At 52.4% G+C, this 103,512-nt stretch overlaps 3 protein-coding genes across 3 annotated transcripts; 1 reads left to right on the top strand and 2 right to left on the bottom strand.

Moving 5' to 3' along the window:
* The first annotated feature begins 27,113 nt into the window (after positions 1-27,113).
* LOC119107407 (tyrosine-protein phosphatase 99A) lies at positions 27,114-64,031 on the top strand. The gene is made up of 21 exons (XM_037230843.1): positions 27,114-27,393; positions 29,392-29,515; positions 32,887-33,065; positions 40,043-40,230; positions 41,038-41,152; positions 41,610-41,801; positions 42,290-42,421; positions 43,216-43,273; positions 43,427-43,516; positions 43,801-43,970; positions 44,648-44,743; positions 46,244-46,455; positions 47,380-47,505; positions 47,774-47,940; positions 59,049-59,337; positions 59,585-59,750; positions 59,992-60,119; positions 60,837-60,914; positions 60,987-61,114; positions 61,544-61,679; positions 63,235-64,031. Exons 1-21 carry the CDS (start codon positions 27,114-27,116, stop codon positions 63,436-63,438), a joined length of 3,258 nt encoding a protein of 1,085 aa, XP_037086738.1. The 3' UTR covers positions 63,439-64,031.
* A 5,891-nt stretch (positions 64,032-69,922) lies between these two features.
* LOC119107406 (tyrosine-protein phosphatase 99A-like) lies at positions 69,923-79,876 on the bottom strand. The gene is made up of 10 exons (XM_037230842.1): positions 79,726-79,876; positions 79,150-79,418; positions 75,026-75,306; positions 74,505-74,716; positions 73,660-73,785; positions 72,738-72,907; positions 71,687-71,975; positions 71,062-71,361; positions 70,572-70,751; positions 69,923-70,432 (listed from the first exon to the last, which is right to left on the bottom strand). The coding sequence occupies exons 1-10, from the start codon at positions 79,798-79,800 to the stop codon at positions 69,923-69,925; spliced, it is 2,412 nt and encodes an 803-aa protein (XP_037086737.1). The 5' UTR covers positions 79,801-79,876.
* A 2-nt stretch (positions 79,877-79,878) lies between these two features.
* Positions 79,879-91,275, bottom strand: LOC119107405 (neuronal cell adhesion molecule; the record flags this gene model as incomplete). Its single annotated transcript, XM_037230841.1, has 7 exons — positions 91,048-91,275; positions 84,231-84,354; positions 83,417-83,601; positions 82,719-82,912; positions 82,167-82,281; positions 81,620-81,823; positions 79,879-80,009 (listed from the first exon to the last, which is right to left on the bottom strand). Coding segments are annotated over exons 3-7 (765 nt in total), but the record flags the coding sequence as incomplete, so codon positions are not given.
* Positions 91,276-103,512: the final 12,237 nt, after the last annotated feature.

The raw sequence follows: 103,512 nt of genomic DNA, 5'->3' as shown, positions 1-103,512 counted from the left end.
GAGTCATTCTAGGCCAGTGACCTATTCTGACCCTTGAGAAGTCAATGAAAGGTGTATAATGCGGTTCCTGTCATCAATAAATTCAAATGAGCACCAGAAACTACCCCATACAACAAGCCCTGCAATAATAAAGCAGGTTGATTTAACCTTGATCAAGCCTTCATACCTGACCTTAGGCCAATGCAATTTGTTAAGTCAATTGTTTTGTTGTCTAAGTAAGTATCTCAGAGATGTATGGATTCGTCCGTTGTTGGATGAGATTGAACGATTCCCTGGAAATTGTCCTCACAAAACCATGGCCCGATTTTTACCTGCCATACGTCAGCGACGTTACAATGTACATCTAAATTTTTGATGCCAGACTATCCACCATTTAAGTGCCCACAGCTATGCACAATATGGCGCACCCACACCCCGTCGTTCGGAAACCATTCCGGAAAACCCTTCGGGGGGGGGGGGGCAATTTGAGCCCCACCAGAACGCGTATTAAGAGAGGCACTGGGAGTTGTGCTGAGCGGGAGGGCTGGAAAGGCAGATGCAATCTAATTTCGCAATCTAAAATCTAATCCGAATCAACATTACAGTCTGAAAAGAAAGATAAGAGCGCATATGCTATGTTTTGGAGTGCCCCTTCTGTGCACCGTCGCAGCCATACCTAACCTTAATTTGTTTGCGATTTTGGGCCGGTGCAGTTATGGTCCCAAATGCGTAGTATTGAGGTTACACGCCTACAGGCTTAAATGCAGGTAAAAAACGACAGCCGGGCTTCTGAAAATCACTCTAGCAAGAAATTGTCGTGCTGCGGGCTTATATTACGCTCAGGGGCGACACGAGCTCTCCAGCAAGCTTGGATGAGTTATGTTCAGTCAATGTCCATAGGGGCAACATCATATTTTCAGAGAGGTTGAAGATCAGCCCCAAGCAGCAATTTTCTCACCCCCCCCCCCCTCATCCTCTTCCCATGCCCCTGACCTTCAAAAGCCAAGAAATCATGAAAATTGGACCAGAAAATATTGCAGGTGTGTAGGTCACTCGCGATGTAGACGATCCTGGTACTGTGAGGCCTCACAAAATTGGTTTGATGTGCCAAACATGGTTAGTTGCACATCTAAATGCAAAACGTTAAGTGCCCAACTTAAGACTTTTGTGTGATTTCTTCGATTTTTGCTGGGGCCGACCGACTTCAGATTAGGGTGTGCAGAGCAGGGTATAGAGAGGGAAATTTCATAGCAGGGTATAGAAATCTTGCAAGGTATAAAAATGAGAGGGAACTTTCAGTTCTAGTAGGCAAACAATGCCAACAGACTCCACGTAACCTAACAGAATTAAGGGACAAGGTAATTCATCCATGTATCATGCGCCACTCATAGTTGCAGCTAGTCACTTTTCAACAGTGTGAAGGGTTGCCTGTGTGAAGAAAAACCTGTGACAGCCTTGGCCTATGCCCCGAATGGCATGCCTTAGACATATTTCTGTAATTGTACCAGTACTAGAAACATAAGAAAATATTTATCGTGTGTGTGCTGGGCCACACTTGACGCCAGCAACCATAAAGGCATCCCAACACTGATCGCCATTTGGCAGGGGTGCAGTTTTCTTTTCAGTCAGGCGCTCCAGCCCTGCAACGTGACTTCGAGAACAAAGTGAGCCAAATCTTGGAAGAAACAAACCCGTTTGTTGGTGTCTTTTGAGTGGTGGGTTACATCATTTCCCCGACTACTCAGTTCGCTGGGGCTGAGTGGAGTGAGTGGAGTTGAGTATGAATTGAGGGCCCCAACTCATTTGACATCCCTGACCACTGACCACAGGTGCAGCGCTCAAAACAATGTGATCACATTATTCTCATCGTTATAAGAAGTAGAAAATATTATGATTGATTGTATGCCAATGATTGTACCTTAAACATCAAAACGTGGTACATGACAACCTGAAGACAACCAGTACATGGCTTGATGCTGAAAGTCCATAGTATGTATCACCTTATAAGGTCCATAATTTTAAAGTAAGAAAAGGTCAAAATTAATTCAATTGAATTAATTGGATTAATCTAAATACATTACAAAAGGTCTAGAATAAAAAATTGTATTATGGGCATGAAATTGCATATACACATTCTTATTACAATGTTTATAAATAGACACACCTGGATGGACTCAGATGGACCTTCCGTAACAAATTTGAATGTAACAGTGGTGCAAGGTCTAAAATTTAGAAATTTCGCTCGTTTAAAGGCTCTTTTAGGACACAATCCGGGAAAGATGATTACATAAACGTCAGGATAGCGTCATTGTAGTTATTCTTCCGAAAATGTTCACGGGGATTGCCAAGCAACGAACGGCGAAAATACCAGTGCAGTTTTGTTATGTCGCCGGAGCACCATAATTTTAACATTGCCAGATTGAGTCAAAGGATCAGGCTATCAAGGATTCTAATCTAGGTATTTCCTATAACGGATTATAATGCCTAGCCATATATTATGTGCCTACTAATTTGTATTTGAATGGCAGTATTGGAACAATCATTGATAAAGAGCGGCATATAAACTCGCTGTGCTGGTACCAATTTGAAATATAATATATTCCGGTATTATCCTGTTATCCAACCTATTATTAAAGTACCTTGGAGCTAGACGTCTAGGACATTGGACCAAGAAATGACGCTTGAAAATCATGACATATTAATTCATAAAATGTGCCGGATCTGAGCAGACACTGCCACTAAAAAGATGTGAGAATATTAGACATAATAAATGATCCGAGTTCTCGCATGCTAGCAGTCGATACACGGCGTAGGGCCTCACGAAACACAGGCGGCTTAACTGGAAGGCGACGATGATCCATGCCGAGTGTACGATTAGAAAATTAATTACCATGATCCTCAAACATTGTCCGAGCATCACAGACATTCCAGGGTATTCAGGTTCTCTTGTGCCAGCACAGGTCATCAGAGCCCTTTGACTCAGCCGTCTGTATTTTGAGCAGATCTTAACAGCGCAGTGTTTGAGTGTCCTTCACTTCATCGCAACATCCCCATTCAGGCCAGAGGTATGCGGAGTTACCCTACCCAGCGCTATCAATGTGCTCTTGACAAGCTCAATAGGTCATTTATAATAAGAACCAATATTATTTACATTTTCTGTTGGCACTTAACGTACCAGACCACACAACAAAGCTTTGGCCTTTCTCTATGACTTTTATCCAATCCAACGTAAGTATGCCTGGCATACTGCGGTTACTTTATTTCCCTAAACGGTCGCGGGTAGCAACATTCTCCAAGCGGTGCTTGGCTCAATAAATATTCAGCCGTTTTGTCCCTCCACCACACACACTCGTGGGGGAAGGGGCGGGACAAATATGTCACTTTATTTCCCTAAACGGTTGCGGGCAACAAAATTCTTCAAGCGGTGCTTGGCCTAATAATGTATTCAGTTGTTTTGCCCCCCCCCCCCCCCACACACACACTCGTCCTCACTTCCTCTCATTTCCCTGACAAGGGAAGGGCTACCTCAGAATATATTAAATTGGGGATAGGTACTTGTACCCACTGCTGACAAAGCAAAACAAGGGGATATAACCAAGCATGATACAACGATGGCAGTGCTTGGTGATCTGTTGTTCTACAGTGCTACTGTATTTGCGGAAAAGAGACGCCTAGCAACACGACAAGGCTTTATTTCCCAACATTCATCTGGCTACCCGATGGACCCTCATGACTCGGTAGGTTCCATACCTCGTTTGTTCATTTGTTACTGTAAATCGCCCCTCATCAGGCTCCGACCGCTCAATCCGAGCTAGTGCCACATGCGACAATAAGCGCCAGTTCAAATAGACAACGGAACACGCGTGCAATCAAAAATGAACAACGGAACACGCGTGCAATTTCAAAAGGAACACGGAACACGTGTAGATAATCCCTTTCGCCAAGACGCGGCTGTTTTCAAGAGGCCTAATGAAGCCTCTGCGGCCTTCCCATTAGGCTCCCTCCCAACGACGGGCATGTCCTCACCTTTTTCTCGCGCAGCGGCTACACCCACTGCAGGGATGAGAAGGGAGAGAAATTGGATCGGCGAGCAGCGGCTGGCGGCGGCAGGCTCAGGCTGGCGACGGAGGGCGTCCCACGGACCTGGTGGACGTCTCCGTGGCCGCCGACGGACCGACCTCGATCGGGTGGCGACCGGCGGCTGGTGACCTCTTACTCTCGTGTGTCGTTGTCGTGCAATGGTCAACTTGCTTCACTTTATGCCAAACAGTGGGTGATCTGGTGTGATGTGGCATATGACTCCGCTTCGCGCAGTGCCTGCAGTTGCCCATACGCTGCTGCCGACCAGTAGTCAGCAATGGTCACCGGCACCAGCTGCCCTGGACAGCAATGGCCCACCGGCACCACCGGCCTTGGACAGCAAGGGTCTCCGGCACCCAGCTGCCCTGAGCAGCAAGGGTCACCGGCACCACTTGTCCCGGACAAGCAGGGATCCCCACTGATACCATCTGCCCTGGACAGCAAGGGTCACCGGCACCGCCTTATCCTGGACAGCAGGGGTTCACCGGCACCGCCTACCCTGGACAGCAAGAGTCACCGGCACCCCTCGCCTTGGACGGCTCATTCAACGCTGACCAGCGTGGACTTGTCAGCTGGCTGCTTCTGTTGTCCCTCCTGCTTATACAATCCCGCATGGAACCTGGCAACCGACGGAGCCGTGTGGGGTTGCCTGAATGCCTCAAGTCATTTTATCACAAGGCGGCAACCGGCGCCCCGCCTCCCGCACCGTCGCGATCCTCCCACACACGCAGCGAAAGACTCTTACCTCCCCTTTCCCCAGGAATCGATTTTCCCGGCCGCCGTCCCGCAATTGTTCGTCCACCATCAGCCTATCGGTTCCTGGCTCTAGCCCCTCGCGCGCAACCGCGCACGCAGACGGCGGCCACGCCGCCGACCGGTCATCGGTTACGACGCGTCGGGCGGGCGCGGCGGGGTCGGCCCTCCGGTCCGGTCCCCGACCCTCGTGCGGGCTGCTCCCCTCCGGTGAACGCTGAAGGCAGCGCCAGATCGTGCGCGAGCTCCGGCGTGATGTTCTGCGTACAGATTTGCCGGACTCGGTCGGGTGCGTGGGCGCTGAAAAGCACGACAGGAAGTCAGCGTCACGCACGAAGCTATGGCCGACGAGCTTGCGTAAGCATATGGGAAGCTTCTTAAAGCTTCTCGGGCCGTGTGGGTATGAAGGGTTGTCCGGTTTTACGTTGCCAAATACTCTCGCTGTCCCTGGTATGACCGGGATCGAATGCCTCCTTTAAAGAATAACAATTTCCCCGATCACAGAAGATGTTTATGCTGGGATACGTCTCTCGTAAGCTCAGTCCATCATGTAGAACATGATGTGGTATTCACTTACGGCTTCCAGATATGAACTCCAATGCTGTTTCTTGAAAACACAGTTTTGCAACAGTTGCCGGGCAGCGAGACTGCAGGCTCCTTCTCTAGTGCACATTGACAGCCGGCTCGTTAACATGGCTGAAATGAGTGTCCCCGCCGACGACGCCGGCAAATTGGACGGCGTACTAGAAGTGGAAACGTTACGTCATTGTTCCCCTCCGCAGCCACATTTGTCTTCATCGCGCCAGAATGCCGCGCACTTACGGCGCTGTTTGCAGCGCTCCGCGGGCGCCGGTCGTTGGGATGGACGGAGACGAATAAATTCGGTGTCACCCCTCGTGGGCCCTGCCACCCGAGAGACCGCAGCCCAACGTCCGCACCCCGATAGGACGGCACCTCGAGGTTTGTAGCTCCAAAAAAGCGCAACGGCCATCAGTTGAGCCACATCAATACAGCTTTCAGCGACAGCACTCCGGTAATTAGCAGGCAACAGCACTTTATTCCACAAGTAGAAGCAGGGTTGAGCACTCGCGACAAAGGATAGGTCGAACTATTTTTGAAGCCATTCCTATCAGTGGATGACCGCAAAACCTGATGTTTAACTTCTACGAAAAGTCTTTGGGCAATGATTCTGTGCCTATGTCCATAGGAAGAAAATGCATTTCACTCAAAGGAGATCCTCAACTTCAATTTCTTTTCATTGAATACATGGCCCATACCAGAAACTGGCGCGTACATCAACACGCGCTAGGGCGGGCATTTTGGCCGGGCCGGTTTGCTAGCAATCTGGCTCGGGCCAATGTGACCCCGCTCTTCCAGAATTATTTTTAAACGACGTGGCTATAACCACGACACTTTAAATGGCTGTAGGTGATTAAATAGTCGATCGTTTGGCATTGAAAAATAGATCAATCTGGTAAGGTCGCTGACCTATTTGGGTCATTTATTTGAAATGGCGGGCCAAGGACAGACCATGGCAGCCCATGAAGGCAATTCAGGGGAATCATTCAATCCGATCCAACAACGGAGTGTTAGACGAAGCCGTACGTTCTTGAAATAGCTTGTTATGCAATCAGACACATGAATTTAGTATTACAACTAATCTCATTCATCTTTGACCAGGAATGGAGACTAGACCACGGTCAAAACCAATCATTGATCACAAGTACGTCAACAGCCATTTTATTTGTACTGCACGAAAGTCACTGGGGGTCACTGCCCTAAACGAAACATGAACCTATTGTTCACGAATTTACGTCATCATTGAAGCTGATCTAGATTTAGAGATCTAAATATTCTTGTAGGTTTTTGGCCACCACCGTGAAGTTTTGAATGTCGAATAAGATCACGGAACTCAAGTGAACACCAGCTACCTTTTGCTTAGTACAGGTTTATGGGGTAAAAGGGGTCTGAGGAGGAGGAAAGGAAGAGGGCAAGGGAGGCGGGATGGGACGAGGAGGTCTGAGCGCATTTCAGACACCGATGTAGACACCTTGGATGACTATATGCAACACGAAGGGTAACCCGAACGACACAGGGACTCAAAATTTGACACAAGTGAGCTCAAATACAGGCCTACCTCTCTTGTAAGTTTGGTATCTCAAGCTCTCATGGCTTTTGAGATCTCAGAAGGATCAAATTCAACCCCACCCGGGTGCGTAGTATTCAACCAGCCACCCGAGGGCGCGTTAATTGCGTCAAGGTGCGATATTACAGGTCTGGACAATTGCAAGCATTTATTTTGGAACAACATACGTCCGCACATTGACAAGAATGCTGCACCTTTTTTACGAACGGGTTAGACCCGCAATAATGCCTTCAATGGTCACATGCCCTTTTGCAAAACACATTGCCTGAAATTTGCATAATGTTTTGCTAATTCACGTGGTATCTTTCTTTTTGCTAAGGTTTTATTAACAAGGCACTGTCTGAAACGAAACCATTGCAGTGGTGCTCCGTGGCGAGTATTTTAATCAAAAATGCTGCCGCTAAAGCCGAAGTGCAGAAGAGAGATCATCGTTCAGTCCATTCTTTTTTATAAATTTGATCCGAACCCTTTGAATGGATGGATTTCTGGAATCAGCGCGCACGCTAAGCAGTGCTTGTTGTGTGAGCCCTGACCCCCCACCATCCGATTGCGCAATTCCAGGCAGCGGCAGAATTTAGTCGCGAGAGCATAACGTCCCAATGCTCGGCACGGTCCGTCCTACCCTCTGACGTCAACTGACCTTTAGAGCGACCACTGCCACCGGCCGCAGGCCATACCCGTCAAGGGCAAATAGCGGGCACCCTAAAGCGATTCGAAACCACCCTGCCACGAGTGGGCGGATCGGAAGGCAGGCACTCTAACCAACTGAGCCACCGGGACGGAATTCTTACTTTGATATTTCACTCAGCCAGTTTGCAAGAAACATGAGCTCATGACTACACGGACCAGGACTAACTCAACCGCCCCCCCCCCCCCTTCTCCGCCGGATATAGGTATGGGGTTTTGCGTACGAAATTCAGATTGTCTGCAATACCTATATTGAGTAGGATTTGCGAAGCGGACCATGTTAACAACGGTGTGTTTCAAAGTTTTCACACCAGCTGTGTATCCAGGCGGCCGCCAGGAGACATCGCTCAGTATCACAGTTTGTGCGTCCGTCCACGCTGGGCGCGCTCGCGCTACTGACCGTTCGTAGACCGTTCCCCTCTTGAGGCCATTTCACGGACGTCGAATTCGGGGACGAATCACTGCGCGGCTGGTGGTAGCTATTTGTGTGGCGCTCCCCAGCTAATTAAGCGATAACTCTCCCCAGCCACGGCTTCCAATCTTGCGCTTTACTGCTGTCTGCAGCTGGGGGGAGGGGAAGGACGGATGCCCACCTCAGGGGGCGCTCTCCAGTGCGGTGCCTCGCCCAGCTGACTGCACTGCTCAATGATTACTTGTGAGGCCGCCGGGCAGGCTGATCTAAACATCAACTAACCGAACATTTGTAGTTTCAGAGGCCCAGTCGAGTCAATTACGCCCTAGACTCGCAAATATTCGCAGGCAAGCTGCTCGATCGGGCGGGGAATTCCTGCAACATTGCAACTCACAACGCTATCATCACCCACGTTCGGCTCACCCGTAGCATGTGAGAAAGTTGGGTGAACAGGGATCAAAGCTAAGTCTAGATATCGGTAAAGAGGTGTAACAACACGCCGCAACAACACAATCCTGAAGCTGTCTGACGAAGGAGAAAAACCCCGATCGTGTAAGCAAAGGCACTTTAAGCACTAATGCCAGATCTCACCACCTAGAGAACATGACGAAGTGAAACTGAACGCATAGTGTAGACAAATGTGCCATCTCCAAACCTCTGTTAACGCAGTCTGACCCATACGGGTGGCAGCAGTCAGCCGGGACTGGGAGCATGCCATTTCCAAAACCAGCCTAGAATTTATCACCCTGCGCGCTAAACCGGTCGTCATGGATTGTCCGCAAGGCCTCTACGAGCTTAAGAGCGTCCAACACATGGCAGCATTAACAGTCAACCAGTTCGCTGCCAGTGTCGCCTCTTCGTCCCCCTTATTGCGTATCATAGGCTGTGGTCTGTAGTGGCACCTTGTAAAAGTAGCAAGGGGCCGAAACCCATATTTGGAAAGGAGAGAAATGCTCGGGTTACTATTTGGTTTCACGTACAATGCTTTTAGCACTAGGGTGGACATGTCATTGGGCGTGAGGCCTGACTCAATATTGACCCCCGCCCTGATGTGTGACGGATCGATAGGACACCCCTCGGGTTTTCTGAGGATACCTCTCTGGCATGCCGTGTATTCGTGCTCAAATTTTCGTCAGTCCGTGGGAGATCCATTGCGCATGTTTTAAAACTAAACGCGTAACCCTAGCATTCCCGATTTGGAGAAACGGCGATCTTTTTTTGGAACCTTGCACTGAGATCCAAGGTCAACAAAGGCGCGGGAGGCAACCGAAGATTCCGTGCACCGCGCAATGCGGGGTGACACGGCTTCATGAACGGAGACATTTGTCATAGTTGTTCAAAACATACAAAAATATTTATTACCGTGCCCAGAATTGAAAAAGAAATACGTTGATCAAGTTTTATGTCGCTACAAGGCGTGGCATTGTACATATGACTATTTGAAACTGAAAAAGATATAATTTAAAAACAAATGATTTTTGACTTAGCATTTTAGGGTCGATGTTTGACCTACCCAAATCTATCCTATTAAAAATCGCGAGATCCTGCTGCGACCGATGCACAATTTTTCTGCTAAGCTCTATATTTCTCAGTTTCGAAATTTGAAAACTGCAGGGGATATTCATCGACCCAATAATCAGTATGCGTTATGAAAGAGGGCGGATCGTGGCAAGAGGTAAGCGTGGGCATGATCCCCTCGGATAGAACCGGTGTTCCACCAATGGCAGTGGCCTAAATAGGGGGACGATGAGGTATGGGAACTACTCAAGCGTTTCGCTAAGTCAACCATGACTTTCACCAAACCTTGCCAGATCCAAAACCGGCCAAGTTTTGAACAATATTGCTTGATAAATGTTCGATGAAAAAAACGTAAGGTCTTACGGTGCTAGTGTGTTGGCATTGTTAGTTCATGTGCTAAAACTGGCCAGCCTTCAATATTCATTGACTTACAGCCTACAAGAAGATAATATGCAGGTTTTAAAAAACACGCTACGGAAATGCTCAGCATGTTTAGCGATGCCTACGGTCACCAGCACCCACGAACACTGCTGGAAGCCTTTAGCATTTGCACAAAACACCGCGATGGCAGTCTGTTTCTTGTTTTTGTTATCACGATTGGTACCCCATACATGTGGTGGTGCACACGGAACATACTGGCATGTCCGATATTGTTTACTAATACATCAAGTGCCTCCCCTTCATTCCCCTTACGCGTTTGCTGTAAATGAGCCTGCCCGTCCACACTACGTCCGGTCTTACTGAAGCAATAAAGCCAGGGCACGGCAAAGTTCCCCCTTTTACTGTTATTGCTCACGTCGCGAAGTAGTTTCCCCTCGTCCACGTCTCCATTACGGCGACATGTTCTCTTTATTGACAGCTGTACCGTTTTCATTTAACAATATCTGCAATGGGTCCTATTGGTTCCCCCGTTTTCCGAGCGCGTATCATTGGAGGAGTTGGGGTGAGGCCGTCGGCTGACGCTCATATTTTATCGGCGGCGCCGTGCCCGCGCATGCCATCTAGCCTGAGTCAAAGTTCAGTGGTTTCTCGCGCCATCAACGTGGTCTTTGCTTGTGGTCACTGCACATTCCGGCATTTATTGGCTAAACCAAGTGCCCGGAGCCAAGATGGCACGGCGGGCCGGGCTCACATCGATTCGCGTAAATAGCGTCGGCCAGATTTAGTGCCGATGTCCGCTGTGATAAGGCCGGGCGGTCGCGGCCGACGCTCCCCGACTGCGATTGTTCTCCGGGCCGGCCGGCTGGCGGCCGCGCAGCGGCCGAGCCGACCGACAGGCCAGGGCCCGACGGACCCCAGCCGGGGCAGGGGCGCGTGTACGGGCGGCCCAGGGTCGGCCGGCAGGCCAGGGCCCGGCGGACCCGCCGGTGGTAGGGGCGCGTGGTGCGGAACGTCCCAGGGTCGGCCAACAGACCAGGGCCGGCCGACAGGCCAGGGCCCGACGGATCCGCCCGGGGTAGGGGCGCGTGTACGGAGCGGCCCAGGGTCGGCCAACAGACCAGGGCCGGCCGACAGGCCAGGGCCCGACGGACCCAGCCGGGGTAGGAGCGCGTGTACGGAGCAGCCGCGCAGCGCCGCCCGACAGACCGGGACCCGGCGGACCCGGCCGGGGTAGGGGCGCGTGTGCGGAGCGGACCAGTGCCGGCCAACAGACCAAGACCCGGCGGACCCGGCCGGAGTGGAGGCGTGTAAACGGAGCGGACCAGGCCTGTGCCGACCGCCGCCGGCGCGTCTCCGATGAACCTTCCGCCTGTGGGGTCAGGGCAACATGCGACGGGCCTGGTGCAAACTGCGAACTAATACAGGAAGGCTTTTTACCTCGTCTGTCAGCCTGTGGTGAAATGCTGCACACGCCTGAACTCGATTCCTGCTTCATTATGGCGCGTAAATCTATCATTGTCGCGGTCCGTTGGCGGTAAGAAAGACATCTCCATTGGAAATGCAGCTCTCAATCTGAAAACGTTGGATACAAATAGTCTTGTCCGAACTACGCCACGCGACAAACTTCACTCAGAGTTGTTTTTACGATGTTTTTTTCGAAGTAATTCATCATTCCATTCAAACATGTCATTCGGCCAGATACCACTATAACACCCAGTTTATCGAGATCGCGGTGACATGTTGACAGCATGTCTCCTAAAGAACAGCAATCTCAAGACGCGAAGGAGGATCCGAGGGAACAGCCTGGCCTTGCCAGCTGGCTCAAATGCGAGAAAAGTTTTCGGATGAACGCGAGTTCTACACGAACCAGGCAAAAACCAAGCCAAAGACCATTTTCTTGAAAATTTGAATTTTAATAACCGTGTGTTTTGGGCTGTACACGCAATGCAATTACAAAATGCTTAACCACACGAAGACAAATTCTAAAACATGTGTTGCGTGCCACCAAGTGTAACAAATAATTCAAATAACGATATTCATAACTTCGGCCATGTTGTGCAGATGGGTAGATAGTAATCAATGAGGAGACTTGCGAAAGTGTGGCGGTTTATTTTTGCTTCCGAATTTTTAGGACTGCGAGTCGAAAGAACACTAGCACATATTTGCGCATTAAAAATACTAAAATTTCAGCGCCGCTATATGGTGAGTTCTGATGCGCTGTCATTCTCGTTAAGCGCGGCTGTGTAGTGAGTGCTGATGTGCTGTCAGTCTCGTTCAGCGCCGCTGTGTGGTGAGTGCTGGTGTGCTGTCAGTCTTGTTCAGCGCCGATGTATGATGAGTTCTGACGCGCTGTCAGTCTCGTTCAGCGCCGCTGTGTAGTGAGTGCTGATGTGCTGTCAGTCTCGTTCAGTGCCGCTATGTGGTTAGTGCTGGTGTGCAGGCAGTCTCGCGCTTCGCGCTTTATACCTGCGGCAAAAAGCTGCGTACCATAATTCCTCCCCCCCCCCTGTAGGTGCGTAAATGACTAGTATTGTACTTCGGATCGATGCTCATTTGCAGTCCGCGTGAGGTCCCTGGCACTTGATGCTCTTAAGAGCAAGTTCTCTCCCCAGCAGGCGTGAGCCTGGTTCCCAGTATTGGTTCCTGGTTTCCACTGGTTCCGTCTCAAAACAAAACCTTGGATTTTGTTCCCGCTAGGTTTTCCGTCCAAAGCAAAACCTGGATCCTGGTTTCCTGTAGCGTCTTCAACAACCAAGATCCTGGATCTTGGTTCTCACTGATATTTTTCGATGAAACAAAACACTGGATCCTTGTTCCCACTGGCTCCTTCAAAAAGGCAAAACTCTGGATCCTAGTTACCTCTAGTTTTTTTAGCACACCATTGGCCTGGCTCCTGGCTCCTGGTTTTTATTGGCTCCTTTGAAATTCTGGAACTCGAATACTGCTCAAGACTGAGGGGATTATTTTTTATAAGCAGAGGATCCTGACTTATGGTTTTCAATCACAAGGTGATGTAAGTCCAGCTTTATTTCTTCGGCTTGGCGAGCACTGAAGAACGCTTTGGGATGGATTGTTCAAATATTGTAGGGCTTTGGAACGTTACTAAGCTGTCTGTTGTTCTGATTTTACATACTAGAAGAAGAGGAGTGATATAAATATAGGCATTGAATTGGACGTAGGTATTTTCTCTTTGACATAGTTACAAGGAAATTGCGGTGAATGATCCACGACTTAGCACACTGTGCGCTGCACCAGGCCGTTGTTGCGGCTGACAGGTCAGGGATAGAGGCATGCAATCCGCCACTGAGCACGTGAACATTTCACCCATCCGTTTTATTTCGATTTTAGCAGAAATGGCTTCCTCCGACTTTTTAGTCCCTACCTGAACGTGAAAACGTTTCTAGCCTGTACTTACTTAACTAATAATAACGTCATATCAGCCATGCAGACCTGCCTAGGGACTTCAGATAAGACCTTCTACGCATCCAAAGCAACTGCAAATGTTCAACCTGACCTCATTATGATAACAGAATCACCAAATGAGCCAAGCCACACACACTGAAGCTCAACACTCAAAACATCCAGCTCCTCTTATCTGGCAGCAAACCTTCCGACTAAGCCTCGGATGCACCAAGAAGCGGTGTGCGACCGGACACATTCACTCATTGGCCTTGATGAGGTACTGATGTCAGTCTTCAAACTCAAACCCGTGCGTAGCCGACACTCTATCATCGGTAGCACACGCTGGCATAAACCTGCGCACGACGCACTAAATCCTCCGACTTTGCGTCATTCCAACGCGAAGCCTCCCAACGTCAGCAGGAGCGGCGAGCCAGTACTTTCACGACCGTCGCGGCCTCAACTTGGTCGGATTTGAGAGTCCAGTCAAAGCTTCTGGTGCGGCGCGCTCACTTCCCCAACCAAATACGAGTTGAACGAGTCTGTAGGGAGTCGTTCATTGCAGCGGCGATCGGCCGCCTTGATTCGCTCGGGCCACCCATCCTAATTCCATTTCCGCAAACACGGGTAAGTTTCTTGGGCTTCAATTGGATTCGGTGGATTCTGATGAAACGGCTGGGAGTTCACTTTAAAGGGCTGGTGTCCATGAATAAGCTGAATCAGACTTGAAACCACAAACCATGCTTATTTATTTTTCACACACTTAACTATGTGCATTGCAGTCGGCAATTAGCAAGCCTCACGGGCTGTTAGTTCAGTTTATCTGATATTCAAACACTTTCAACTTGCTCGTCAGTTGTTTTGACATGCCGCCCCCATCCATGGCATGGTGAGGGGAGCAGGCCGTAGTCGCCAAGAGGAGCGCCCACTTGAGCTCAAAGCTCGGCTCTTCGACACTGTCCGGTTGCATCAGACGGTACTGGCGGAGAGGTGAGCAGGTCTGGGAACTCAGTGACGAGGTCGGCGGCTGTGGGACAGCTGCAGCAGCCTCACGAGGTGATGGCGGAACGGCTGTCGAGCTCTCCGTCATTGAGCGGATCAGTGTCGCATCTATAACCAGCCAGCTGGTCACTGTAGGAACAGGGCGCAGACAAGGAAGCGTAGAAGGCGTGGCAGTGCACATAAAAAGCGGAACAACCAATGTTTCGGACCGATTCCTTCATCATTCAACGTCACACGGCTTAGACAGCTGCGATCGCCTATCGATCAATCGCTATCCCGTTTGACGTGAGAATGCAACAATGGTTCACCTCTGTTTAGAGCGCCAGGCACAAATAACTACTGTAACCGTTGAAGGCATGTCACACACCAACAGGTATCAAGTCGTGCATACTTGTCACAGTCAAGAAGACATTGCCACTACCTGACACCATCAGTCTTATAAAAAGCCTACCAACTGGCTCTAAAAGTAAGCTCTTAGGCATGACACTAAATCAAACAAGCATTTAAATATATTATATATATATATATACATGATATGTTGCGTATATTTAATAACATCGTTACTGTCGTATATGACGACCGCTGCCCAACTTAAACTTTTGCGCAACCTTTCCCTCCAAATGTCCTTGTCCTCTTTTTGGACTCATTTGTAATCTCTGAGATCAAGTCGGGTCGTTGGGGATACGCATGCTGTGCATTGCTATACAATAAGGACTTGGAACACGATCATTGGATGAACTTATTTTACATTTTCTGACGCTCTTTCAGTTGTGAACAATTATAATTAAGGCATTTGACCTTTGACAGGTTGAGGACACACTTTCTTAGAAAGCCAAGTTTTTCCCGCGCGGTCATACGAGGTCACATATTCTTAAAGTGTATAACAATTACAGTCATCATGCAGACACCACACAGCAAAGAGCTGTACGTCTTTAAGATTTGTCACTGCTGTCACTTTCCAGTTTTCAGACCGTAACCGAGAAACCTGACCTTCGACCATGCAGCAGTGTGTGTCCACCTCCATCGATGAATTTTTCGACAAGTCGTGCTTTTCACGATTGCAGATTGCAAAGTTCTTTTTGCGTCTCACAAGTGACGTTACAAGAGCTGTCACTAGCCTACGAAGCTTTTTTAGAACTGTTTGGTCATTAGCTGTTAGTGTCCTACCAAATCACAACAGGAATTCACGGTAGTTAGAACAGTGCTAACTACCTAACTAGGAGAGAGTCCTAACTAGAATTAAACACAAGCATAGATGCCATCCACTTACCAGGCGTCTGGACTGGCCACTGTGTGGTCATCCTTGTGAATGACTTAGATATTTTGTAAAAAAAAACAAAAAAAAAACAGTCTACTGGCCCTCAGCCTCCAATCCTGCCGCGCTCCGCGAGGGCCAGTTGATGTTGCAGCTTTCCAATAACAGATGGCACCGCTGTTGACAAGTGGCGTCGGCGCGTCGGACGCGCGTCGCCCCTCTACACCGGCAGTGCTGCAGCACACGCCTAAGGGGGCGCAGGCCAGGCGGATGCGGCGCTCAGGTCACGTGTTTCCAGCGATGTCTAGTTCAGGCTGTGGGATGATCTATCGAGCTGTTTGATTGTGCAGGTTGTGGTGACCAGGAAACGCATACGCACCGGACTCGGAAGTGGATTGAAAGAGGTCGCCGCTACTGACATTCTGACATGCGACGGCTTGAAGGCAAGAATATCATGATTAAGTGTTTCATCATCATCATTATCGTTATTCAAGGTGAGAGTAGCACAAAGTCTGTGTCATTGATTTTGAAAAGACTTTTGGGCCGGGGACGAGAAAGGGTCGACAAAAATGTTGAAACATCTACAATTGGAGACAGCGGATGGTCACAGTTGCATTGTCGCCGCACTGATACCCAGAACGGGATCAATACCGATGTCTCTGAAGTGCAGGGACTTTTCCGATTCCAGGAGCTGTGGGTCTGTGTTGAATGCGATCGAAGTCGTAACCATGGAACAGTCCGCAGCCATCCTTCACAACTGGAGGTTCCCCCCTGCATCTAAGCTGGGGCTGCCTATACGGCCATCCAAAGGAGGACTCGGGAGCAGCCTATCCGGCCGTCTAGAGTAGGACTCGGGGTCTGCCTCAGCACCGGAAGCAGGGCATTGCATGAAGCTGCCGTTGAGCCAAGCAAGCGCCGTTTTCCCGCTTTGGTCTGCGGTCCTATCACACATTGTAAAGCTACCAACATAAACAGTGTCTGCGGTCGGAAGATCAGGTCGGGGAATAATTTTGCTCCGACGGAATCGGCATTTGTGAATGCGCATGCGTATTTACTCCATCAAAGGCACACCTCTAGGCCACGTGGTCAATTGAATGCAACATGTTCACCAGGGATCCGAAACCACGGGTGTTTTTTATTATCCTGTATTAGTATATAAACATAAGCAAATGGTAGTAGCACGATAGCGGGAAGTGAGAAGCGAGTTGCATGATTCTTCCGGATATATACGGATACGGATTTAGATATCACGGATTTATGCGATTTTTTACCCTTAACGGCCCGACCCGACCCGACCCAACCCATCGTCACGTAATGATGGATCCAGGGAAGTGGAGAAGAGGGGCATCCGTGCTTTGTATTATTTCAAGGCGATGAAAGACAAATTGTGTGTGCTTTGCACTGTGCCAAAACACTCATTCTCAACGACATTGTCATTGGTGACCCAAAAATACCCATTGAGGGAAAATGCCGCTGGCTGCCCGTGTCCGGACCGTTTCCGGACGCTGGCTGTTCGTGTCCGGACCGTCTCCGGCCGCTGGTTGCTCTTGTCCGGACCGTCTCCGGACGCTGGTTGCCCGTGTCCGGACCGTCTCCGGCCGCTGGTTGCTCTTGTTCGGACCGTCTCCGGACGCTGGTTGCCCGTGTCCGGACAGTCTCCAGCCGCTGGTTACCCGTGTCCGGACCGTCTCCGGCCGCATGTCACGTGTGATGCCGTCTCCGGCCGCCGTTCGCCATGGCCTAGCACCGCAGGGTCGTCCTCGTCGGCCGCCAGCGGCGGCGTTCGGCCGTAAAATCGCAGCCAACACGGGTGCGACGTGTCGACAATGGGAAACGAATGGCCCCATATCACCGGCTTCGGAGCGGCTGAAATACGGCGTTTCGCGCCGGCCCTCCGGTCTGTACCTGGGTGCGACCGCCGCCGACCGAACGCCGAGCTGTGAAGCCTCCCGAGGCCTCACAGCTCGGAAGGTGAGGCCTCCCGAACGCCGGGGAGTGAAGGCCGCGCCCCGCCCCCTTGCTACTCTGCTTCACTTAGACCTGTCGAAGTGGAGTAGTTTCCCAAAGTAAGGCAGTTGTCTTGTCATCGATTGGCTCCGCTACCAGCCCTTGATCTTAAATATGAAATCGGTGAAATTTGCGGTGTTACCATTGCGATGTTCACGCCCGGGTTTGAAAAATAGTCTTTCCTGTCTCTTTCCAACGGCCAGGAAAATAAAAGCATTTCTTTTCCCGTTTTAGCCTCACATATGTGGGGGATCAATGGTATCCCACGGCACAATCATAGGAATGGCCGAGGAGGTTTCATTCTTCTTCCAGGTCGTCCTATCTATTTGCTATGGGTCGGGCCACATACGTCACGACCATTGACATGTAAGGTCTGCTAGAAGCGCGGAATTTTTTGGCATGCTTGTTCAGCCTGGAAGTAAATCACCCTTGTTTCAAGACATTTTTACTGACCACAGTACAAACATGAAACTAATGCGAAGCAGGCGTACGCACGATTTCAAACGAGCGATAGTGAAGTTAGAATGCGTTTTGAGTAGTTGCCATTAATGTATTGGTATTGTTTTACGTTCAACGTTACGGGTAGCTATTTCTCCGTGCATCGTCAGTCAGCTGTTGGCTGGTCCTGGGCAGGATCTTAGGCCTGAGTATCCTCAGCATGCAACCATGCACATGCACGCATGCATGCCAACTTCGGGGTTTCTGGCGGTTTGAGGCTTAGAACGTTCTATCATGCCATAGATGTGCAGGGACAGCCGCCCTGACCACCAGACCACCGGGTAAGATGTTTGTCGGCCGGGGAGGATCCTCCCCAGCCGTGTGGCGGCTGGAGTGGCAGGCCACTCATCGCGAGATTGCAGAGTCAAGGCATGAGCCTCCGCGGCCAAACGGCCTGCGTGCATGGCTTAACGCCAGACGTCCTCGGGTCCCACTCAGGGCCAGCTAACACCTGGTAACGGCCGGAGAAACAACTGGCCGAAATATTGCTGGCGAAGTATCGTCCTGGAGAGTACAATGATCCCGAGCATATTCCATCTATTCTTACACCTCATGTTAGTGATTCGCATGCCTACTGCATGCATTAATTTATAAACGCTCATTTTACAATATTTTGCTACAGTGGCCTTTATCTCGAGGCCTTTCAACATATCTGAAGGAGTTTTCGAGCTTAGCGCTACTTTGCATTATATGACATGCATAAATAAAATAAATGTTTGCATGCGTGCACAGTTTACATCTGACCTTTTTGATGTTTGACAACGGGGAATTTCATGTAATATTAAGGAGACAAATCGCGTCTTCGCTGTTAATGATGCCGGGGTGCCAGGTACTTCAATGTCATAGCTCATGTACCGAGTTTAAATCATGTGTGGTGAGGCGTGGCCCCCAAATCGTCTTTCCTGGACTGAATCATATGTCGCTCGGAAATTACGAAAAACACCCTTGTTTCTTTTTGTGTTCAAACAGTTTTGTGGATGCTATCACACTGAATATTATTGGGCAAACACTCGTGTAGCGTGTTCCACTGCTTCCTGATCGGCAGCGATGCGTGTTTTCGCCACGAGCCAATATCTTTTGATCTGGCGATGGAAGGAAACAAATCCAATCATCGTCGAATAGAGATAGTCTCTCCTGCATCCACAAAGTTAGTGTTCTTCCAGCAGACAGGACATATTGCCAATTTGTATAACCTGGCGCAGATTCACGGCGCTTCAACGACTTTTTTGATGTCCGAATGCCGTTCCACGGACTCTCGGATGTTTTGCTTTGTGCTGGCGGTTACCAGACGGACTGCGGACAGGAAAGGGAACTGTGGACGCTCACCAACTGCCCTAATGCCTTTTACGCGAAAAAGATGCTGTGATCGAAAGAGTAGCTACGTATACTGCACACGGACAGATGCGGTGATCGAAAGAGTAGTATGTACCGCGCTGAAAATCTCGCAGCCCTATGTTTACGTCTCCGTGGATGAATGTGATAAGACGGCTGCCCAGCCACAATATTTTTTTCGCCGTGAGCCAATATTGAACACAACCGAGCGTGCTTTCGAACTACTTTTACAGCAGCACTGAAAAATCAATGGCATTTCGCCCGAGCGGCGCGGTCTGGGGCGGTGGCGAGAGACACGAGAGGAGGTCCGCTCCCGGCCGAAAGCGCCTCCACTGATTACAGGAGCCGAGCGGCGATCGGAACGGATAAACGTGATGCCGTCCAGTCCATTTCTAAAGCTGTCCGAAGTGGTACGCCGATAATGCCGAACTTCGTCCGTCAGGTCTCGCTTCTCACGCTCGCTTGGGGCAGATTAGCGTCCTGGCGAATGCGGTGGGGACCATGTGGAAAGTCTGCCTGTGGTTGACGGGCGAAAGCCTCATATCCGCAATTGTAAAGAGTTGATACCGGAATAACACAGAATCTCTGACCAGACGAACGTCTAGCCGACCAAACCGAGTCACGCTGTTGTCCGTTGTTCGAAGGTGAGCTGGCCATAGGTCATAACTCTGCCGCTGGAGGCTCAAAGATGCGCTGTAGCACACGCTCGGGTGAGTGGTCATGTTGACAAGCATCTAAGGTTTCCCTTAAATAAATTCTGATTGATGCGGTGCACCTGCGCCGAACTTTCTTGTGTTTTAGACAATTGAATAGCCGAGCATTTGATTTGCAAAATTTGATATGCCATTTGAGGTCGCTGACTTATGGCGGGTAAAAGCTAGGCCATCACAGTCAGCGAAGTGGATTCCAAGGGAACCGTTCAATCTGCTGTGACAACGTAATATTGAACTAAGTGATACAAGTTTGATATGAATCCTTAGGCAACTGGACCTTTGTTTTTGGGATTACGATTGATCCCCTCCACCTTCTGTCAGCTTGGAGGGTCAGAGCATGGTCAAAACCAAACCGCTATACTTCTGGAAAATTTGCTTTATCAGGTAGTTTTCGACGCTTTCTCATCATGACTTTCTGGATCACAGCGACATCAAGAGCTTTTTAATTTCGACTTTGAAGATCGCAGGTCACTGACGCAAATGACCCTGGCCAACGTTTGGGTTTGAGGAGCATGCCACCTAAGGCAGAACTTGGCGCCGAGTGCAAATTAAAATACGAAAATAAGTCCAAAGGTTCGTCATAAATTGTAGCTTTTGAAGGTAAGACAAGGTTGATAGCACGATGTGAAATATTCTGAAATGACTATGCTATACTAAATACTAATTGTGTGAGAACTGTGGGTACTCCGGCCGATGATCTTGAGCTCGACCTTGTTTGACATCATTTGACCCAAAGGTCATGACTCAAGGACTTCAAAATGCGACACAAATTGGTTCACACAAAACCCTAACTAGTTCGTGACTTTATGTGTCTTAAGCCCTCTCAGTTTTTGAGATATCAGGGGAGGGGAATCAATCCGACTCGAGCTCCACGCGTTCAATTGGCCACCTGGGCGCGGACAACTCGAGCGTGCTGGCGATCTTCAGGCATATTTTCCCATTAATTTTCCTAGCGTCAAACACCGATTTTCGCCTCCTTATGAAGTGACTGCATCCACAGCTCTAAGCTGTCTGCCAGCACAGCCTCCTCTCGAAATTTCTACTAGGTCGGGTTAGCCTGATAAGGTTAGGTTAGGTTTTGCGGTGGTCCAATGAGCTAGTTAAAGCTGCATGTTCTGCTTCCGTCTGCTGCGTGAGTCCGGTAACAGGCGAGACGAAATCCCTAGCGGAGCGACAAGCAAGCAGGTATTTCTGCCTACGTAGGTAGCTATGTTTATTTTGTCTTACGTACGTGTTATAAACGCAATTCCGATCGTCTTACAAAGGAATATCACCGGTATAATGTTCGGGGTTCTCTATCATGAAAGCATGTGTCTCTGCATGTCACAGTGATCATGTGTTTTAATCTGAGACAAGCCGAGATGAAAAAAGCTTTTGGCCTCAAGCCAATTACGGGATGCAAGAGATCTTTGTTTGTAGGATTGTTGCCCCTCCCCAAGCCATTTTCAAACGCACGCGGCTCCCACTCACCTCAGCATTGTTAGTGACTGTCGGTTGGTAGATATCCTATTTAAGTCAGACATCTTTCAAAAATGTAGCATGAAAAACCCTGTACATTAGAACTTACCCGAACGCAGAAAACAGAATGGCTAACATTGCCATTTTTTTTAGCCATTCTGTTCTCATCGTTCGGCTCTGTTCCAGTGCATAGCTCTGTTTATGAAATAATTTCAAAAGATGTTGGACTTGGACATGTCACCTCAGCACGACAGTTACTAACAACGCTTTGGCGAGTGCGAAGTGCATGTATGTGGGAATGTGTTTCAAGTGAGAGGAAAAAAGCGTAAAGCTAGTAGATTGTTTCAGATCAAAAACTCGTTGTTCATTTTGGCTTGTTTTAGATATCCAAATTAATAGAATGCAGTTGATCACATCTGTCCTCACTCCAGCAACAGCATTACAAAAATAATCGCGCATGCCTGCAGTGTTCATTGTCCTGTACTAATGTATAGCACACCTGCGTTGGGTCGTGTTTCTATAGTTCAGTTCTGAGCACCCGCCTTAAGTCCATTTGGTTTTGTTACAACATACATTTTTGTATCGGGAGAAGCTGAGTGCACTAACTACGTTTGCTGATCCTGTCCTTCCTATATGGTTTGGAATATTCTGGTTGGATTTGGCAGAGTCCAACAGCTTACAAACACAGGGAACATCACAGCTTTTGAGATTTGTTGTCTTCTCTAACGCCGCGCACCAAAACGGCACCATGGCAGGTGGTCACTTGGATGGCTCTCGCCCCCCCCCCCCCCGCTGTACCCATATTAGCCTCCCATCTCGTCTACCATCCAGACAAAATGGTGCAGAATTGTAACGGGGTGAAGATAAAACTGTTTTAAAAAGAAAGACACAACTTGGGTGGAGAGATTTTGTCACGACTTCCCACGTATGTGACCCAACAACGATCTTCTTTGTATTCGCAATCCCTTCAAGGTCCGTCAGCAGCGGCGGCCAGGGTCGCCGCCAGGTCTCTGTGTCCGTGTCGCCACAATCGTCACACACGGCACATGCGTACCGTGTGGTTCGATGGACGTGGAGCATGGCTCTCGTTAGGATCAAAGAATGGTCGTGTGGCGGATACCAGGTTTTTAACCGGAAAAGATGCATCTTGATTCAAACAGGCTTTCCTGGTCAAAACGAGCTTCCTTGGGCATTTGAAAATGTCCATCATGTAGTATTTCTGATCTAATTGGCTGCTTTATTGTGCCGGCTGTTGGGAGAGGCACTTTGCGGTCGAAAACGCTGGGATGGCCTCGTGATGGGCTTTGACAAACCCTGCATCTATACTGCCACCCGTGACAACTCCCGCATCTACACTGCCACCCGGGAAGTGATTAGGCGCAGGTTGTCTGTTGCCTAAGGGCCAATCCTCCCCGCTTCTGGCGGCAGTCGTCATCGATCAGACGCGCTCAGCACGGCTTCTGGACGGCTCCCACGGCGGGCGGGCATCCATCATCCGCTGGTCGAAACACCATCACCGCGCGCCGCTCGGCCCAACGATTCCCGCCGTGCGGCGCCTCGGCAGCGGGCGGTTCCGGCTGGCACGGGGTGGAAATCTGAGCGGCGTGGCGCCGTGAAGCCCCGGCTCGGCACTGTCAGGCCCCCACGGCCGCGTCAGGCACCGAGCTGACCCGACCTCAGGTCCGTGGGCGGCGGACGCTGAGCCCGGGCCAGCCGAGCACCGGTCATCTGTGGGGCGTAGGTAGCCGCGTCCGGCCCAGCGACTGAAGTGAAATGTGAGCCATCTTTTGAAGTCAACGAAACGAATGAAATAGCGTGTGACCCATCTTTGGTATTTTCGGGGAAGGCTGCCGGACATGATAATGCAGTCATTACACTATTTAATGTTTTACCGTGTGGACATGTCAAGCTGTCGTTTTTTTTCAAATGCCTGTTCAAAGATGATGCATTGCTGAAACGAGAATTTTGAAAACAAGATGTAAGAAAAAGTTTGAGTTTCAGAATATGTTCGTCCATATTACTGCTTACTCAAGGTAGGTTACTCATGTTACTCTTATATCTTTTGCGGAACCCTTTAACAAAACATTAACCGCTTACAACTACTTTTACAAGATGAGTCATCATGACTATGTCTCGAATGGTTATTGATTCCTCATGGTCAATTTGCTGACATGAGTATTAGCAAACAGATAAACTATGAAACTATATATATTAACTATGATAAAAATACGCAGGTAAAAGCAAGGATCAAGAAGGTGACTAATGACAACCGGGGCACTAAACTAAACTTATGCGACTACAGGACTGGACTCTGAAAATTTAAGAAACTATCGTGACAAAAGCGACGAAATGGATTTGTCAATGCAAAAGCCATGCTATCAAAACTCACAATGAGAGTTGCCGTGGCTTCTGCCACACCTGTCACGCCCATCTCCCCACCAATGGCTGAGATACTGTGTGCCTGCATCCGTATCTGTGCTACCAAATCCCTTTAAGACTTTGGGGAGAAAGCTTGCTGGTTACGCAAATAAGGAGCCCCCGGTGAGAGCTGCTGTGATACCGGCTGTGTATATAAAGCCCGTGGTTTTAGTGTTATCTCACACGCTCTTCAGTGGTATGCGGTGGTACGCCTTCAAATTTGGCCAGTTTAGAGCTGTATGAAAAACAAGCACGTTTTTGCTATTCTTTACTTAGATATTTTGTTAATTGTTTTCGTTGTTCTGCTTTACAGAATATGCTGTTATAAATTTTGTACACACAACCGATCATGGCTTTATTGCATCGTATTAAGCCGTCATTCGCCACCATCCAGATGAGTTTAGCAGGTACCTGCTATCCAGCAAGCACAGCCTGGCTCATCCCGGCGACAGGGACGGCGGTTTGTCAGCGGACCCTGACAACTCGCCCCCACTACAGACAGGACAAACCGACACGTCCCGGCGACGGTGACGGCGGTTTATCAGCGGACCCTGACAACTCGCCCCCACTAAAGACAGGACAAACCGACACGCCCCGGCGACGGTGACGGCGGTTTGTCAGCGGACCCTGACAACTCGCCCCCACTACAGACAGGGCAAACCGACACGTCCCGGGGACGGTGACGGCGATTTGTCAGCGGACCCTGACAACTCGCCCCCACTACAGACAGGACAAACCGACACGTCCCGGCGACGGTGACGGCGGTTTGTCAGCGGACCCTGACAACTCGCCCCCACTACAGACAGGACAAACCGACACGCCCCGGCGACGGTGACGGCGGTTTGTCAGCGGACCCTGACAACTCGCCCCCACTAAAGACAGGACAAACCGACACGTCCCGGCGACGGTGACGGCGGTTTGTCAGCGGACCCTGACAACTCGCCCCCACTACAGACAGGACAAACCGACACGTCCCGGCGACAGTGACGGCGGTTTGTCAGCGGACCCTGGCAACTCGCCCCCACTACAGACAGGACAAACCGACACGTCCCGGCGACGGTGACGGCGGTTTGTCAGCGGACCCTAACAACTCGCCCTCACTACAGACAGGACAAACAGCGCCAGGCTCTAACCGGTCAATACCAGACGTATCAGGATCAAGGATTAGCCGAACGGTTGTCTGGCCGGGATGAATTCCTGTGAGTGGCCAAGGGGACGTGCCTCACTTACGACTAAGTCAATGCAATAACTTAGCAATTTCTCTTAAAAATGTGGTAACTTCAGGCAACGCAACAGCACCATACTATATAGACTGGAAACGGTCTAGTCAGTAGAGCCAATAAAGCTCCGCTGATGCCTGGATCAATAACGGCTTCCATGCATTCAATGGAGGCCAACCGCGGCAAGCAACGACAATTACGACAAAGCTCTGGCGTTTCCATCTCAGGCACTGTACCAGTACCACCGATCCTGACGCAGTACCAGCTGCTAGTGCCGTGATACGGAAAACTTCAGTTGTTTTCTTAACCTGGCGTTGGCCTACTGCATGTTTCGAACTCCTCATGCTGTGTTTTAAGGACAAGTCTGAAGGCTTGGATCACAGCGTTTAATTCACATGTTGGTGAAAATATCAACTAACTAGGTATCTGAGAAGGTGGAGGCAATAAGGCAACAGATGAACGGCTTTCCAAAAGCGAAATCTTATCTGAGGCAATCTGGCTGACCACAGAAGGAAGACATGAATTTAGCAACTGCTACCACCCCGTGACACGCTCAGCAAAGGAAGGCGCAGGGCCTTGCTGGCTGCAGCTACCCGTGGCTGGTGTCGCAACAGCGGCAGCGGACTGTCTCCCAGTTGGCGGGGACATATATATATATATATATATATATATATATATATATATATATATATATATATATGTCCGCCCCGCGCAGTGTCGGGTCAGAACTAACGGCTTGTCTCATCGCTTCATCCCGGGTGAGATTTGATCCTGCAGGAGTCGCTAGTGGGTCAGAGGCCTGACGAGCCAGGTGAAGGCATCGTTGATAGTCTCCTGGAAGTAAGCTCCAGCAAATACTACCCTGAATCTGCAACGGCAGGTACCAACCAATGGACCCGCCAGGCCCCTGCTTTCTGTCAAGTAAATGGTGTCCAGCAAGCGTCTCGTTAGAAAGCTCGAAATATGCAGTCTTCAGTACTTCAAGTGGTTCCTTGTTCAAGCAGAACACTTACTGATTTGGTAACACTGTGAACACGCAGAACACTTACTGACACTGACTTACACAGTGGGAGCTACCTATGTTGGGAGGAATTCGAGCTTGCCAGAAACCTGATAGTCACTGAATAAGTCCACAACATTTCAAAAAGTGCAGGACCATCGATTTCACTAAGTCAAATTGGGCTGACCACGCAACCTTTATGGACTAAGATACTTCTGCATGACGGCTCTCACATTGTACGAATTGCGAACTAGCAATTCATATAAATAGCCTTCAACCCTCTTACATCAAAGCAGTTTCTTTGGAGGCTTTATGGGTTTTTGCTATCGTTGAGTAAATTGAAATGATCTCTTAAGAAACAATTAGCCTGCATACTTCAGGCTTAAGTCAACGTAAAACGGAGCGCGCACCTACAGCAAACAAGCGCAGATCGCACACACACACGCACACACACACACACACACACACACACACACACACACACACACACACACACACACACACACACACACACACACACACACACACACACACACACACACACACACACACACACACACACACACACACTCACACACACACACAAGCGGACAGAAGGTGCTCTGGGATATACAGTTTTTTTCACGGCATGAGTGCCTATGCATCTTAAGTGCACATGTAATTACATGTTGATTACCCGCTACCACTCAGTCACAAAAACTGAAAGGATGATTTGTGGAGACCTGTTTTTTCACTGCAGCACACTTAAAATCACATTGTAACAGATCGCTTTGTCCTCTACCCTCAGGCTGCTGCAGCCAAAGCAACACAGTTCTCTCAAGGTCTCAAGCGAGTGTGACGCTACCCTGCGACGGCATGACCGACCTTGACCCGACCCAGGTCACCGACGTGACCTGGCTCTGCTACGGCTGCACGGAGCGCACCATCGTGTCAGTAGATGCGGCGATCGAGACGAAGCTGCTGGAGTACGCAAACGGTGCGACCGTCGTCTTCCACAACTACGACCGCGTCCGCCTGCTGCCCGACACGCTCTCGCTCCGGTATGACGCGGTCGAGGTCACCGACAGCGGCGAGTACCTGTGCCGCGTCAACGGGCGCGGCACCGACGACCGACACATCAAGCTCGTCGTCCAGGGCAAGTTACTGACTGGGTCGGCTGTGGATCGGTTCCGCTGGGCGTGCTCCGTGCGCTACAGAGATCATGATCGTTTCCGCGGCAACATCTAGCGTCCATCAATGTTCCACACCTATCAATATCATCGAAGTAACACCGCGGCGAAACAGGAGCTCGGATTGCTTGCACATTTGATGGGATTTGTACGCAATGCAGAGGCTGTGTTTGCATCCGCTGCGTTTACCACTGCCTTCATACAATCAATGATCAGTGGGCGTACATTTTGCGGTGTCTCAGGGTCACGAAGGCATCTGAAGCATATATATATATATATATATATATATATATATATATATATATATTAGATGGCTATGTCCATCAAATTTAAGATTTGCTGTATACATGGCCTGCAAACGTATGGTTTTGAAAGCTCACGGTTTCTATTAACACACTGGCCAAATATGGTACTGACCATCTGACTGCATGAGGTTCATTCAATCCAAACGTATGCCTGGATTTCAGTATGTAATCACATTACCTATATTTCGGATGGTGGTCCCAACTTTTGGATAAGGCTGAATGTAACATTTCTTCCTGTTATACGATCTCTTGTACCTCAGAATTGGCTTGCAACTGTTGATAAAATCTCATCTAAGACAGATATAAAAAAATTGTGTAATGATCACGTGCGTCCCTGGGCAGAGATGATCTCATGGTGCTCTCTAGGGATCACTCTGGATCAAGGTACATGGATTTATTTGGAAGTTTTGACACACAAAGCGTGCTGATTTTGTGGGATCAAAACGATAAAACACAATGTCATGTTTGCAACGGCTTTTTATATCGATCTTTACCACACTGGATGAGAAATATAATTTGAAGTGAGATGTAGCAGATCCAAATATTTTTCACTGGAATGGACCATGGACCAAGCAGCCGATTAACTGCACCCATGAAACGCTTGCCCAATAAGAAAGCCCCTATTTAAGGTTGACAATACTTAAGCTCGCAATAGACTATTTCGCGCAACACGTGACACCGCCAAACGCAACGTCGACGTCGTTTGACGACGTGACCTCGACAAAGCTCTGGTGACGGCGTTGGTGCTCACGCAGGTCAGATACTTTCTCACGGCTTATGGCAATGACACACAGAAAACATCGTTAATGGAATCCAAAGGATCCTGAACTTTGAAGTCAGTGATTTTTGCCGACGTAGATTTGACCATGTGTCTGACCTGCGTGAGACACTTCGAAGGATGTGGCCTCGACACGTGACATGGCTTCCAATGGTCGCCCTGGCTCACAAGGTGATCCTACATGGCGAGGCTGTGGCGTCGACACGTGACATGGCTTCCAATGGTCGCCCTGGCTCATAAGGTGATCCTACATGGCGAGGCTGTGGCCTCGACACGTGACATGGCTTCCAATGGTCGCCCTGGCTCAGAAGGTGATCCTACACGGCGAGGCTGATGTGCTGAGGGCTATGTTTGTGTTAAATCGCGACACGCGTGTGCGACCCGGCCGGTAGGACAGACTCCTACACCTCCTTAGGCCCAGAATCGAGGCCGGTAGGAGACGTTTTGGGCACCACACGCCAGCATTGTATAACGCGCTGCCAGCCGACGTCACACAACTGACACTGTATAATGGGCTGCCTGCCGACATCACACAACCAACACAGCAGCGTTTCGCGCGCGCGGTTAGAGCGCACCCCTTTTAACGCGAATGTTGCAGGCAGGTGGTGAATGGGTGCCTGTGTGTTATTCTTGTCTTTACCTGCATGTTCTCATCGCCTGTAATTTTGACACTGGGATGTTACAGCCACGTTCCATTGTGGATGGCCCTATGGAAGTAATACAATACAATAATGGCATTGTTAGTCGGTGACGAAGGCACGGGACCTTGCTTTATCGTTAAACAGGCAAAGTCACTAAAGACTTCACCTGTTAGTGGAGCCCTGCTCTGTTGGCGGCAAACTAAAATAAGCTTAACAGCAACAATATAATACCGCCGTCAGATGTCCCGTCGGCGCCCGGACGACCCCTGATCACCAACTTTACGTCCCGCTCGGTGTTCCTGTCCTGGACTCCCGGCATCAGGCAAAACAACAGCCCCATTCGATACTACATTATTTATACCAGGTAAGACACTTCCGCTGTAAGCAGCATGCACGTTTTATGCATGTAACGCACAACATATTGTAGTGAACAAAGCCATGATTTCGCCTGGGTAATCGTTAACAGTGGTTTCAGTTTTCAGGGTTTCGTCAAGCCAAAACGTACGCTGTTCTTTGCGCTTCAGGCCATCTACGTTTTGTAACATTTTTCCCCTCCTCCAGACACATTTTCAAATGCACGCAAACCTATACTCGCCTCATCATTGCATATCACTGTCTTCCGGAAGATAGCATGTCATAGCAAACATCGTTCCAAAATATAATGTGGAAACAACGTACGCATTGTAATCAGTCCAAACGTTAATAGATGAAATGGCTAATGTCTGAGATTCAGCTGGTTTTCGGACCGGTTCCAATGTAGAGGGCGTCTCCATGTTAAATCATCGGAAAACGCTTGCTATGAAATATCTCCTAAACGACAGTGGCAAGCATTGCTGAGGCGAATGCAGCTTTGCACGCATTTTAAAATGTGTTTGGAAGAAAGGAAAAAAGCTTACAACCCTTCGATGGCCTAAGGCCGAAAGCACATTGTGATTCTTGGCTTGTTCTTGATGTTTGAGAAATGTAACCAATGGCATTAAGTTAGTCATATAGGTATGATTCCAAGTGTTGCTCTTTAAAGGGAGTGTTCCACGTTTGCATGGGATTTTGGACTGGAATAGTCATCTTGAAGATCATTCGCCGCATTTCACACCCCTGCCTTCCTAAGACCTAAACCCCTCTAGTTTCTAAGCTATACGCTCACGACGATGTGCATAATTTTTGGGGAGGCTATTTTAAGGTCATCTATGCATTCATGACGCCATAATATCGTCATTAAAATCATGCCATTCAATTAACATGCGCCAATAAGGTTAAAATGAACATAATTGTCGCGTCGTTGATATCTGACGTTCGTGAGCACGATTCCCTGATATAGCGGCCGTCAGTAAGCTCTCAGTCAATTTTATGCAAGCTACGATAACGTAATCATACAATGACGTATTGATAAGCATATTTACTAAGCAGAGAAACTATGTTACGCAGAGCGGTCTTTTCCATTTAACACGCGCCCGGGTGGCCTGCTGGATAACCTTCGCTCGGGTGCGGGGGGGGTCATTTTGGCCCCGCTGAGATCTCGGGAAATAACAAATCTAGAGATACGAAATTCACAGGGTGTGTTGACCTGTACGTGAATTCACTTAGGTCAAGGCTTGAGTTTCCTAGGTCATGACCTTCGGGTCAAATAAGTTCAAATAAGGTCAAATTTCAGGTTAGTCTCCATAGTGCCCCTAGAGCCTAGATCACTGTTTCTAAGCAAACGGTCACATGCTCATGCAAGGTCAGTGACCTTGTTCAGTATTGTTGTATATATATATATATATATATATATATATATATATATATATATATATATATATGTATATATCTTACGATATACAGTAATGTTGATATACAATAATAATAACAATAGTGAGATTATCATTATATTATAATATTATAACATCATTATATTACACTATTGTATAATATGAAGTGATCAGTAAATTCGAAATGAGGTCTAGCAACTATCCCATACAGCGAGCCCTAGAGCAATAAAGCAGGTTGGTTTTGACCTTGGTTTTACCTTCATACCTGACCTTAGGTCAACGTAATTTGCTCATTCAATGTTTGTGTTGGCTAAGAAAGCATCTCAGAGATGTGTGGCTTCGTCTAACACCCCGTTATTGCATCAGAATGAACAATTCCCCAGAAATTGACTTTGCTGAAACCATGGACCGACTTTGACCTGCCATAGGTCAGTGACCTTACAAGGTACATCTACATTTTGGGTGGCAAACGATCTGCTATTCAACTGTCTACAGGTATGGAAATTTGACGCCGCTACGCCGCGCCGTCCGGAAACCATTCTGGAAAAGTCTTCGGGGGTCAATTTGGCCCACCACCCGAGCGCGGGCTAAAAGTACACCAATAGTTAAAAGTGAGTTTATTTCATCATACCTGATGCTTGTTTCAATATCTTGAAATGTGGAGCATTCCATTTAAGCTAGCAATCTTGAAAATGCCGCACAGCTGTTCAGCCACATCAGTATAGTTTCAGACCAATGCCATCTGATGAAAAGCTATAACGCATCAAACCATCAAACACTGAAATAATTTCAGTCTTTTTAGCACGATAATCACGCACACGTGATGATCCTGTTTGTTGAGGAAACTTCCAGAGGATGGTCTCTATGTTGTTTGTTGAAATGAGCTATGCTACGTGTTTCACCTCAGGCGAGGTCATGCATTTCCGAATATTTGACCAACGCATGCAAACCCATCCGCCCAGCTCGCGCGTGGCTAACTGAGCGGACCTGCCGCAGCGAGGGTCGGGAAGGGTTTTCGTAAATCCTACCCCACCCGTTCCGGTGAGGATAATCAGATGTTTTGAAATGCCGCGCAGCTAGATTCGGCGAGGGTCGGGTCTGAAGTATTCGCCAAGTAAGACCAACATCGACTAGGCCGGTCACCAAACAGTTCAAATGAAACGGAAATAAATCTAAATGAGATGGGTGTGAAAAGAGGCAATCAACTTAACGGGTAAGATAGACACCAATGCCAGTGTAAGTACGCTTCCATTCGCCACGTCATAGGCAGTGTGTCATGGTTGACCGTATGCCAGTATTAGTGTGTGGTCTAAAGTAGTTAAAGGGTAAAGGAAAAAGGTAACATAAAAGTTTTCCGGCCGGCTCTGACGTCGAACGCCCCATCAGCACGCATGACGTCACGCATTTCAGCTGACAATTGTGCTGACAACAGATTGAACAAAGCCCCTATTTCGTCAGTCGACCAGGTTTTTACGTTATTTAACGTATCTTAAGACTCTAAAACGTACATGAGATGCATTCGTAAATAGTATAACTGTATATGTTCTAGTGTGACACTAAGGGTGTCATATCTACATCTCATATCATATGTGCCAAACTCGAGCAAAACAATGCAAGACAGCATTGATCTAGGGATGCCCGTTTTGTCCAGAGAAAGTGTTCTGCAGCTTCCACACATCCTGGTAATTCAGTGTTTTTAGGTTTTCCACCTCCCTAGATTGTTGGGTGGTGGGTGATCAAGGTAGATGGCGGATTCTACAGAGCGAATTATTTTTGAAGACCTTTCGTTGCCTGTGTCAAGGTATTCATCAACCATACCGAAAACCTAAATATCTGTCTTTCAATACCCACAAGTCACTGATGATATCTCGGGGGCTTGCTTGATCCAGGCAAGTGTCATACAGCAGAGTGTGAATTGCGCAGTGCAACTTCCGGTGGCTTCTCTGTTTTTTTCGGATCACGTGCGAGTCGCATGGACCGTTGGCAGGACTGGCGAGCACGGCGAGTGGGGTGACCAGCCCATCACCACGCCAGACGACCAGACGACGTTCGTGGTGACCGACCTGCTGCCGTTCACCGCCTACAGCTTCAAGGTGACGGCAGTCAACGGCATCGGCGCCTCGCCGAATGGCACCGCCTCCTACCCCATCATCACGCTGAGGGAAGGTAAGGCCGGCCACGACACCAAGACCTCCGGGGGGGGGGGGGGGGGGGGGGGAGGGGCCGCCTCCCGCCATGCCGGCATCGCGCCATGACAGACTGTTGTTAGCATGCTGAAACCCATATGAACAGAATCGTCTTCTCCTGCCCCAGAGCGTCAAAGTGCAGGGTAGAGGGTAATGACGACGGAGTGCTTGGAGATGTCTGCAGTGCTAAGGAGGAGAAGCGATTGTCGCATCTTGGCCGGATCGAGAAAGCCAGGTATGTCAGTCGGGTCGAAAATGATCCATTTTATGACACATGATTGCAAGTTGTGGGTCACTGCTTGGAACAGGCTTCACGGATCTGCATCTGAAAAATGGTCTCAAAATGACTGGTGTGCGAGTGCCTACAGTTTCCTTCTTTAGGACCAAGCTGAAGTATTTGACAAGCCACGGATCGAAACCAGGTCAGAAAAAGTTTATCATGAAGTCGAGGTTAATGGACGGACGAGGAGATCAGCGCACAACACAGGACCGACAGGGTGATTGGCATAGAGCGTTGGGCGGACGGGGAGATTGATGCAGAACACATGACCGACAAGGTGATTGGCGTAGAGCACTGAACGGACGAGGAGCTTGACACAAAATGGACAGAGACGCTGACACAAAGAGCGGTCCTAGATGGACGGAGAAACCCGGACCTGTACCTCAGGCGGTTCCGCGTCTGGGGAAAGACCTGGTCACAGCAGCAACACCGGAGCCGTGGGAACCACCTGCGAACGAGTGACCACCCGCGCTGACTTCCCCGTCTACCACTGTACTGCCAACATCCCAATGGGGCGTCCGCTCTTAGCGCGCGCAGCATGGTCCGAGCCACGATCTCCCGACTAAAAGACTTGGGCACGGCTCCATGGGCCTTTGCTAGCAGTAGGGCACGCTGTCGAAACATGGGATTGCCAAGCATGTGAATTATGTTTTCGGGAGCTGCGCCTGATCCTGCTCCTGCCGCAATAGCAGAAATTCAGCCTATTGGCCACCGACCGGAAGATGAGCTAAACCTTCTCGCATGAGGTACGCGCATTAGATGTGAGCAGGTCTTACGACACTCACCCGATCCGTTGTAGCTAGGTTATGCATCTACTCGTGTCGGTTCTATTGGACACTGTGATGCAGTAGTTGTCAACTGTGTCGACTTCTATACACCATTCTGTCCTTTAAAATCCTTGCATGCACTTAATCTTCGTCCGCATCTTGAGCTAAGAGCTACGTCATGTGCAAACAAAGATTACGTAATCTACAGATACGCCGCACACTAGTTTTTTGCGATGTGCCCGTTGGCAAACAATGCCGGAGAAGCTTTGGACAACGGGTGACAACGTATATTCTTTTGTTTGGGCCCTGCCCCCCCCCCCCCCTACGTTGAGTTGGGTCCAAAGGTTGGTTTAATACCTCAACCTCAGAGCTATGTCCCTTACTAATGGGTAACTTAAGACATTGGGTAAATTACGTTAGAAATAGATTTTAAGTGCGTCAGATATAAGCCAAGACGCCTCTGTCTTGGAACTAAGCATGATATTGACGCCACTGGTTCTTTGTTATAAGATCTCATAAAACAATAAAATTGGGTGGCAAATTTGGATTTTGGCATGGCATCGATAGTTCAGATTATGGCTCCAGTTCAGTTACAAACTGAAAAACCGTACAGAAAAACAAAACAAAAAATCCTGGGGCAATTTTTTTCTGATTCCGTGGAAAACATAGCTGATAGCACTTTTCACCCACAATCCTACTATTGTAATGCATGTTCAACAGATCCATTTTGCCTCGGTCCGTAATCCAAACGCCTAAAAAACCTTTGCCTTGTCATGGGACCACATGACTATGGGCTGCTCTGTAACCAGGCTGACGTTGTGAAGCCCACGGCTAAAGCTCACTGGCCCTCGTTTGGCAAGTCATATATGAACAACTGAATCTGGAAGGCGAACCTACCAATACGCGTTTCGCCACATTACAAATGTGGCCGCGACCTCCCACCATTTCAGGGAATGCATCAGTTCAGGATGGACTCAGACTTTCAGGTTGCCCGGATCGCAGGTTTGAGCTGCATCATTGCGTGCAGCAGATAATGAAGCCATGTAAGCCATGTAGATAATGAAGCCAAAAATGCACAGCAGATAATGAAGCCAATGTGATGAGTAATATAAAGCAATCAAATTAGACTTGTTTTGTGGGCTGTCCATCTATCACGTTGCTATGCTGATGAGGAAATAGCTCTCATGAAATTGAAATGGTTTACGTGCTATGGCATGCATCCATCCAACGGAGGTTTACGTGCACCTCTGGCAACTCAATGATTCAGTAATAAGCATGCGTTTGGTGGCTCCGTCAATAGCACATGCCTTTTCTGCCACACTGTTACAACAAAGTCATCCTCACCGTTGGGCTTACAACCATCCCACACAGCTGTTGGTCAATGTGAACTGTACGTCAAGAGTTGTTAAACCCAGTTGAGTATGTTTGAGCACTGTTGATCAGGATTATGTTGTTTATTACGGTTTTTAATCCATGACGTAGCTGACATGAAAAATAAGGTGTGACGCTAAATTGAGACGCACTGTTTGTGTACCGCTCTCGATTCACACAAAAACCATAATGTAAACAGAGCGGTATTTTATGCTACAGGCAGTGCGACCTAAATCAACGGACAAAAATGAAATTGGGGTAAATTGTGTAATTTTGCCAAATGCCTTGGCTCCCAAAACCCGTGACTGGATCCGTCAATGTGGCCGGACGTTTACCGCCCTACAGAAACGTAACATATATGTTTGCATAAAGCAATGCACATGCTAACACTACAACACCCCGTATACTCGTAGCATAAAGTCGTGTTTGCTTTCGCCACCACATAACACGTAACAGCTGAGCGGATAAACGACGTTTGAAATTCTACACACCCACGGCCGGAGGACACGCAAAGGCCTGAGAAGTTAAACTGAAAAACTCCGGAGCACGGTTATGACCGAAATCCTTCATCACTGGCTCTGTCCCCGTTCCCCACAACCAAAAATACTTGCCGCTGCCCATGGTCGCCATAAAGGCGTGCCTTTGGCGCCCTTAAGCAGCCTGCCGAGGGCCGAAGTTACTTTCATATTTCGGGGGACACGTGTCTCCAGCGTTGTTCATGGATCCTCAATGATTGGTTTTGGTTAGGGGTCGCCGTCCGTGTTGGAAGGTGATTGTCCAGGAAGGCGGCAAGGCGTCCTATCTGCTAGATCCAGCGCCTACAACACAATAAACCAATTCCAACCGGTCAGCGGACAAGCTGTTACTATCTGGAAAATCCAGCGACGCCTCTATGCCTGACTGTAAATCCTTGGCTGCTGCCGTCGACGGTCTAAGTGCACCCGCGATGCAACCTGCCATTGCTGCGCTTACGTAGCATGCCTGAACAAAAACGCTACGCTTCGAGCCGTGTCGTTACGTCTTGTTCTGTCCGTTCTTGTTTTGTGTAGACACCGGTCTGTTTCCACCTAACGTCACAGGAGCTACTCGTGGTCATGGACTTTCAAGCGACCGCACTTCTTTAACTAGGTAGGCTTTGTTGTTATAGTCACCCTAGCAGGTTCCTCGCCCTAGCGGACGTCTGTCGTCCTCCCCTGTCACTCCCACAGACTCCCAGCCGTGGCCGCCGCCCGTCAACTCCTACTATATCGCTCCTCCTGTGTCACTCCCGCAGACTCCCGGTCATAACGGCCGCCTGTCATTCCCCGTGTCACTCCCGCACACTCCTGCCCGTGCGCATCGTCGGCTGCTGGTCCGGCCGATCGTCGGCTGCGTCGGCTGCTGGTCCGGCCGACCGTCGGCTGCTGGTCCGGCCGATCGTGGGCTGCGTCGGCTGCTGGTCCGGCCGACCGTCGGCTGCTGGTCCGGCCGACCGTCGGCTGCTGGTCTGGCCGATCGTCGGCTGCTGGTCCGGCCGATCGTCGGCTGCTGGTCCGGCCGGCGCCGGCTCTGATTGCCGGGCGCCGCCACTGCTGCATATGTAGTGTTACGGTCCGGCACCGACCATCTAGTCGCCATTCCGCCCCCGGTGCGCCGTCCGGCTCATCCGCCCCCCCCCCCCCCCTCTCTTCCCCACCAGTCGCGGCGCCGGACAGGGTGAAGCTGGGGTCACGACCCGTTCTACCAGCCGGTCCGTCCAGAGCTTATCTAATGCGATGGCCATTGCATACGCTGTACATACAGCGTGCTATCAGTGCGCCACGTGTGGGAAGGAGAAGCTGGTGATATTCAATTGTGGTGGTAGAAGCATCTGTCCAATCGGAATGGTTTCGCGTTCGGCGGCTCTAGTTATCAATGACGTCGTTTCGTTCACGCTGCTTTTCTCTCAATGCTTTTCTCGAGTTCGGCCAAGTTGTGTTAAGGCAATTCCCCTAACATGATTCATTGTCATATTCAAAGTTCTTTTAACTGCATGCTTTCTTCAAAAAGCTTTGTGTCATTTACTTTACATGTGGCGCATAATGCATACATTGGACAACTACAAACACATATGTTACAAAATCCTCACAAATGGGCGCTTCGGTAATCGAGTTCAAAGGGAATAAGCTGCAATGATTTAACCCGCTCGCTTTACATCATTTTGTTAACATGTTACAAAAAAAGCCTCAACAGCCATCTCAGACACCACATTTCCGTCCCAGATTTACCCATTTCCTCTCATACTGGATCTATTACGTGTCGCGATCAACATTCCCACATGTCTTCCGTCCTTTACAAGCAGAGATAACACGATTGAGATGTAAATCTACCCCCCTCTGATTAAGCTTTTGGAATACGCAGCCATGCGAATTCTCAATTGATTTTTAAATGTTCCCAGCATCACTGTCGACTCGTTGAATTCAATCACGCTCCTCATAATATTCTTTTCTGATTGCTCCATGGTCTTCCTAGCAGTATTGCAGTGCACACAATCACTACTTTTTGCAATACTCATGTGACGCAGAACCCTGTTTGTGACATGGGTCCATGTTATTTTCTGGGGTCCTGCGACATGTCATTGTCTTATAATGTAGTGCTCTGTATAATGAACTTGATGTAGTTTCAAATAGGCAAGGCAAGCCCAGCAAGCATCATGCCGGCAAATATTATTGCCGTATCGTTTTCCCCAGTTGTCTTTCTGTATGTGTTCATGCTTCTGTAATTTGTAAGCAACAAGTATGATGCATGCGTATTTTGGCCCTTCAGACCGTAGCAAAATGAACGAAATAGTTGGATGAATAATAGGTGCTGCCAGCTTCTCCATCCCAGCACGAGCCCGGTAAACCATCATGAAGTCCCGAGAAATCCAACAATATACCGTTTATGCCATATGCGCATGTTAACTGCTTGAAACCCATCAGCGACCCACTACTACCAAACAAGTCGCTTGAAGCTCTGGTGGGGCTCCCGGATCTCCCATGTCTAAAGTAATAATTTTCTTGTTTAAGTTCCATGTGTAAAGGCACCCTACCGTTTCCACACCAGTTCCATATATCTCGTGTTGCGAATTTCGTTACGGTTACCGTTACCGTTCGTTACCGTAAAAACACAGTACCCAGTCGTTGAACTGTTCTCGCTTCATTCGTGTGTGGATGTTCTTTCGGGACCCCAACATTATTCGAGTAAAAAGGTTGTCAAACTAAACTTATTGAAATAATTTAGCGTCCCCTGGTCTCAGGCTGAATTTGGCCAGCTTTGACGGTCACTAATCCACAGCACCTATGCCGGCTCCAGTATTGATGCAGTATTGCCACCAGTAGTGACCATAGGGGCCCCCGTATTGACCCTGACTACACTGACCCGGACTACCCTGGGTGCTGCTCATATGGGCGTCAATGGCATTCTTGTTGCCCATGCCTGTCACTATGTTCCGTTAATATGTCAGTGTGGCGCGCTCCCAAGCTGTAACCTGCATAGCTACAGCGGGTGAGACTCCGTTGGACCCGACAGAGAGGAAAGTGATTATCATCCGGCATTGCTTGCTGCTGATCTCTGACAGGTGTAGTACACCCCAATAGTTTCATGTTTTCCGTGTTTTTTGGTTATGCGTTTTCCCGTCTCACGTTTGCACGCTAAACACCTTGTACCCATGCTTCAATTTCTGTCGGGTTAGCTCCGCAAGTTTTCTGTTGTCGAAAACGTTTGGTGGTATAACTCTCCCCTAATGATAACTACTTTACACCATGGACTCCTCAGTCTCTTTTATAATTATTAAAAGAATGTCTCATATGTTTTGGCCCCCATGTCACGTTCAAAACATACCGTGCCAGTCAAGCTATTTCGATGCACACCATTACCGCTTCTGCGAGCGCCTCAAACCCGTGACTGCTGTTCTCACGAACTTTAATTAACTGCTAAAGCAATAAGTTTTCATCCAACAAAAAGTTGCTGCATGCTACCAGCTATTTCTAATCAACACAAGGTTAATATCCAACCCTTTTCTTTATCCGAACAAACCTATTTTTTGGCATTGTTTCCGTTATATTTCACAACATTGGCGCTCTCTTCAGTCGGAGATCCCGAAGACACGAAAATGCCAGGCCAGCACGGCTCACGATTTGCATGCTCGGCGTAAACAACGCATTCAACATAATCACGTCCTCAGGCTGCGCGCCACTTTGTTTTGTTTGCATAGTTGCTGTGCAGCTGATGAGATCCGAGCTCCCACCAGCTGCCGGCGGCGATCACGCTCTGCGGTCTGGCCAGAGGCGATGCACTCAAGGCTGTCATCGAGATTTGGAACAGCCTGACTGCAAAACGGTAGATCGCGGCTTCTAAGCCAGCGACGTCTGATGTCACTCAAAGTGCACAACGGGCGCTTTTATATCAGTATGCAGCATTTGACGACTAGGATTTCATCGCTGATCAGCCTAACCTCCGCCTCTTAAAAAAAATACGCCGTCGCGCGCAAGCCGCGACAAACTCGCTTGACGGACATGTGTTGGCTCTGCTCACTGGCAGCGCCGTCCGGTAAGCCAGCGATCCTGGCGGCGCACAACACAAGCTCCACCTCGGTGCGCGTCCGCTGGAGGCCATTGTCGAGCCAGGAGCTGCGCGGCGAGTTCCAGTACTACCGCATCACCTACCGTGAGCGTGGTGCGGCCAAAAACAGCGCCAAAGAGCTTCGGATCAAGGACGAGAGAATCCAGGCGAGTGCAGGCCGAGGGGTGGGGTGAACGCAATAGACCTATCTTCAAGGAAGTCTCCCTGTCAGCTGCGAATAAGTGGGCGGGCTCGGAGCGGCCTTGGACGAGCCAGCGTGGCTTATGCCGGGTCACAGACGATGCGTTCCCGCTAGCTGAAAAACCAAGTGCCTTACTTCTCGTGCGGGGAGTCAGTGAGAAAAAGAGTGACTGGCCGGGCTTTGAACAGGATACTGGAATCAGAGTCTAAGCGCGTTAACGCGAGGTTTGGGGGTTTTCAACTGCGGCGGAGGTATCTTGGTGCCACGGGAGGACAGAAGCGCAACTAAAATTTTACCATGGGTGCGGAGGTGTCACCGGAATCTGACACCTAACTCTCCAACCGATGGTCTGGAGTGTGCAAACTTGTGTTTCGTGGTCCAAACCGAGGAAGGTCTAAATCGTTTAAATAAGATGACCATCCCTGCCACCAGGAGGGATGCGATGGATGGAGCCATGGCTCTGTCTCCTCTCTCGATGCGGGTGGCGCGCCTGTGTGGGCAATCTTCGACACGCACGGGTAGCTTTTGTCACTTGCGCACTGAACTCACCACCGAGATGCGGTCACCGAAATTTATAAATAACTTCAAAAGTCACGCTTCATCAGACATAACCGTAACATCTTGCCATTCTAACCATCAAACATCTTCCCATGTCCAACTTGATCTTCGGCCAACGCCAGGTAACCGACAGACGTCCTCACGTTACTGCGGTATCAGCTGATTTACGCGTGCAATGTCCAATGGTCAGATCATTTTTTGCCGCCATTTCCAGAGCCACACCATCTTTGGCCTGCGTCCGTTCACCCAGTATCTCATCTCTGTACAAGTGGAGAACCCGGCTGGCCTGGGCCCCAGCTCTACCGTTGTTGTCACTACGGACGAAGGAGGTAATGTGAACACGCATGTGGCTCAACCCCTTAGGCACTGCTTAGATCCGATGTAGTAATCTTTCCAATAATTTCGCTTGCGATGTTGATTCACACATATTGCGCAAGGAGTAGCAGTTTGGATGCCATACATGTTACTATAACAATAAAGGTCATGCAATGCCACGACATTTCAATCAAAGTTACCTGGATTTAGCACACTGGTACAACCATCGCGACTTGGTAGCCGACAAGACAAGATCTACGAGACAGCTTGAAATAGTTGGATCTGTTTTGCTGCCCACTCAAACACAATCCAGGGAGACCTAGAAAGTTGAAGGTTGCTACGGTTTCGAAAAACGATCCGCAGATTCTTACTGTGAGACGTGGAATAACCTGTCCTGATCCAGCCGTTTTCAGCAATTTGGCGTCATTTGACCTGCGGAGGACGTTGACCCGCCTCGGGACTTTGCTTCAGTCCCTGAAGCTCCGCGGCAGGTGTCCGTCCTGAACGTGACCGACACCACGGTCACCATCTCCTGGCTGCCGCCGAGCCGCCGCAACGGTCTCATCGAGGGCTACAGGATCTACATCAGCACTGGCAACTTCACTAACGCCACTTGGCTCCGGCTGCCCGTGGACAATATGCAGTACACGCTGAGGAACCTCGGTGGGAAGCTACCGGATGACTGATGGCTTTTATTCTGACAAACGTTCTAGGATTGTCGGTTTTCATCTAAAGCAGGGAGTGGACGCTAATGGGTGGCTGTCTTCACTTGTCATTTCGTTATTTGATGCTGTGCATAAATTGTCGGCAGCGTTGGGCTTTATGTCGTTGCATTTGCAAATCGCACTAAACTGCATGAACATTTTACCACCCCATCCACATCACCAATCGTGATTTTTTCAAAGCACTGTGTGAACAGTACAGCGACAAGCGTCGCAGTGCTGTCCTGTGTGTCGCCTATTGATAGCTGAAACACTCAGCGATACTGCAAACAGCCTGCGGTATGCATATTTTATGCGGCTTTTATTACACTCCTCTAGCAAAAAAAAAAAACAAAACAAAAAAAAAAACAGGCCAGCAATCCACCAGCCGGTCTTCGTCCTGTCGCTGTAGCCATAGTAAGAGTCTACTTCCCATCTCGCTTGTGGCAGTTCCGTTCACCAACTACTCGGTGACGGTGAAGGCGTTCACGCGGAGCATGGAGGGCCGCGAGTCGGCGGCGCTCGCGGTCACCACCGACGTGTCGGCGCCGTCGGCACCGCGGCTGACCTCGCTCGCGTGCCGACCGGACGCGGCACTGCTGCTGACCTGGCGGCCGCCGGAGCGCTCCAGCTCCAGCTTTAGCTCGAGCTCTAGCTCCAACTCCGGCTCCAGCTCTAGCCCCAGCTTCAGCTCCAGCCCCAACTCCAGCTTCATCTTCAGCGGCCGCGTCCACCACTATCTGGTCAGCTACCGGGCCGAGCGGGCGGCAGCCGTCACGGAGGTGCCGGTCGCCGCCGACCCGGTCGGCCGGGAGGGAAAGGTGGGTATGGAGAGAGGGAGAACACTGCAGACACTGCGCCGCGCTGTGGGTCTTGACAGAAATCAGCAGAGAATGGCTTGTCTTGGTTTGGTATCCCCATGCTAGGCTAGAATAGGACGACATGACATATTTCAATCTTGTATGTTTTCATTTACAAACTGCTTACACAGGTCATTTACAATATACTTACACAGGTTATTTACAAAATGCTTACACAGGTCATTTACATAGTTATCACATTGTTTACATTTTGTTTCTGTCTTTTGACGGACATTATCTGTCGCATGCAGGTATGTGGCTTACTGCGATCTTTTGTCCGCCTCGGGAGAGACTCATCATCAAACAATCATCCGTCGATCGATAGCGAGCCATGCCAGGGAAAGGAGACGTCTGAGACCGCAGCGACGACCCCCCAACCATCCTGAGCCGAGCTAGTTTAAAGAAAAAGGTGGCACGTTCTGTAGCGTGTCTTCCAAGAAAGTCTCCTGAGTTCCATCCAGGATAATGCCCGTCTCCGGTTTCTCGTGACCGATGCCTGCGGTCTCCACTGGCCAGCCCATACTCTGACCATTCCTCCTCAGTTTCTGCTGTCGAACCTGACGGCCGGCACGCTGTACGAGGTCCGCGTGCGGGCGGCGGCCCGCTCCCTCCACCGCTCGGTGCCGCTGCTCCTGTCGCCGCCCTCGGCGCCGCTGGCCGGCCGCGCCCGGCGCCAGTGCGACCGCGCCGCTGGCGCCACCTGGAGCGTGTGGCGCCACCTGGGCAGCGCCGCGCCGCTCAACGCCGGCCTTATCGCCGGCATCGCGTGCGCCTGCTGTGCCTTCCTGCTGGCGCTGGCGGCGCTGGCCATCTGGAGGTGAGGCGGGCCTACCGGCACACAGGCGAGGGATGCTGTCCGGCACAGTTAGCCTCCAAACTGGGGCCTTCGTGGATGCAGATGTAAGGTTATACACTTTCGGACTATTTGGCAAGGGATGCGTGTGCTTTCCCGCATTTTGGAGCACATCAAACCTTGTGTGATCGTTGACTGCAGTTTAATCTGGACCTGAAAAACCTGCCCCATCAGCACGCTGACATTAACTAAGCCAGTGTGCCTACAGCGTGCCACTCCAGCCACACATGAGCCGCTATACCCGGCAGGTGTTACGTGGCGGGGTCGCGGGGCTCCACGGCCGGACCGGCGGCGGTCCGTGTGCCAGTGACGTCCCCCGCCGACTGGGAGCGGCGCGGGCCGGGCGGAGGCACCGGACCCGTCCCGGCCGCCGCCTTCTCGGCACACGTGGCTAACCTGCACGCCAACTCAGATGAAGGTACAGCGGGGCAGGGGTGCAGTCAGCAGAAAAGGGGTATTGCCAAACGAGACAAGGGTAGGGGTTAATGAAATAAGAGCAGTCAATTGTCGTCGCGAAAAGCAAAGCCACATTTGGATCTTTGCCAGATCAAAGAATCTGAGTCCCTCTTTTCTTCCAGAAAAACAGTGCCATTTATCGTGTCCATTCAAGACAGTATATGGATCATGAGGCGGGATTTCCAGCGATAATGCTCATATAATGCTTGTTTGGTCCGCGGTGACCCGTATTTAGGGACGGATCCTGAAGCGCAGGCTCCTTTTTCCCTGGAAGGGCATTTGCTGTGAAGAGCGCACGGGTGACACAACTGTGATCAGTTAACAGTGCAAGTATTAAGACACGTGAATGAAGCAGTAAACGGGTTGATGGCGTTAATAGACGGGACAATTTTGTAGTAAACCGGATAAGGCTAATAGCATGTGGATCAAGGATGAATGGATTCATTCAGCAGATTAACAGCATTGATCGAGATATTTGGGATGACAGTTCACTGAATGCGCCGTTGGAAACTGAACAGTTTTGTTGAAGGGGACAGTAGCGGTGAAAATAGAAAAGTGTTAATTTTATTACAAGAGGGAAGCCTTCATTACATAGAAAATGACCACTAGTGCAATCACATTTTGCGTTTGCCTCTACAGGTCTTTATAAGGAGCATGAAGAGATACTGGAACACAGCATGCAGCTGGGGTGGACTACAATTGCTGAGAAAAACAGGTGTCAAGACATCAACGCATGTAAGCATGCTTGTTCCTTTATCATGCTGTAGAGTGCGCGTAATCATTCTGCAAGACTGGCGTTTAACTACACACGTACCGCCCCGTAGCAGGTTTTGTAACGGAGCTCAAGTGTTCGGTGCAGGCACCGGCTGGGGCGCGGGCGCCTGGCGGCGTAGGACGCACACCGGCGCCGACACCGGCGACACTGGCCGACACACCGGCGCCGACACCGGCGACACCGGCCGACACACCGGCGCCGACACTGGCGACACCGGCCGACACACCGGCGCCGACAGCGGCGACACCGGCCGACACACCGGCGCCGACACTGGCGACACCGGCCGACACACCGGCGCCGACAGCGGCGACACCGGCTGACACACCGGCACCGACAGCGGCGACACCGGCCGACACACCGGCGCCGACACTGGCGACACCGGCCGACACACCGGCGCCGACAGCGGCGACACCGGCCGACACACCGGCGCCGCTGCGGCGGGCGACTGTGACGGCGCACCCTCTGTCCTACCGCCCGGCAGCCGGCTCTCGCTGGTCGATCCGTACACCAGCTACGTGCATGTGTTGAGGCGGGCCGCTGGCTGCGACGACGCGTCTAATCACGGGCTCATGTGAGCAGACGCTCCAAGGATCGGTCCCCGTGGGAGAAAAGAAGGAGTGATGACGAGGTCGTCCTCCTTCCCGCGGGCGGACCCGGCTGCAAGCCGGGGTCACCTAGCGTCAGACCCGTATCTTTCTCATCAGTCAAGGGAGCCTGCCCGGACTGGACATAGCGGGTTTTACCCCCGGCAACGTCCGCATGAAAATCCATGCATGTGGGTCGCCGCGCGCCTTTAAGGAACGCTTCGCGCAAGACACCGGCTGCTTGATGGCTCCGAAAGATGACGAGGAGCAGTCTGTCGTGCCACCTCTAAGGTCATACTGAAGACCTCTGTCGACGTGGCGCCGCCCGACCGCCAGCTGACTGGTAGTCGGGTCCGGGCGAAGGGAAGAGGGGCGTCCTCTTCATCGCCAGCTCCTTCCCCCACGCCATTGGATCTCTGTGGCGTCTGCTTAAGCGGACCGGCGGCAAGGGGCGCAGTCACAGCCAGCGGTCGGCCTCAACACATGCGCATGGCCGGTGTGGATGCGCTTGCGATAGCCGGACGCCGGACAGAAGGACAGCAGGCAGACCGTCCCATCCGCTCGTCGCAGCAGCTCGCGGGGAGGGACCGCCGGGCTCTCGTGTTCTCCAACGCCAGATTTCCGCGCCTCAAACGGCGTTCACTTGGCACACCTGTGGCTCCGCACGCTATATATAAAGCTAGGATGTATTGCATACTGTGCGTTGAAGGGTTCATCGACATTTCATTTCCACTGATGCACGGAATAGAATATTCATCCATCATTCGTGTTCCATTGGTCAATCTGCGCAACAGGAACCACGCAAACTTCTTGGTTCGCCCACACCAGGGCACCTGTGCACTGCCCAGTCAACTACGCTGTTGTGCTTCTGACCAGATGCCCACAGTCTGGTGCCTCTGCGTCCGCTGCCCGGTCAGCGGCAGGGAGAGCACATCGACGCCAACTACATCGACGGCTTCCTCTTCCGCAACCAGTACATCGGCGTCCGGACACCGTTGACTGGCTCGCTGGCGGCTTTCTGGCGCCTGATCTGGGAGCAGCGGGTCCAGATCGTCATCATGATCACCAGCCAGGCGGAACGAAACAGGGTCAGTACGCGCCAAGCGAAGGTCATGGTCAGCATGTACTGACTTATGTACAGGACCAGTACGCATCAGTCCGGGAGTTGCTCCAGCATAACCTGTGATAGAGATAACCCTCGATAGATAAGACAACAGCATGACCTCCGTTGGAGCGCATAAAAGTAACGTAGCAGTTGCGAGTAGGCACATGAGCAGCTGAGGTGGGTAGAACCGACTAGTTCGGTGTCTTCATGCTCTTGGCTCAATGCCAGTCCCAGTAATGTCACGTGGGTATTGCAACCCTGATCGACCCTGCTTGTTCGGTAGAGCCAACAGACTAGATCTACCTGACTCCGAAGTGACATGAATGAAGAGGCCGGTGGATTAAACCCGAGCAAGCCGCAGATGCAAGCTATAGTTCTGCTCCTCAACCATGGTTTTATCAAATATTGTATCCGAAGGGCGGAATTTAGAGGATCCGTAGATTTAGAGGAGTAGATTTAGAGGTGTGTCTGCGGCAGCATTAGCCGACCATGCCACAGCCCTCGTGACTCTCACTTTGATCGATATTACAGTGTGCTTGAAATGTCAAGGAGTGCTGGTTTATGTCTTAATATCACGCTATTTGGGGTGATGAGCTTTTGCGGGGGGGGGGGGGGCAGAATGGACGACTTCGAGAAATTTAACTTAGAAATGAAAACAACGTAACACAAAGCCTTTTGAAATCATGTCGAAGCATGCTTGAAACGTTCTCAAGCAGTTTCAAGTGTTCTTAGGTGGTGAGCATTCGCGACTCAAAACCGGGTTCGTCTTAAGACCCCGTCACGTTGCTGGGAGAGAGAAATCGTGAAGCGCGAGGCCGTTATGTTTTTGTCAAGCCCAACTTCAATTCGCTTACCGTAGTGAGCTGATTCTTTGTAGTACGTACTTGATATGATACGCCTTTTACAGAATACGTACAATAAATATTGGCCCCTGGACGGAAAGGAAGCGTACGGTCTCATAGAAGTGGAGCACCTGCAAACACGGCGGCTGGCGTCGTATACAGTACGGAAGTTTGTCATGAAGCACGCCAAGGTACGTTCCTTCAGGTGCATCGGAAACCATGACACCAACGAACTTGAACTTAACTTAACTTAACTTGACTTGAACTTATCTGAACTATGAACTATGAACTTAACACCAGCGAGTAGTGTCGCCCTATGAAATTCTTGCATACAGTGTAAGTTACCTATTGACCTTCATGCTTAGCACATTGCATCGGGATGAAATGACGGAACGTTTACCGTACTCAAACAGAGCATTACATATCGCACACTTCCCAACGTGGCGGGCACTGCCACAGCAAAAAAGCAGAGCCGTATGCGGCGGGCGGGTCATCTACGAGTACCACTACACCGGCTGGCCGGCCGAGGGTGTGCCCGACCAGCCCCTGTCCATCCTCCGCTTCGTGAGGAAGACGGCCGCCGCCAACAGCGGAGACGGGGCCGGGCCTATCCTGATTCACTGCAGGTACGCACGCGTCCGGGACCAGCAGCGGGCGGCGTCGTGCCCGGGGCTCTCAAACTTGGCTGCAGGCGCCTTGTTATCTTGCCATCCTGATCAGTACGAGCTGTGTTTAAATCCGTCTGTCTGTGCACTCATGTTTGTCGTATGCTTGTCATTGTTCATTGGTCGGCTTTTGTCCCATAAGACTATAAGGAATGAGTGCTCGTCGTGTGCTCCCAAAGGTAGTGCGTTGCATGACAGGCCTTTGCGGAGTAAAGTCAGATTGCTGGATCCATGCGGTTGCAAACACGTACGACTTTGCCCAAGGCTCCCTATCGCATGCCGCATGAATGTTTGGCTCTCTGCAACTACTCAGATTAATAAACCTCATTTCTGTAGGCAGCATGGACATGTCCTAGCGCCTGCAACGGCTTAAATAGATAATGCAATTTAGTAAACAATATATATTTAAATTAATTCAAAATAAATCCCGACACAAGTGGCGCTGCCAGGTAATGGCCAAAACAATTCCTGAGAGTTGTTAGGCACCACAACCAACTACTCATTAGTAATACCACTTACTGGATATGGGCTGAGCGTGCCTATGCATCATACATCACGGAAAATTCGTGAATACACTCCCCACTCTGATAGCTACAATGCTACCATAGTCACGTTCCGAGGCATCTATCTGACATAATACATGGGAAACCCTGTCGTCTGATCCCATGGCTCGAGAACCACCAGTGGTAGAACCCCCTAGTACCATCTGTTCTCAATCAGCATGGCGATATGAAGGTTTGTGTTACACTTTGGTCCAAATCGAACCATGACGCGTTATGCGGGGCAAGTAAACTTGCCCAATGGGGTCATCGGAGGTCATCGAATGAAGTAAAACGGCTATCGCGTGCTAATCGAATGTGTATCGGCCAGTCGCGAGGAGACCGATTGAGTGTAAACCAGAATATAGCGGCCAGTTGAGCTTGTCAACCCAACCGGGGTGATGGTTCCAAAGAGAGCACTCATTGACGGCTTCTCGGTCATGGCCTCATCGACCTGGAACCAAGACTCGACCTTGCTCAGCGAATAAGTCATCCTGGCAACGACCGACTTCATTGCTGATAAGAACTGCAAGCTTCTGGAAAAGCAACGCGGAGAGACAGGGACCTGCAAGTCGTCGCTAGACAATAACCCAAACCCAGAGGACGCTGTGAACTACCTACTGGGGCTTCTCAGCAGCCTGGGGCTACTATGATTTCATCGCACAGCTTGGTGTTCAAACAAGACGCGCCCATCATGCTCTTACGAAAACCTGAATTCCCAACCCCTGAAATGGCGACATTTCTGAAGAACAAGGCTGAGAAGGTAAACATCTTCACCCGAAGAGTCCCACTTATCCCATCTGAAATGCCCTTTGATTTCAAACGGATGGTTTCCCGCCAAGCAGAGCTACGGCATGACTTTGAACATGAGGCAAGATCAATCTCTGTAAGTGAACGGTCTCGACTGAACCAGGGGTTTTCGGGTGTTGGCGGTACACTTGCCAATCGCCGTCTCGCGTCGTGTACGGTCTCGGCTACTCAGCACCCGAGCCGCCCGCTCCAGAATTGCCCGAGCCGGTGGAGGAACCATATTGCTGTACATCGGAGGGACATGTGACTCCACTGATTGGTCAGCTGGTCGAGCCTCGATTCAGGAGAATAGGACGACCCCTCTCGTGGGAAGATTCCTCCCGAATAAGCTGAGACTGGCGTGTGAGACGCGCAAATCTGTAAATTTCATCGTGCTGCTTGCATTTTGTATTTTTAAGTAAGTGCAATGTCTGGCGGGGCAGATTTGTGTACGTATTTACGGTATTGGTCCAGAAAATTATTGCGGCCTGTAATTTTTTTGGAGCGTGTCTCACTTCTAAATACCTTTTTATTACTTCGACATCGCCCGGTCACCCAGCTGGGGAATGAATAAACCAATAGAGTACCAGTGAGTAAAGCACACGCCTGCTACCTGTTGGCGAGCCGCCGTCAAAAATGCGATGATTCGATAGATGAGTTTCAGCAATGCCTCAAAGGCTTGAGTGGAACTTGCGGCTAGAAGCATGTAACCGCTGACCAGCATTGCACAGACTCTACTCAAGATACTTTTAAGAATAATTCAAGTTCCGCATTGTTCGCCTTGTCAACACGAAAGCATGAGCAGTCACCTCACATCCTCGGACTGCATTTGATCAGTCATAAGCCTTTGGCATAGACTAAGTCCAGAAGGGCTGTAATTCATTTGCAACACAGCCGAGTCCCAGAATGCCGCTACCAGCAACAGCAATTCAGATCTGGGGCAAGAATGGAGGAAAGTTTTCATCCTCAGGTGCCTGAATTGGCTGTATCTGTTGTAAAGTGTTTGTTGCTATGGAGACAATCGGCATCCGCTCCCAATCAATCCCGCACGTGGAGCAATGTGTGCAAAGCGGCCAAAGCAAAGCACGAGTCACATTTTGCCACCGTGTGTCGGTTCTCGCAACATGTGACATCTGCAACACTCATTGCACTTGCACTGGCTGTAACGTTCTCTGCTGCAGTGTGCGCCCTGTCAAGTGTACCTGTCCATATTGGTACTGCCGGAGAAAAGTGTGCTGTTGGATACAGGTGATTTTGATTTTTTTTCTGTGAGACGCGATCTCGTGACGATGATATGTGAGTTCTCAGACAAACGCAATGCCCATGGTTACGAAAGACGTCAAGTGCCGTTGCGAAACATAATGCATATAGATCAGACGGTAGCAATAGCCTTGTTCCTCTTAAAAAACAGGGAAATGACAAGAAAGATGCGTTGATGTTTTGGCAACATACCTTTATCAAAAGGAATAGCAGTTGTTAATTTAAAATTGCCTGCCAGCCCTACTCCATTTTTCAGTTGTTTTTTAACAGCGAGTCACAGTTTTTACAGGCCACCAGCACTCAGGGATTTAAAAAGCAACAGTTGCTAACCATTACTACAATGCAGTGCACGTCCAACTGAGAATTAAAATACGCAAAAATACGTGTATGTGCATACGAATTAAGGTAAAAAGTCACCACGCATCACGCTTCATTCACAATACAAGCGATTTGCGCCACGAAAATTTTTGCTTGCTTGCGCCACGAAATTTTTAATACGTGCAAACGATTTCATTTAAACAGGCCTAAAGCAACACTGCCAGGCACCACTCATGCGTGTAAGCGATTTTAAGCTAGCACGCATCACACAGCAGGGTGCTTATCTCATTCGCATAATCAGCCATGATGAGCCCTGGACGTTGAGCTCTGGTCGCCGACCTTTGACATGAATATATTCACATATTTCCCTGTCTGGATGGTCCTGTATTCTGTAGTCGACTTTTGGCTCTCCAAAGGGTAAAATGTCCATACCTTATTGGATTTCCGCCTGAGCGGGCTTTGTCCTGTGATCTCGCCCCCCCCCCCCCACCAAAAAAATCGTCACCGAGAGGGGCACTCCTTGTTTTGTTTTTAGCTTCCTGCAGGTGTTCATTACACTTTAAACGGATAGGGCGCACAAACTCCCCGACGTAGACTATGTCCCTCCCCTGTTTTTCACAGTCTACGCTTAATTTCGTAAACCGCTTTTTTGCGCGCATACCCCTTGAACCCAAGACTTGCATAAATGCCATTTATTTTTTTCCGCGCTCTCGGGCTTCGAGATACGATATTTCATCACAGACTTCTTTAGTTGATTGTCATTATTTCAAACTATCCGAACGCGCAGCTTTGATTTTCTAATGGTATCTTTAATTTTCCAAAGGAAGTGCTCATTTATTTAGTGTTGAGGACCCGTCGTCTGACAGGACGTGTCACCTCCTCCCACTAGCCATCCTCCACGCGCTCGACGTTTTACCTCTTCCAACATTCTACCTGAAAGTTGTGGATGATATCCATTGTCCAACAATGAAGTCCATATTTGGCTTATGATCTTTCTCTCCTTTTCACTGCTTAACTCGCCCCCGTAAGAGAACTGTAAACACCAAATTCGCAGGGTGTGTCGGCCTGTACAGAAACTCACTTGGGTCAAAGTTTGGGGCTCCTATGCTCCTGACTAATTTTGGGCCAAATAAGGTCAAACAAGATCAAACTCCAGGTTGGTGTCCAAAGTATCCCGGAAGTTAGACACCTGTCCTAAGAAAAATTTCACATGCTCATTTAAGGTCAGTGACGTTGTTTGATCTTTCGAAGGTAATGGTGACCAAAATCATACAAGACTGCCTTGAGTTTTGCATTTGAGTAAGCGACAGAGAGTAACGCTTTGCAGCATGTTCCTAGAAGCAACATTTTGACCTTGATCATTTTAGGTCAGTAACTTATAATGAGCTTTACGAAGTCCATGGAAGATGAATGATGACATTCCTGTCATCAATAAGCTCTAAATGAGCACCAGACTCATACAGCAAGCCCCAGAGTAATAAAACAGGCTGAAGTTGACCTTGGTATGACCATCATACCTAAGCCTACGTATATGGCATTTGTTTATTCAATTGTTTTGCTACCTAAGAAAGCGTCTCAGAGATGTATGGCTTCGTGCAGCGCTCCGTTGTTGCATCAGGCTGAACAATTCCATAGAAAATGACTTTGTTAAATTCATGGTCTGACTGACCTGCTGCAGACCGGCGGCCGTGAAAGGTAGATGTAATCTTGGCATGTCAATCGATTGGCTATTTGATCGTCCACAACCATGCCAAATTTGGCGTGGCTACACCACGCCGTTCGGAAACCATTCCAAAAAACCTTTGGAGGGAGAGGGGGTCAATTTGACTGCCCATCGAGCGCGTGTTAATGAGTTGTTTAAAACCCTATGGAACTTGTTAGACATCGTATTATCCTTAGTGGAAATTGGATGCACATATTTGCAGTGGGAAATTATACCAGGGTTGGTTGGCTTATATAGAGCTCCGTTTCTTACGTTTTGCGATTGTTCTTTCTTTCCACCGTCACTTTTACATCCAAATATGGCCGCCTTCCGTCCCATGTATGCTCCATCGCAAAGGCTAAGTTTGGATGCTGGTTGTTCATGAGCCCTAAAAAGTATTCAAAGGCACGCTGTCCGTGCGTCCATACCCCAGCATAATCGTCGATGTATAGCATAGCTAAGAGAGTTGGTTTTAACCAGCTGGAAGCCAAGGCTTTCGTTTCAAATTAGTCTAAAAATGCTATCACATGAGGAGGAGAACATGGGTTCCCCATTGTTACCCAATTTCCGTCGATGGTAATCATCCCCGCAAGATAAAACATCATCCTGAACACACTGCTATAAAAAGTGCGGATCTCTTTTTTATAGACCGACAGCATCAATTTCATGGAAATGTTCGTGCACTTTGGCTTTCACGGCAGTGCTAGCCTCACTGACTGGTATACCACCATACAAATTGACGAAATATACATTAATGACAGTACTGCCCTCTGGCAATCTCTGTCTCTGAATAATGAAAAGCCTTTTTTTAAAGTGTCTGGTGTCCCACAGATAAGTGGGAACAAACCTCAAGAGTTAGTTGAGTATTTTCTCTAAAAGACACGGAGCTTTTCTGTAGGACTACCACACGCAGATATATCGCGTCTAAGGGGCACTGCAGCTTTGTGATCCTTAGGCAACCCATATGACACAGACGTTCCACCGTGTCTAGGCCTTAGATCTTTGATGGTTTTGTCCGAAAGTTTTCCGCTAACTGTGCTCTGTGGTGTTCTTTTTCGGCCTCTACCTGAGGGACTGGGTTCCTACTCAGTTTTTCACCGAAGAAAATGCTGCTAAAGAGCACGGTTAAAAATAACACTAAAAACGCTCAATTTATATGGCAACGCACGAGTCAATGAGACTATCACTGGCATGAAGGTGAAGACAGGCTGTTTCTCTCGATGATTGTGCTGGAGTATGGACAAACAGACAACATGCCCTTGAAGAATCTTTAGAGCTTATGAACAACCAGCACCCAAATTTGCCTTTGCTTTGGAGCATGCAGGGGACGAAAAGGGACCCATATTGGAGTAGGCTAGTGACGGTACAAAGGAGGAAGAACCGCACAACATTAGTAACGAAGCTCTTAATCAAGTCCAAGAACTCTGATACAGTTCTGCGCTTTTAATTTGCGCATCTAACTGCCACTAAACGTAATATAATTCGTGGCTTCCATAGGGCTCTAAATAATTTATTGAGCAGTGAAAAGGAAAGATAGAGCATGAACCAAATACGGACTTTGCTGTGGGCAATGGATATTCTCCGCGACTTTTAAGTAAAATGTTGGAAGAGGTAATCAATATAAAACGCATGGTGGATGAGTGGTAGGAGGCGAGAACATGTCCTGTTAAACGATGGGTTCTTGACAGTGCTTTGCACGGGTGAGCACTCGCTTTGAAAATCAAACAAATCGTTAGGCAAGCAGAACTGCGCGTACAGATGGCTTGGAAAAAGGACAATAAGCTAAAAAGTCCCTAATGAAATCTGTCTCGAAGCCCAAGTGCCCGCGGGACCATAGATGTTTTTTATGCAAGTCTGGGTTTGAAGGGGCTTGCACGCAAAACATAGTTTACGACATCAAGTGTAAACTGTGAGAGAAACGTGGAAGGGACTTGGTCCATGTCAGGGAGTCCATACACCCTACATGTTTAGAACATAATGAACACCTGGTGAGAAGCTAAAAACAAAGCTGGGAATATCCACTTCGGTAACCATTTTATGGCAAAACGCGCTCGCGCTGAAATCCAGGAAGGTATGGACCCTACGTCCCTTTTAGACCTAAAAGTAAACGACAGAGCACACGGCCATCCAGACAGTAAGTGAATACATTCTTATAAGAGGTCGGTGACCAGGCATTAACGTACAGGGCTCATCATGACCGATTATGCTGACGTGATAAGCACCTCGATGTGTTGATGTGTGATGTGCGCCAGCTTAAAGTCGTTTACGTGTATGAGTGATGTTTAAAGGTGATCCGCGATGCCTGTTAAATTAAAAACGTTTGCATGCACAATTGATGCGTGTTGCGGGATGCCTGTTTGCTTGAAATCGCTTGCATGTACCCATATTTTTGCGCATTCTAATTCTTAGATATGTTCTGCATATGTCCTGTTCTGATGTTCCATATATGATGTTCCATATGTTCTGTCCTGATGTAAGAATCGGTATCCGGCCTGAACTGTACAACGATGTCATTATGATGCATGATTCATGATACAGCAGGTCGGTCTTACGGTCGACGTGGGGGGTCGCTAGCTGGCTGTCTGGCTATGGACTAACTACCCCGTCTACTCTTTTACCATCACTAACTACAAACCCAGCGATCCTGTTCCGCTCTTCGCTTCCAAGTCGAACTGTCTGCGCCTCTGACAGGGAGGTCCTGTACAACAAAGCGAGACAACTGCTGGGTGGCGACATCCTCAAGCCCAGCATTTCTCCCCGGCCAACTCATTCGATGGGCACCACAAATGAACGACATGAAGGGCGTGTGGTGAGACGGATCTGAGGCCGTTAACCATTCCACTAAGACTACTCTCAGACCATCACCCACTCCACAAAGACTACTTTTAGACCATGACCCACTCCACAAATACTACTCTCAGACCATCACCCACTCCACAAATACTACTCTCAGGCCATCACCCACTCCACAAAGACTACTCTCAGGCCATCAGCCACTCGACGAGGCCTGTTAGATATCACTGCTCAAAGCGCAGTATGTTAGTCGGTCATGCGGCACGACACCTGGTCGGTGTCGTTGACCTCTAATCTGCCTATTATTGGTTTCTGGTCCGGCATTAGGGCAATTCCTTCACGGCCTTCCAGGAATGCAAACAGCTGCTGTATCACGTACGAAAAACGTGCAGTCGGTGTCACGAATGGACAACGCATAATGAGTCGGTTCGCCACAGGGCGCAGGCAACAGGGTCTCTGATACACTTGGCTACCGGAACAAACCACCGTCTGTGGTCAAAGCACGGCAGAGCAGCACGCCAACCTCACCAAGTTCTCCGAGGCTGCCAAGAAGTCGGGCTTAACGCTCAACTCCAAGTGCTCTTTCTCGGTGGATTGGATGAGCATCCCGGGCTATGCTGTATTCAGTGGTGACACCAAGTTTGTTGCCAGTGACGCGGTTTTTTCCAGGCGTGCCGTCTTCCCGAAAACATGGGCTGGCTACGTCTGACTCTGGGGATGTCCTCGTATTACTAGTACTTCTACTTGTAGATTCCCAACTACGTGTGAAAACTTCGTGTCACATCATTTTTCTTATCTGAAATTACTGAGCAGGCTTTCAGACCCCTTAATAGGCCTGCAATGTGCTAGTGCTTCTCATCCAGGAAAGCATGTCATTTGCAGTTCGGACTGATACAACACACACAACAACGACTGCGACTCTAAATCAGGCTCGTCGTCCCGTGGCCTCCTCCAGAACGTTTAATGCGAGCGAAGAGAGGCACTCAGCAGTGGAGAAGGACGCGTATGTTATCACGGAAGCTTTACGGAAATTACACCACTGACTGTGCGTCGCTGTATTCTGATCACTAGCCAGAGATCAGCGTCGTTCAGATTCAACTCAAAGAAATTGGGCGCGATCGAGAGCAGAAGCAGCTTGCGCAGGAAATTCGAACTCGCCCTTATACTTTTGAAATCAGCTGTCTACTGGGGAAGAAGAGTGTGTCAGCAGATGATACTCAGCATATTCTTTCTGTCTGTAGAGCTGAGTGTGTGGTTGTCAGCTTAGAAAGCATAGGTGATCTGCACAATTATTATCCGTCACCTCGGGGAGGGGGGGGGGGGGGGGTAGAAATGGTGCATTTTGTTGGCTCTCGTAACTTTGCACTCTCAGTGATAAACTCTGCTTGCGTGCTGCAGTCCATAGCTCGGTTCAGGCACTTTAAGTCAAAGCCACTCAGTCCTTTTAGCGCCTCGGACCGCTTACTTGGGTCAGCCGCAGCCGCTGGCTGTTTGCACACACCGATTAATTTTTACGCTTGCCTGCATCGCTTCCGTGTGCTGATACAGCAAACATGCCTGCATCCTGCATCCGCTTGCCTGCATCGCCGTCGGCCTCCTTCAGTTGTTTGCTATTTGTACCGTGCTGTGCTATGCTGTGCCGTGCTGTGCTGTGCTTACACACATACATTCCAAAACGGGAGCGTTCCTGGCGCATTTGATGTGTGGCGCTCTTGAATAGTTGTGACCTCGCTTGCTGTGAGGTCACGACTCACGACCACGACCCACTAGGTCATGCAACATAAACAGCAACAGTTATTGCGGGTGGCATAGCGTGTTATATAGAAGACCGTGGCCCTGGGCGTGGGCTCTGATATCCCGCAGTCTCCCACTTCAGCAGTGGGAGCGGTATTGCAGGAGGATGCACTGCACTCCATTCTTTCGTTATTATGCACAATAACGCGTGCAGTTCGTCATGGGAGTCTTCTCAGTGTCACTCAGTTTCACTCAGTGTCACTCAGTGTCACTCAGTGTCAGTCACTGCTCAATTAGTGGCTTCTCAGTCCTCACATAGCTTCCCACACCAGGGCCCTTCTTTTGGGCCGTCATACCCAATGTTCAAAACATGAACCTCTTGTCGAAGAGGTGGAACTCTGCGGCTAATCCCAGTTCACCCTCGCTCAATTTCCGGGTGGAAAAGAGACCACAGTCTCCGTCAGTGACCCTACTCCTGGCAACAAGACTCCCGGTTTTGAACTGAGCCAAGCTGGCTGCGTTGCTCACGTAAACCTCGATCCCGAGCGACACCAGTCGCGGACCCAGGTGTCCCGGATGTGCAGCGGACGCGGACTCAGGTGTCCCGAACGCGGACCCAGATGTCCGAAACGTGCAGCGGACGCGGACCCAGGTGTCCCGGACGTGCAGCAGACGCGGACCCAGGTGTCCCGGACGTGCAGCGGACGCGGACCCAGGTGTCCCTGACGTGCAGCGGACGCGGACCCAGGTGTCCGGAATGTACAGCGGACACGGACCCAGGTGTCCCGTAATGTACAGCGGACGCGGACCCAGGTGTCCGGAACGTGCAGCGGACGCGGACCCAGGTGTCCGGAATGTACAGCGGACGCGGACCCAGGTGTCCCTGACGTGCAGCGGACGCGGACCCAGGTGTCCGGAACGTGCAGCGGACGCGGACCCAGGTGTCCCTGACGTGCAGCGGACGCGGACCCAGGTGTCCGGAACGTGCAGCGGACGCGGACCCAGGTGTCCGGAACGTGCAGCGGACGCGGACCCAGGTGTCCGGAACGTGCAGCTTGGCGAGACACAACCCATCATCCTGAGGCTAAGGCCTGACGGGATCAGATGTCATGAACATCTACCGATAGTCTCAGAATGATCGGCTAGACAGCCAATCCTCTGGCGTTGTCCTGCTGTCCCTCAGCGGCTTTCCAATCGGCTAAGCCTTAGCTGTAATATCTGCGAGCTGAACGTAGTTCTTTGCTAGATTTGTGCTCCAGACAAGATTCCCTGCACAACATTGTTTGTGGAATCAAGTCAGATCATGATGCTCTTGCATGTTGCAAAAATGTTTGAACTTACCCAAAGCCGTCTACTGTAAGCTGCATGAATGGCCGGCTTGCAACAGGTACGATTATGCGATGTCTAGTGGGCCTGTTCGAAGGCAATGGACGGCTTGCAAGAACACAAAAGGCGTGTAAATCGCTTCGCCCGAGGCCATGGCCAGCTGGAGCGCGGAATTAGAGATCGCACCAACACCAGAGCGTCTGGCACGCTTGCGTCCGGTAGCACAGGTGGGGCTCGGACCGACATCACAGCATCTGGTATGCTAGTGACTCGGTTGCATAGGTGGGGCGTGGACCACCACCACAGCATCTGGTATGCTAGTATCCCGGTAGCACAGGTGGAACTTGGACCGCCACCACATCTGGTATGTTGGTATTCCAGTAGCACAGGTGGGGCCCGGACCGCCACCACAGCCTCAAGTATGCAAGTGTCCCGGTGGTAGTCCACATGGAAGTCGGACCGCACCACCGATCCTTTTTTTCGTTCGTGCTTCGACAGTCCCGGTGTGGGTTGGACCAGTACCATAATCCCTTGTTTGTTCATGTCTCGCCAGTACAATTATGCCTCGGACCGGCAACGCAGCGCCGTGTTTGCTCATTTCTCGGCAGAGCCGGTGCGGATCGGACCGGCGTCTACGTGGTGCTGGACGCCATGATGAGCATGCTGAGGCTCCGGAGCGCAGTCAACGTGTTCGGCTTCCTGAAGCACATCGGCACGCAGCGCGGCTCCGTGGTGCCGACGGAGGAGCAGTACGTGTTCGTGCATGACGCGCTGCTGGAGGCGCTGGAAGCGGGAGAGACTGACGTGCCGGCCTCGCGGCTCGGCGAGTGCCTACACCGGCTACGCTCCTGCGACCCGGGCCACCACCCCGGCCTCACGCTCGACCGCCAGTATCAGGTCAGTGGCCTCCGCCGCACGGGTGCTAGGTGCGTGCCGTCAGGCCGGCCGGTGCTGACCGACCCCCGTGAGTTAACAGCGTCACCCAGCCGGGGGTGCCGGCGGTGCTGCTGAGGCGCTCTGTCAGGCTTGGCTTGCTATCACCGCTGTGGTCAGTCCGATGGCCATCAGTTCTCTGTAAGTCTGAGTCTGCGCGGCCGCTCCGGTGGCACGCCGCACAGACGTGCTTGTTCTCCGTGCCGAGCAGCTGGTGACGTCATACCGGCCGTCGGCGGACGAGATGACGTCAGCCAGGCAGAACCAGGCGAGGAATCGCAGCGGCCTGTTTCTGCCTCTGGACCGGTGGCGGGTGAACCTCTCGCTCCTGCAAGGGGTCGAGGGCAGCGACTATATCAACGCCACTCCTCTGACAGGTACGTCTGACATCGGACAGACACGGGTAGGGCAGGCGACTCGGCAACCTCAAGCGAGACCGCTTTGGAGCCCTGGATCGGTGCTGCATATTCAGAAATAAACTGTACGCTTTCATGCTGATTAGGTTCCTAATATTTCACAGCGATTGAATTATTTTTGCCTTTCCGACATGTCATATTATTTGCCGCATGTTCTGTTCCCTGCGTTTTAGACTAACGTTGTCTGACTGATGTTGCGCAGGTTACGACAGGCCTTGCGAGTTCATCATCACCCAGCATCCGCTGGCGCACACGGTGGATGACTTCTGGCGGATGGTGTGGGAGCACAGCGTGCAAACCGTGGTCGTCCTCTCTCCAATTGACGAGCAGGTACGATCGAATCTGAGAACCAACTCTTGGAGTAGGACTAATCACATGCTTCGGAGACCCTGCCTTTCGCAAAGTGGTGGACACTCATCAGAATGGGTCAAACTTTTCCCTTTGATCTTAGGGAACAGAAGTGTGACATCGCCCCTGCAGATCTGGACGCGATATTCGTCTCATTCATACTGAACAGTTGTATTTAACGGAAAACAAGAGTGGCATTGCTGTATAAATGTAGCTGGTATCCTAAATATAGTGAGAAGATGTAAACCGGTAGAGGTGGAAAGGATGGTTGAATGGTGACGTCATATGAAAAGTGGGAGGAAGAGATGACGCCCGCCAGTTAGAATAGGCAGGCAGGATTGATGCTACGTGATTTCGATTGCAGCATCGTTAAGGAATCGTAGCATTTCACACGATGTCCTCCTGGTGACTTCTGTGATCTGCGAGAGCAATATCACTCACCTAACACTATCGGGCCACCTTAGGCGCCCCCCACCCCTCCACGACACCCACCCGCTCCGGATACCCTGTGAAGGGCCTCCTTCCCGCTGCAATTATCAGTTTCGCTTGTGGACACCATGGTTCTAACTCCGGTTCAAACCACACCACTCTTTTTGAACCTCAACGCTGTTCCCCTCCTCCGGCTTTGCACCAACACCTCTGGACCCCCTTCTCACCCTGTGACGCTGGCGGTGATCTCAGCTCCCCTACACCCGCCAGCACTACCCGCGGTTCTGGCCGGTGTCGGGTGACGACGCCGTCGGCGACCTCTTCCGGGTGCAGCTGGCGGAGCCCCTGTCACCGCCGCAGTCGGCGCCGGCGCTCGCGCCGCTGGAGCTGGCGCTGCGGTCGGACCGCGGCGGCCGCCAGGCGGCGGTACGGCTGGTCGCGAGCCCCGAGTGGCCCGGGGGCGAGGTGGGCTCGCCCCTCCGCCTGGTGCGGGCCCTCCTGCGGCCCGCCGTCCGGCGCCAGGCCGAGCCGGTGGTGGTGGTTGACAGGTTAGTGGTGGAAGGATGTCGCAAATAAACACGTCGTCGGTCTGTGATGTCGTCGGTCTGTGAACGTCGTCGTTCTGTGAGGGTGGTTTGCGTGTGGCGGGGATTTATCCCTAGCGGTGATGTAGGTGGTAAAGCACAGTTCATGGTTCAAAGGTATCCTGGAATTGCGAGACATATATGGTGCCTCGCGTGCATTTATGGATCTATCCACTTATCCTTGTTATCCGTTCTCTTCCCTCCATACTTGCGATGCAGTTTTCATGGTGTCGGTTTTGGAATCAACTTTTTCTGTGAGTCATTCATGTACCCAGTTCAGTGCCTAGTCTGGGACAGCAAGCGAGGCTCCAGGTCATGAGAGGTCAAGTTGAGATCCGCCGCGCGTTCCGTGTCGATCGGCGCTGACGGAGGGTGTGCTGCGTGCGGCGTCAGGTTTGGCGGAACGGAGGCGGCCATGTTCTGCTGCCTTACCACACTGGCCAAACAGCTGGCCAGCGAGAACGCCGTGGATGTCTACATGTACGCCAAGATGTGCCACATGAGACGCCCAGGAGTCTGGCAGACACCGGTGCGTGCTCGCCACCGGTGCAGATGGTCATCGGTGCTAATCTGTGTACCCACTGTTGGCTGTATGCCTATGTATATATATATATATATATATATATATATATATATATATATATATATATACATATGTGTGTGTGTGTGTGTGTGTGTGTGTGTGTGTGTGTGTGTGTGTGTGTGTGTGTGTGTGTGTGTGTGTGTGTGTGTGTGTGTGTGTGTGCGCGCGCGCGCGCGGGCATGCGTGCGTGCGTGCGTGCGTGCGTGCGTGCGTGTGTGCGTGTACATATATATTCGGTGGAACGCGTTCTGTACTTCACCTTTTGTGTAAGCACATGCAGCTCAAGAATGATGGAAGCTGTCTGACCGTGTACTGAATGTTAATGCATGCTTCAGCATGAGACGTTAACGACGCATTGGTCACGAGCTCCCTGACAGACATAGCTGAACATGATTTATGACGTTAAGCGAGTGGGGCACATGGTCAGCCCTGCCAACAAGATGCGCTCCTCCGGGATTTTGCTTGCGTCACATTCAATGCTGATGTGTCTGGGTGCATATTTTGGGGAACTGGGCTTTCCAGCGTCCGCTCCCGCCTGTACAAGAACTGCGTCCCTGGGCTTCATGAATAGCCTGTGATAGGCGTGGGAGTTTTCGATAAGAAGACAAATGACCCGCATTGGGTGACAATATGGCGAGAAGGCCAGTAATGGCTGAGCAACAATGACCGCAATGTATGACAATAGCGTGTGAGTAAAAAAGTAATGATTGTGATAACTAAGGGCATAGTAATGGCCTGAATAATAAAGCATGGGATGCATGGGACATGGAACTAGCTTTGGCGTCCGGATTTGGTGAAAGAGGCCCCATTTGTCGAGATGCAGGCGAGTTACGGGTAACGCGAGACTAATTGCTTGCTTTGTTATCTTCGACTGGTCGCCGGTTTCCATTTATTTGTCATTTATTGGGCAAGATAATTCATATAGCTTGTGGTCTTTCGTGCACGCGAGCCAACACTTACCGCTATGAAATGATGATGTACCCGAGAATGATGCCACACAAATGCATTCACATGCAAGCATGCATGTGAGAAAGCATAGGTGAGAGCATTCTATGTATATACATATATATATATATATATATATATATATATATATATATATATATATATGTACATGTATTTACATATATAACAGTCTGCTATATATATATATATATATATATATATATATATATATATATATATGTACATGTATTTACATATATAACAGTCTGCTATATATATATATATATATATATATATATATATATATATATATATATATATATATATATGTATATATAAGGCCAAATGCAGCATGATATTCCTTCGCAGAAAGCAGTTGCTTCCACTTAAACCTAAATCAACGCTGAAAACGTTTCCAATCCGAATTCAAACATTTTTTCCCGATCGCATGTCATCTCTCGCCGTCTGCAGTGGTCTTGTCCACCCCATCCTCTCACCGTCTCCGATGGCCTTGCCCATCCAATACCCATGACTCACGACGGACCTCGCCGTGCAGGACGATCTGGCGATGCTGTACCACGCAATGGAGTGCCTAAACAGGCCGGCACTACCGGGTCCCACCAGCGACCAGTGCGAGGCCGAGGCGCCGCCGCGTCCGTCCAGTCGCGGCACCAACACCGCTCCCCGTGGCCGGCGCTGGCCGCGAGAGCCGGCCGGCTGGGGCTGGCACGCCGTCAGAGGCTGTACTGCCACCGTCTGACCTCACGCCGCCCGCGTGGTGGATGCTATGTCAGCAGCCGGACTTGCATCAGCCCCTTGACTGTCCAACGCCACGACTAATTTCTCCAGAGGTGAGGAGATTTGACAGAAGAGCCCTCCAATGTCCAGCCTTATCTTTTTAATTGGTAAGTGTTATGGACTGCGCTCTTCTCTTCTTGAAAAACTGTGCCGTCGCTTGCGTCCGTTTTGAAGGATGCCCTCTTAGGAGCAGACGTGACTACTATAAATCATGACCGTTTCATTGCCAGTGGGCGCGAAGGATCTTGATTGTGTCCTACCATGTGGTAGCGTTTGATGGACGGTCAAACGCCAATGCCATCATTTTGTACCAGTGTAATGATCTCATTTTAGATAGAGGATGCTGAAACTCTGTCGCATATATCTTCTGTCACTGACTGGTGGACATGGCCTGACGATCAGCAGATGTTCATGACTATTCCGCATCAGTTCATGACTGATGCGGAATAGCCTGGCCAGGGTTAGATGAACGAACTCGCTTGCAATTTTGTCTGTCTTCATCCGCGCTTTCGTGTTCACTCTTCATCGATCGTGCATGCCACGCTTAATAAAGAGCATAAGGAGGCGACGTGTTTCGCTGGTGCATTTTGCTAACCACTCTTTATGAAGTTATCTATGATATTTTGCGTAAAATGTATGGGATTCGTGGTATAATCATGGTGGAGGAAAATTATAGGAGAACCGGGAAATTGAGGTCCAACTGAGGTTTTGCACGATCAGCGTATGCGCAGCGTATGTCGTCGATCAAAACGGCCAAGCGACCGAACAATTGGTGCTCAGCCAAGCGGTGTCATTAGATGGTATGTGGAGCGACGTGCAGCGAATCAACCACAAAGAATGCAAAGCTAAGTGCCACTTTTGTAATGACTACGAGCTTTTTGTTGGCACGATAATGCTCAGCAATGGCACAAATGTCACGACATTGGCAATGCCTAGCATTGAGCTTTATTGAATTCATCATCTACTGGTTTCCCTAAAAGCCAATTTTTAAAAGACCAATACAGGAAAAGACTCTGCGTACATCTTTGTGAAATGCACGTCGTAACGTTGGCTTTACCTTAAGCTTGTAAGTAGCAACCATAAAACGAAAAAAATGTTCCGATTCTTACCTTACTTGTGGAAACTGGAAATGAGAGGACGTTCCCAGATCGACACTCGGCACCAGGACAGCCTCCCAGCTCGTGGCTTTACACCAGGACGAGTTCACTCAGTAAAGTATTCCAAAGATTAGCTCAATCCTAAAAGTGCTCACGTCATAGAGGTTAAAAGATCAGAGAATTGTGAGCCAACCTAATGCCTCCATATACCTATATACCTATATATATATATATATATATATATATATATATATATATATATAATGCTTCCAGACTCCCCGACTGAATGTTCACAAATGCCAGTGGTGCTTGTCCTAGCTAAGACTTGACAATGCACTTGACGTCATTTGTCCACCGTCGGGATGGCATCTAAGCAGCGTGAGTCAAAGTCATCAGCTCGCCCTCTCGTGTGTTCACGTTCACGTTGGTAGAGCAATGCGTCCGTTTCAAAATACTTCAAGCTGGCTACTTGCCCTGCGCACCACGCACGACAGAAAGGCACTAAACACCGTGTGGCCGCGTCATGTGCTGGTGACACGCATATCAAGCGCATTACTTATTATATCACGCGTATTATCAGAGGCAGAGAACACCACGCCTGAGGTGACGTAGTGTCCACGGCTCGTCGTTAAGTGACGCGTCTGCCGCTGGTCAGTGACGCCGAGGTCATCTCAAACCTGCTGGCTGCGCCAGCAGCGGGACGCTGGCCAGTGACGCCGAGGTCCTCTCAAGCCTGCAAGCTCGCGCCAGCAGCGGGACGGTGGTCAGTGACGCTGAGGTCCTCTCAAGCCTGCAAGCTGGCGCCAGCAGCGGGACGCTGGCCGGTGACGCCGAGGTCATCTCAAGCCTGCAAGCTGGCGCCAACAGCGGGACGCTGGTCAGTGACGCCGAGGTCATCTCAAGCCTGCAAGCTGGCGCCAGCAGCGGGACGGTGGTCAGTGACGCCGAGGTCATCTCAAGCTTGCAAGCTGGCGCCAGCGGCGGGACGCTGGCCAGTGACGCCGAGGTCATCTCAAGCCTGGGGGCCGGCGCCAGCATCGGGACGCTGGTCAGTGACGCCGAGATCAACTTAAGCCTGCAGGCTGGCGCCAGCAGCAAAACGCTGTCTCGAAGCGCCGGTCATGTCGGTTCAGACCGCGCTGCTGTTTTTGTAACTCGGTCCCAAGTTTTGTCCGCAGCACAGCCACGCTGACAGGTCCCGTCATTGATTTTCCGGCGATGTTTGTAGGTGAGCGACGAGGCCTGTTTTTCTGCGGTTGTCTTCTGAAGACGGCGGCGAAATAGCGTGGCGATCCGCCTGGGGCTGCCGCCAGGCGACCGTCTTGAGGCCAACTTGGCGAAAAATGCAGCACTCCGTTTGATCCGCATGAATTGAGCTCATCGATTGTCGATGAAACGACGGCTTACTGGTCTTGCGAGGAGGCAGCGGCCTTGGTCCTGCTGCGTGCGGATGCGTCGCGACGGCGGGTCGGCCTGCCTACAGCGCTGTCCCGGCGGGGTGAAATTGGATTCCTTTTTGCAGCGATGGATCTAATCCACTCTGAGTGCGGCAGTGGCAGACGCGTACCGAAAGGTTTCATTGTGTCAAGCCCGGCCTGCGCAGGGATGGTTAAGTTGTGCATTTGGTGTGTTCTCGGACGCTCCTAACAGGATGGTCAATATTGAACGAACAAATTGAACGTTCCACACCACTGATCTCGTCGTCCTTTCGGAAACTTCCATTGTGTTTCGTTTCGCAGCGGTAAAATAACCCAACATTGCTTTGCCTTCGGTGGCCTGATGGCTAAATCGCGTTGTCTCATGGCAGTCATCTATAGACTGTTGGGTCAGACACCTAAATCACCAACGGTTGTTAAACAATACACGACACCATTTTCGTCGGTAATTACACGCACGGCGTTGTGTGTCCCGGAAAAGTGAGATAATTCCCGCACCTGGAAATCCGACTGCGCCGATTAACTCGTCATAGGCTGCATGCGTCGTTGGATGAACACAGCGTAGGTGTCAGAATGCCAGCACTGGCCTTTTGTCCGTGCGCAGTAAATGAGCGCGTAGCAGATGCCATCGCCGGCAACGTATAGGAGATGCCATCGCCGGCAGCGTGTAGCAGATACCATTAACGGCAGCGTGTAGCAGAAACCATTAGCGGCAGCGTGTAGCAGATACCATTAGCGACAGCGTGTAGCAGATACAATTAGCGGCAGCGTGTAGCAGATACCATTAGCGGCAGCGTGTAGCAGATACCATTAGCGGCAGCGTGTAGCAGATACCATCAGCGGCAGCGTGTAGCAGATATCATTAGCGGCAGCGTGTAGCAGATACCATTAGAGGCAGCGTGTAGCAGATACCATCAGCGGCAGCGTGTAGCAGATACAATCAGCGGCAGCGTGTAGCAGATACCATTAGCGGCAGCGTGTAGCAGATACCATCAGCGGCAGCGTGTAGCAGATACCATTAGAGGCAGCGTGTAGCAGATACCATCAGCGGCAGCGTGTAGCAGATGCCATCAACGGCAGCTTATAGCAGATACCATAAGCGGCAGCGTTTAGCAGATACCATTAACGACAGCGTGTAGCAGATACTAGCAGCGGCGGCACGAAATTCGACAGGAGGACCGGGCCGACACTGTGGGACGGTGCGATACGGCCTTGTCTATGCTGGTCAAGGGCGGAGGCTGCCGACCGCACATCTGTGTAATGATTTACCTCTGTCGTTACTTGCCCCACGGCCGTCCTGAATGCAAAATAAATTTCCCTCGCGCCATTATCACACCATAGGCCGTCACCAAAGAATTGGCTTTTGGCAATTTATCGCCGCGCTCTGATAAAATTAGGAACCCTTACGACACACTCTCAACGAAGCAGAAGCCATCTGGTGCACGATAAAACTGGGCAATGGTGCTGACAAAAATTTGAGGTGAAACACATGCTGGGCGACCTCTGGACATAAAGATGTCCATGAAGTTGGCAACACCCCGCATTCGGATTCGAACACGTATTGGGGCGCCTTTTCATGAACCTGACATTTCACGGAATGTTTTATGGCATTTCAACACATACTCAGATCACTTTCAAGCACAAGCACATGTGCTGACCTATGCATTTCAAAGGACTAGTTTGAAATCCGTAGGTCGGCGCAGGTCATACCGGCCAAACTTTTTATTGAGTTTCAGTTTCTCGAGAGGAATTGAGTTTCAATCAATTCAAGCACCAACAGATTCAATGTTTTTGTAATACCACATCTACATAGGTCATCGTGCTTGATAGTACATAAATGACTTGACTCTCATAAATATCACCTGCTTTTTGCTGTTGAATACTAGTAGACTAACAGACAGAGCGACGATCAGTTCCGGCCCAACTTTTCTTTCTCTTCCGCTGAGCTTTTATTCTGAGCTTTGCTCTAGCTATTCACCTCAAAATCGTCACCACCTAACAGGTCAGCTCTGTTCGGGCTTAAGTTCATTTTCCTATCACCAACATGTTCACACAGAAAAAAAAAATGCCAGATGACAAAAAATCAGCGCCCTAGCGCCCCTTGACTTGAGATCAGGAAAGTGTTCTGGCCGCGTTAACATGCGCCCGGGCGGCCGATTGGATACCATTAGCTCATGTGGGGTTCAATTTGACCCCGCTGAGATCTCAGGAACTAAGAGAGGTAGAGACGCTAAATTTACAAGATATGTTGTTCTGTAAATGAGCCTATTTGGTTGAAAATTTGAGGTTCCCAAGTCATGACCTTCGGGCCAAAGAAAAATGTTTAACTCCAAGTGTGTATACAAAGTGCCACAGAATGTGGAAACCTGTTCTAAGCAAATAGTCACACGATCATTAAGTCAATGACCGGTTCGACTTTCCGGAAGCCATGGTGACCAAAATCATACACGACTGCTTTGAGTTCTGCATTCGAATAAGCGACTAAAATTACGCTACGCAATATGCTCCTAGAAACAAAAGTTTGACCTTGGCCGTTCTAGGTCAGTGACCTATTCTGACCTTAAAAAAAGTTCACGGAAGATCTATAATGTTGTTACTGATTTCAATAAATTTGAAATGAGCGCCAGAAGCTGCCTCAGACAGCAAGCGCTAGAGTAATAAAACAGCATGAGATCACAGACACAGACAGATGTGGGATCATGTTGTTGATTTGCATCTTCCTTAGGCTAGTGTAGATTTATTGACGTTCGGATTCCCAGAAAGTCTTAGTTTCCCTTTATGTCATCGGATACATCATATACTGTCCTTGCGGTCCATTTTTGATCGCTAGGTCAAGTGGCTAAATGTGCTAAGAAATCTTAAAAGCTAATACTTTTACGTCTTTCTGAAAACAAATATATACCCATCAGTCTGAAACAGGTCTATCAAATTGCCCGGAAATGCAAGCTGAGGCGAAAAACGGCCTTTTTGCCCGGGAAGGAGACACCTTGCTTTCCGTATGCTGTGTATTCATTTGTAAGTAACCTCCGTATTTCCATGGTTCATCTTTGCGATGGCAAATACCCATGTTGCCATTCGGTTTCAAAATGAACATTCGTCAATTTCAGCTCACATATGGTTCATCGCACTAGATAATGTTGAATGGAAGAGCAACTCGGTTCGTTCCATCAACAATGGCCTATATTCCAGCAAACGGATAGTACGCATTCCTAATCAAACATCAGCTTTATTTTATCAAAAACAATAACCAAAATATCACAGGAACATACTTCCCCACTCAGTGTAAAATCTGCCACGGGCAGAGCAGAAAATAAAGCAAATTGGCTTCAGCCCGCGCGATCATACCAGTCAGTCAAGTATCAATCGACGCACATTCTTACAATGAACAACAACGGCTGAACCTACACGGACAACGAGTCCACAAAGATCCCTCATCATAAAGCAAAGCTTTCAGGTAGTCCTGTGGTCCGACGAAATCAAACTGATTCTTGAGCAGTGACAAATACATGGGCATGAGGCATTCATGTCGTAAACACGCACATAGCACTTAAAGTGTCACAAAAACCCACGAACACCCGTCGCAAATCAAGCTGGAGCGCAATCGATACACCAGAGCACGAGTTCACCAACGACATTCTGGCATCGACAGGTACGACGCTGGCCGCTCTGGACGCCAGCAAACGCTGCCTAACCGCCAAAACATGAACGGAACGCACGCGGCTCGCGGGGTAAGCGCAGACGACAGGGGGCGGGCGTCGCGGCGACGCGCGGCGCGCCGGCGAGACACTGCGGCGAGCCGCCGCCGGCGCTCGGCCGCCGACTAGACGTGCGCCGCTCCCCGGCGTCGGCCGGGGCCCGCCAGCGGCGCGGCGGAGGGCGGCGTGGCGCGACGTCACCGGTCGCGCCGCCGGCCTCACGTGACGTACTCTCCCACGTCGACGACGACGCTCTCCATGCCGTCCGGCGGGATGCGGACGGTGGCGGTGGAGGCGGGCCGCTGCCGCTGGCCGGCCTTCTTCAGGATGGGCTTCAGCGTCTGGCGCTGCACGTCCGTCACGTCCGGCGGCGGCGGCGGCGGCGGCGCGTCCGCGTCGTCCGCCACCAGCGCCTCGACGGCCCGGTACAGGAAGAGGAAGTCGTCCTGCGAGCGCCACACGCCCGGCCGCCGCGCCTGGTACAGACGCGCGTACATGTACACGTCGGCGTGCGACTCGTATTCGAGCTGCTTCATCAGCGTGGTCAGGCAGCAGAAGGTGGCGGCCTCGGTGCCGCCGAAGCGGTCCACCACCAGGCACGGCCCGTTCTGGTACTCCAGGTGCCACTGCTGCACCACCTGGATCAAGTCGAATACGCGCACGATGGGGCTGCAATTCTCCGGCCAGCTGGAGCACTGGATGATGCGCACTGCCAGCTCGTACTCATCCTGCCGGCAGAAACACCAGCGTCATCATCCATGGAGCCGGAGTTTCAAAACGGGGCCGGCCCTCTGACGAAAATGTTTGAGACGGTGCCACCGCCCGAGCTGCCAGCCGATATGATCACACAACGCCAGAAAATCGAACCGTCAGCGACGCTAAGAGGCCATGCCATTCGGCAGCCAGCGCTTCGATCGTACCGTTTGGCGACTGGAGCGTGAAGTCGCGCAGCACGTACGGCCCGCCTCTGCGCTTCGGCGATAAAGCGCACCCGGAACTGGTCGGCTTCAATGTCGTCGTGCTCCATCGGCCAAAGATGCAGTACTCCTGCAACGATGATCAGAGGCGTCACGAGGTCCCGGAGGGTTATAGTGGCGCAACACGTGGGCATCATAACAGCAAAACACTACCCTCACAACTCGCTGTCGAGACAACACAACATCATCCGGGGTCCAGTCACCTATGAATGAAAACTTTCCCTGACGCGAGAAAAACTAAGCACGGCGACAGCCAACACTCACTGCTGCCATTGTCCGTGACTACCGAGCATACCCACCAAGGTGCAACGAGCTGTCCGAACAATCTCGCACTGCGGGGACCCTCCACCATGCCACTGGCTCCATTCTGTATCACTGACCTGATCATCAACCGGACTGAGGAGGACAATCGTTTGCGCGTTGTGGTCCCACACCATCTGCCAGAAGGCGGTGACGGTGGCGGCCAGCGGGTGCTGCGTCACCACAAACTCGTCCAGCTTGCTGAAGCCGGGCAGCCAGCTGGCGTTGATGTAGTCGGAGCACTCGACGCCGGAGCGTGGACTCAGCCGCACTCGACTCGCCTCGGTCGACACCAGGTCCGGACGCCGGTTCTTCGGCACGTTCAGCTGGTGGTGCGCCGACGCGATGCTCTTGTTGGTCGGCTGGTCGTAGTTGATCAGCTGAAGCCACGTCGGGGTTTGTTGGCGGTGCGGATATTACCTTGGTCGTGATGTAAACATGAGCTGGCATTCAGAGGCGCGCCGTCGATCGGGCTGCCCTTAGAAATAGTCTACACCATGTTTCGAGTTTCTCCCACGACACAGCTTCAATGCACCTACCCACAGCGTATGGCTTCAGATGCATCGCAAGGACATATTTAAGTGCACAACACGTACAATACATGAACTGCACTGCCGGTGATGCGGCGGCCAGGCGTGATTACCAATGATGACTCCTTTGAAGCTGCATCAACAAGCCGCGAACCTAGCTTCACCTCTTGCCCACCTTGAACTGCCTGTCGAGGTTGTACCAGGGGTAGATGTCCTGCTCAGTGGTCTGCAAGTTGTGCAGGTAGCGGCGCAGGAAGGTGCTGTGGATGTCCGTCTCGCCGCTCTCCACCAGCTCCAGCAGAGCGTCGTGCAGGAAGATGTACTGCTCTTCGGTCTGCACCAGGAAGTTGCGCTGCGTCCGGATGTGCTTCAGGAAGCCGAAGACGTTCAGCTCGCCCTTCGCCCGGATCATCCGCATCATAGAGTCCAGGACGATGTAGGTACCGGTCCGACCCACGCCAGCGCTGCCGCCACGTGGGACCGACCGTCTTAGGGTGACTGTCCCTGGGTCATAGCTAACGTGGCGCAACGTACGCATCTGTGCGTTAAAGCAATGCATGAACTATGCGTGCGCAAAGCACAATTAAGACGTTGCCTTTACGGCAGATGAAATACTACCTTTATAAAACAGCGTACGGGACATTAACTGTCAATTAGGCCCGGGTGTTAGGGCGCGCAGGTGTACACAGTCATAACATATCTCTCTTTTATGATCCAACGCACCCAAGAGGGTGATGTAATGAACGTTTAGTCCTTTCATTAAACTCTGCTTGTAAGGAAAGAGGAAAGGAGACAAGTAGGCAAATAGGAAGAGGAAGAGTGAACGGGGAGAGGCAGAGAGAGAGAGAGAGAGAGAGAGAGAGAGAGAGAGAGAGAGAGAGAGAGAGAGAGTAGAGAGAGAGAGAGAAGAGAGAGAGGAGAGAGAGAAGAGAGAGAGAGAGAGAGAGAGAGAGAGAGAGAGAGAGAGAGAGAGAGAGAGAGAGAGGAAGAGAGAGAGAGAGAGAGAGAGGAGGAAGGAGAGAGAGAGAGGAGAGAGAGAGAGAGAGAGAGATAGAGAGAGAGAGAGAGAGAGAGAGAGAGAGAGAAGAGAGAGAGAGAGAGGAGAGAGGAGAGAGAGAGAGAGAGAGATGCACACACACACACACACCACACACACACACACACACACACAGACATATACATAAGAAGTCCACAACAAGAGGCCGTACACCGGACCTCCCGCTGACCTGCAGTGCACCACGATCGGGCCGGCCCCCTCCGGATTGGCGGCGGCCGACTTCCTGACGAAGCTGAGGATCGGCAGCGGGCTCTGCGGGATGCCGTGGTCCGGCCAGCTCGTGTAGTGGTACTGGTAGATGACGCGCTCCGTGGCGCCGCGGCTACGCTTCTTGTCCAGCTGCACAGAACCAGACGGTCGGTGAGAGGCCGCTGCGCGAATTACACGCGGAAGGAGACCGACAACAAGAGACAACATACGAGTCATTGCTGTCAATATGATCCTGGGCCGGCAACGGTTTTTCGGCAGCGGGATATGTTTAGCTAAGCTGCAGCCTCTAAATCCGAGCAGTTTTAGCTCTATTTCTTCCGTCTTGTCGGTGGCATCGAACTGCCATACTTTATGCAAGGCAGCTGAATGTCAAATGTTTCCCAATTGCTGTAAATAACCCAGCTGGTTGACTTCCACAACGGAGACCAGCTCGATTCGGTCACGGATCCATGCATGTGCAAACGTATCAATGCGGCGAGAACATGTGTCTTCCCCTTGGCATGGCGAGAGGAGAAGCGGTCTGAATCCAAAACGACATACGACACGTACCCACGGCACACGGCGTACATTGAAACAACAGACGACCGCCGGATGATACGGGATCTCTGACCCTCTGCAAGCTGCACAGTAATTTACAGCTGTGTACCGGGAGGTATCCGACAAGCCGGATGACGGACCCCGGCTGATATGAGTGCCACTCGGGGTCAGGAGCCTGGGTCTCGAGAGCATTGGTACAGACAACCGGAATTCCATGTGCTTAACTAATACGGTCGTTTGAGACTGAATACGATGTCTGGCGTTATGCACGAGTACGCTCTGCAGTGCTGTCAGCGATTCATTTTAGTTTTCCACGACGAGCAGTTCATGTTCGGGGTACTAACCTGCAGATGCCGTATGCGGAATTTCCTGATGGTGTATGTGGCCATGACATTCTGACCCAGCGCAGTGACCTGAATGTCGCCGTAGGCTTCCTTGCCTTCCTGGGGCCAGTAGAGGTCACACTTTTTCTGCAAGGAAACAGAGATATCTTTTTTGGTAGCGGTAGACTTTTGGAGCATGACGACTCCCGGTCCCACCCCAATATTTCACGATCAGTATTAGGGTAATGACGCACGAAAATAACAACATAAAGGTCTTTAAAACTTCTGAAACCCATTAATCGAATAAACAGTGCATCTTATCTGAAAAGAAGCACTCACGTCTTAGATAAAAAATAGGACGCCCAGGTCGACGAGATGCCATTCACCACTGCTGGTTTGCGCGCACCCATGCGACACTAAAGCCCCTGCATGCGCGGTTTGACCGGCCATTCCACGGCACGCCGCGATTGGTTGATCGGCCACTGGTCTGACCTGCAAGTACAGAGGGTATACCCCCCTCCCCCCTGATGACGACTTGCGTCACCTGACGGGTCGTGACCTGACGCCGCATGCGTGAAGGGGACCAGGCCTGGCGCGCCACCGCTGGCGACCACGTGCGGGGCGCACCTGTCTGACGAGGCGTGAGTGGTTGTCCGAATTCCAATGCGAGACGTTTTTGCATCCTGTGTACGGCGACAGCGGACGCCATTCGTCGTGACAATCAACAAGCACTTAAGTTTTTACCGCGCGAACTTCGAGCGGGCTATTCGGTGTCAATGAAGCTAGCCTGCCGATGTGATAGGAGCTCCGACAGCATGGGCTGGTGACGAGCTCATGCTTGGCCAGCAGCCGACAGGCAGGCTTACCCGTCCTCGCTCCATCAGGTTGGTAATCATGACGACGATGTGCACGTCTTGCTCCCAGACCATGCGCCAGAAGCAGTCGAACGTCTCCGGCAGTGGGCCCTGGGTGCCGATGTAGGCGCGCGGCTTATGGTAGCCGTCGATGAAGTTGGCGTTGACGTAGTCCGCCTTCTTCTGGGGACTCGTCGGTTGAAGAGGAACCATCGTGTGGTCGTCTGGGGCGAACGAAATAAATCGGTTATGTCGTCATCGTAAAAAATTATCCTTTGGTCTTGAACATTCAATAAATTAATATGCACAGTTCGTAACTGCAAAAGGCGCCTGACTAACGTTACCTAGTAACATTTTAAGAACAGCACAATTGAATAACTAGCCTTTCGCATCCTTGCATCCTGGCAGTCATGTCCTGCGTGCACCGGGAGGACATGGCAGGACATGACATCTCCAGCGTCACAACAAAAAAAAAGTGAGGCAGAAGCTCCCATCTACGGGCGTTTACCGAAAACCTCTGCGCGCTCACTCACAGGCTACAATGTTAAGGTATCTGTTCTTGTGCTTGTTTTCTGGCTGCTGGCTGAGCTCGGACGTGTGGCCGTCCAGCAGCGTCTGGGCCTGGATCGCCTCGTACTCCTTGCTGAAGCCGATGTCGCCGTCGGCGTGCAGACGCGTCACGTGCTTGGGGAAGAGGTGGACGGGGGTGGCGCCCGCTGGCCCGTCCGGAGAGTCGGACTCCCAGTCGGTGGAGAGCGTCGACATGGCCTTGTGCGGGTCATCCAGGTAGTTGTAAGACGCTTGGAAATACTTCCTGCGAGGTGGAGATGGACCCGAGCGGTAATGACGGATTCGACATAGGTCCGCTGTCTGTTGTTTGTGGTCTTTAGCTGGTGATTTGTCGTTATCAATGCGATCATCTTCAAAAGTATTCATCTGAACACCAGCGCGCTTGAGTGATGAAGTTGGCATGCGAGCGACAGTAATAGCTTTTTAAGAGTCGGATGATGATTGAATGCAGAATATGAATGCATGCCTGCAATTGATGGTCCGGATAGTTGGAGCCGACGGAGATCAAAGGTCACAGAGATGCCGTCACGTGATAAGAGCAACGATTTCACGGCCCGTCACACAAATCAGCGACGCTGCCTGGTTCGAGAATCGAGCACCAGCGATGCGCCGATACCGTTCACATCACGCGTCACGGCACCGGCGGAGCAGACACGGCCGAGACTCCGCCGACGTCACAGCACCGGCGGAGCAGACACGGCCGAGGCTCCACTGACGTCACAGCACCGGCGGAGCGGACACGGCCGAGACTCCGCCGACGTCACAGCACCGGGAGCAGACACGGCCGAGGCTCCACTGACGTCACAGCACCGGCGGGAGCAGACTCGGCCGAGGCTCCGCCGACGTCACAGACCGGCGGAGCAGACACGGCCGAGGCTCCACTGACGTCACAGCTCCGGCGGAGCAGACACGGCCGAGGCTCCGCCGACGTCACAGCACCGGCGGAGCAGACTCGGCTGAGGCTCCGCCGACGTCACAGCACCGGCGGAGCAGACACGGCCGAGACTCCGCCGACGTCACAGCACCGGCGGAGCAGACTCAGCCGAGGCTCCGCCGACGTCACAGCACCGGCGGAGCAGACTCGGCCGAGGCTCCGCCGACGTCACAGCACCGGCGGAGCAGACTCGGCCGAGGCTCCGCCGACGTCACAGCACCGGCGGAGCAGACTCGGCCGAGGCTCCACCAATGTCACAGCACCGGCGGAGCAGACTCGGCCGAGGCTCCGCCGACGTCACAGCACCGGCGGAGCAGACACGGCCGAGATTCCGCCGACGTCACAGCACCGGCGTAGCAGACACAGCCGAGGCTCCACTGACGTCATAGCACCGGCGGAGCAGACCCGGCCGATGCTCCGCCGACGTCACAGCACCGGCGGAGCAGACACGGCCGAGGCTCCACTGACGTCACAGCACCGGCGGAGCGGACACGGCCGAGGCTCCGCCGACGTCACAGCACCGGCGGAGCAGACTCGGCCGAGGCTCCGCCGACATCACAGCACCGGCGGAGCAGACTTGGCCGAGGCTCCGCCGACATCACAGCACCGGCGGAGCGGACTCGGCCCAAGCTCCGTCGACGTCACAGCACCGGCGGAGCAGACACGACCGAGGCTCCACCGACCTCACAGCACCGGCAGAGTAGACACGACCGAGGCTCCACTGACGTCACAGCACCGGCGGAGCAGACTCAGCCGAGGCTCCACAGACATCACAGCACCGGCAGAGCAGACTCGGCCGAGGCTCCACCAAAGCCACAACACTGGCGGAGCAGACTCGGCCGAGGCTCCGCTGACGTCACAGCATCGGCGGAGCAGACTCGGCCGAAGCTCCGCTGACGTCACAGCACCGTCAGGGCAGACTTGGCCGAGGCTCCACTGACGTCACGGCATCCGGTGCGAGTGGCGCACTGGTCCGACAGACACCGCTCTTTCCGCACCAACAGCAAATGCAGGACCCATTACATTATTCAAATGCGGCTCATTCATGTGCAGATTTATCCGTCGAATGCCGCCACTCGGCCAGGTATTGGCGGATGCGCAGGGCCTGATTCGTTTGCCGCCAGATTTAGCATTCATGCTGGGTAAAGATTCGACCGTCAGATAGGCGCAGGGTATCGTCCGAATGAAAATAACAGCCCCACGAAATCAGAATTTCCAGGGCGTATAGCAGAACCAATTTGAGCTCAGAGCCAAAGTAGGTTGCAAGAATGCAAAGGTTTTCAAGCTCATCCTCAGTATTTACTTTCCCCGAGATTTTGCCCGAAATGGACGGAGAAGGATGTATGCTATTCATCCCACTACCAGACCACCTCATACCTTTGGAAGTTCGAAGCTAAGGGCAGATGCCTGCGGCTACGCCGTAAAGCACCAAATACTATCTCAAAGATGATGTTTGGTTCCTAGTCAGTGGTTAGGCATCACACACGCACACACGCAAGCACACACACACACACACACACACACACACACACACACACACACACACACACACACACACACACACACACACACACACACACACACACACACACCACACACACACACACACACACACACACACACACACACCACACACACAAACACACATATTTGTATATATATATATATATATATATATATATATATATATATATATATATATCACCAATCAACTATTCGGACATATTCAGAACAAGACCGCTGGGTGCCCAAGACAGCGGATTTACAAGACTGGATATCATGCTTCCGCACATATAGTAAGTTCCGCATGTACATCGTGCATGGATGATGTCATGCCTGGTCAGGGCGCGAATAATCGCCGCAATTGACGCGTCCTTAAAGCTAAATTATCTTTTGTCAGATGCCTTTTCTTTTATGAAAATAACACTACTAATATTACACATTTATATCACCAACAGCGGGGGCCCAACTTGGGCGAGGGGGGGGGGCAGAAAGGGAAGTTGGCCTCCCAGGGTATATTTCTCCACCCCCCTCCCCCATTTTTCGGAGGCCTCATTTTCTAAACCTAAAAGCATTGAAGCTACCCGCAGAGTGCGAAAGTTTAGATAAAGGAGACCCCCATAACTGAGCTAGAGAATGATAACTAGGTTCAGAAGAGCCTTTGCTACATCAAGATACCCGTTTCCTGTTAATGCTATAGATCAGAGCCCAATGTCACGTTAAGGGGCTCATTTGCTGCCTCGGGAGACCCCGTTACAAGCTACGCGGCCTCTGTTCTGGGTAAGGAGGCACCCTGTACATTCAGGAGGCCCACTCTGGAACATCAGACCCGTTTCATGCATCAAATGGTATTGGTTCCAGACTGGAATGCCTTGCTGTGAGATAGTGATGCTCGTTGGTCGGATTGGGAGACCCCTTCGTGATTCGGAAACATCCTGCTCCGTGTTAGGAGTCCCTCTAAATATTGGGAGGCCGTGCACTGGAACAGGAAATCCTGCTTTGGGCTAGCGGGGCCCTTTCCTGGATGCCAAGAAAGCCTCCATTCGTGACTTTGTAGCCGCCCACGCCTATTCACTCGGAGATGATACAAGTAACGGTTCAATAGGGGGGCAAATGTCCTTGGAAGTAAGTCTATAGAATAGCCTCCATCGAATACCACACCGCGCAGGAGGCACCCCTGTCAGGAGGCCCGATTTGATCCAGGAGGCCCCTGGAAAATCCTGCTCCAACTCAAAATCTGTAGCGCCGCCCCTGAGCACTAATACGTAAAATATAATTGCTGAAAATTCTCCAAAAGCACGTAAAAATCTGCCTATGCTGCTCTCTATTCTCGTTGCATCATAGCATCATAAAACAGTTATTCTCAGGCTTGCTCATCCTACATTGCCACTCCTAGCGCTGTGTTCCGCGTCCTCTGCTGTTTTTCACCTTGGTTCTTACATTGATTCACTATGCCTAGTCAAAAAATCCCGCAATGCCTTATGCCGCTCATACCAGCATAAGATAGAGGTTTAGATGCTCTTCTCCAGAATTACCCACCCAAATTATATCGATCAGCTCCTAAACACCAGGGTGCCCGTTCCCAGACACAACAGCACCTGCTCTCCTGACCCACAGACCGCCCAGCGCAGCTGTCTCTGCAGCGCCACTGACCTCCAGACGAGTAGCGCCAGCACGGCCAGCAGCAGCGCCAGCACGGCGCACACCACGCCGGCCACCATGCCGGAGCCGAGCTCCCAGGCGGCGGGCCGCTCGCGCTGGCGGCGCAGATACTGCACGCGCTCGCAGTCCGGCTGCAGCAGCACCTTGCGCGGCTCAGAGCTGCGGCCGACGTACAGCGTACTGGCGTTGAAGCGCGACTTGGTAACACCACGTACGCGCACCTCGTACATGGTGTTGGCCGTCAGATTGGCGAGCAGGACCTGCGGGCAGCGGAAGTTTCTTTGGACTTCGGCACAAACGTGGCGAAATAGGGTGCGCAGCTGCAAAACAACTTGGCACCGCTTTGCGCCTCGAACACAGTCAACTTGGCGGCAGATATTGTCACGCCTCGCTTCATACATATTTAAACGGCAAATGTTAGTGAGATGAAGAGAATCAGGCTAAGCAGGAAAGCAATCAGGAAGTTTGTGTAGCTGAGGCATTGTTTGGTGAACGAGTTCGCTGCCGTCAGCTCCCGATAGGTGGCGCGCCTCTCTCGCGTGTCACGGCGCCGTGTCTGCCACCCACCTTCTCCTGTTCGATGCTAAACGAGGTGGGAATGGTGGCCTCCTGGAACTCGTTGTCGTACTCGCTGCGGTACATGACGTGGTAGAAGTCGATGGAGCCGTGCACCTGCTGCGGCCGGCGCCACTGCAGGAAGACTGAGGTGTCCGCCTGGCACGAGGCGTTGGTGATGAACCGGCGCCGCCCGGGCCGCCCACGTCCGTGCGGAACGTCATCCCGCTCCGAGCGCTCGCCCTCATGCTTCCCGGTCTTGGCGTGCAGCCACACCGTGTACCGGGTGTACGGAGCTGTGGAGGAAGATGTGGAGCCGGTGAGCGACACCGTGTGCTGGGTGTACGGAGCTGTGGAGGAAGATGTGGAGCCGGTGAGCCACACCGTGTGCTGGGTGTACGGAGCTGTGCGGGAAGGTGTGGAGCCGGTGAGCGACACCGTGTGCTGGGTGTACGGAGCTGTGGAGAAGATGTGGAGCCGGTGAGCGACACCGTGTGCTGGGTGTACGGAGCTGTGGAGGAAGATGTGGAGCCGGTGAGCGACACCGTGTGCTGGGTGTACGGAGCTGTGGAGGAAGATGTGGCCGGTGAGCGACACCGTGTGCTGGGTGTACGGAGGTGTGGAGGAAGATGTGGACGCCGGCGAGCACATCGTGTTGCCGGTTGTACGAAGCTTGGAGGAAGATGTGGAGCCGGTGAGCGACACGTGTTGCTGGGTGATACGGAGCTTGTGGAGGAAGATGTGGAGCGGTGAGCGGAACACTGTGATGGTGGCGGGAGCGTGCGGAAGATGTGGAAGCCGGCGAGCCACACCGTGGCTGGGGTTTGTACGGAGCTGTTGAGGATATGTGGAGCCGGTGAGCCAACACTGTGTGCTGGGTGTGCGGAGCCTGTGCGGGGAAGATGTGGAGCCGGCGTAGCGCGGCACACCGCGGTGCTCAGTTGCAGAGTCTGTGCGGGGAAGATGTGGAGCCGGCGAGCCACCATCGTGTGCTGGGTGTGTGCGGGAGCTGTGGTGTCCAATTGAGCCTTACTAATATGAGCTTGCACGCTGCTTGCAGGGTAATATGAGTGTCTATTCCTCCGCGTTTGACGTATAATAATACATTGCGACCGAAATGAGTTTTCTAGTGGAACAGATCCCTCCAAGTGCATGATGACGAGGAAATGCTCCGTCTTAGCTGGTGCAACTGGGGTAAGATCTAGAGACCTATGCATTATACAAGAGGCCCATCTGGTTTTAAGGTTTCACGCAATGATGGCTTTTAATTGGAGATGGAGGCAAACAATATCTAGGTTTACCATTTTGATGATTTTATCACGAAATCATGATTTAAAAAAGATAACACAAATATCGGATTTGCGCTGCTTCCCTCCTATGATACACTTACGAGTTTGAAATGCATTTGATAATCAACATCACATGCTAGCGCTAGGGTTCCAGTCTGACGAATACTCCTGGCGGCCTGAACAGAACAAGCTAACTGCAAATTCAGGCTCATGACTCTATACAGCCATCAGCCGCGAGCGCACCGAACTCTCCACCATAGCCGCTAAATTGGAGCCAGCCACTGATCATGGGCCTGGCTCAGAAACTGTCGCCGAGCACCAGCGGCGGATACGGCGAACCGTCACAGGCGAACACAGGCGGACATGGCGAACCACTGACCTAGCCCCGTCACAAGCGACTGACCTAGCCCCGTCACAGCCAACTGACCTAGCCCCGTCACAGGCGACTGATCTAGCCCGTCACAGGCGACTGACCTGGCCCGTCACAGGTGACTGACCTAGTCCAGTCACAAACGACTGACCTAGCCCCATCACAGGCGGCTGACCTAGCCCCGTCACAAGCGACTGACCTAGCCCCGCCACAGGCGACTGACCTAGTCCCGTCACAGGCGACTGACCTAGTCCCGTCAGGTTGTACGTCATGTCGGGGAGCGCCTGACGGATGATCCTGTTGTCGGTGATGCTGCGGTTGGCGCGGTCGAACTCGAAGTAGAGGTAGTAGCCGACGATGACGCCGTTGGGACGGGCCGGCTGTCGCCAGGAGAGCAGCGCCCAGGTGTCGCCGACGAGGAGGTGACGCAGCTGCCCCGGCCGGCCCGGCACTGCCACGCCGCAAGGGAACGACGTCTCACACTCGGCACGCGGCGCGGGCGGCCGAACACACGGGCTCTGCCGCCCGCTAGTCTAGGCTGTATCGGACACGGCCAGGACAACTTAGCTGGGATCCAGGTGGAGGTACGTCAGCGCCATTATGGCGCAAATACAACGTGACTATAAATGGAATGACTACATCCGTAAACACACAAATGAACGTCACAAAAATGCCAGCGACCAATTCCAATTAGCACAACCATCCTGAGCATTGACATGCACAGCTTACAAAACAAATGCCACGTTGCTGAAGCGCGGTACGGTTTCAGCCTAAGTGCGCTCCTGCCTTCTTACCGCCTTCCTCCGTTGTCTCTCGGACGACCGTGTAAGGTCCGAGTCCGACCATGTTCTTCACCCGGATTCGGATCAGATACTCTGTGTACGGCGTCAGGCCTTCGATTACGTAACTCTGCGGGCGGTGGGGAGGTACGTTAGCGAGTGACAGGAAGCCAAAGGCCTCATGCTGGTGGCAAATGCCCGGCCGAGTCCGTGCCAGCGAAGTGACGTTTTGCGCAGGGTGCGTTCCAAACATGGATCCCAGAGACGTTGTGAGAACAGATGCCAACGCCGCCGGTTGAAGCAGGCGGGATCGATAAGTTATGCTTGTCATACAAATTTGAGCTCGCGTCGGCCTGAATTTCGGCGATAAACATGGACCCGGCAGCGACGAATTTCGAATCACACGTAACTTCACATCCCAGTGAACATCGGTCTCTGGGGCGTCTCGATGTCTGGTCGAGCTCGACTACGTGTTCGATGAATAGAAAGCAGCCACGTCGGCACTGGCAGCAGCGAGAGGCCGCCGCAGCACAGTGCGGACCGCCGCCAGCGGCAGCTCGCACTGACCGTCGTTTCGTTAGCGTTGCCCGACAGGTCGATCTTGCTCCATTCGGCAGTCGGCCGGTCACGTGGTCGGTACGAGATCACGTGACCGATGAACTCGCCGTTCATGGTGGAGGCATCGGGCGGCCTCCAGACCACCTCTATGGCGTCGGGCCCCGGGCTCAGGGTCTGGATGACCGTGGGCTTGCCACTGGGATCTGTCGGAATGGCGGTGGGAGCGGGTTTTGAAATAGAACACGAACCCCTGGAGGAAAGCGATGAGCTGCAGTGATCACTGGTTATCTGGGGCCTTTCATGCATCGGCTTACTTTGCTTCAAAGTAAATTGGACGGTCTGATGAGGTTAGGTTCTGGCATGTAAGGTATAGTTCATGTTATTAGAGATATGCAGAAAGCAGTGTCGAATCTCGAGCAGGTGCTGAGGCGATTTGTACTGAGGCAATCGCGGTGTTAGCATTTTTGGGGCCTTACCTGTCGAAGAGTTGAATAGTTTGATTCTGATAAAAATCAGTTTTCTCATAAAAAGACAGGTTTATCTATTCATTGCCAAATAGCAACCGAGTGTTATGTTCCAAACGTTTCTGTGACATTTCAGTCCAGCGTTCGGATGTCTTGGACGTCGGCATTCTCAGAAGCTTCCGTCAGCATTCGCGACACTAGCTAATACGACAATCACCGGCTGCTGGTGGAGCGGTCACTCACGTTCTCGGTGCGTGACCATGGGGTATGAGGGCTCGCTGGGCTCGCTCCTGCCCACCCTGTTGACGGAGAACACTCGGAAGCTGTAGGCGGTGAACGGCAGCAGGTCGGTGACGTTGAACATGGTGGTGATGGCTGGAATCTCCAGCTCATGCGTCTGGTCCCAAGGACCCAGCGGATCAAATACCCTGAAAAAACGCACGTAACATCCGTAAAACCGGGGCTCGCGATCTAATCGTATGGTTCTGAAGCACAGACAATGGTTTGCCGAGCTGGCTTAGGCTCTAACCATCAAAGATTTCAGGTATGATGGATGTACGACGTCAACTTGCAGATTATTACGTCATCTTCAGACGTGCTTCGTAAGCAGCACGGCCATATACGCGAGATGGAATAGCCATATATTATTGTACTATGCAGAGGCCTATTGTGTATGGTAAACATGCATCACACATGCATTGTAAGCAGCACGGCAAAATAAATGCAATGAAACTGATAACAAGTTGCAACACTATGCGATCGTCTCAAGACGTGACGTACCGAATTGGGCAGCATCAGTGTCAGCCTACCATCTATCTTGCAACACCAGCAAACAATATCAACAGTTGAACCATCTTACCGCTGCAGATAGTTCTGTTCAAGATGACATCCAGGCAAAATCAAACATTTTCAAACAACTGGCCGCAAAAAATCGCACACCCAACGTGTGCGTGGCAACGAACACCATACAGGCACTGCAACTTGTAAGCATACACCCCTCCAGCCTGCTCTGGTCCCGGGGACACATCACCGTCTGACCTTCTCCGGCCTGACGTACCTCTTCTGCAGGACATAGCTGAGCGGCGGCGTGTCCGTCTCCGAGTAGCGGGGCGCCCAGGAGAGCTCGGCCGAGCGCGAGGTGAACCCCACCACGAGGGGCCGCTGCGGCGCCGGCGGCACGTCTGCGGCAGGGCGCCAGGATACGGTATCAGTCACCGGGGCGGGCAGCATGCAGGGAAGCGCGCGTCGACACGGCCTGGACCCGCACTGCGTGCACGGCTGGACTGGCCGCGAGAAGCGGCACGTCTGCCGGCCCGCTGCCGCGCGGAACGCACCGTCGCAGGGCCGAGGCGCCCGCCCGCCGAGCTGCTGGTAGGACATCGTGAATGGACATGTGACACAATGTCCAGCTCGGGCGGTATGATTCGGCCGCAGGTGTCCCCCGGCTCGGCCGCGAGGTCAGCCCCATCCGGCCAGCCCGCGGCCGATGCGCGACTCAGAGTCAAGGTTAACCCGACTCTGCCAGCCCGCGGCCGATGCGCGACTCAGAGTCAAGGTTAACCCGACTCTGCCAGCCCGCGGCCGATGCGCGACTCAGAGTCAAGGTTAACCCGACTCTGCCAGCCCGCGGCCGATGCGCGACTCAGAGTCAAGGTTAACCCGACTCGGCCAGCCCGCGACCGATGCACGACTCAGAGTCAAAGTCCTCCCGACTCAGCCTCGCAGACGCGCGGGCCCTAACCGGAGGCTTATCCGCGGACACCGCCGGCCGGTCCAGCGGCCATTAATACTGCGGACAGGCGGGCGCGTGCACCGAAGGTCCTCCGCCGCCGGTGCAATCCTCTTACCACTCGCACCGGGGGCCCCGCCGAGAGCGCGCCCTTTGGTTCGGCGCGCAGCCGTCTCCAGGCGGCCATTCGGCTTTGGTTATCAGCCGCCCCCCGCGGGCGCGAGGCATGTGAGTGTGCGTACCACCGCCAGTGATTGTGAGTTATGGCAGGCTGGTGCCACACAGGCAGCTCAGATACTGCTGTCACAGGACACGAGGCAGTGCATGTGCAAGGTGGGGGCTCATTTACATTGGTCCAACTGCACTAAAATATGGGACCATAATGCATCGAAAGTGCAAGTCTATAAATACACTGAAAGCCCGTTCAGGCCCTTTGCAAACATAATCACCATGATATTAATCACGAACGTATGACCATGAAAAAGAGAAGAGCAGTCATCACAAATGAATGCAAGGGACTAGTATCGCTGTGCATGATAATGAACAGCGGACTTGGTTAGCTCGGAGCATGAATTGACATTTTAACATGTTTACCTTAGGCTCAAAAATGTTGGCGAGAGCTGCCACCAGCACAAGCATCACTTCAAGCTGGGTCGCATCTAGGCCGGGCCTACTTCAAGCTCAACTGCTGCCATAAGGACACGTTGTGTGGTGGTCAGTCAGAGAGCATATGTTTTCCAAATCCCAAACAAATACGCCCCATTGCGCTATTGCTGGGCTTTGGCGCTATTGCCACTATTGAAATTTAGCTCCTGCCCTGAAGTGTTGGTCTGTGGGAATTCGCTAGTCCGTAATGAACTGAATAATGCCGTAACAACGAGAATAATGAATGCCAAAAAAAGTCTTAATAACACATCGAAAGCTCTAATTATCCATAAAGCCGCAAGTTGCCACAGGTGGACAGATCCAAATCCAATTTTGACGTGCAAATAGTATGTGTTGGTAGTGATGAGCATGCAGTCCGATAGCAGGGCTCCGTGAAAATCCCTATTTGAGCTTGAAAATGTGAGCTAATAGGGATGATTTCGAGAGGATAGTTCTGCAATTAGAATGTGACGCCAATCTGGATGCACAAGTGTGTGGTCCAATCACGACATCAAGGATGATGCTCTCCGTTCACTTCTGAGTGGCACTCTGCACACATCTTGACGTTTCGTTTATTGTTTGTACCGAGGACGGACGTGATATCGATCCGCACTAACGAGCTTGACGATATCCCACGGTCACAAATGGGAGCATTCAACACATCCTAAGCCGCTAACCCGTGTACTCGATCGCATACCGCTGTTATGCCGCGACGATACGAACCATGGGACGTCATGGTATGCAACTTCCGGCTGGTCGTGCAAAGGCCCCAGAAGAACTGTGGGCGAGGCTCAATTAACATTTTACGCGGTGTTTCTTTGTCGTTTCGTCAGGCTGCGCGGTTTCTTTAAGCGAGCTGCGCGTCGGTCACCGCGGAGCCAACCTGCATGTGTGAGAGGCGATCATTATCAGGAGATACGCAGCAGTCTGAGCCTGCGGAGCGAGCCGTGATTGACAAGATCTGGCATCGCGCTGTCGTCTCTGAAGTGTTATGGACGAGGTATCTTTCGCACTCTAAGTGGCAAACTTGGCCGTCACCCTCTGGAAAGAGTGCTACCCGTCACGTGATGACAAAAGTTCCGGCGTCTGGACAGCTCCGATGACGCAAATCGAATTAATCAACGGACAACGGCGACGGAAGAAGAGTTATACTCTCCAAATATCCAGCAAAATAAGACTCGCCCAGTGTGAAACAGGGAAAATACGAGTGACACACAATGCACCAAGAAGCCGAGCTCAGTATTAGAAAAGTCACACAAATAAAAAGGTCACAAAATCAGGAGTGTGGTTTCTTATTGAGTTAAATGGCTTTATCCTCCCCCGCCCTCTCCCCTTCAACATGGGCCTCGGGCCCTGAAAATAGACCGGGCCAAATTCACGACGAAACCATTTTGCTGGTGCATTTTGGGGCAGATTTCGCCATTTTGTCACTGTTTAGCCCCCGCGAACTCATTTTGGGAAACTACGCCCTTGATCGCATCAATCCAGCTTTAAATTGCTCGCAAACTTTCTTCGTGCCACAAGCATCATGCAACTGAATGCACTTCCCACAATTTGTAACGTTGGAAGTAAACGCACATAGCTTTTCTTACGGGGATAAAACACAGCCAGAGACATGTTTTTGATTTAGCTTAGGAAAAACGTACCACGACCTCTCGGCTGTCTAAAGGCGGGTAACTTTAGCGAAAATTACACCCATCCAACATGTGCAAAACAGTGCATTACACAGCTAGCACCGGAACCGTAAAACCACTAACTAAAGCTAAACAAAGCCAGCGGGAGGCATTTTACGTTCTTCAGCAGCGAACCAATGACAACAATTTCGTGTGCGACTTCTATCCTGTTTATGCGACGTTGTCAGTGGCCGAACGACTCGGATATATCCCAAAGGAGATTTGACGCAAGCCGAGAGCTGAACCAAATTTGGTGCGATGGCTTTACGATGTCGTAACGGAGGAGATGGCCCCGCCCGGACCCGGCCGTTTTTATGTCAGATACTCTGACTGTAGCGGGGGCTCTGGCAAAAAGTGACAGATGCGTTTGGCGCCATATGCAGCATAACAAAGCGGACCTGCAGGCGCTACATTAGGCCTATGTGCTTGGAAGAGAACACAGCTTCTGTGCACAAATCAACGCCATCATATTTTTATCCACAAAGACAAAAGTATAGATTTCGCTGGGTATGAGCAGAGACATGCTTTGTGGAGCCTGAGAACCCAACAATTTAATATTTTGGCGTTGGGCCTGTAGCCACGCGTGAAAAGGACATCGAAAAGTTCAAAGTTACTGTTGGAGCCGTCTCCAAACATTTTTGGGAAGTTGTGTCCTGAGATGATCATATTAGCGGCCCCTAACAGGAACGACAGAAGAATGCTCTTCGCTATTGCTGACGCAAAAATTCCCGAAATAGCACGATGCTGCCTTGTTATCCCACAGACGCCCGAGTCACACGTGTCGCCCCTATTAGGCGAGATTACAAGGGATTCGCAGTGATTGATCACATGCATAACCTTTCAGCGCACGCCTTTATCCCAGGGCTGGCAGCCGGGCGCTATTCCTGCTAAAAGGCTCGTAGTAGTCGGTGACGGAACGTCTCTCCGAAACCGACGCGAGCACACATCTTGCCGCGAAGGACCGAAAGAAGCGCGTGGCCGTGGTTCCCGCACACACACACACCTGTAAACTGGTCATGAAAGCTGTCATGAATGTGCGTCGAACATATGATCGCGGACATGCGACCAGTCTTCGTGATCTCCCAGCCATACACACGCGGGCTCACCCCTCACCCCCACCAACCAGCTCCGTGCCGGGGCGCGAGTGGAGGACGCGCCACGGCAGCCAACCCGCGCGCCTCCGCCGGCCGGCCGCCGCCAGCGACAGCCGCGCCCAGATGCCGCATTCGGCGCCGGCGTGTTTCCCGCATTCGGTGCGGTTGTACAGGTGTAGGCGCCACCTGCGCCGCCGCCGGGGCGCCCGGGCACGTGACGCCCTACGGCGCCGCGCGCCCCTGACACGGCTCGGGCGGGCGGCGCCGGAGACCGTGTATTACCGGCGCGGCGGCGGCGGCGGCGGCGGCGGCGGCAGCGGCGGCGCAGGCGGGCGCCAGGAATGCACGCCGCGCGGGCGGAGGAGGGGGGGGGGGAGGGGGGTCGGCCGTCGGCTGTTCTCTTCCGGGTCCTCCGCGTCGGTGCATTCCGGCCTGTCGGGAGGCCTTTCCGCCCTGTCATCGCGCCAAGTCTCCATGCGTGTTTACATTGTCGCTGGCGGTACCTCTGTCGGTGAGCTGGATCCTGGGCAGGTCAGGCCGGGGACAGAGTCGGCGATCACTCCTGAGTGGGCTGGATCGCCAGCCGGCTCCCTGCAGCTTCAAGGTGGCTGTTGACAGCGCCACGCTCGGTTTGTGCAGCGCCTGAGTGGGATCCGTGTTTTTGACGGCGTGAATGTCAGATGTTACCAGGAACTGCACCAGGAGCCAGGATATGGCCGTGTGTGTCACCGCAAGAGGCGTGGTGTGGCTGTGCGGTAGATTTCGGCGGTGCGTAAAACAACTCAGAGTTGTCTAGCTCACAGCGCTGGACAATTTTCCCCACATCTAGGGGCATTCGTGACTGTCCAATCCAGCACTCGTCGCGGATAATATCTTTGGTGAACCCCAGCCCAAAATCATCCGGTTCAAATGTTTCAAATACGCCCGTATCGAATTAATCGCGCATCAATCGTGCCATTAGTTTGGTATTTAGATTTTGGGAAACATCATCCACTAATACAGGGATATTTACAAAGCAAACACCGCGAAGTGTTCCCATATTTCCAACTGAAGAACATTGGGACGACCGATCCCATCCGCTATTCGAAATGACCTGCGGGGAAACACGCACAGCACAGCTGGCAGTACGACTCACAGTGCTCCAAACATGTCACCCGGTCCGCTCCCAAACCATTCACCAACTCCTGTCGGCAGGACGGGCAACTTTACCGAGCGGGTGAGCGTGTCACGCCCGCGCGCCACGCGAGGCACCCCACGACGTTCAGCACCACGCTGATCGGCTCGGCAGCAGCAGTAAAGTCATGTAGTTATTTGTATTTGTAGTATTGGGTGTATTTTCAGCGCTCGGCCTCCGAGGCTGGGACCTATCTGATTCGATTCATTGCTGCAACTAGAACACAAACGCAATGCCCATAAGCTGTGGTGCACCACACCTAGGTGAGACGAGCCACCTTTTTTGGCCGCAAAATCGCCCACACTCGGTGCGGTAACGCCACAAGGGCGCACAAGTGCGCATACCACCAGATGTGAGCTCGTGGCGCAAGCGGAGGGTGCAGGCGTGCCACGACACCCGCCGCAGCGTTCCAGACGCAGGTTTCACGGAATCGGGGCAAAACGTGACTCATCAATGCCCCCCTCCCCGCCCACCGCGCAGGCGAGCATAGAACCGACGCGATGCGAAGTGAAAATCGCCTATTTGACCTTCTCAGCTGTATAGTATAGGAGCTGTCAGGAACAAAGCCTTGGCGGCGAACATTCGGTGAGTGAAACGACAAACTCAAACTCCCTTCTGCTGAAATCAGCACCATGAGGAAGCCGTGCCATGCAGACACCACTCCGCGCGTTGCATCCGGCGGTATAGCCGGTGCGCGGTTTCAGCCCATTACACTAGGGAAACTGTTTATCTGGACCCCCTCGAGCCTCAGAACTGACATCCCTGTGCAGGTCTTAAGCATCACTTTACATGCAGGCATGCCCCGCTCCGCACCGTCCGATGTAGCCGTCCGGGCTCGGCTACATGAATGTGTTATTCAGGTTGCTGCCGCTCAGAGCCATCAGACTGATTTGCTGCTTAGCCTGCCTTGGAATCGCCGCCCGCGCGCCCCAGCTTCCTGCTGGGTATGCACATCAAGTTCACAAGCCGGGGTTCGCATGTATGTTAGCCAATGGCAATTCCTCTCGTGGAGATATGTCAATATTATACGTGACCGGTCACGCCACGAGATGCCTCAAGGGGCAGATAGCCGGCACTTTTATACCCGTGGAGGTGAATCACGTATTGCGCAAGATTAATACAACCTGCGCTTTTTACATATCACAATAGGTATTTATTCCCATGCACTTTAGATGTAATAATGTATACGCCAACAAACACAATTTATGGCTGGCGGCTGGTGTCAACACCCTTGGCACGTGGGACACAGTGTCACTCTGTCTAGTTGTTCCGCAATGGCAAACACCTTTTCAGCGATCATCTTAACACGTCCGCATCACCATAGAGACACTGTAACCAGTCTTCACATGATGTACATGATTCCGAAGGTGGGCTACCTCTTATTACCCTTACCCTAGCTTCCTGCCACAAACAAGTGGCGATGGTAAGCCATCGCCTCAATGACTAAAACTGCTGAGGCTATTTTCCCTCATGATGTTCAGGCCGCCGACCGCTCGGGCACATTTCATACCCTCCCCCATGCTGCCACACCTGGAGGTCACGCCGCCGCCGCCACTCACCTTCGACGACCACGGTGACGGCCTGCGTGGCAGGCGCATCGTTGACGGTGCACTCATAGACGCCGGCGTCGGCGGCGCGGACTGGGTAGATCTGCAGCTGGAACGTGGGCAGCACGAGCCGGGCGCGCTCCTCGGAGCGGCTGATGGTGCCGTCCGGGCCGTAGCGGGCCACCGTCAGCGGCTCCTGCGCGCCCCGGCCGCCGCCGCCGCCGCCGCCGCCGCCGCCGCCACAGCCGCGACACCGCCAGGTCACCGTCGCCCGGCCGACCGCCTCCGAATGACGCGGACACGAGAGCGTCAGGTTCGAGCCCGCCAGCACTGTCTTCGTGTTGCCCCCGGCTGCAACGGAGCGAGGCACGCGTCAGCAGGGAGGGAATGGAGAGCAGGGCAGGTCAGACGGTGGAATCATGGCGGCAATACGCGGCAGCCGCGACCTCGGAGTGCAGCCGGGTCATGACGCATGCCTCGCGGCGGTCGGTAGGAGTGCCGTGCAGGAAGGCCAGATATTTTCGGGCTGACCACGCTGACAGACGCTGATCGATGTGGTTCGCACGGTGGCACGACTTCCTTCCCAACTTTCCGCTTCTGGCCAGCCAGGTAAATTGCTTGATAATAAAAATATCGATATTTTCCAGTCTGGCTCGAGGATAAAATCACTGCCATTCTCCGTCCATTGTTTCGTGACTTGGAGGCTGTTGATAGTATCGTGCTATCGAAGGTCTGATAATGACCGCTGATCAAACTGGCATGCTGTGTAGCGTTTAAGAGGCCGATGCCCAAGCAGGTGCGTACCTCATTTGCAGATAAACATTGTGATCGCAGTGAAAAACATTGTCAGGTCATTGCAACAGTGCTTTTTTTTTAGTAAACAGGAGGCAAAGAGATTTCGCTGTTTAAAGCGAGGCGCGGGCAAAGACGAAGCGAATCTTTGCTCCGAGCCGCTGGGTAAGTCTTGAGCTGCAGCTCCTTTAACGCATAAATGGTCAGAGCAAAACACAGTCTATGGTGCGGAACTGAAGCCGTCGCGACCGCCGAACGTCCGTGCGCTAGTCCAAAGAGGAAAACACGCATGCGAATGCGTGCTGCACACCAAATTGGAGCATGCACGACGCACTGTGCGTACTTACATATATACATATATACACTATCCAAAAATATGTTCGTAATTAACCAATCGATACAAACATTTTAAATGCATGTCTTCTAAGCCTTCCAGATCCTGACTGTTGATAGCTTCCTCCATGTTTCACAGCCTTTCCAACACATTCGAACAAAAAAGCTGGGACAAATACCAACCGACTTGTCTCCAAAGATGATGCTAGAAAACCGAAAAAAAACTGTTCATTGCGATGTGTTTCACGGAAGAATGTCGGAACAGATTCCATTGTTGCGGCCATTTATTTTCGTTTTCCTCACAGCGTGGCATGCCCTGAAGGAAATTGCCCTTTTGGACATGCAATTTAGAGCAATGCAGCTGACCCACGGGACCATCGCATTTTAATCTTGGTTACTTTCAGGTCGGGCTGATACTGAATGAGCTTGACTGCGCGTTTCGCACGAAACGTTTGATCATATCGTGGGACTTGAGTGTTCGAAGTGGGATTGCACTCCGTTCATCGTTGTTATATCCAGCACCCGCTCTCTCTACACCCATCTATCCGTCCCCCTGTACCCAGCTGTATCGAACGTTGGTTTTCTCCGCAACATTATGGGGACATGTCAACGCCACAATCCGCCAGAACATCGCCCCGGGGTCTCCGGAGCACCACGAACGCCTCGTAGTCCGACAGTACACCAGTTTTAATAAAGTGCGGAAGTTGCACAGGCTTTCCAGGAAACAGCTTGTATCCAAGCCAGGGCGGTGTCTGTGATGAGCACTGGTTGCGTTTTCTGTTGCGGGGCACCTTCAGTCCCCGACAAAGCATTATATATTAAAATTGCTCTCTCGGCCACTTCTCACAAGCACCGCTAGCGCTAACACACAAGCGATAACGCTAGTTGTTCCTTCAGCATCGGCCAGCCATCTCGAACGCTCGTCGGCACCCGCACGCGGCCGGCTGCGTCGGTCACAGCCTGCACGCTCTGCACCCCACGGCGGTTAACTAGCTAATGGCCGCGGCCAGTTCTCTGCAGCGCCACGCCGCCCGTCGCCGCACGCTCAGGCCGCGGCCGAGGCGTGTCTCACGCACGCGTGACACCGCCGTCAGCACCGGCGGCCGCGTCAGGCCCGGCCCGGACGGCGGCCAGCTGGCCGGCCGGACGCGTCGCGTGACGCTGCGCGCGTAAATACACGCTAGGGGTAAGTGAAATGACTGGGGTGCTGATAGGGAGAAATTAGGCGTCCACACGACCGGCCGGGGAGGGTCCAGCGCTTAGGGCGTGCTTTGCCTAACAAGGCAGTCGTGACGGGCCTGGTTAGAGGGTGCGCTGCAGTGTGCACGCTGGGGTTTGGGTAATTGAACTCAAATTGCGAGTTATCACGAACTTAATATAGGCTCACCTTCGTTAGCAGTGAAGAAAGATGGATATCTATCACGGAAATGCATAGAATGCCTGGGCCATAGAGGGGACCATGTGACGGCACTACGGAAAAGTGCGGGGTGATGTACAGAAGCGTCAAACATCTTCAAACATCTTCATCTTCTCGCCTTCAGCACTATATTCGTGCGGTGATGTGAGGCCGGGGCCCAAATGACCGGAGCGGCGCACGGGAGCGGAGTTCCCCCGTTCCGCGGGTGACGCAGCATGCAGCGGATGCCAACAGCGGCGCTTCGGAGCGGTGCCAGGGACGGCACGCCGACCCCTGACGCCCGCTTCACGCCGCCAGCATAGCCGGCATTCTGCGGCCGAGTGGGCCAGCTCGGCTGTCAGTGGCGTGATGTCACTGGGACGCGACCCCACACCGAGGCGGAGGGGAGCGAGCGCACACCTCCTCTTTTGGACAGCGCGGGCGCGCGGGGTAAACCGCGGTCACCGGCGCTCTTCCGTACCAACTAAAAGCACATTGAGCACTTATCTGTTTCAGCATGGGTTCTGGATGTTGCAACAGCAGCCACTGCAGAATTCGCATCGCGCCCACGACAGCATAACCTTCAAACGGCATAAACGGACCTTCAAACGGCACAGAAAGGTTGCTGAAGTCAGGTCATAGAAGAATTGCAGAAGTAGGCTGCGGTAATGATTTCGACCAGCTGACTCTCTGACCCGACCCCTAAATAGCCGCAGGGCGCGGCTGCCGGTAACGCCATGTGAGCCCGGCATTCTCCCGCCTCACATTCCCCTCAACCCCAGCACAATAGCCGCTCAACCTCGCTCAGACAAGAATGGCGCGGGAGAGTGATGTCCCGTCCCGCGGCATGTGAGAAGTGAAAAATGGGGCTTCGCTGATGCAGACCAGAAGCGGTTCGGTGTAGCAGGATGCCGGCTGGGGGCCGTACTTAATCCTGGGCCACTCTGCGAGAAATGCGGCGCCGCGGCCTGGCAGGCGGCCACGCCGGCCGGCCGCGTGTTGTGACAGAGCCGCCGCCTGACTCAAGCCTCAAAGACGGCCGGACGGGAGCAGAAGACTGGACGCGTCCCAAGATGTTCAGGCATTTGTAGTGCCAGCATAACGAGTGCCCGCCGGCCACGCTCCGGCGCTGCCCATCGCTGGCTTGGCCGGTGTCGGCAGCGGAGCTGAGCATCCCGATTCGGAGAAGCTGAATATTTTAACAAATATTCAGATTCCGCGAATATTGAAACACCGAAATTTGCGGGCAAATTTTCCGAACAGCAAAAAGCACAATGAAAACAAAACAGCGTAAGAACGCACAGCAATAGTTAAGGATCTAATGAACAGATCACCTTGAGACCTCTATGGTCGACGGGACTCGACCGGGACGGGACTCGACCGGGACGGGACTCGACCGGGACGGGACTCGTCGTCCATCAACACCGGGTCCGTATGCCATAGAATGAACTGAACCACAATGCTACAGCGAACTTTGATAAAAACCGCGATGGAAACCGTTCATACACATTTCTGTGTTAAGACCAAAGACGTGTTATGCGAACAATTTCCTGAGATTCATGAGGACGACTGCCTAGCATTGACCTGTTTATCTGCTTATATGTAATATGACAGCTCACGTTCGGCATCTGAATATATGAACACAATACTGAAATATACCTACCCGAGCATTCGACCACCAACACCAAACCGAATACCTAGCTGTAGTCACGAGGGGCACTGCACGGTACGTGAGCTGACACCACGCGACGCCGTGTCCTGACCCCCTCCCACAACGAAATCCCCGCCCCCTCCCCTCCCCCCGCTGTCGTGTCCCTATCCATCGTGGGCCGCTCCCGCCCTCGCAGCTGCGCTGCGTACTACGTGGGATGGCGCGGACTGCATCTCCAAAGTGCAGTGCATGACAAGAACAGCCGACTGCAAGTCCGCGCTAGAGGAAGTCCAGGCGGACGCAGACTGCACCGCCGCAGCCTGGCGGAGCCGGAGCCATGCGCCGATTGCAGCCCCGTAATGCAGCGGAAGTCCGGGCGGGCGCGGACTGCACCGCCGCGGCGTGGCGGAGCCGGGGCCGGGCGCCGACTGCATCTCCGGAATGTAGCGGAAGTCCAGGCGGGCGCAGACTGCACCGCCGCGGCCTGGCGGAGCCGGAGCCGGGCGCCGACTGCAGCCCCGGAATGTAGCGGAAGTCCAGGCGGGAGGGCCGTAAGCCCGGTCGTCAATCTGCACTGCCGTCACTACTCATTCAACCAAAGCGGCATGCAAATCTGCAGCCAATCGGTCGAGTGCGGCGTCCTAGCCGGACCGACTCCGCAACATTTACCGTTTATGAACAGCCAAGCCAAGGTTTGGCTACCAGTAGGTACGTTTGCCCCTTCCTATTTCAGTAAAACGTTCGCCAGCTCAGTCGCGTTTCCATCCCATTTCCATTGCGATTCCCTTTATCGTTATCTCACATCCACCCCTTCCTTTCTCTTGGATGATGTAAGGCTGGCATCTGGCGTGCAAAAATAAATCACTATTGATTGTATATGGCGTGAGGACGAGATATTCACCCGTTCGGCCCGTCTGGGTAATAACGAGGCGCTCGCGCGACGGCAGGCGGGGCCGTGCGGCATCCATGCAGAAAGGAGCGACCAGATGGAACAGAAGACGCAGACGAACAACAAGGGCAAGGGACGGCCGGCGCGCAGGAACACCGGTCTGCGCGGCAGTTGGTTGTCGTTCCGCTCCACAATGAAAATAGATTGGAAAAACTCCATCCTGTGGCTCGCCTCCCCATCGCGTCGGTAAGCCACAGGGCAGTTTTGTAGCGTGTACCGGCATCAATGAAATAATTCACAAATGGCTCCACAGGGAGCCGGGAGGCTCAGCAGCCAGTCATGTCCTTATCCGGGACGTCTTGCTGAGCGCTAATCCTGACGCTCTCAACCGAGGTCAGTGCCCGCTGTTACCAGCGGCCAGCGTGGCGTCGGGCCGAGACCGCGCTCCGACGCGGGCACCGCCTCGTCGGAGCCGACGTACCTCGAGCGAAGCGCCGCGGCGGCGCGTCACCGTCGCCGCCGCGAGTCTTCAGCTCGTGAGTCACCCTCATCGGCGACTTGTCGGCGCAGGGGGGCGCAATTGAGCCCTGCGTACCGGCCTGAGTCACAGTGCCGTGCGCCGCCTTGCGTGCTGTGGCCTGCTGAGTCAGCAGCGGGTGCCATGTGTGAAGCACCGCCGCGCTGCCGCCTGAGTCAGACGTCGCTGGCTGCAGCCGCAGATGCTGGCCGCACGCCCGTCGACGCTGATCGGTTTATCCGGCGGCGGCAGATGTTTGCCCCGATCGGCAACAGTTCGCCACCGGCGACGCGCCCCGCCCTTCCTGCCCGCGCGCCGCCCGGCGAGGCAGTTAGATAACGGGGCCCATCTCGTGCTGGCTTCAACTGACGCCACCGCCGAACTGACGTGTGTTTCATTCCGGGATGTTTGGAAACACAGTTTGCGAAGGTTGAGCGTGTTAGTGTCAGGCAGCCGGTTCAGTCGGCGCTGTTCTGTGCGGCTGCCAGCATTAGTCAGCCTCTCTGGAAGCACGGGTGCGGTGGGAGGACCGCCCACCCCACGCTGTAGGTACAGGCGGTCGACGCGATTCAGGCATCACAGCAGCATGATGAGGGAGGCTTCCGGTCGCCGGGCCGGCCGGCCCCACCAGCGCCCCTCCCTCGCTATCGGCCCCTATCGGTCGCTATCGGCCCCCGTCGGTCGCTATCGGCCGCCGTCGGCCGGCCCGGTGACAGCTGCCGGGGTGAATGATGAACGACCGGCCGGAGTCGCTGCTGACCGCGCCGCCCGCGGCAATCAATCGGCTCGTCCGGCGCCGGGAGGCGTCCTGGTGGAGAGGCGGCCGGCACGCCGCGAGCTGCCCACAAAGGACGCGGGCCGCAAACACGGCACGGCCTGAAAGGCAGCCGCCGAGGGGCGCCGCGCAATAACTCACCGGCCAGCGGGCAGAAACACGCCGTAAACGACAATATATCAGGGGTCTTGAGATCGGCTATTTCATCAGATAAGTGGATACGGAAGTCACATTTGGGCAACTGGCATGTGTATTGGTGTCATGACCATCAGCGCGCGCAGAACAGATCAAAAGTACGCGTCGCATGCTTGTTAACGTCTACGCACAGAGGGCAAACTCGACGTATACAAGATTTACGGCTGTCTCGGCGGCTTTATCCCATAACTAGCACTATTTGAAGTGTGTTTTCAGCTTAAACCGCCATAACGAGATCAGCTGCACTGGACTAGGGGCCCTGCCCCGAGAGATGGCTGTGCACCGCCGCTGGAGAGCTTCGAGCTGCGAGATGAGACGTGCGTGACTGATGACCGACACAGCATCGCTCTCACTGGCACCCGCTGTCGTGCCGGAATCTCCGGCCAGATAGGCTGCAAATCCCCGCCGGCAGCGGACGGCCGGGCGGCGCCGAGCCTGGCGGCTAGCTCTGAACTATCACGTCTCGCCAGTTCACCTGGAACTGCAGGCGGCGCCGGTCTGGTGACGCCGACTTCGAAGTCACAGATGGACTGGTGACGCGATAAATACATGCTCGCGATGTGGGTAGAAGGTTACCGCTACCGCAAAATGCGGTATTGTCGTGGTCATAGCAATTACATGATAAAACAGATGGCTATCTCACCTGCTTAAATGCTACAAATGCATTGGTGTTACTGTTGATACATATCTTGCTATGCAAGCACCCGGATTCCCCAAATTACTTCTTGCCCCAACAAGGCGCGCGCCCTACCTGAAGACAACTCGGAAGGGGCTCGGTCGCGCAGCTCAACATCGTTAAAATACTCCAGCGCCCAGCGACAAACCCCCACAGATCTGCAGCCACGGCACCGGGCCGCACCGCTCTAGTGCACACCACTCGGACCCGGCCCGTGTCCCCATCTTGGCGCGTGGCCGGCCACCGCGGCGACTGCATGTCGCACCAAGCGTAATGAGATTAACAAACGAGTTTCGCCAGCTTCATGAATCACCCGGCACCGGCTGCAGATCGGGGCCCGGCGCGGCGGCGCCGCCGCCGCCTGCTGTGTCGGCGGGCCGCGACCCGCCGCTGCAGCAGCGGCGAGTCTCCCGCGCGCCGTTGTCACGCCAATAGTTTACGGTGTCGTGCATCACCTGGCGCGTGCTGCTCGGACGCGGGGTCGCGGCGGACGCCGTGTGCGCGCCCCCCTGCGCGAGGTGCACGTGTCCTCACCGCACGGACTGCCGGGTCTCACGTGTGTGCTTGTTGCCGATGGTGCCCGCCGGTGGTGCCTCTTGTGGCTGCGCCACTCGCTGAGGTGTAGACACGACAGCCGCGCTGGGAATATTCGCCAATTGCGCATTTACACACAGTGGGACAATAATTGTGCGAAGGCGCTAAGTCTTCTGCCGGCTTCAATGAGTCTCCAAGCGCGGGGTTGGCACGGCCGTCAGGGTGACCACCTCACAAGCGTCGCTACCGCTGCGACCACTCAGCAACCCATACGCTGCGCCGTCTTCCGCCGGGTCCATCCCGCCTCGGCCGCGCGCCTGTCCCGGGGCTGCGGCCGAGCGGCGCCGTCCAGCCGCGGCTCGGGGCCGCCGCGGGCCCTTCTGGGAGGGCAGGTCGCCGGTGCCGTCTGGTCGGGCCGGCTGGCCGCGGCGCCAGACGGCCTGCGAGCCGAACGAGAGCCGGCCAGCTCCCCCCCCGGGGGCCCCCCCCCCCCCCCAATCAATACCCGGTCGCGTTAAAACATCGACATCGAACCATTCGTTACGGCGACGCCTTGTGACAGCGCGCTGCCACCATCCTTCATCTAGGTCTGGCCGACAGATATTGGGAGGAAATGTCCCCACCCGGCCGTAAATGTCCCACATGATAACTATCGACACGTCGGAAAATGGTGGACATCTAAAGGCACGCCGCGCTGTCGTCACTCGGAAGATGTCTCCGCACATCATTCTGCGCCTGTGAAACACGCAGATTGTAGCCAGCGGTAAACAGCAAGGTCGCTTCTACGAAGGGAAATACGGCAGCTCCGCGGCTTGCGTGTCTGTAGAATTGGACCATTGTCGCTGCCGCGGCGCGAGAGGCCGGGAACGACGTGCAATGACAGCACGCACGAAGCTTTTCAGTTCAGTCATCGAGGGAAAGAACCGTCAATGCCGAGTCTGGAGTATCTGTATCTGACGCATCCCGCGACGCACGTCCGTCTCATCTCCGCTCGTCACATCTGTCGCTGGCTGTGACAGGATAGTTTTCCGTGGGGACACACAAGAAAACTTAAGCCACGCATGTCTGCTGCCAGTGTGCAGCGCCACATTCAGTAGGACTGCACGGCTCATCACACGGGACATACGGCGGTTGCATAGCACTGGTCTGTCTGGAAGCCGGCATATGAGCGCCCACGATTTCGCCTGATTCGTCGAGAAACAGCAGTTAGCGCCCCTCAGCGGTAGCACAGAATTGGCCATAAATTACTACAGGCCCACTCCGCGTCCGTCGCCGGACCAGAGAAGGATCTCATTTTGTTTTTAGCACTGCCGGCGGCAGCTCCGACAGGCAATTTGTGGATGAAATGTGTTCGGATTTATCCGCACCGACTGCTTTCATAGCCGACAGCGGATGCCCCCGCCCATTGTCTTGATATGTCTCATCGACCACCGACCAACCGTACAGTCGCTTTAGCGGCCAGTCGGGGCAGACGCCGCCGCCGGCGAGAAAAACCAGCGGCCCAGACCCATCGCCTGGGGCGCATCGCCATCCACGCTCTGCCGGCCTCGGGTCTCAATCAAATCCCACACGTGCTTCACGAGATCCCCGTTTTCGGCACGTCCAACACCGCTGGGTGCTGAATGTGGGGCGCCCCGGGGTCGCTGGGCCTCACTAGCTGCGGTGCACCGCTCAACATCAACAAACAGTGCGTGCCCAGAGACAATCGGTAATTACGCCACCACTATCCGTCAGCGGTGCGCGTGCACTCGCGGTCGAGCGCCCATCACTAATGTGTTTTTCCAGGTGCGGGGAGGCGCGAGGTAAAAATGATGGGTCAAATGGTGCAGGCCAGACCAGGCGGCGCACGGCCACGTATCTCTCGCAGCACGTGAACGCAAGCGGCGTCTTCCGCAACATCACACGTGCACGTGATGAGTCAGCCTCTGCGGCTTACATATAACCGCACCTCTCCAACCCGCAGCGGAAAGAGCCTGGTGTGACACGGCACGCTGGTCGCCGAACGCCCTTGGAAGACCCCCAGCGGAAGAGGCTGTGTGGTGCGGCATGTCGGTCACCGAGCGCGCCGCGGAAACCCCATTCATCGACAAAGAGGCGGCCCGTCAGCGCGCAGCGCCGAGCCATGCCGGCCGGGTCGGGGCTGGCCGTGCACACACAAGGCCGGCGACGGCAAGCCGCGGCACAACACGTGCACGGCAGATGGGTCGCTCGAGGACAGGACCAGCGCCGACTTCAAAGGACGCCGCCCGGCGCATCACAAGACGGGCGGGCCGCTTCGGAGAGCTCGCTCGGGGAGCTCGCGACATGCGCCAGCCGGAGACCGCGCGAACAGACCCTTCTTCTCTGTTCTGTCCTTGCACGTCTGCGCGACAAGCAGAGAGCTTCTCTGAAGAGTTTCTGAGGCCCTTACGCCGATCCAGCGTAAGGGGTTGTGTATCTCTTTAAAAAGAGTGAGGAGGTTTGAAGGGACGCTGACTCGGTAGTAAGATAATGCCAGGCGTGGCTGCAGTCCCGCGATGCCTTTGCAATCACTCACGATATTGTCCGGACAGGTGAACCACCGTTAAATCTGATTATTTCATTCTGTTTGGATAATGTTTGGAAAATAAGCGTGTAACTGAGTATTTTCCCTGTCATTTGTATGGTGGCAGATGGAGAAACGAAAACAAATAATAAAAATGCATCTCATGAATAACATTTGGCTGCATTCATGTTGTTTCTTTAAGCCGGGATTACAAGCCGCAGAGTAAATACGCCGCCATCTGCGTCCATTCATTGTTATTTGCTCAGCCCGCAATGGGCCTGACCGGCCGGCGTGGGCTCGATTAGTCACACACCGGTGCTGGCTGACACGGGCACCAGCAGCACCGGCCTGCAACCAGCAGTACCCGGGCAGCCGGCGGCAGCGGGGCAGCATCGGCCCGTAACCAGCAGTACCCGGGCAGCCGGCGGCAGCGGGGGCAGCACCAGCCCGCAACCAGCAGTACCCGGACAGTCGGCGGCAGCGGGGCAGCATCGGCCCGTAACCCGCAGTACCCGGGCAGCCGGCGGCAGCGGGGGCAGCACTGGCCCGTAACCAGCAGTACCCGGGCAGCCGGCGGCAGCGGGGACAGCACCAGCCCGCAAGCAGCAGTACCCGGACAGCCGGCGGCAGCGGGGCAGCATCGGCCCGTAACCCGCAGTACCCGGGCAGCCGGCGACAGCGGGGCAACATCGGCCCGTAACCAGCAGTACCCGGGTAGCCGGCGGCAGCGGGGGCAGCACTGGCCCGTAACCAGCAGTACCCGGGCAGCCGGCGGCAGCGGGGACAGCACCAGCCCGCAAGCAGCAGTACCCGGACAGCCGGCGGCAGCGGGGCAGCATCGGCCCGTAACCAGCAGTACCCGGACAGCCGGCGGCAGCGGGGGCAGCACTGGCCCGTAACCAGCAGTACCCAGGCAGCCGGCGGCAGCGGGGCAGCATCGGCCCGTAACCAGCAGTACCCGGACAGCCGGCGGCAGCGGGGCAGCATCGGCCCGTAACCAGCAGTACCCAGGCAGCCGGTGGCAGCGGGGGCAGCACCGTCCCACCACAGCCGTACCCGTTCAGCCAGCGGAAGGGGGTAGCACCGGCCGGCCACCAGCAGTACCCGGGCAGCCGGCGGCAGTGGGGAAAGCGCGAATTCGCACACTGGGAGCCGGGCCTCGGCAATTTACTTCTGACAGCACCACAGAGTGGATGTGTTCCGGGAACACGGGTGCGGTGTTCCCAATTTGTAAACGTCCTGCCGAACCTCGGCCTTGTCTCGGGGGTTGGTACTCAGGACGCTGACGACCACAGCCTTGACGCAGCTGCCTGTCGGTCGGTGCGACACTCCATCGGAGCACCACTTCCTAAGGCTGGTGACGAGGCGACAAGGAAGTGTACGGCGGGTGCAGGCGCACTAGCCGGACCTGCTATCGACGAGCTGCGCGGACATGCCGGGGGGACGAACATAGCGCACCTCTTCCCGGCCTCTCCACAAATGCGAGAGCTTCACGGTGCGCGTACGTAGCGGGATTGCTTATACGTAGTCCGGGATTGTGCCGCTTCAAACACAGTGCGCTCCAGGACACCGGCCGCTAACTCCTGATGACACGCTCCCTGCATGCGACCGCGGCTCCAAGCGTGCGCCGAGGTTTAATCCGACATCACAGAGCCGCAAGGTTCAAATGGGTTCTGAGAGGAGTTCGTCATGAATAAAACGCGACGTGCCACTAACGCTGCCTTCCACTGGTCGTGCCTTGGCAGATTACTTGACAGGCTAATCAGAAGTGGCAGCCGTGAGTCCAGGCTGGTGATCCGACGCAAGTAAAATGCATGCCTTGTGTGTCCGCAAAAACGTAAATATCTTAGCGATCTTTTCGTATAATCAGAGCACCGACGACATTGTACAATTGAAGAGTCGTCGCCGTGATGTGCCCTTTGGGTTTGGTTAAAGACATATGAAGCCGCACATCCCAATATGCAGGCACTTCATTAAGTTACCGCACTGCTCGGCAACTAGCAAACAATGCCAACGTCGTGACAGCAGGCAGTGTTATCGTCAGCGCTCGCCCAGCGGCCCACTGCGCCAACAATCTCGCAATATTGCCGCAACAGTCGCCAAAGAGCAAGCTTCACCCACCCCGCAGGGCGCTCCGTAGGTTACATCCAGTTATTTGGTCTCCAGTTTCCAATGCAAGGTCATTGCCGGCCGGA

The sequence above is a fragment of the Pollicipes pollicipes genome, unplaced genomic scaffold, assembly GCF_011947565.3.
Source record: "Pollicipes pollicipes isolate AB1234 unplaced genomic scaffold, Ppol_2.1 Scaffold_6686;HRSCAF=7923_pilon_pilon_pilon, whole genome shotgun sequence".
NCBI lineage: Eukaryota > Metazoa > Arthropoda > Thecostraca > Pollicipedomorpha > Pollicipedidae > Pollicipes > Pollicipes pollicipes.
This window is presented reverse-complemented; position numbering and strand designations above follow the sequence as displayed.

Bases quoted from the DNA above. Each gene is read 5' to 3' on its own strand.
- LOC119107406 (XM_037230842.1), bottom strand. From the start codon at position 79,800: ATGTACCGCAGCGAGTACGACAACGAGTTCCAGGAGGCCACCATTCCC. The intron at 74,717-75,025 runs GTGAGTGAGCGC...CGTTCGCCCCAG, and splicing joins ATACCTTAACATTGTAGCCT to ACGACCACACGATGGTTCCT. The intron at 71,976-72,737 runs GTCAGCGGGAGG...ACGTGGCGGCAG, and splicing joins CCGATCGTGGTGCACTGCAG to CGCTGGCGTGGGTCGGACCG.
- LOC119107407 (XM_037230843.1), top strand. From the start codon at position 27,114: ATGACCGACCTTGACCCGACCCAGGTCACCGACGTGACCTGGCTCTGC. The intron at 43,971-44,647 runs GTACAGCGGGGC...TTGCCTCTACAG, and splicing joins GCACGCCAACTCAGATGAAG to GTCTTTATAAGGAGCATGAA. The intron at 61,680-63,234 runs GTGCGTGCTCGC...CTCGCCGTGCAG, and splicing joins CAGGAGTCTGGCAGACACCG to GACGATCTGGCGATGCTGTA.